Genomic DNA, 144,179 nt, shown 5'->3' with positions numbered 1-144,179 from the left:
ACAAAATGCCCAGGTCTTTAGCCATTGATGATTAAAAGAAACCCAGAAAACCTGCAAGACTGTGACTCTCCAGGACCAGGCAGAGGCTATTACACATAGTCATGTCGTGTGCACCAATTTTAGGTAAACCACCATACTGTACATGTATTGGAAGGTCAACTATAGAGAGAAGAATAATAAGAGCAAAGTCAGACACTCAAAGAGCAGGCTGAAGTTTGTTTTTGCAAAATCATTTATATCAGTGCTTCCCAACCCTGGTCCTGGGGACCCCCTGTGGCTGCTGGTTTTCATTCCAATTGAGCTCTCAATTACTTAACTAGACCCTTAATTGAACTGATAATTTGCTTAATTATACCTTTTTTAATTGTTTTCAGCTTTTAAACAGTTACAGAGTTCAAGTTACTTATAAAATGTTATAGCTAACTTGAAATATTTCACTTTTCGTCGGATTCAGTGGCCAAGAGTTGCATTGCACAGTGAAGAACTTATCTGAAGCAGCAGAGAGGCAGCAACTGGCTGTGGTTGAGACGGAAAGATTCTGGCTGGGGATCTCAAGCACAATAGAAAGAAAGAAACGCTGATGTACGGGTAAGTAAGCTGGGCTGAGTTGAGTGGGGGACGGAGGGGGGTGATGCTGAGATGCCAGAATCACCGTCAAGCCCTCTTGCGGTGTCATGGGCTAGTTGATGAAACACCAAGGATGGCCCACTTGAAGACCCCAGAGATGTACCCTACTTCGCTCATTCCAGACGGTTGTCATGCAGATGCGCTGGGGAGACCGCATTGTGGTTGATCCCCGGAGCCAGCATTGCAGCCGTTGTGCGTGCTGATGTGCTATGGAGGTAAAATAAGCTGATCCCTGGAGCCAGCATTACACGTCAGCCATCAACACCAGCCAGAAGGATATCTGCATCATCATATGGAAGGAAACGCAAACGGATAGAGACACAGATGGATCACATTAGTTTACTGTAAAGCTAAGTCTTAGTTGGTGCTTATCTTGGTGAGAGCAGGGTTCAAATCAGCGTGAAGTTTTAACATCTACTCTTGTGTAATGAAAATCATTTTTTATATATCCGAGCATTTTGTTGGCCTTTTTTATAGCTTCCCCACATTGTCTAGATGAAGACATTTCTGAGTCAACATAAACTCCTAGGTCTTTTTCATAGTTCCCTTCTTCAATTTCAGTATCTCCCATATGATATTTATAATGCACATTTTTATTGCCTGCATGCAATACTTTACACTTTTCTCTATTAAATTTCATTTGCCATGTGTCTGCCCAGTTCTGAATGCTTTCTAGATCATTTTGAATGACCTTTGCTGCTGCAACGGTGTATGCCACTCCTCCTATTTTTGTGTCGTCTGTAAATGTAACAAATTTGCTTACTATACCAGAATCTAAGTCATTAATGTACATTAGGAATAGCAGATGACCTAATACTGATCCCTGTGGTACACCACTGGTTACTTGGCTCCATTTTGGAGTACTTTCTGTTTTCTACATGTTAACCACTCCCTAATCCATGTGCATGCATTTCCTTGAATCCCTACTGCATTCAGTTTGAGAATTAATCTTTTATGTGGGACTTTGTCAAACGCTTTCTGGAAATCTAAATAAACCATGTCATATGCTTTGCAGTTATCCATTGTCAATATTGCATCCTCAAAAAATCAAGCAGGTTAGTTAGACATGATCTCCCTTTCCTAAAACCATGCTGGCTATCTCCCAGGATACTGTTACCATATAGGTAATTTTCCATTTTGGATCTCCCTTTTTGTGGGTCAGTATTACGTTTGCAATTCTCCAGTCTGTCGGTACAACCCCTGTGACAAGAGACTGTGGCATGATCTTGGTTAGCGGTTTGTAAATAACTTCTTTCATTTCTTTGAGTACTATTGTTTACTATTGTTTATTTGAAGGGCTCCTAGTCCCTTTAAGACTTCTGCCTCTGTTGTGCTAAAGTTATTTAAAACTGGATAGGAACAGGTCGACATGTGGGGCATGCTGTCTGTATCCTCCTTTGTAAAAACTTGTGAAAAGTAATAATTTAATATATTTGCTATTTTTTCTCTTCTTCTATGATTTTGCCATTTGTATCTGTTAGACATTTTACCTCCTCTTTGAATGTTCTCTTGCTGTTATAATATTGGAAAAACTTTTTGGAATTGGTTTTAGCCCCCTTAGCAATGCTAATTTATATCTCTCTCTTGGCCTTTCTATCTTCCTTTTTGACTTGTGTTTGCAGTTCCAAGTACTCTTTCTTTGTATTTTGATCTTGGTCCATTTTAAATGCTCTGTAAAGTGATGTTTTTCTCTGATTTTTTTTTTAATTGATCTAGATTCTACCTAGATTCTGATGCTAAAGTATTTCTTTACTAAGTTTAGTTAACATTGGATAAGTGGTTTTCTAGGTATAGGTTAAGATGCAAGTACAACATATTCATGCAAGAGATAATAAAGCACTACAACATGTATCTTTATGTGAGACAACATGGATACATCATATATATGAATTTTGAAAAAACAAGACAGCATTGAGGCATACTTTACAAAACAAGTCATTGTCAACAGAGGGGTATCTAAAACAAACTTAGCAACTGTTATTGCATCCACACTCACCATAAGTAGAGTCAACTGAAGTAGTTGTCTTTGCAACATAAGCATACATACTAGTATCTAAATACCAATATATGCTTACTGTGTATTTTAATCCTTATATAACTGCACTAAACTTTTTTTATTGTAACAGTATGATATGGACAAGATATACTGCATATAAAAAGATCTATTTATCTATCTATCTATCTATTATTATTATTATTATTATTATTATTATTATTATTATTATTATTATTATTATTATTATTATTATTATTAGTTTATTTAGAAGACGCGTTTATCCAAGGCGACTTACAGAGATTAGGGTGTGTGAACTATGCATCAGCTGCAGAGTCACTTACAACGTCTCACCCGAAAGACACAAGGAGGTTAAGTGACTTGCTCAGGGTCACACACAGTGAGTCAGTGGCTGCTGCAGTCACTTACAATACAATGTACATCTGTATAATCTGTCTATCAATCACTCACATGTTCGCAGATAATCATATGCATCGCATAATGTTATCTAACTGCACATTGTGTTTACAAATTAAGCTTTCCTTTCTGTGAAACAAATGAAATGCACAGCACTGCCGACCTCTTTCACACAAAAATCATTGCGGTTATGTAAGTGCTGCAATTGAAGTGCCTGGCTCTCACGCTGTGCACAGGATCGCGCCTCCTGTGTGCACCACGATCTGCTATTCTTATTCTAATCGCTCTGTAGATACAAACATGTCTCATTGACTTTCCTCCCAACATAGACATCAGACATACCGTTCTTGGGGAGGGCGTCATAGATTTTCTCATTTGCTGTACCGCGGACCGGGAAGGGGGGGAGGGGGCTAACGTTTATAGTGGTACATTACTGAATTTTTATTTTAAATGCTTAAATTTTGCTCCTAATATTTCAACCCGACTTTTTTTACAGCTATTTTTTTATTCAACAAATGCACAAAAAAGACAAAATGAGAGCCCTACTTCATTTAGAAAAGCATTGTTTTTATGAATAACAAAGTTCGAAATTAATATTATTGATGTAGACTGTTGTTGACTAACTTCTAACAACCCACTGCAGCTAAATATAGGTACCTTTGCATTACTAGTTAGAGGATACGGAGTGGAACTCTCCGTGGTACTGATTCTCACTCCCCGACTACAGACTGTAAACCCCATGTTTACATCCAGAGTTAAATAACACGAATAAGCACAGAAAGCAACGCATTACCATTTGATTGTACGCGTGGCATGGCCCACTAGTATTTTTTTCAACGTAAGCCATTAAAGATAATGGGACAGGTTAACTAAAAAAAAGAAAACAGGCTTTTCAGTAACTACAAGCACACGGTAATAAACAGTAAGATGTGTAACAAATAATTCCTAACAATCTCAGTTGTTATTTTAAACACATGGACTATAGGACATATACTACCTACAATTTGCATGTGTTTGGCTATTCTCTGAGAGGGTTTAATATGTTACAACGTTTACCATTGTATTGTTAATTGAGACGGTGCTTTAATAAAGATTTTATGTTTGAACGCGTTTTATTTTTAAATCATGTTTGCTAAAAATAAGAAAGCTTTCTTCTTGGTAAAATGTCAGATTAAATATAGCGGTGGTTTCTGGTGCTGAACGCATCGGGGGACATCACTGACACTTCACAGAGATTGATCGCCAATGAGCTTGGACGCCTTACTAGGACATTATTGTACTTTTAAACCACACACACACACACACACACACACACACACACACACACACACACACACACACACACACACACACACACATATTATAGGCATTCATCTGTAACACTTTTAGGTACTGGTGTAGATAATTATTTTACTCTTTAATACACATTTTACATCCCATAAAGGAAAATGAAATATGGCAGCACATACACTGTACTTTGTAATCTATAATGTAACTTACAGTCCCATTGGTGTAAGCCTAGTATAAAACATCCGTTGCCCAATATATAAGCTCTAACTTGACACGAGTGGTGTACATACAAGCAGATCTTTGAAGGTCCAAGTGCTCTAGTACATTTACAAATTTGCAACACAGTAAATCAGTTATTGGTGCACTCAGTTTTAGTCCAAAATATGTACATTATTTAGAATAATAAATATGATTTTGACTGAGGAAATGGATCACTATCTATGCCTTTGTTATCAGTCCTTATACATAAGAGACTAAACACAATAAAAACAAGAATTGTTATCTTAAGTGAACGAGATGTACAAGTTTGCTGTAATATATAGTATACAACATCAATGTTGTGATATAAAAATATGTCCTTAAATGTAATGTTAAATGCTTATAAGTTGTACGAAACTCGTCATGGACAGAGCCTTAGACACATCCATAGTCTTGCTTATAGTTATATACACGTCTCAAAGAATGTGTCTGAAGATGTACGTCACAAACGTTGGTCTCCTTTTTTGGGAAACCCCGTCACATCCTCTGTCCATGTATGGGCATTAACTTGACAAGCAAATACGCAGCAGGGAATCCTTTCACTGGCGAGAATGAATGGGGAGGCGGAGTAAGCAACCTGCACTGGGTATAAAACCAGGGGAACGTGAAACCATTGATATGAATTCACAGCAACAGATAGCAGATGATGCACAGAACTGGAATTTCATTCTAAACCGAAAAGGATAATACGGAATTATTTCCTGCAATTGAATCTTTTGTGCATGTGTGGAAATTACACCAGGGGGACATCTACAGAAGAAGACAGGTTGCATCTATTTGAAGTGTTGCTTGTTAAATTATTATCAGCACAGCAGTAATCTGGATTGACACATATAGCGTAATGATGCTTAACAATATGGATTTAAGATCACAAGACTCCTTCTACTCCCAATACAATGATTGTTGTAATAATTCTTCAGCTGGGATTGACACACTAGGACCAGAGATGAATCAGAAACATTTCAGCGAAGTGCAGAAGGAATCACCTGTACAGTTTAGTCAAGGTGAGTTTATTTTCTATAACATTGTTTTATATACCAGATACATTCTGTTATTTCAACGTTTATTGTACTTCATGGTTAATGTACCAGCAATTATAAAAACACAGCCATTAACTAATGTACCATTGCATACACTGTCAAGTACATTATGTTATGTAAATTATATGGGTTGCATGATTATAAATGATATTGCTGGTATTCAGAACAATATGCATGTCATTCAGGACTCTAGTGAAAAAAAAAAAAACGAGATGTCTTTAATAGCATTGAGTGTTTGTCTTCAAAGCTAATAATAATAATAATAATAATAATAATAATAATAATAATAATAATAATAATAATAATAATAATAATATATGACTCACAAGTTGTCGTTTACAGTTAAACTCGATGTAATGACACGCTGCCTTTCTTTTAACAGGTGCTATAGTGGAGCCCAAAATTGAAACTTCCAACTCCGATTTCTTCTTTCACCCCAGTGAAAGTTCCAGTTGTGGATTCCCTTCATCCTTCAATTATTCTGGTAGTTTCTATGTGGAGACCTCCACGGGAGCCCCGTTCTGTGCCGAGACATTACTCAACATGATTTCAGAAATCGTTGGCATTTCTACTTTACCAATCTCCGAATTCCAGCAGAATCAACCCGAGACAGTGTATTCTTCTGCCACCCGAATTGACCCAAGTCAAGGGTTCTCTGACCCTACTTTCCAATGCCAGGCTCCCTCGTGTTCTACAACGCCACCGCTATACCCTCAGAATCAGCTCTACCCCAGTTACCCCGACATTCAGGTCAACCTTCACGTGCAGGATTCTGCGATTACCCAAGCTAACCTTGCAGCACAAACTCAGGAGTTACCCCAGAAGCCACTACGCCCTCAGTCAGACCGTACAACATTCCCAGTCGTTGTGAAAAGCGAGTGCGAGACTAGTGTTTACGAATGGGACTCCTTTACTAAGCCAGACGTTTATTTGCCGACAAACTATGAATCCGAATTGTTCGGTATCACAGGTAATTGTTCACCTGTGAACCAGCAAGTGGATTCAAAAGATTTCCTTGAGTCTTTCCCACCCGCATGCCATGCCTCAGAACTCGAGGGCAAACTCAGGCAGGACTTGTATTTTCTTGATAACCAGCAAACATTCCAAAACCAAATCTCCAATAACTATCATTTGGGCGGCTTGGGCAACAATGACAACTTGTTCAAACAAAGCACATCTCTAGGGATCCAAACTTTGACAAGTCAATGTGACTTAGCATACACGTCATCTTCTACACTACCCAGCGCGTTAGATTCTCTTCTTTATCCAGCTATAGTACATACTGATTACGTAAAGAGTGGGTTAAGACTTGAGAAGCCGGTTCGTGCTAGGAAAAGCCAAACTAATTTAAGTGGGCCTCCCAAGGAGAAGCCGTTCTCGTGCCCCATGGTAAACTGCGAAAGGCGCTTCTCCAGGTCGGACGAGCTTAACCGACACCTGCGCATTCACACTGGCCACAAGCCCTTCCAATGCCGCATCTGCCTGAGAAGCTTCAGCCGTAGTGACCACCTAACCACCCACACCAGAACCCACACTGGAGAGAAACCGTTCTCCTGCGACGTCTGCGGCAAAAGGTTTGCCAGAAGCGACGAGAGGAAAAGACACGGCAGGGTACACTTAAAACAGAAGGAGAAGGCGGAGCACAAACCCGAGCTCCTAACTGCCTATTCTTTTTCTGTACCTGAAGGAATTTGAACGGACATATACTATAAATGCACGAGTATGATATCAAAGTATTTCCGTCTTGGAAGGTTGAATGGTTTTGTGTAACAGACAAGGTCTGTTTACAAAATGAAAAAGAAGCGCGGTGTAAAGTCGACCTACTTGAGTTGTCAGATGTGATAGATGGTGATGCAATTGACAACGTCAGAAGGGTTCAAAGGAAAGGAAAGCATCGTGAATTTGCTTGGGATTGAGGAAACAAAGTTTTGAAGAGATAAAACCGTATTCATACTTGAAACGTGTTGCTGTCCCAATGTTCTTAAAATACTGTTTTGTGCAAATGAGGATTGAAGTATTTTATTGTACATCAGCTTTTCCAGCTACATCATAAGAATCATGTAATTTAATAAGAATTGAACGCTCACATTGGCTATGCTGCTTCACTCAGTGTACTTATACACCGTTGTCCCTTCAAAAGATTAAAAACATTGTACTTTTTAAAGTGAACTTCAGCAGCCTTCAACTGACAAGACTTCAGCACTGAAGCTTCGAAAAGCTCCACGGCTACTCGCACAGGGATTGAATGATTATTAAAAAAACAGCATTGCACTTAAATGTGGCCTGCCAGTTCAGCGTAACGTCTGAGTAACTGTTTCTGCTTTTGTTTAGATAATTGAAGAATGTATTCGGTCTGCATGTTCATATTTTATGGGAGTTATTATTATTATTATTATTATTATTATTATTATTATTATTATTATTATTATTATTATTATTATTTGTTTTGAAGACAAACACGTTTGCAATGCATATTGAACAACACTGATTATTGTTCAATATGCTGTTGAAATTATTATGTGCCAAGGGTATTGAAAATCTGCTTTGCTGAATCAATATTTTGTTATGGTAAATGTGCTGTACTTATAAAAAAAAAATGATTTGTGGCCAATAAATATTTTTGTAACTAAAAACACCTTAGATTGTATTTTTCAAACTGGGTAATTTATTATTGTTTACATTTTGAAGAAGAACGTGCTTTATGGAATCTCTAGCCAGTGTTCTGTATTTGCAATGGGTGTGTCAAAAAAAAAAAAAAATAGACACCAACTTCACTTGTAAAATAGTAATATATATATATATATATATATATAGTTTGAGTAAAACAAACCAGTAGCACACATTGGTGCATATTCAGTACAATAATACAATAATATACAGAAATAGACAGCAATTTAAAATATTTTTTTAAAGCAAGATTGTCTGGAACTGTATATTAAACATACAAGTGATGGTTATTAGGTGTGGCGAATTTTAGATTGAAACAAAGTTCCAAAGCAACACCAAAAGGCATTGTAAAAAAAACAAAAAAAAAACAACAAAAACAAAAACCTGTAACTTGAAGTTGCCTTAAGTTATATTAACTGTTTTAAAAACTATGACAATATATATAAGCACCAACTTTTGTATTGAGTACTTTTGAATGAATATGTGGTTATTTTTTAATACTAATGTGTATGAATAAAACATTTGTTTTTATCACATACTAGGTGTTTAATGTATTTTTTTCTAAGAAATGCATAATATATATATATATATATATATATATATATATATATATATATATATATATATATATATATATATATATATATATATATATATATATATATATAATGTTAATGATGAACACATTTAGTATAATTTTTTTCTGCAACTATATATAACGTACTCTAATTTTGTTAACTGAAAAAGTTAAGTCTAAATGAAATGTATTAAATTATTTAGAAATAGCTTGTGTTCTGATTTTTTCAAAATTACTTGGTAGGGTTAAGAGGTTTTGCAATGTTCATAAAATACATGTGCTTATTTTCAGAAATTATACCATGTCCTACACCCACAGAATATAGAATAACATCTCAATACAAATGCCAATGCACAGTTTCATCCAAACCAGAGGAAAATCAAGAAAGGGAGGATGTAGATGTGATTTCTAATCAGAAATCATGGTTTTGTGCTCATAAGGGTAATAGGCAGACATCACTAAGGACTATCAAAGGCGATGGGTTAAGATAAGTTTCTCTTGTGTCATTCCAATGATCTTCTGTTCCCACCACACCCCACAGGCAAGAAGGCTGTTCAGCAAACCTTCCAATACAATCATAGGTCTCTTAATATGAGAATAGTGCTAGTGCTGATAAATGAGGGGAAATAAAATGGATTTTAAAATCTTGATTCAATGGTATACTATGGATAACAAGAGGTTTTTTTTCTGCTTTAGTGCATATTTTTTGCTGAAAAATGAATTATCCATTCACAGAAGAAATAACTCAATTGCAATACATTTCAGATAAAAATGGGGGCAAATTAAAATCCGTCCCCTTAAGCTAAATAAGCATCTGGATTTATTTTTACTAGCTCAGTGTTATTTACCATTTGTAAATAGTTTATAGGTTGTAATTGTTGTTTCCTATCACTCGTTTCTTCACTCAAGTCACTTTCATTATAATCCATGTCATTATTGCATCAGTAAGTGAAAGCTGAATGGTTATCAAAATGGTTTACATGTTTTTGTTTTCAAGGGCTAGTTGTTTTTTCATCAGCTTTGTATAAAATGTCATCTGTTGTGTGTAGGCCTCATTTTTCATTCACAGAAATAATGTATTACCTTAATAATACTTCTATTTCACTGAAAGAAAACCCAAGAGCTCATCAGCCCTTCTCTTGTTCACGTCTAATGGTGACCTTTGTAAATCCTGTATTATGTGTTAGAAAAAAAAATACGCTATCACTCTTGTATATATTTTGTGTTTCTTGGTGTTCAAATATAGATAATATCTGTTCTTAATAGGTGGCTGTGTGGTCCGGTGGTTAAAGAAAAGGACTTTTAACCAGGAGATCCCTGGTTCAAGTCCCGGCTCACTCACTGACTCACTGTGTGACCTTGAACTAGTCACTTGTGCTCTGTCTTTCGGGTGAGACATTGTGATTCTGCAGCTGATGCATAGTTCACGTTTGTCTTTACAAAAGACAGTATTTGTACTGATCCTTGCTTCGACAATTGTACTTTGTAAGAACTCACATAATTTATTAAAAAGGTTCTTTAAGGTACCTCCATGAATGTATTTTTACAAAAAACAAAATCTGATTGACCTTTATTAGAACATGGTTCAGTATCATCAGCCAATCAGCTTCCAGCTGTAGAGGGCATTAATTAGGTAATAGAACCCTCATAAGAGGGCTTTATCGTCTGGTAAGGCCCATCTCATCTAGTTAAATATCCAGAGGAGAAGGTGAAGGCATTTAACATAATTGGAAGGGCTTTACCAGACAATAAAGCCCTTTTAAGAGGGTTCCATTGCTATTAGAAAATGGGTACAATAAAAAAATAACATTTACAATTTTTCTGTTAGTTCCCTTTCGTGATTTATGCAGCACTAGTTTTTGTTGCTAATGAATACAAAAGTTTTCCTCTTTATTTTGTGAGTAATGCGGTTTGCTCAGAATTCCATCTAGCTCCAGACAATTAACCACACAAGACAGGCCTTTCCAGATTCTGTTGCTTAAGTAGATGCCCGAACGTCACCGCATCACCCGTGAATCAAATTTAAAATCAATCCATGCAAGTACTGACTTTTTCTTTTTGACATGCTGTATTTCTTAACCTTATTTTAAGAAATAGATACTAAACAAAGACACAATTGATCCAAATTAATTGTATTATCCACCAAAACCAGCCAATCAATACTTTGTATTGACAAAATCAACCAATCCTGTACCTGCAACTGCTGAGTCAGCCAATCGAGAATCAGACAGCTCAGTAATATTGCTCCATTCAGATATCTGGCACTGTTCAGATAAACTATGAGCAGCCCTGACAAGTAAAAAAGTTATTTGTTTAATAAAGTATATATTTTTTCTCTTATTATGTGTGTGATTCTTTATGGATATTTTGGGGACTATTTTCCTAAAACATTGCTCCGCGGAAGGGTAGGTTTTAAAGTGTTTGTTTTTTTAAGAAAATAATGAGAAAAATAATTTTCTATTAGCGATAGTGCCCTCTCGATGAAGGCTCTACCGTGTGTTAGTTGACTTTCGTTAGTGCCATTGCCTTCAGCTCGGGGCGCATAACTCCAGTCTCGGTCAACTACCACACAGTACAGCCTTCATGGTTCTCCATAGAGGTTATGGTAAGCACCAGTAACCTTGACAATTATGAGATTCTAGTTTCAAACCTTGTATGATTTGGATTCCATCTCAATTATCAAGCTTTCAATCCAACATGGTAGCCTGAAAACATTGACCAAAGGGTCCATCAAGTTTCCCAGGGTTACAGGAATGCCAACGGCTTGCAGAAAACCACAACTGGAAGGCACAGCTCTAGTCCCAAGAGGACCTGCTGTCATTCAAAAAATCCTATAATCTAATTATAGAGAGTTATAATCCTTGATGAATCTGTCTGGTTGAGGCTTATACTGCAGAATGTATCCCCTATAGGACAATTTTATAATGCTGGGATTCAACATAGTAACTACATCCATCTACACAGTGCTTTAGTGCTTCACATGCCAAGGTATTTTGAATCAGTATACTATAGGTGTATATAGGTTTTTGTTTTGTCCAAACAGAGCCAGCGACAAACTCGTGGGGGCCCCTCCCTCCTCCCACCCGCACATTGGATGACTTCCACTGTTACTTTGCTTGGAAAAGGACTTTCCCATAAGAAATAAACAAATCATTTTAAAAATTCAGAATGTGAACTAAAAGATCAGTAGGCTTAATTATTGTTACATACCTGTTCAAAGGTAACAATACCATTTTGTTTTAACACTTGTCGTAAAATTAAACAGTGTCATGAACTAGACTATGCCATTTTAAGATGACTTATACAGTACTGTTATGGATTTTTTTTGTGTTAAATGTATGTCTTTCACTACTGTGTAGATATGACCTACAGTAACTTAGCCTAGTTGGGCCCCCCATGACCCTGCCCTGGTTGCTAGCCCCTAAAACTGGCTCTGGATGCAAATAATGAAGACATACATTAGACTTGTGGGTGTTGATGAGAAGAAAAGCTCACCTAACTAAAGAATTACCACATTTAAAACACAGAATGAGAAAATCTGGTGATTCAGGAGTTTACTGTACAATCTCATTGCAGTCTAATTGGAACAGATGGGCATAGCAGCAACTTTAGACAGTGAGGGAGAGGCAATCTGTTCAATATTGAGAGGCCAGAGAATTGTCGGTTTCAGCTGCCCGTTGTAGCTGCAAACGAGGGGACTGAACTGGTTATTAATCAGTACTTTAGGTATTAGGTGCATAAAAGTGTAAAACTTTGTGGTTAACTATTGAAGCTTAATAAGAAATGTACTCAAATTGTCTTTTAAACACCAAGTGTACAAAGCAATCACTCATATGATGCTTACTAAATGCACTAATAATGTTTTATTCTCACCTTACTTTAGTAAACTGATTCATTTTTTTAAAATCTTATATGATGTGTTGTTTATGAATCTAGGTGCATATTTAACAATAACATTTCTGCTTGTTCTTAAATTGACAAGGATGAAAAATTCAGCAATTTCAGCTTCAAAAATACATTTTGCATGTAAGCTCCCAATACACTCCTATACATTATTTGTACACTCTTTGATAATCCTTATACTGTAGAACCATTGTCTATTCTTCCAGTTTTTCCAGGAAGCCCTATTTATTTGAGCTCTAAAAATAATAAAATAAATAAATAAAATAAAACAAAATAAAATTCTGTTCATAACCCATACAATATAAAACGAAAGAGCTCTGCACAGAACTCTGAGAATCTTGAGATTCCAAATGTGATTCTTGAAAACACGAAGATTGAATATATGGATGGAACACCAAAATGGTTATACAGCAAAACTAGAGTTTTATTGAACTATTTACCTTAGTTGTTCAGGATATATTAGGAAGTATTTTCATAGAATTTTGGCACAGTAAAAATATCTATAAGACATTGATCACTACAACTGTATTTTTTTCACGGGCTGGTATTGAAAATAGTAGGAATTTACTGATTAACTGAAGATATTCCTACCATTGTCAATAGAAATCACAAATACACGTTTCCACTGGACAGCCTTGAGATCCCATTGTATAAATAGCAAGTCAGTTCTCCCCAGGTCTCAGCGGTAAGTGGCAGTGTTTCAATGCAGTTTCAAATCTGCGTGTGACCGTACATGTGTGTCGGCATGATTTGCTTAGGGTGATCCCCGCTGGCTCGCACAAAGCCCGTTCTGCAAGGACACACTTTGAATTGGAGCACTTCTTTACATCCCCTTCTTTAGTGTGATAAGAAAACGAATGATGTCATCATGGGGAGCTTTGTCTCACAGGATGCATTGTACTAATAATGCCGCAGGAACATGCTTATAACTTCAGTATTTTAATGCTGTAGACTATGCGACAGTTCTGTTAAACAAATTAATAATATTTAGAAGTTACGTTGCAGACTAATATTTTACTATCGGTCTAGTTCTGTGTTGGACATGATGTCTCTCTCTCTCTCTCTCTCGCCTATATTTAGATGGAAATAAGACTCCAATTGCAGAGCAGTTTGAGCCATTACTACGAGTTTAATAAGACACACCTGAGCTCGTTACCTGTGTGGCTAATCAAGTGGCCTGCTTCTTTTCCCATTTTAATAAGTTAATTACGTTATCTGCATGTTGGCAATAATTCTCTTCTTGAGAGAAGTAAAAATGGAGCAAGGTAACCAGTGGAGTACCACAGGGATCAGTATTAGGTCCTCTGCTATTCCTAATCTACATTAATGATTTAGATTCTGGTATAGTAAGCAAACTTGTTAAATTTGCAGATGACACAAAAATAGGAGGAGTGGCAAACACTGTTGCAGCAGCAAAGGTCATTCAAAATGATCTAGACAGCATTCAGAACTGGGCAGACACATGGCAAATGACATTTAATAGAGAAAAGTGTAAGGTACTGCACCCAGGCAATAAAAATGTGCATTATAAATACCATATGGGAGATACTGAAATTGAAGAAGGAATCTATGAAAAAGACCTAGGAGTTTATGTTGACTCACAAATGTCTTCATCTAGACAATGTGGGGAAGCAATAAAAAAGGCCAACAAGATGCTCTGATATACTGTGAAAAGTGTTGAATTTAAATCAAGGAAAGTAATGTTAAAACTTTACAATGCATTAGTAAGACCTCATCTAGAATATTGTATTCAATTCTGGTCACCTCACTACAAAAAGGATATTGCTGCTCTAGAAAGAGTGCAAAGGAGAGTGACCAGAATTATTCCGGGTTTAAAAGGTACGCCATATGCAGACAGGCTTAAAGAAATTAATCTATTCAGTCTTGAACAAAGAAGACTAAGCGGCGATCTGATTCAACCATTCAGAATTCTAAAAGGTATTGACAATCATAGGGTTTCCATGCAAGTTTTTTTTTTTAACTCGAGACATTTACACAAGAAAAATGTCTTGTGTAAAATGTTTTTTTGGGCTTCCATTTGCTCAGTTTATTTTACTTGAGTAAACCGGGCTTTTCACCCGACGTCATGCAAATGAAATGGAAAGGTCGGGGTTGATATGTAAATTAGCTATGCTTAAAGAACTTGTGCTGTTTTTGAAGATTGCTCGTGAAATTTTGTGAAAATGCGGTTTCCACGTGCAGAGAACTGGTACACGAGTGAATCTAAGCTGCTATAATAAAGCAAAATACCTCCTGCCGGGTTGGTTAATAATGTGTTTTACTGCTCTTGCCCAAATTGTTTTTCAAATGTAATTAGCATGGTCATGTCGTTCGTAGTGAATACTGTTTCAACTAATTTATCTTATGACTCATTAATTAAAAATGAAAATTAGTATAAAATGAAACTGACCAACAGGTATTGCAGATCACCATGGCTGAAAACTGGCTGAGATGTTATATATATATATATATATATATATATATATATATATATATATATATATATATATATACACACACAGTATATATATATATATATATATATATATATATATATATATATATATATCCCTTTCATTCAGGCAATACAGCATATGGGGATGAGGTGATGCTGCGTATACTACCACTGCCCGCTGTATCCTGCACAAACTCTTGTCAACAACAAAATGAGTCATGGGGTTTCCATGCTGCTCAATTTACACGTGAAATGGCAATGCGCATGCACATTTGGGAGAATTACTCGTGTAAATCAGGTTTGTGGCCGAAAAAAACGGCCAAAGAGAGGGACAGGGTAAATCTCATTTACTCGTGTAAATGACGAAACACACAGGAAAATCCACGCCCAGTTTTGCATGGAAACCCGCATTTCAAGTGTAAATGTTAATGAGCGTGTTTATCCCAGTGGCGGAGGAACAGAAAGATGAGCCCAGGTGCAGGTTTTTTGTGGGCCCCTTTCAATTTACACTTTTGTACTCCACTTTTGTGTTTTGGAGGCATGTATTTACAATTTAAAATACACTATTGGAAATCACAAAATAAATCAGATTGTATGTAGCGTAAAATCGCAAATGGGATTCAAGCTGTCTTCACTCACTCTCTCCTGTTGTACAGTTGACCGTGTTGCACCTGTGTGACGTATTTCAATTTCGCACCGAGTCCTGAGACCCTGTCAGAACTGCAGAAAGGAGAACGCGCCAGGCCCTGTAGAATGAATGAATAAACAGATTACGAAATGAATAATCACAGAGGTGGATGGCCCTGAAAATAAATACATTGATGATTTCAACTTTTGAGTTTGCCTGCTGGTGCCCCCTAAGTGCGTGGGCCCCTGTGCAACTGCACTGGCTGCACCAGCTATTCCTCCACCACTGGTTTATCCTTAACTAAATACTGCAAGGGTGCAGGCCAGTTGTTACTGTGGATTCCAAGAGGGCAGAAAGTAGTGGCTTATGGACGATTTTATTTTATTTTTTTTAGCAGATGCCTTTTTCCAAGGTGACTTACCGAGACTCAGGTGTGTGAACTATGCATCAGCTGCAGAGTCACTTACAATTACATCTCACCCGAAAGATGGAGCACAAGGAGGATAAGTGACTTGCTCAGGGTCACACAATGAGTCAGTGGCTGAGGTGGGATTTGAACCGGGGACCTCCTGGTTACAAGCCCTTTTCTTTAACCACTGGACCACACAGCCTCCTATGGTTAGCAGTGGTTTAGTTCACCTTAATGATAATGCAGACGGCTTTTTTATTATTGTTTTTTGCTGTGTTTGTTGTATATCTCTTGTGGGTTTACAGTTCTGTATAAGACCACCTACCATGAACTGCGTTATGCCCTTGTTATAATATTAAAGCAGCTATTTGAGAATACCCTTGCTGTAAAAACTAAGCTAAAGTTAAACAGTGAGCTGCTTAAATGTCTAACTGAATTAAATCCTGTCCTTTTTTTGATCCCAGCTATGTCCAAAGACAACGCGTGTCTGACCTCCACGTTAATATATATAGTTGGTGAACTGGATGTCATGAGCCAGCTTGATCGCCCGAAACAGCACAACAACATCCAACAAGTTGTTGATGCCCTCTCAGAACTGACCAAATAAAATTGCAAATGAACGTATTGATTGTGTTTTATTTGTTTGCATCATTAATATTTAACACAACAGTAAATCCAACACAATTTAAAAGAAAAGAGAGAATCTTTGACAGCACAAGCCTCCTCAGATCGCTGCTGTCCAATTGAAACTGGAGGCTGAGGTAACTTTCACAATTGCCAAGTCAGCTTATAATAAGCAGGCTTCGGCTTGTTTTTTGCGAGTCCCGGGTTTATATTTGCATAAACACCTATACTCTAACATGGGTTCGCTTTAGGGCTTGTTTTGAAAGGCAGTTCCGTTTTTTTCTCGTGAGACTTGGCAACACTGATAACCTTCCCTGTCTGTCTCACAGGCAGCAACTGATTCCACCTCATTTTGTTGTTGACAAGAGCTTGTGCAGGATACAGTAGACAGTGGTAATTTTGGGAACTATCTAATGCTGCACTTCAGTCAATTTCATCAGCATCTGCCACCTCCCTTTCAAGTGCCCACTACCCGTATTTGCCCAAGCGTGGTGTTGAATGCTTCCTCAGCAGTTGTGAGCCGTCCGCCCCTTTTAACGCAGACCCAGGACACAGAAATGGAGTTTAAGCGCTGTCGCGCTATATTTAATAAACAAACAAAATAAAAACAAACAAAATCCTAACTCCGTGTTGGAGCACTGACTACACAGGCAGGTTCCTGACTAGCTTGCAGGGTGGCTAAGCCGTTTACCTGCCCAACAAACACAACAATGTTTTATCACAGCACTTACATTTATATTGACTGCTCGGAAACAGAGCACACCTTCTGTCTCCTTCTACTCAGCAGCCCTGTGCAGACTGACTGCACCTCTTAAATACCCTGCACCTGGTTCTAATTTACAATTACTACCAGGTGCAGGGGATAATTAACAATAAAACAATTAACACAAATGTGCATACTCACATGTTTTCTGCAGGGAGGATTTCGACCCTCTCCCTGCTATCTTACACATCCTCCCCCTTTCCAAGACACCGGACATTCGAAGGCCACTTCCCTTCACCCTTAAAAGACCACCCACCCTCAAGTCCTATTTCTTTAATCTTCGCCCTCTTCCACGGGTGGACTTGAGGGTGGGTCGGTCCCTCCAGCGCTTCCAGAGAGGGACCGCGAACCGGCGACATGGGACCCCACCGGGATGACAGGGGTGACTGAAGTGACGGCCAGGGAACAGGAGGATGCAGCAGTGGGCAGAAGTCTTCACCTGGGGACCGGCGCAGTGATGTCCGATCACCCAGGGGGAGCGAAGCAGCGAACAGGGGGAGCACCAGCGTCATCTGGCAGCAGCCCAGCGACGTCTGGGTGCTCGGGGAGAGCGGAGTAGGGAACCAGGGGCAGAGCTGTGGCCAGTGTTGCAGACTCCTGGGCTACAGGTCCAGCACAGGAGCAAGGGACCGCACTGACCAGCGCCGGACATCCTTCCGGAGTTGTGGGCTGGAGATGTGGTGGAGGTGCACTCTTAACCTCCTCTGGCTCGGGAGACAGCACCTCCTCCCCCTTGATTGCAGCCGGTGGCTCCAGAGACAGCCATGGCTCCACTTCCTCTGGCTCCGGGACAGACTCTTCCTCCCGCCCTTGACCCAGCACCAGCTCCTCTGGTGCAGGAGACTGCTGGGCTTCTCTCGCCGGTTTCCACTTCTGGAGCAGCAGCTCCAGCTCTGTTGGCTCCTGTCCTTTTATTTCTAATGGGGGCAACACCAGCTCCTCTCTTTGCCACTCAATCTCCTCCTGTAGTTGGCAGTTGTTGTTTGTTTGTTTCTTGCTCTGCCATGTTTTTGTTGATCCTGGCGATCAACTCTTCTAGGCTTTCCATTTCTTTTTGGGTCTTGGGGTGCCCACACATGCTGCCACCATATGTAAACGAGCTGCCTCTCATGATCGTTCGTTTGCCCCTTTTAAAGCCAGGACACAGAAATGGAGTTTAAGCGCTGTCGCGCTATATTTAATAAACAAACTAAATAAAAACAAACAAAATCCTAACTCTGTGTTGGAGCACTGACTACACAGGCAGGTTCCTGACTAGCTTGCAGGACGGCTAAGAAGTTTATCTGCCCAACAAACACAACAACGTCTTAAATACCTTGCACCTGGTTCTAATTTACAATTACTACCAGGTGCAGGGGATAATTAACAATAACACAAATGTGCATACTCACATGTATTATGCAGGGAGGATTTCGACCCTCTTCCTGCTATCTTACAATATATATATTGTATATTGTATATATTGAGAGAGAGAGAGAGAGAGAGAGAGAGAGAGAGAGAGAGAGAGAGAGAGAGAGAGAGTTTGAGAAAAAGGAAAACTGCTGTGTACCAACATGATCAATAAGAAAAAAGAAAAAAAGAAAAGTATATTTCAGATACTTAAAAAGGTAGAATAATTGATTACAAATCAATTTGTAATCAATTATTCTACCTTTTTAAGTACCTGAAATATCCTTTTCTTTTTTTTCATATATATATATTGTGAGGAAAGGATAGCGTTGCATTTAAGAAATGGCGGCGCTAAGGAAGAAACTACACAACCCAGAAATCCGAGTGCCAATTAATTGGGTGAGGTTCCTGGGTTTAAAAAGGAGCAGGGCAGAGCCATCAGGAGAGAGGTGTGGGGAACACGGCCCGGTTGTCCTGCAAGGAAGTAGCGCGCAAACTCCAGTGTGTTGGAAAAACAACCAAAAAGAAAGAGATCGCAAGGTAAAGCTATTGTTTGTGTTAAAATATAGTCGGCATTTAGTTATTACAAAGTGCGACTTTTTTCCTCTTGTTGAGGTAGCCTTTTGTTTGTCAAAGTTGATTTTTATTTTCTGTTGTCGGGGTGCGACTTGAAGATATTGTGCTCCTTAGCAATTTAAAAGAGACCCGCGGTATTCTGTGTTGTGCGGTTGTGCGCCGTCACAACTGTAGTGTGTTGTGCTATATGCTTTATAACCCGGAGAGGTATTGGTTATTTACGTGTTGCAGAGACAGTAAATAATAACCAGAAAGAATGGACTTGTGAGACTGGAAGTGCAAGACATTGTTTATTCATAACACAGACACAAGATACTTTGCATATGATTAATACAGGGAAAATGGACACTGGCTTTTAGAAGAAATACAATTTGCTTTTGTGGACGACCGGGAGTTGGCTGCTGGAGTTCTTTCTCCACAGCCCGGATATAACTTGTTTTTATCTTTGTTCACTTCTTTGGACGTCTGGGGTTACCTCTATTGTGTTCCTGGAAGTCTACTTTAAAAACGGATCCATTCTTATACCTACCTGTTTTCCAGGACTAATGCAGCAGAGGGAGCCTGTCTTGTAATTACCTGTGTTACAGGACAACTAAAGCAGAGGGAGCCTGTCTTGTAATTACCTGTGTTACAGGACTACTCCAGCAGAGGGAGCCTGTCTTGTACTTACCTGTGTTCCAGGACTACTCCAGCAGAGGGAGCTTGCCTTGTACTTACCTGTGTTCCAGAACTACTCCAGCAGAGGGAGCCTGCCTTGTACTTACCTGTGTTCCAGGACTACTCCAGCAGAGGGAGCCTGTCTTGTTCTTACCTGAGTTACAGGACTACTCCAGCAGAGGGAGTCTGTTGGATAGTGACCTGTGTGGCGGATATACTCCAGCAGAGGGAGCTCAACCTACACTTACCGGTGACCCAGGAGAGCTGACCCTGTTCTTACCCGCGGACTGACTCACTTCAGTCGGAGGGTCCTTGGACTTCTTTGCTATCTCCATATCCTGATGTAGCTAGAGAGGGTTGAAGAAGTGAGTTAGTCAGTGGCCCGTACGGGGCGAGAACTGTGACAGAAACTGCTTATTTGATGTAAATATTGTAAATAAAAGTTACTTGCCTGCAAACGTATTGAGTCTGTGCCAGTTGGTGGAACGGGAAAGCAGTGGTTCAGCAGCACGTCTCTACTGGATCGTTTACAATATATATATATATATATATATATATATATATATATATATATATATATATATATATATATATATATATATATATATATATATACATATATATATATATATATATATAGTGTAGCGTTTCGGTTGTTATCGACTTAACTTAAAATAATCGACACTTTGCAAGCGCCAGGATTTAGTGTATCACTGAATCAGGTTTATTTCTTCACAGAATAAGGACTCTTTTGGCCAAGCACACTGTTTGTTTATCTGGTTAATTAGAGCACACCACAACTCCTCTCAGAACATTGTTTCACCCACTAACCTGGAGGCCCCCTGTGGCCACTATTTATAGCTCCATCCCACGTGATCCCCTCCTCCCAATCGCAGCACCCCTGCGGTTTAAACTCCGACCCCAGGAACTACCACAGCCCCTGAAGACGAGGAGGGGTCACAGGGAGCCTCAACAACCACCCCTCCCACACTCGTTTCCCTATTTACCCCCACACACACCGGCAGAGACATATACACTCACGCTCCTAACTAAGAAGATCCCCAAACGATCTCACCCACCCCGCAAACACCCTTTTACAAGCGCCCCACCCCCCAATTCATACAAGAATGACAAACAAACAACAGACACACAACTAAACTTTACAGTCACTGCAGGGGCAGCGGTACAGCAGTCCAAAAGTTCTAAGATCGTTACGTTATATATATGACGTTTCCGCCGATTTTCAGCCATGGTGATCTGCAATACCTGTTGTTCAGTTTAATTGTATACCTCGAGTTTATTTTTTAATTTATGGAGTCGTAAAATAAATTCGTTGAAACAGTATTCACTACTAACGAACGACATGACACCCCACTAATGACATTTGAAAACCAATTTGGGCAAGAGCAGTAAAACACATTATTAACCAGCCAGACACGAGGTGAGTGTCGACACTGGGTAGCATTATTATTGGAGGCAAGGAGTACGGCTGGACTGTTTGGCGCTAAAAACTTTTAATGTGGATCTAAGTGATCTGGATTTTGTAGTCCTATATTTTGTAATCGAGATTACTTTCATCTGGATCATTTTCATATTTTCATCCGTTTTTTTAGAAAATGTCACAGTTGGATTACATTTATCAAGATAACAAATAATAACAATTACAAAATCCAGTTTTTTTGAATAGGCTAGTTCTTAATAGATTTTTTTTTAAATTAAAGCTATACCACTGAATACATGTTTTCCTTTTTGCTTGCATGGATATAAAACTTGAATAAACATGTAAATATTATATTCTAACACTTTATTTTTTATTTGGACATGTAGTTTGTGTTTGCTATGAGAATTCAAACAAAATATCGATGTTCTTTGATCATTTAAAAACGAATCCACTTCCGCAATATGACCACAATAATCCTGCTATTTTGGATCAAAGTAATCCTCACCTTTAAATGTTAGCTTGCGAGGTTCGGGGGGCGTAGAGCTGGGGAGGCCGCTAATCTCTAATCTTTCAATTTTCTAATCTCCCGTTAATTAGTATCTATTTACTATTTAAGACCTGATCACTTGCACCTTTTCTGTCTAGTGTTTCATTTTTTGTAGCAAACGCTCAGACGCCGTCGTTTCGTGCTTCACCGTTAATATCTAAACTTCGTTGCCTCGCTCACACAGGTCGTTTCTCTGCACATCGCTGCCAAGATATTATCAATCATTTTCTTACCTGCTCAGGTGATCTTTCTTTTCATTCAGCTTCTCTTTTCGGCTCCAAGAGCTCCAACGTTACTCTTTCCTGTGCCATCCAGTCTCCACCTCGGCATCATAGCCGTCCAAAGCGCAGCTCCATTACTCAACTTGTCTGCAACCTTATCAGAAAGTCTGGTCCTCCGTTAAACTTCCAAGCTCCTTCGACATGACATCGACATTCCCGTTGTCTGCGATTGCCTTACCTTAGCTCTATTTAATTCTACCACGAAGTTTTGTCGGCGGAATCTTTCTTTACTCCTCGCCTGCAATCAGACGCCCCTCCCCCCGCTCCCACAGAGCCAGCACAATTACCGTTTCATCAGAAGATCCTGCCCTGGACCTCCATCAGCTACGTTCAACCTTTTAAAGACGTATCCAGCCCATTCTAAACTCAATTTTTAACCAGTGGCGGCTCGTGACTCGACTGGTCACAACATTCTCCAACGACACTATTGTACTGTAACTTTTCCACCGGCGCCTCACAGACTATGGTTACCACGGCAACGTCCTTATTGAGTGACTGCGGGGAGTGGTAAGTTGTCATGGTGACCAGGCTGCTTCATCAGGCTCTGCGTGCTCTGCGCCTCAGCACTGCAATCTTCCGGCTTCCTGTTGCTGCGCTTTCACAACTGGCGGAGACGAATTCAACGCGCTGAACCATGACATCTAAATATTTCGTTGACTTATTATATTCATGACTATCTGTCCTAAACATGTCTAGAATATTTATTCAAATCTAAAGGAATAAGCAAATGTTGTTCTACATAGACAAGGATTTTAATCGTAATAACTTCATAGATTCTACCCTGATTCACTCAAGTCAATGATGTAATTCCAATCATAACCTCTGGATGGCAGTATAATACCACAAGCTCTCTCACTATACATTAAACCAGTTTGGTTTCGTTGCAAAGCTCGGACACTACAGCTTTTCTATCTATTCCCGCAGATCTCACTCGGATGGATTCTCGGGAGTTCCCCTCCTGCCTCATCCTCTGTCTATCTATATCAAATGACATTCTTCAATTTCAACTCTTACCACTCCCCCTCCCCCCCCCCCCCCCCGCCCCTTTGAGGCGGACTACTCCCGACAAAATCACTAGATTTTTCAACAGCCTCAGAGCAACGGATTCTTCATCCTCTTAGGTTCTACATTGGCCTCAGCTCTATGTATTCTCCATCTCTGGCTTCATCTAAATCACTTTAACTCACAGTCCAACATCCACCGCATTCAGCAGATCTCTGTGTTCTACAGCAGATCATCACACGACCGATGGCAATCCACCATTCACTATTACAGATCCCTGCTTCAGCAGATATCTGCACTCTACAGCAGACCACCGCTCATTATTGACAGCACTTCTTTGTTTACTTCCTCAGATCTCTGCACCGTTCAGCAGATCCCGTCCTCTACTGTTAATTGCTCCTCACTGCAGCAGATCTCTGCTCCCTCTTCAGATCTACTCACTGTTCTAGCATGCAAGTTGCTTTAGTTCAGTCTAAATCTGGACCTGCACTACTCCAGATCTTCCAACGCTTCTGCTTTCCTCCAATACGCAGATCGTGGAAGCATTCCGCAGTCAAGGCTATGCTAATCCCCATCTAATCAAAAATATGAGGTGCTTGTCTTTCTCAGCAATCAATTCATATGTCCACACATCCTCTCAAATATTACAGCATTAATACATGGTGAGAGACGCGGTGAGACTGGAAATCTGTCTTGTTTATGAGTTAAGGAGTTCCACTCTAGGAGAATAACTGGAGTTGTGAAACCCAGTCTCTCAATGTGAGTTCACCTTTTCCATTTCAAGCAGACATGATAGTAGCAGACCGCAGATCAATCCCGTATTAACTGACACATAGGATAGTCAACATCTCATCTCTGCCCTCCATTCCAGAAAATGGAGCACAAAGCGTGCTGAGCTTCCCCAGCAGTCGATTTACACACGTTCGTTCAGTTCCAGCTGCTACCTCAACTGTCAGTTCCAGCTCCCCTTCGGCCTCCACTTTTAGTATTCAAGTTCCGTCGACTGGTCCCGTCTGCTGCGTGCCGCCCCCCCCCCCCCCCCCCCCCCGCTTCCCCAGCTTCACCAGCTGTCATTTGACTGAATCATACTCTCAGTAACCTCCTTCAATCTGCTCAGCATTTCATATCTGCAGCTCTCTCCCTCCTTCGAAAGCTTCATATTGTACAGCTTGGTCAGTGTTTTAAACTTTCTGTGCCAGAATCGGACTCTTTGCGGAATCTTCAAAGTCCCCCACCCACACCCCCCCCCACCCCCCCCCAACGCTGCACCTTCCCGCCTGCCCATATCAACAGACATTCTCCATTCACTCATCTCTACTCTTCGGAAAGTTTGCTTGTCCCCTTACGAAGATCTCCTCATGGAGACCATCTGCCTAACAGTTGATTCTTAAGAGCCTTCCCTTCTGCCTCACCTTCCCGCTGTCCGCATCAATGACCATTCTCAGTTTGCTCATTCTACTCTTCGGAAATGCCACTTCTCCCCATACAAGGATCTACCTATGGAGATCATCTGCATCTGAGCCCTCTTCGGTCTCCTTAGGAGCTCAGAATTCACAGTTCTAATTTACTCCATCATTCAGTTGTGTACCTCCAGACGGATCCATTTCAGCGCGGTCAGTTAATTCAGCTGTCAAGCAGATTCCCCTATCTGCCCCTTATTTTCAACGTCAAGGTATCTCATCTGCTTCTCGGCCTTCTTCGGCTTCCTCAGAAGCTCAGACTTCACAGTTCCTTCAGCTTCAAGCTTCCCTGCAGCGACGAAGATCTCCTAATCAGCCAACCTCTCCACCCTCCTTTCTAGAGCAGGCCTCCCTCCTCAGCTGTATTCTCCCCATTTATTTCATATAGGTGCAGCTACCTCCGCTGCAAGAGCCAGCATCAACGACAGTCTGGTCAAGACCATGGGCCGCTGGTCCTCTTCCGCAGTAGATTATTACGTTCAGAACTCGCAGTTTCTTCTGCTTCTAATTTACTTCACCATTCGGTCGTACCTCCAAGAGGGATCAATTTCAACGTGGTTAGTCCATTCAGCTGTCAAGAAGAGTCCCCTATCTGCCCCTTTTATCAGCAAGGTATCTCCCCAGCAAGGAGGCCGGGGCCACCAGAGGTTTTCCCCTAATCTGCCACAAGGGTTTTTTCCCTCTCCACTGAGCGGCAGGTATACACATAGTCACATCCCACTAACAAATTTACTAATCTCCCTCTGTTCGTCCTTCTGGTCTTTTGTTTATGTTATGCGTTGGCATGTGCTGTCTTGTTTGTCTCACGGTGTGGGAGTTTTCGTGAGGTGCCGGGGGTCCATCCTTTGGGGGGCAAGTGAGGCTCACTTCCCCGACCTCAGGGCTAGGCAGCCGCCTCCCTTACCTTCAGGGGTTCTCACCGCGTGAGTCAGAGCGGACCCCCGGCCAAACTCTGTCCTGTCGCAGCTCCTGCGCTCATCTCACTCGAGGCTCTCTTCTATTCTGCCTCTCTTCAGGACGTGGTCACTCGTGCCGAGTCCTATACTAACCTCAATGCTTTGTCCTTATTTTCAGGTCCCAGGCAGCGTGATGTCTCGGCCAATCAGGGGTTCTACGAGCGCCCCTCAGAAGCCTCAGATTCTGGGTACCTCTCTCATCTCCTCCTTCGGTTGCCGGGTCCTCCGCCCCTGGGATGTCGACAGCGTCGGCCCCAGTCGGTGACCTCTTTTTCTATCCTGTTTCCGGTTTCCGGGTCCTCCACCCCTGGGATGTCGACAGCGTCGGCCCCAGTCGGTGACCTCTTTTCTATCCTGTTTCGGTTGCCGGGTCCTCCGCCCCTGGGATGTCGACAGCGTCGGCCCCAGTCGGTGACCTCTTTTCTATCCTGTTTCCGGTCGCCTGGTCCTCCGCCCCTGGGATGTCGACAGCGTCGGCCCCAGTCGGTGACCTCTTTTCTATCCTGTTTCGGTTGCCGGGTCCTCCGCCCCTGGGATGTCGACAGCGTCGGCCCCAGTCGGTGACCACATTCTGTCCTACTAACTGCTCCTTGCTGCTTCTTCTGCCTTATCTTCCCCCCCCAGCTCACGCCCAGTGAAATTCTGAAAAACCCAATTGCGATCGGATTACCAAAACGAAACGCACAGAGTTCCGAACGTTATCACGCACAATTCAATTCTGATTTATCACTTAAGGAATAATGCACAAGATTTGTGCTGGATATTGTCACTTCTTGGTGCGTTGTTAGGCACGAGAGCAGTCTCAAGACGCTCGTTGTTAGGCACTCGTACACTCGTTTCTAAGTAATACGTGTTAGTAAATCAATGTCACTAAAATTGTTCGGACGTGGACATTTGCATTTTATGACGCAACTATATAGTCTTATATGGTACATGTAGCTGTCTGTCACGGTTCCTTTTCTCCGCGAGTGCCCACACTGCTGTTCTGAAGAATTTTGAATCGTGGGCTCCGCCTGGTCATTTAGCCACAGCATTTAGTAGACAGAGTCTGGCATCTCATGTAACCTGCACATTAATTAAGTGGTACTGCCTCCAGTTCACGAAATGAAATTCATTCAATGTCGATGCTTTAATTGTTTATGCAGTCTATAGCACCAACGGTACCGGGGAAGCCAGCAATTAAATGGTAATCCCTCTTTATTTCAATCTGCTGCGTCAGTAAAAGAGACTGGATGTACTGAGGACAAAGGGCAATGATGGAGTCCATAAACCACTGTCATCAGTACCAGTCTTGTGAAATGCTACTTATGTCTCCGATCTGTCTTTGAAAGATACCAGTCGCCAAGCCAAGAGTAGACAGGATTTATGTGCAGGAACGGGATGATTGCGCTTGGTTGGTCTGTTAACCTAGGTCCCCACATATCGCACAATTCCAACAGGACTTAATTGGGAAAACGTGTCTTGAAAAAAGTTTCTGTGCTTTAAAAAGACGCCATAACGACCCCCTAAATATTCTCTAACGGCGAAAACCGGTGTTAGGTCTTTCAAAAGGACGGGATCAGTAATTTTCAAATGGTTTACAATTATTCTGTGAATCTATAGTGAAAATGTTTAGGTGTTAATAGGCTGCGCGTCTATTTCTACTTATTATATTATTTTGAAATCCACAATGCACGACAGAAAGGACTAACAACAACAACAACAACAACATTGTTTTCTCTTGAGTTTGTAATACTCATGGTGGCGATAATCAATATTGCTACCACTGCGTGGATAATAATTATAATATTGGGCTAATTGTAGAGACACGTCAAATTCAGTTATGCACGCAATTGTTTTTCACTATGCAGCGATGGTGTGTCTTTATCCTGAATAATAGGGGTTCGATTTTTTTCTTGCAGTACCATCATTTTCACAGAAGTTGTATGTTGATAAATCTGACACTTTCTGTTAGACTGTTCGTAAACACAGTTTATAATTAAATCTATGCTACGCACGATTGACAGACCCTGGCTTCAGATTAGTTCATGTGCAATATGCAGGCTGGGATATGTTAATGAATGTAATACTTTTGCGTTTGTATTTACTGTAAAGGTCAATGTTTTATGATTGGTAGTACTGTTTTACTTGTATATTTTTATGTCATTGTATGTGAGTATAAAAATGAGGGATTGAAAAAGTGAGAGCTGTCTGTCGCTGCAGAGAATTCGTGACCTGCATTACGGTCTGTGGCGTTTACTTTCACTGTTAATTACTATATATATATATATATATATATATATATAGCACATGTTTTATGCGCGAGAAAAGGGAAAGTAAAAAAAAAACACAGCAGGACGATTAGCAAAACGATTAGCATTGAAAGAATAGGTTGGTATTAATTGAAGGTAATGTATTCAGTGACTGACTTTAATTTCATAATATTCCAACCTCCTGTGCGGATTGCTCAGGACAGGTAAGAATAACGAGAGAATTCCTTCGCCCATTCACTAAAACCAAATAATATTTAACGAGGGGTTTTTCATCTCGCTGGTAAACGATTACCAGACCAGAGACACGCATCACCGACTTCCCTCCAGCGCTACATCAAACTGCTTTCAGGCTACATTAGGTTCCATTGTAATGCAATGTGTTAACATGTTAATGCAGGGTGATTAAACGGTTCCGCCATGACAGACCTGTTACCGGCTTCTCCATTGCAACCACGAGATTGGTGCCTCTCAGCTCACTTGGGGCTTGGTGTAAACATTAACCCTGTCAGTCGTTTGCATAAAGACTGTAACTCTGTTTTTATTTTACATATATATAAAACTCCCTTTGCAAAGGCATTGCATGCAGGCACCCATGCTCAATGTACAGGGTCTGCCCTCTGTAAGCAACAAGAGCTGCCAAGGTGGTAGAGATTCCAAAGGGTTAGCAATCCAATGGAACCCCCTGCCATTCACGTCCACCAGTGTGTCATGGTGCCAACACTCCAGCACACCTCACAGATTCTTAATTAGGAAGCCAGACGTGTGAGCTCTGTTTCATTTCACTCTAAACCACTCACAACCCATTTATAACTGTGATAAGTGGCATTGTCATCTTCAAAAAAATACCTTGTCTTATTGGGTTACAGTGAAACCACTTCTGCTCAGCTACGGTGTGCAGAAGTGGATGGGCTTGATGTCAACCTTGTAGATTTGAAACTCTTTGGAGAAGCAGGATATGTCCTTGATGTTGCAGGTGCAGCCAGTCACTTGCAAACACACATTTTAAGATTTGACCTCTACTCATTTTGTACACAGCTACCTGCCAGATTACTGCTCAAGGTCTTATATACTGTCCACTTAGAGCGTGTTGCTTTTATCCACTGTGAGGTATTAATAATAGTGAGGGAGACGGTTGTCTTCAAATACCTTTTTTAAGGTCCTGGATTTTACAAAAAAGTGCTATTTTATGGCTTTATGACTTTTTTCGTTTTTAACTGCACCATGTATAACAGCATTGGGAATCTCAATGAAAGTGAATGGCAGGAAGAATCCACTTGTGCATAATGTGCATTATTAGGTCTGTCAATGTATCTTACCTGGTAATATTCTAAGTAACTAAGAACAGAATGATAACTAATACCCACCTTTCTCTAATTTTTTAATTACTATGATTTTTTTTTTGTTTAAACTACAGGAGGCAAAGAGAATCTCATTTGGTTTTTATAATCAAGCTCCATTATCAAACAGCCCCATTTTCAGCAAACCTTTGAATCATTCATGGGGAAACAGTTCCATCTTGAATCCTGAAGAACAGTGAAGGTAGCCTTGAGAGTGCTGCTTATTATTCACAGACAGAGCAGGGAGGAAACTGGATTATAATAAATCCATTAATCAGTGTTTGTTGGTCCAGGGTTCCAAACATTTATACACAAAGCCTATGTTTCTCTCATTTAAAAGGATTCAATGATAGGTTCAACTTGGACTGTGAAGAGTTAAGTAGCCCTGTCTGTATTATATAACGTCCCACATGTACCTACGGTTACTATGGTAAGAACATCTGCAGTGTCACGGAAACCATACGATTTTTAGAAGAGAAAAAGAAGATAATGAATCATTATATAGTAAAGGCTACACCACTCTTTAAATTAGGTCTGACTTTAGACCGTAGTACAAAAACAAATATTTAATAGGTGGAATTATGTAAATGCCTGCTGCAAAACGATTTGTAAAAATGTCCTACTGTATAAAACCTACTTTTGTTAATCTATCTATCTATCTATCTATCTATCTATCTATCTATCTATCTATCTATCTATATATATATATATATATATATATATATATATATATACAAGTGTACCTGAAAATCAGCGTGTTAATAAAATTACTGTATGTTGCTAAAAATAAAATATTTGACTGTGAAATAGAATTCAAGGGTCTCTTATGAGCACCCACCTGCAATGATGGCATTTCCCAGTACCGGACATTTCTATCAAACCAAGCATTCCGCCTTAGAAAAAAAAAACAAAAAAAAACCCCTCAGATAAAAGGTGGTTCCCATTAACAGCTGTGTATGAAAGTGAAGACTCGGTTGTGAGCTGGTGGGCGGTCTGAACTGTAACCACTGACTGATTCACGAGTTGTCAGCATTCGTTAGTTTCTTCCTGATGACATGGGGGGGGAGGGGGGGGAGGGGGGCAGGCAGAGATTGAGAGAGGTAGTTGGGAATGTTTCTGTATTGTTTATTTCAGATGATAATCAATCTCAGGGAAGGCCGGGAGAGTCATATTTATTTGAGTTTCTTAAGTATCCCTTCTCACAAACAAACAAACAAGGAAAAAGGTGCATTTCCATAGTTGTGCACAGTCTGGTTGCAATGTAGAAAAAACATTATGGTTAGTCAGCAACCTTAAGCTGAGGGAACACAAAGCCACTTTGTAGCTTGGAATTTGGTTTCAGGAGACTAGGTTTCTGGCCCCTGTATGGTACACCAGGGAACTTGGTTTGATACAGCAAAGGTGCCTCAAACTAGGTCCTGGTCTCCTGGAACCAGGTTTCAAGCCACAGTTCCTGAAAAAGTAATTTTGTGTTCCCTCAGCTTTACTCAATGTGGCTTAAAGAGGCGTAATGTGTCCTACAATATTTTATTCATGGTTCAAAGCATCCATTGTCCAGTATTGATAAGTAATTGATCTAGCTTGGTCATTTACTGTTCTGAAAAACAATTTATTTCAAGTTAAATAGCTTTCTGTAAGCTTTGCAGTGGAGCAGCAATCTGTTGTAAGCAACCATGAAATAAAGTTATGATGGCACCATCTGTAGTCAACCAAGGGTCAAGTGTATCATGGTTTTCAGAGAATCAATTGATTAAACTTTCATAGCCCTTTTAAAACAAAATGTTAACTTCATTACTATGAAAGAGGATCCTATTTAGAATGATCTTAAAGGGAATGACCTGTGTCCTGTTGTTGTCAAGCAGCTACAATAGCACTTTTTTTTACTTCAAAAGAATATTGTGTAAAGGTTTCTATTAACCAGCCAACATACAAAACATGACTATGGTTATACGATTTTAACAAGCAATTTCTCTAAACCCTAACCCTAATCATTCTTAACAATTACCTCACAAATGACTCTGTAAATAATAGTAATTGTTGCTAAACATAATATGTAACTGGATATTTGCTCTGAGAATTTAAAGAGATCTTGTGAAGTAACTTTTCTGCTTGGTTGGTTATGATACTGATACTGATTTTTAAAAAGGGTGATGCAGAGACTGACAGAAAGGACCCCCTTTATACAGCTTACCTGTTTTGCAATCTATAAGCAATGAGTCCACAGACAAGTCAGATCATGACTAATTCATAAAACATGACCTGATTGCTGAAAATCAGTCATGATGTGCACTGTTTACCCTACCGGCACTGCATTGGTAGAGAATATTAATGGTTTGCCCTCGGGATTGATCAGTTAAATGCTCCCAGTAGTGCTTCCAGAATGTAGGATCAAGGGAGACTTTCATTACAGTACAGCTCCATTGGCTGTATTGTAACTTGGGGATTGATTAGAGGATATACTCTCATAACCATTAACCCTGTCACTTGCACTGTACTTTACTTTGCAGGGACACAGTGAAACAGATATGGCTTTTTAATGACTGATGGATGACAGGAGAAGCAGCTAAACCATTAACCATGTCACCGCAGCTACCCTGTACTGTACATCCCACCAGCAGCTCGGTGGCCACCATGCTGATTGATATATGAAAGACATGTTTAATCATTACGCTTTTTGCTCATTCCCACTGATTACAATGATATCCATCAGTTTGATTAGATACCTGGCATTTATCCTAACTCATGGTGCTGAACAAAAACAGTCCACAACATACAGTATATACTGTATGACATGATTTGGAGTTAAAACACTCCTAAATATCAACTGATTATAAAAGTTGTTAATTTTTGTTTAGCTTTATTCCAGTATCTGGTCACATGTGAAAATGTCTGATTTTGAGGAATGAATGTGAGGGACTAATATTTAATAACGGATATGTGACAAATGCTGTCGACTTTTCATTTCTTTAAGGTTCTGGATTTGAAAGTACAGAATCAGTCATTCAGATTTAGCTACCTATGCATGGTGCCAGCATTGGATCTGGGAACTAGAACTCTAGGCTTTTAGTTTTAGTAAAGTGTAGAGAGCATTTCACTTCAGCCAAAGGGTGGTTTGGAGGTTTATAAATAGCTGTAGTGCTTACATGTATTGCGCTTCATAAGTGCTTTACCATTGTATCTCTCTAAATGAATGAATGAATGAAATAAACTCTTATGGAAACTAGACAAGAGAATTAAAGCTTATGGTGAGATGCATCTTCTAATTTATTATTGAATAAAAATGGATACCAAAGTTTTTACTAAGTCCTTTGAGTACCAGGATGATTTATATAAATATATGCTCATAGCTCCCACATATGCTTCAAGTTTTCATCTGCTTGTGGATTGGGATTTTGTGCCTTATTATTGTTTGTGTCGGTAGCTGCATGCCCACCTTTACCCTGTCATGTTTTAACATCATCTTCAGGCCTTTTTTCATATGGTTCATCTTTTGAAAACTGTTTATTTCTCAAATGGAAGAAAGGTACCAGATCTGGGATCTGGTCCAATCCGACACAAATTAACCCCTGCATATATGCTACATTAGTGTCATTTATAGTTATATCACTGTTGTTTAGTCGTAAAGCTAGTTGTTATGCTATTCTTTCTAAGAACTGATTAGATTTAGGATGGTTTCCTTGTTAACATAATACAATTACAATATGCTGTAAATACAGTAAATCATTTACATTATTCTTTTAGTAAATCAGTATTTCCTGTGATAAGGGTTTATTAAATTAGCTGATTCTCAAAGATGAGTCCCATGACATAAAAATAATCACAAAATATTGCATTATGTCAACAGTCAGATGCTGCCCATAGCAATACAGTATATATTTTTCAATGCAGCAAAGCTTGTTTCTCTATCATTAAGAATGGATTGACATCTGCTGGTTAGACAGCCCATATCAGCCTGTATTTATCATATAATGCCATCTGGACTCAAATAGCATGCATGTGATTGATAAAATGATGACCAGTTTAACCATTAACAGAATCCCTGTGTTAGTGCCTTGCAGAATCTCTCTGCTACATACTTATAGTGCAGCACCAACAGCTTTATTGTAACTTCAGGGATTGATTAGAGGATGCTCTCTTCCTAGCCATTAGACACTGTACTTCACAGGAACAGAGTGACACACAGATATGGCTTTTAATGTGTGATGGATGACAGAAGAAGTTGTCTAACCATTAACCCTGTCATTGCACTACACTGTACGTTCCACCACCAGCACATTGGTGTTTTTTTTTGCTGCTGCTGCTTGATTGATACAGGGAAGAAACTTTTAATGATTAACTTTCAATTCCATTTACTCTGCTTGAGATTCCTATCCATCGGCTTGATTAGACTTAAATGTGATTCAGTATGATTTAAGTCATGTCTACAGTTCAGTACTGTCTTATCCCTCAAGTACTGAACAAAGTTATTACATACTACTTCTTATTCATTCACGATTCTCTTTAGCTATTTGTTTTCCCAAGGATGGCACTACCATCTGCAGTTAGGATGGCAGTTTGTGACACTGCTAGTAGAACTTTGTTTCCCTATTTGTTTAGTTTAGTTGATTGAAATGCTGGCTCACACTTTAGGTGCCTATTGTAAAGCTGAGGGAACACAAAGCCACTTTGAGTCTTGGAACTTGGTTTCAGGAGACTAGGTTTGAGGCCCCTGCATGGCACACCAGAGAAGACTTGGGGGTTTGATACAGCAAAGTTGCCTCAAACTCTGTCTCCTAGTCTTCTGAAACCAGGGTTCAAGCCGCTGTTCCTGAAAAAGAGGCTTTGTGTTCCCTCAGCTTCAGCGTGGGACTCCTGAAATTATATATTTTTTTCTTCTCATTAGTTCTTTATTAAGTTTTAAAACCACACACTACTTGACACATACAACAATTAAATTAGAATTATTGGTAACACATTATAATCATTTTTTATTCAAATGTAACTACATTATGAACAAGCTTTATGGTTTTATTTTAACTTAAAATGCAGTAATAAATTACTTAACATACTTAAAATGTGTTCAACAATAACATTTATTGAACATGAATAAATGCTCATAAAATAAAATGTCAACTATATAAAAAAAGTATTGAATGAATCCTGAATTGATGCATACTTCATATACATTCAAAAGGAACAATGTTAGTTCTTAATTGTATTTGAATTGTTTACACTTTTATACAGTAATATTGATTATACAGTGACATAGCATAAAGTACAAGTTTAAAAAAGGGAACATTTTAAAGTGTACCTGTTTTTAAGGTAATTGAATAAATGAATAAAATCCAGAGCAATTAGAATTTGAAATGTTTTTTTTAAAATTTTTTTTATAGATGTATGTTTTTTTCTGTTATGGTGCTTTCTTTCTCCAAATCTATCAGTTTGTCGTGAAATACCTTTAACAGTCATAACGGGGCCCATCTTCCATTGACAAGTAGATGCTACATTACCTTCAGGAATTCACAGGTTTTTGTCTATGGCAAAAAAAATCTATGTTTATGGGTGTGGCGGAGTGTCCCGCCCCTATGCATTATTATTTGTATTTTTTGCGGCGCGGATAGAAGCGCCACGTCTTTTATTACTTATATTTAAAAACCCCGTGGGATGCATGACTGATCAGCTACTGATTATTTAAGTAGCTGACAGTCATGCATCCTTACCAAACGCGTGCAGACTCTGGCCGAGGGGTAATAAGATAATTAACAACTAGTTAACCCCTCGGCCAGAATATAAGAAGTGGCAGCTGTCCGTTCTGGTGGGTTGTTGAGTATAGAGAGGAGAGTACGGGAGAGCAGAGAGAAAGAGCGAGCAAAAAGAACAATTGCTATATTTAAAAAATATACTTGTTTCTGTTTGTTTGGCCATCACACCTTTTTGTTTTGTGTTTTGTTATTGTTTAAATCTTTTGTTTTTGGTCTGTTAATAAATCCACGCTGAGTGCCATACATTTTGAAATGTATTTGCTTACGATTGTAAGTCGCCCTGGATAAGGGCGTCTGCTAAGAAATAAATAATAATAATAATAATTGCATTCAGCTTCACCCGCCCATCCACTGTTTTGGTTTCAGTTACTTCCTGGTCCGTGACGTTATCACATCTCACCACTGCAAGCCAGCTTGTCACATATGGTGTCCTGCGTGGGACATAACAACGCCTCCAACAGTCGGACCAGGAAGGAAAAGGACGTTTTTTTTTAAAAAAAAAAATTTTGTGTGTGTTTTTTTTTAAAGGGAAAAAAATGGGGAAAAGTATCCAGAGGAGAAAGCAGCAGCAGCAACAACAACAGCATCGGGTCCTTGCCACACTGGACGTCTGCCTCACCTGCCTGAAGGGTGAGGAGTGGTGCTTCGCGGTTGGTGAGGTCGGGCACGTGGCACCGGACCAACCCCCTCCATGGCAGGAGAGGATGGAGCCTGAGCATCCAGCAAGGGTGAGAGAGGACCCGCATCCTCCGAGGCGGAAGAATCCTGTCTCCTCTGAGGGGATCTGGGACTGGCTGGCAGAGCCTGAGAGGGATATAATGGTCACCCTCCCTGCTGTGATCAACCTAATGTTCTTCTAATGTTCTTCTAATCTGAAAGACCAAGGGCAATGGAAGCATTAATTATAGTTTTGGTAAACAACAAGTTACCTAGAAGCCAAGCAGACGAAGCTATCTAATTGCTGTGCCTTGTAAGCCAATAACAGACCCCTTCAGTTTTATTTTAAAAGTTTTTGTGTGCTCTCATTTTGCTGGTCGAAACACACTTGACACACTCCATAATCTGTCTGTTTACTACATTTGCTATCGATTTAGCCTCCTGTGCACTCTGTTTTATTACAAAGAGAGTGTTTGTTTACCCAAAGGTAGTCTTAGTACTGTACATGTATCATTATAATTTGTGTCAAGTGTCTTTGCTTTTGTGTTCCATTTCATTAAGGCAGGTCTGTGGGCCAAGTCAGCACTGGGCAGAAACTAAGGCTACAGTTGTAACACAGAAGTAGTCTGTGGCAGGCAGTGAACAACTGGAGAAAGCTGCTCAATAGAGACACAATCAAATACATACAAGTGTTTTAAATTTGAGTATGTAACAGGGCAGAGGCTGGACAGGAACTGCCCACCCTGTGCACTGTAAGCGAGCTCATTGCTCACAATGCATTCGTGGTTTGAGAGCTTTCAGACATCACCTTATCTCAGAAAGGGGACAGAATCAATAATGGAAGTGCCCTTTACACTCTTCCCCCTTTAAACTTTGTGATCGGCTGCATCCAATCTATGAAATCTGGGCCATGGCACCAATGTAACAGGATCGAGGCTGGGCATGAACCAGCGCTCCCGCACCCCGCAAGCGGGCGAGCATCTAAACCACCAAAGAGCCGGACTCGTCTGCATTCATGGTTTTAGAGCTTTTAACCTCATTTCATCTCACGACAGGGGACAGGAAAGAATATCAACGGCAGTGCATCACACAACACTGCCCGTTACATGTTTTATTTGCAAGAAAATAAATGAATAATGTCATTTTACAGTAGGCATGTATTTTTGATAGATTGGTAAGTATAACATATAGACCCACATAATAACATTATAACATAAAATAAGTGTTTTGAAATTAGGTTAAAAAATCAGGCTTATACATTAATAATTTATAAATACACCGCTTAATATTCCAGCTCCAAACTTGCAATTTCTTTTTTTATTAACTGCTATTTTATTTTAAATTCCTTCTCCCCCTTAACAAAAACTGTGTTTCTGTTCATACTAAGAAGTTGTTTTCTTATTTTCATTGCAGTAAATGTTTACTAGATCTGGACACCAGTCATTGATCAATTCATGGCACAATAGCCTGCATTGTAAATTTGCGTCTTAACACGACTATTTCTAACAGTAACCTACAGTGCTGTGTGGAGGAGATACACAAAGGATAAGATACTTTGGGACAACCAAGGCTGCACAATTATTTGTAGATCAAAGATTTTGACATATGATTAACCCGCTCTTCAGCATCTCTGATTGTTCATGATATGCAACAAGCGGTGATCAGTGTGCAAATGGACCTTGTTCTATGTCAAGATATGAAAGGGCTACCACTTTTGTACCACATGGATCATACCATTGCAGCTGTCCTTGCTGCCCCAGTGCAGAACCGTTATTGTAGTGACACTGCATTTTGACACAGAACATTTTTTTGTAAGGGTACATTCAAAAGACCTTCCAAAGTTGTACTTGCTGATTGGTTTAGTTGCAGGTTGCAAAAGTCTTCCTATGGTATCTCACACTGTTACAGTCCAGGGACTGACTGGTGACATATTTATGGAGTGCGGTCTTGGAAAATCATTAACCTAGCAGATTAGGAAAACGCTGTCAAAATAACAAAAAAAAAAGCACAAAAACAATGCTATTGTACTGGTGGATTGATAAGAGGATGTCAACCTATTAGAAAATAACAAAAAAACAAACCTTATCGACAGCCACTGGCACACTTCTTAAATAGATCACAGCATGAGCCAATAATCATTAACCCAGTTCAAGACAGGGATGTAAGGACGTCTTTAGGATGTAGCTGAAATGCTGTGTTTCCGTACTGCGTCTTTTTCCATTAGGACTTGAATCACTTTGAGATGAGTCAGCACATGAAAAGGTGCAATCTAAATGTTAAATTATGCAAATAATCACTTAATAGGGCATTATAAAGCATTGCGTCAGGGGGACTACAGCCAGAGTGTAGAGTTTAGGAAAGTGGCACAGATTTTATATTTTATAATGTTCTAGAGTTTTAAGTCAAACAAAACTTAAAGGACTGTTTTTATTTTAAACAGTGCTTTGAAAATGAGAATAAAGCAATAAACCCTCTGTAAAAAGAAAGTTTCCATAAACAGCAAACTTCATTAAATCAAACCAAATAATCTTTAGAAAAACAGTCCTTAACCAAACATTTCTTAAATCGTCCTTAAGGTGTTGTGAATTTAGCCCTGGGTGTTGCATAGGGTTACCAGATTGAAAACCTGCAGTAATAAGCAATTTTCTTTTTAATGCATTAAAGAATAAGGGTACCTAAAAATAAAGCATTATACGTCCCCAGGTGTTGCTACAACTGTTTAAATAACATACCTGTAATTTTTATTTTTCATTGTTAACATCTTGAATACTTTTTACACTTATAACTTTAAAGCCTGTTTCAAAATGGCCGTCCTAGTGCACTGGGGTTTAAAATCTGTCCTCTAAATCACTGCAGAAAGAGTGATTTCAAAAAATAAAACAATAACAACAACAACAAAAAAACCATAAGAACAAGTGCTCTGGCTTTTCTGTTCCGTACCGCATCATGGATTGTTATTACTGTGTTGGCTGTTTGACAGTGGGGGAGTTTCCATGTGTGGTTATTTACACGTGAAGTTGCGATGCGTGTGCACGTTTGGGAGGACAGCTCGAGATGATCAGGTTTGTGGCCAAAAATAAACACGAAATGTATAGGGCTATTTTTCATTTGGCTCGAGCACAATGTCTTGAGTAAAATTAGAACACAACTGTTTAGATTAATTGAATACGTTTTATAAACATATGTGGACAGCATCCACTGTGTATATGCTTGAGGGCTGCAATCAGGTTACATGGTCAGGCAATGCAGTGTGTTTTCAGAAAGTGTCAGTTCATGTAGTGGGGTCTTGAAAATATTAACCTACCAGTTACTTTACACATCACAGGGTCAATGCTCCATAAATCAACTAGGCCCATATAGTGAAATGCACTGGCACACTTCTGCTGTAAAATCATTAGAAGATGCTCTGCTAAACATTAACCTTGTTGTTTACTTAAGAGCCATAAATCCTCCCTTGGTTTGGATTTGTTTGTGTCTTAGGGTAAAATACGTCCTTACATAACAAGCTGTGCCTATGAAATTATAACAGCTGTGGTATTTCAAATCAGAGAGACAGTTTCCTGAGACCTTCAGGCACAAGGCTCAAGTCAGTTACTGTTGCCAATGGTATGATTTATCAAACATTTGTCAAATACATACCCTTTCATACCCTGTAAAGCAGTGCAGTACTGCATAGTAAAAGTAAAGAGAAAGCATGAAAAATCCTGGGAAAAAGGTATAGTTGCAGATATGGTAAAAAACTCTGTAAAAAAAAACCAACAACAACAAAACAGAAACATGTAAACCATGACACACAAATTAAATGCAGAGGGGAATCAAACATTTCTACACTCAAAATGATTTAATAATGATCTGTTCAAGAGTAATGTTCTCAAAACCTAAAATGATGAATAATTTAGCATAAGCTTACCTTGTTCCAGAAATATTAAGTCATTAATTTATTCTTAAAACTAGGGGGAAATTCATTAGTAGCTTGTTTAAATTTTATTTTTTGACAACATTATTATCGAATGTTTTCTCATGAAATGTAAAATAAATAGACATCTATTTTTTGTAACCGTACCCATACCAGGGTACACATTTATTAGCCCTTACAAATCGATGTAGTATAATGTTCATATTGCAATAGTACTGGGTAAGTATAAAATGCATTTTATTGTATTTCTAAAGTACAAAGTCCTGCCATACATTTTCTGTAAAAGAACAGTGAAAAACAAGGTTAATGTTTAGTAGAGCATTCTCTGATCAATTTACAGCAGAAGTGTGCCAGTTATTTATTACAGGTTGTTAATCAATCCAATCCAATTGTGTCTCCAATAGGTTGAACTAAAAAAAAAAATAGCACAGGCTCACCCATGAAGTCAATGGTTGTAAGCAGATTATTGCACAATATATATATATATATATATATATATATATATATATATAATACAAGCAACATATTGAAAAGTACACTGAAGGCCTGGTTTTCAATGTAGCCTTTCCTCAGCCATTGCTTTATCACTTTCCTTGCACTGTCAGTAGTGCTGAGGGATAATATACAGAAAAGGCAACATTAAACAGTGATGTATGTTTTATAGTGGTGTTGATTTAACTGCACAGTATTTCTCTTCAGCTTTGGTAATGTCTTGTTAAATTGCACTAAAATCAACCCTGACTGTCAGTAGTTCAGCTATAATTCAACTGGGCAAAGCAGCATTGCCAAATCAGTTGTGAGTGAATTGGCAGGAATTGCTTTAGCTTGTTTCTATTGCTTGCATATATTATATTTTATTATAAAATGTGCCAGCTGCCCAACACTTCAGTATGGTTCATATCTTTTATATATATATATATATATATATATATATATATATATATATATATATATATATATATATATATATATATATATATACTGTATATACCAGTGCTAAAAGATTGTTTGCCAACTTACTTCAGAGTAGGGGTGCCTTGTCCTGGGAAAATACGTCAATTAGATACCTTCCAGCGGCAAAACCACATTAATAAAATCCAGATCAGCAAGTATATTAATTAGAACAAGGTTTATTCTTACATTGTCATGTTAAAACAATCACAATTTTGCTTACGCGTTTCGACAAGAATAAACCTTGTTTTAATTAATATATTTGCAGATCTGGATTTTATTAACTGGTGATGCCGCCTTCTTCCTTTCTGTGGTTTTGCCTCTGGAAGGTATCTAATTGATCTCTCTCTCTCTCTCTCTCTCTCTCTCTCTCTCTCTCTCTCTCTCTCTCTCTCTCTCTCTCTCTCTCTCTCTATCTATATATATATATATATATATACAGTGCCGTGAAAATGTATTTGCCCCCTGTCTGATTTTCTGCATTTTGCACATTTTTCACATTGTATTTGGTCAGATTTTTTTGTGGGTTGTAGTAGTATATGGAGGGAGTCTGTTTGGTGTGCAAAGTAATCAAACATGCAATCTTCAGGTGTGAAAAGGTTATTGCCCCCCCCCCCCCCCCAGTTAACTCAACCCAATTAAAGGGATAATTAGGGTCAGCTGTTTGAGTACTTTGGTTAACAATCAGGCCTGATTTGGGCCAGCCCTGCCCAATATAAATCTGACTAACTTTGGCCCTTACCATCAGAGTGAAGTTGTCAGTACACAGGTTCTAGAGGCACATCATGCCACGAACAAAAGAAATTCCTGAAGACCTCTGGGAAAAAAAGTTATTGATGCCTATCAGTCTGGAAAGGGTTACAAAGCCATTTCTAAGGCTCTGGGGCTCCACCGAACCACAGTCAGAGCCATATTGTCCAAATAGAGAAAGTTTGGGCAGTAGTGAATCTTCCCAGGAGTGGCCGTCCTGCCAAAATCTCTCCAAGAGCAAGGCGTAAAATCGTCCAGGAAGTCACAAAGAACCCTAGAACAACATCCAGGGATCTGCAGGTCTCTCTCGCCACGGCTGAGGTCAGTGTTCATGACTCCACCATCAGAAAGACACTGGGCAAAAATGGGATTCATGGCAGAGTAGCAAGGCTGAAACCATTGCTCACTAAGAAGAACACGAATGCTCGTCTCAAGTTTGCCAAAAAGCACCTGGATGATCCTCAAGAGTTCTGGAACAATGTTCTATGGACAGATGAGTCAAAAGTGGAACTTTTTGGCCAACATGGACCCCGTTATGTCTGGCGAAAACCAAACACTGCATTCCACAGTAAGAACCTCATACCAACGGTCAAGCATGGTGGTGGTAGTGTCATGGTTTGGGGATGCTTTGCTGCATCAGGACCTGGATGCCTTGCCATCATTGAAGGAACCATGAATTCTGCTCTGTATCAGAGAATTCTACAGGAGAATGTCAGGCCATCCGTCCGTGAGCTGAAGGTGAAGCGCAGCTGGGTCATGCAGCAAGACAATGATCCGAAACACACAAGTAAGTCTACATCAGAATGGTTGAAGAACAAGAAATGAAAAGTTTTGGAATGGCCTAGTCAAAGTCCAGACCTAAACCCCATTGAGATGTTGTGGCAGGACCTGAAACGACCAGTTCATGCTCGAAAACCCACAAATGTCACTGAGTTGAAGCAGTTCTGCATGGAGGAGTGGGCCAAAATTCATCAACAGCGCTGTGAAAGACTAATCAATAACTACAGGAAGCGTTTGGTTGCAATTATTGCTGCTAAAGGTGGCGTAACCAGTTATTGAGTCTAAGGGGGCGATTACTTTTTCACACGGGGGCATTGGGTGTTGCATTACTTTCTTTAATAAATAAATTAAATATGTATCAAATGTTTTTGTTATTTGTTCACTCAGGGTCCCTTTTATATAATATTAGGTTTTGGTTGAAGATCTGATAACATTCAGTGTCAAAAATATGCAAAAATGCAGAAAATCAGACAGGGGGTAAATACTTTTTCACGGCACTGTAGATAGATAGATAGATATGTGTGTGTGTGTGTGTGTGTGTGTGTGTGTGTGTGTTAATACAGCAGTAAAGTAAATCAATGGTATTTTTAAAAATCTTTTTAGTTTAGTTTAGTTTATTCACTTTGCGCCCACAGGGCCAGCAGAGGTACATCTCAATAGCGCATCACTAACACAAAGAGAGACCCAAGTAGACCAATAAAATAACAACACAATAAAATAATTACAAACAATTAGTATACAGTACATCCATCTCTGACAACCTGTAATAAGGTCTGCTCTCATTTAAATGGTATTATTGAAGGAAGTGTTACACAGCACGAGTGCCACCTGGTGGCAAAATTGTAAGTGCACTCTTTGCTTTACAAGCAGAGCATTTTCGTTGTAATAACCCATTCTTTCAAAAATGTTTATCTATTTCAATGTAAATACAAGTTGGATAAAGTATAATGTAAGTCAATGACGGGTTTAAATGCTACATTTTTTGTATTGTATTTTTCTGCTCTTGGCACTGGTACTGTACAGTATACACATTTTTATTAAATTTAAACTTTTGGCTGTTCAGTGGATATGACATTTGACCCTCATGGTCAAGTAAAACCATCAGGTTTAGATGAGGACAACTGAAATGGATCCTTAGGGTTTTCAATTTAAAATGATGTATGTTGCCCCTATTAGTACTTGGCATGCATTACAGTGCCTTGCGAAAGTATTCGGCCCCCTTGAACTTTGCGACCTTTTGCCACATTTCAGGCTTCAAACATAAAGATATGAAACTGTAATTTTTTGTGAAGAATCAACAACAAGTGGGACACAATCATGAAGTGGAACGAAATTTATTGGATATTTCAAACTTTTTTAACAAATAAATAACTGAAAAATTGGGCGTGCAAAATTATTCAGCCCCTTTACTTTCAGTGCAGCAAACTCTCTCCAGAAGTTCAGTGAGGATCTCTGAATGATCCAATGTTGACCTAAATGACTAATGATGATAAATAGAATCCACCTGTGTGTAATCAACTCTCCATATAAATGCACCTGCACTGTGATAGTCTCAGAGGTCCGTTTAAAGCGCAGAGAGCATCAAGAAGAACAAGGAACACACCAGGCAGGTCCGAGATACTGTTGTGGAGAAGTTTAAAGCCGGATTTGGATACAAAAAGATTTCCCAAGCTTTAAACATCCCAAGGAGCACTGTGCAAGCGATAATATTGAAATGGAAGGAGTATCAGACCACTGCAAATCTACCAAGACCTGGCCGTCCCTCTAAAGTTTCAGCTCATACAAGGAGAAGACTGATCAGAGATGCAGCCAAGAGGCCCATGATCACTCTGGATGAACTGCAGAGATCTACAGCTGAGGTGGGAGACTCTGTCCATAGGACAACAATCAGTCGTATACTGCACAAATCTGGCCTTTATGGAAGAGTGGCAAGAAGAAAGCCATTTCTTAAAGATATCCATAAAAAGTGTCGTTTACAGTTTGCCACAAGCCAACTGGGAGACACACCAAACATGTGGAAGAAGGTGCTCTGGTCAGATGAAACCAAAATCGAACTTTTTGGCAACAATGCAAAACGTTATGTTTGGCGTAAAAGCAACACAGCTCATCACCCTGAACACACCATCCCCACTGTCAAACATGGTGGTGGCAGCATCATGGTTTGGGCCTGCTTTTCTTCAGCAGGGACAGGGAAGATGGTTAAAATTCATGGGAAGATGGATGGAGCCAAATACAGGACCATTCTGGAAGAAAACCTGATGGAGTCTGCAAAAGACCTGAGACTGGGACGGAGATTTGTCTTCCAACAAGACAATGATCCAAAACATAAAGCAAAATCTACAATGGAATGGTTCACAAATAAACATATCCAGGTGTTAGAATGGCCAAGTCAAAGTCCAGACCTGAATCCAATCGAGAATCTGTGGAAAGAACTCACAAATGCTCTCCATCCAACCTCACTGAGCTCGAGCTGTTTTGCAAGGAGGAATGGGCAAAAATTTCAGTCTCTCGATGTGCAAAACTGATAGAGACATACCCCAAGCGACTTACAGCTGTAATCGCAGCAAAAGGTGGCGCTACAAAGTATTAACTTAAGGGGGCTGAATAATTTTGCACACCCAATTTTTCAGTTTTTTATTTGTTAAAAAAGTTTGAAATATCCAATAAATTTCGTTCCACTTCATGATTGTGTCCCACTTGTTGTTGATTCTTCACAAAAAATTACAGTTTCATATCTTTATGTTTGAAGCCTGAAATGTGGCAAAAGGTCGCAAAGTTCAAGGGGGCCGAATACTTTCGCAAGGCACTGTATGTCATGCTGAGAGGCTCCATGCTGTCTGCCTATATAGCCTATTACCTATTATTATCACCAAACAAACATAAAACAATTTAAAACACAAAGTTATTGATTGTGCTCTTTCTGAAAAGAAAAGCGGGCAAACAAATTTCAAGGATATATATATATATATATATATATATATATATATATATATATATATATATATATATATATATATATATATATTCTAGCATGAGAATTTTAACATTAATTTAACAAACATTTGTATGTCAGGGAAAGATAATTTTTAGGTCAATTTCTGTGTAAAAACAGTAAATGCCATTTTTGGTTCAGCTTCAGGTTTTGACAAGTTGACCTGTTAAGAACTGGAGACGGATACGATCAGAAAAATCGAACATAACAGAACTTCCAGTTGACTTAAATAAAGGAGTGCAGTCATAGTTCTCTGTACTGTACTTTCAGACAAATTCATCATATGTTTCAGCAAAGGTAACAGATTGTCTAATTGAAGGCCAGGCTGAGCTCCAGAAATGAACAGGTAATATCTTGTCAGGTAAGGGTTTTATTTATAAGCGAATTACTGGAGACCAGGACTTAAATAACGTTCTGTATGTACTTGGAAGTTAGCTGACCACTTTTTAGAAGTTGTTCAAACCCCACATACTTATTAACAAAAAGTGATTACACTTCCTCTTTGTAGGGTACTTTGAGTCGCATGGCCAACTGTAAGTGTGGCCAAATCCCTTACGTGTGGGCATTTAACGTCATGTACAGTGCAATCATGTGGCCAAATGTTGCAATGATAGAAACCTAAAGAAAAGTCACATTTTCATATCTGCAAATTTTACAAAATGGCAAATTTGGACATCCAGTGTCGCCACATGCTTGAACAACTTCCATTATGCAGGAAATGCCACACTATAAACACACTACTCATTTTGCACTGTGTCATAACACCAAAAGCACAAATGGTCAAAGTGTTGAATGGAACACAAAATGCATATCTACTATACTTTTAATGTGTAACAGCTCTTTACAAACTAGTTTTATTCGGTTTGTAATGATCATGGCAGTACCTTAATGCATAATTCCTCATTCCTTAAGTACTGAAGGGATTAAAGTAAATCGTGTAGCGATCCATGCATGGAACCAGCATGTCTCCATTTTCTGCCGCCTGCGAAATGCTACAATAGGTTACTTTAAGAAGATTTTACAAAAGCACCTCAAAGTTTTGATACTACTGCAGAAGATTAACACTCTGTGAGTGGGCACTATTCACAAAGCTTTAATACATTGTTATTTAATACATTATTTTAAAATAAAATAAAGTTTGAAATTCATGAAAGCGATTTACACACCCTGCCTCATTTTGAACTCCAGGACTCCCTGAATCAGGCTGACACAGGTAAAACAAAACAAAATGACTTTTGTGGGGGCAAGTTAAAATCTTGACTTGGGCCCTGGACTATAAAGCTCTATAAATACATTTCTCCTTGTTTTGATACAGCAATGACGATGGATTACTGAGTAATCTTTATCATCTTATTGCACTGTTATATACATCTAAAAAGTATTTTACTTGCCAACATTGTACTGCAACTGTAACAAAAGTACTATATTTATTTAAGCTTTGTTTAACCAGGAAAGTCCTTTTCAGATTAAAAGATATATTTTTCAAGGGAGACCTGGTCATTTAGGCCCTATTCACAAAACTGTTTAAAGAATGTTTGGTTAAGGGCTGTTTATTTTTTTTAAAGTTGGGTCTTATTGATAAGAAAATTAAGACTTTTTAAATTTTTCATCCTAGACTAAACAGTGCTTTGAAAACAAAGGTTTCATGAACAGCAAATATGATTGAATTCATCACTGTGATCTTTTTTAAGATCCAAAAGTTACACATATAACTGAAACATTATTGTTAGACACAACAATGTAGCCCTAGTTATAAACAGAAATCAGACAGTGATCAATTACTGGATTTTCTGGAAGAAGCTCTGTTATGACAATGGTCTCAGGTAAGCTTTCTCACTAGCACTAATGAGTGCCTGTCTTAAATATCTTACCTGTGTGTGTTTGTGTGTGTGTGTGTGTGTGTGTGAAGCTAAACATTGTGAACTCTGCTTACACTCTGTTTTCCTAACAATATTCTAAACACAATCAATTTCATGGCATGAGTTAATGTTGTTCCAGACACACAACATACATCTCTTCTAAACAAAGTCAGATGTGCTCCACGTTATCAATTTCTTCTTCCTCTGTGTCCTCAGTTGGTTGAGCTTAAAACCATCCTCCCACCTTGCAGCTGAGCTTGAGCATAGTGTTCTCCAGTGTGCTCGCAATATTTTTTAGACCTTCATTGACCCCTACAAGCTTTAATGTCTTCTTCTTTGATCATAACTATGATTTAAGTGATATTTTATTAACTCTATCAGAAGGTGTGACAGGAATGGACGAGTGGTGACGTCACGGCAGAAGCAGGGACAACAAAAACAAAAAGGTATTGTGCAGTGGCGCGGGCGCCGTTTTATTTAAATCAACCAAAAATAAAATAAATATTTCAAACAGAAAGCACTCGCTCACAGAGCAAAATAAAAGGTTAAACAAAAACAAATCTCGAACACAAAATAAATAAATAAACAAACCATACAGGTCAGGCTGGGCAGTCGCTGTCACTGTTCCTGTATGCTATGGTTTAGTTTCGTTTTTAAATAAACCTTCTCTCGCTCTCCGTCTCCGTCTCTCTGCTCGCTCTCTCCTCTCTATCACCCCCCCCGAACTAGAGAGCTGCAAGCTTTTATTAAGGTGAACCATCTCCCAATTAGCAACAAAATTAATCCCGTAATTAATTCGGGAGATGGTTCACCTTCTGCACGAGTTTATTAATTATTACTCCTGGCAGAGGACGAGCACCGATCTCGCCTCTGCCAGGACACGTTTTAAAAATAAACGAAACAATAACAAACATACGGCGCTCGCCGTCATAAATACAATAAATCATAATAAACAAAAACAATACTTTGCACAGGGGCGGAGGATGAACCCTCGTTCTAAAAATAACACAAAACAATGTACAGGGCTGCTCGCCCTGTTACATATCCCCCCCCTTGTGCAACGCACACATGGCCCCAACGGCCACCTCCCCCCTCAGTCTCAAAGTCCCGGACGAGGGGGAAGAGAGTTGCTTCTGGGGGGTGGCCATGGTGGAATCTCCGGCACCCCCCAATTCTTCATGGCCGGCAGCTCCCTCTTCCGGGGCTCCCGCCACACTCTCTCCTGCCGCGAAATTGCGGCTGGGGGAGCTGGTCTCCTGACCTTCCCCCTCCTCTTCATGGCCAGCAGTTCCCCTCCGGGGGGCTCTGGCCACACAAACTCCTGCCGCGAAAGTGCGGCTGGGGGAGCTGGTCTCCTGACCTCCCCCCCCTTCTTCATGGCCGGCAGTTCCCCTCCGTGGGGCTCCGACCACATTATCTCCGGCCGCGAAAGTGCGGCTGGGGGAGCTGGTCTCCTGACCTCTCCCCCTTTCTTGATGGCCGGCAGCTCCCCTCCGTGGGGCTCCGACCACATGACCTTCGGCCGCGAAAGTGCGGCTGGGGGAGCTGGTCTCCTGACCTCTCCCCCTTTCTTGATGGCCGGCAGCTCCCCTCCGTGGGGCTCCGACCACATGACCTTCGGCCGCGAAAGTGCGGCTGGGGGAGCTGGTCTCCTGACCTCTCCCCCTTTCTTGATGGCCGGCAGCTCCCCTCCGTGGGGCTCCGACCATAGCGTAGTGATCCCAGGCGAAGCCGGATCTCTGGCGACCCCAGGCGACGGCAGCGGACCCTCGGGAGGCGACGGCAGCGGACCCTCGGGAGGTGACGGCAGCGGACCCTCGGGAGGCGACGGCAGCGGACCCTCGGGAGGCGACGCAGGACCGGCAGCAACCCTAGGAGACGCAAGGGAGACACAGGCGACCCAAGGCGATGCCGACGGCGGGAGGGGAGCCCCTGGCCATGAAGGCGGCAGCAGGAGCTCCACTTCTCCCAATGGTGGTGGTGGAGGTAGAGGTAGCTCCTGCTCCTCTCCTCTTGACAGTAAAGGTGGCAGGGGCTCCTCCTCTTCTGGTGGCCAAGGCTTCTCCCCTTCAGGCGGCCAAGGCGGCAGGGCTTCCTCCCCTTCAGGCGGCCAAGGCGGCAGGGCTTCCTCCCCTTCAGGCGGCCAAGGCCGCAGGGCTTCCTCCCCTTCAAGCGGCCAAGGCGGCAGGGCTTCCTCCCCTTCAGGCGGCCAAGGCGGCAGGGGCTCCTCCCCTTCAGGCGGCCAAGGCGGCAGGGCTTCCTCCCCTTCAGGCTGCGAAGGCGGCAGGGCTTCCTCCCCTTCAGGCGGCCAAGGCGGCAGGGCTTCCTCCCCTTCAGGCGGCCAAGGCGGCAGGGCTTCCTCCCCTTCAGGCGGCCAAGGCGGCAGGGCTTCCTCCCCTTCAGGCGGCCAAGGCGGCAGGGGCTCCTCCCCTTCAGGCTGCCAAGGCGGCAGGGCTTCCTCCCCTTCAGGCTGCCAAGGCGGCAGGGCTTCCTCCCCTTCAGGCTGCCAAGGCGGCAGGGCTTCCTCCCCTTCAGGCTGCCAAGGCGGCAGGGCTTCCTCCCCTTCAGGCGGCCAAGGCGGCAGGGCTTCCTCCCCTTCAGACTGCGAAGGCGGCAGGGCTTCCTCCCCGTCAGGCTGCGAAGGCGGCAGGGCTTCCTCCCCGTCAGGCTGCGAAGGCGGCAGGGCTCCCTCCCCGTCAGGCTGCGAAGGCGGCAGGGCTCCCTCCCCTTCAGGCTGCGAAGGCGGCAGGGCTTCCTCCCCTTCAGGCTGCGAAGGCGGCAGGGCTTCCTCCCCTTCAGGCTGCGAAGGCGGCAGGGCTTCCTCCCCTTCAGGCTGCGAAGGCGGCACCTCCCCTTCTGGCAGCGAAGGCGGCTCCTCCCCTTCTGGCAGCGACAGGGAAACCAGCAGGCATGTTCCCTCTGCTGGCGGTGGTGGTGGGAGCGACATGTCGTCCTCCCATGGAGACGGAGGTGGCACCAGCAGGTATTCTCCCTCTGCTGGTGGTGGGAGCGACACGTCGTTCTCCCACGGCGGTGGAACCAGCAGGTATGCTCCCTCTGGTGGCGGAGGTGGGAGCGACACACAGTCCTCCCACGGAGACGGAGGTGGCACCAGCAGGTATTCTCCCTCTGCTGGTGGTGGTGGTGGGAGCGACATGTCGTCCTCCCACGGAGACGGAGGTGGAACCAGCAGGTATGCTCCCTCTGCTGGTGGAGGTGGGAGCGGCTCACAGTCCTCCCACGGAGACGGAGGTAGCACCAGCAGGTATTCTCCCTCTGCTGGCGGAGGTGGGAGCGACTCACAGTCCTCCCAGGGCGGTGGAGGTGGAACCAGCAGGAATGCTCCCTCTGCTGGCGGAGGTGGGAGCGGCTCACAGTCCTCCCACGGAGACGGAGGTAGCACCAGCAGGTATTCTCCCTCTGCTGGCGGAGGTGGGAGCGACTCACAGTCCTCCCATGGAGATGGAGGCGGCACCAGCAGGTATTCCCCCTCTGCTGGCAGGTACCTGGGCTGTGGACCTTCGGCCTTCCCCTTCTTGGGCCGTGGACGCACCGACTCCCCCCTCTCGGGCCGTGGACGCACCGACTCCCCCCTCTCGGGCCGTGGACGCACCGACTCCCCCCTCTCGGGACGTGGACGCACCGACTCCCCCCTCTCGGGACGTGGACGCACCGACTCCTCCCTTTTAGGCGCAGGACGTTCGGGCTCCTCCCTTTTAGGCGCAGGACGTTCGGGCTCCTCCCTTTTAGGCGCAGGACGTTCGGGCTCCTCCCTTTTAGGCGCAGGACGTTCGGGCTCCTCCCTTTTAGGCGCAGGACGTTCGGGCTCCTCCCTTTTAGGCGCAGGACGTTCGGGCTCCTCCCACTCAGGCGCAGGACGTTCGGGCTCCTCCCACGCAGGCGCAGGACGCACCAACTCCTCCCTCTTGTCTCCCCTCCAGCAGCTGTAATCCCAGTCTTCAGGGAGGGGGCAATTAACTGGGAAATGCCCCCGCTCCCCACAGATGCAGCAACAACTCAGCTGGCTTATGCTATGGAGGAGGGCTTCCCAGCTCATCTCCTCCTGTGCCTGCTGTTGTTGCTGCAGCGGCTGCTGTCTCCTCATCCTCCTTCCTCCCATCTTCCTTCCTCCCATCCTCCTCTTCACTCTCCTTTTCTCCACACACAAAAACGAAAAAAAACGAAAAAACCTGCAGTACCCTCTTCTGCCTGCGTCCTGGAGGCGCTGCAATCCCACGCAGGACACCACGTGTGACAGGAATGGACGAGTGGTGACGTCACGGCAGAAGCAGGGACAACAAAAACAAAAAGGTATTGTGCAGTGGCGCGGGCGCCGTTTTATTTAAATCAACCAAAAATAAAATAAATATTTCAAACAGAAAGCACTCGCTCACAGAGCAAAATAAAAGGTTAAACAAAAACAAATCTCGAACACAAAATAAATAAATAAACCATACAGGTCAGGCTGGGCAGTCGCTGTCACTGTTCCTGTATGCTATGGTTTAGTTTCGTTTTTAAATAAACCTTCTCTCGCTCTCCGTCTCCGTCTCCGTCTCCGTCTCCGTCTCTCTGCTCGCTCTCTCCTCTCTATCACCCCCCCCGAACTAGAGAGCTGCAAGGTTTTATTAAGGTGAACCATCTCCCAATTAGCAACAAAATTAATCCCGTAATTAATTCGGGAGATGGTTCACCTTCTGCACGAGTTTATTAATTATTACTCCTGGCAGAGGACGAGCACCGATCTCGCCTCTGCCAGGACACGTTTTAAAAATAAACGAAACAATAACAAACATACGGCGCTCGCCGTCATAAATACAATAAATCATAATAAACAAAAACAATACTTTGCACAGGGGCGGAGGATGAACCCTCGTTCTAAAAATAACACAAAACAATGTACAGGGCTGCTCGCCCTGTTACAGAAGGTCTAGGTTTTGTTGTGCTTTAAAAGCGTATTATTTTGCTGATTTGTTCTCAGCTCCTCTGCAGCACCCCTGCTGTGCTCAACAGTAAATACAATGTTCCATATCAACTGGGCATTGTCCTGATTAAATATTTAGCAGAATAAAAAATGGATGAAGACTTTGTATTATTAACATACTTTGTGGACGAAGACGCTGACAATAATTTGTGACCTGAAAATCATGTCATTAACAATATATAGCAATTTAGTCTTTGGATGATTTCTTTTTAGCAGTTTTGTCAACTGATATTCGGTGAATGGGGCAGGAATTGATGGCACACTAACTATGATTTTAAATGAGTGATAACCAAAACTTTAAAATATTTTTTTATTCCATCACTTTTTTAAAATCGTAAAAGAAACAAAATGATTAAATAACAAATGTTTCAAGTGAAAGAAAAACGTTTCTAGTATAAACATTTTAGTATTTCTCTAATTAGTACTAATGAGAGTTTTATAGTTACTACTGTGTTATAGCAAAGTAATCACTGCCCCTCGTTTACTTGTGTTTACTTCCTGGTACCTTATAGCATCCTGTCCTGTAGATAAATTACAGGACATAAAGTAATTACGTACCTGGAATTTTTTGATGGATAGCTTTGTCCTTGGATTAATAATTAAAATGGGTTTTATCTTTTTGTTTTTTGTAGTTCAACTTTAGATTTATACCCTTTCTTAGCTCTGAGACTTATCTGAAGGCACAACACTGCAGAGCAGATCCCTCCTTCATGTCGGTACGCAGGTATTACAGTCCCCCTAATGTTTCCTCTGTTGGAAGCAATCTTCTCTCCCACATTTCTGGTAGAGCATGACACAGAATAGACTGAGTTTTAACAGGGGCTTTCTTGTTGATTGTGTTGACTACTAGAAGTAAAATACATTTTCCAGTATCTCTGGACATTGCAGCCTTAAATATACTTTGGTCCTTTTGCCAAGATAAAGAATGTTTTATTGCTTCCCTTTTCATACAGTAGTTGCTCCTCATGTGAATTATAAAAGTGCCTGCATGGAATATCAGACAGTACAGTACTTAAGAACATCTGTCCGCTTGACTACATTTACCAAGCTTTTAGTGTAGTGTGGGTTTTCTAATAACTAAGGGGTTTATTAGTGGCTATTAGTTGACCAGATTTAGGAAATTATTTTATCAACCTATACCCTGTTGTGGGAACACAGATGGATTTTTTGAGCATTTGCACTACATGGGCACAGGGAATCTCCGTGGATTGCATCGATTATTAGGGGTAATCACTAAATAGTCACAGGTAGGTAGGTGATGCAATCCAGGGTGACTGTCCAGTGCTGTGAAGTGATCTAATAATCTAAATGTGGTTTATCCTGGTGGGGTGTATATTGCAAAGGACTGGCAGCAGCACCATTCAGGGCAGTGCAGCCAGAGGCAGGCGCTCCCGCTGGAGCATGGGGGCGTGGCCCCTGGACTGTGGACTAAGTGTGTTAGTTCTCATTGGCTGTGTTTTATATATATATATATATATATATATATATATATATATATATATATATATGTGTGTGTGTGTGTGTATATATATATATATAACCCCCTCCCTGCTGTCTTACACATCCCCCCTTGTCTTTCCAAGACACCGGCCATTCGACGGCCACCTCCCTCCATCCTTAAAAGACCACCCACCCTCAAGTCCGATTTCTTTAATCTTCGCCCTTTTCCACGGGTGGGCTTGAGGGTAGGTCAGTCCCTCCAACGCTTCCAGTGAGGGACCATGAACCGGCAACACAGGACCCCACCAGGATGACAGGGGCGACTGAAGCGACGGCTGGGGAACAGGAGGATGCAGCAGTGGGCAGAGGTCTTCCCCTGGGGACCGTCGCAGCGATGTCCAGTCACCCAGGGGGAGCGAAGCAGCGAACAAGGGGAGCACCAGCGACATCTGGCAGCAGCCCAGCGATGTCTGGGTGCTCGGGGAGAGCGGAATAGGGAACCAGGGGCAGAGCTGTGGCCAATGGTGCAGACTCCTGGGCTCCAGGTCTAGCGCAGGGAGGTCTAGGCAGAGCGGTGGGGTGTCCAGGAGCAAGGGGCAAGGGACTGCACTGACCAGCGCCGGACAAGCTCCCAGGGTTGCAGGATGGAGCTGTGGTGGACAACTTCTCTTAAATACCCTGCACCTGGTTCTAATTTACAATTACTACCAGGTGCAGGGATAATTAACAATAAAACAATTAAACTAACTAAACAAAATGTGCCTACGTACATGTTTTAACCCCCTCCCTGCTGTCTTACAATATATAATGATATATTTTAGTTCACAGTAAACATAAAAGAATAATTGACAAAATAGGTTCTATGAACATGTGCACTAGTAGATGTAAAGTGTGTAAATACATAGACAAAAGTAAAAATATAATTAAACATAAGAACACCACATATCCACTAAAAACTAATACCTACTGTAAAAATAGCAATGTTGTTTATGGAATAGCCTGTGAAAAATGTGATGAAATCAAACATGTTGGAGAGACTGGAACTACTTTATATAAAAGAATTCAGAACCACCTTTCATTAATTAGAAATAAAAAAATGAATGAACCAATAGTACATCACTTCACCAGTCAGGGACATGACATAAATGATGTAAAGTTTGTAGTATTAGAACAGCTCAAATTAGACAATGCGACATATAGAAGAATAAAAGAAAGTAAATGGATAAATAGACTGAACACGATTATGCCAGCGGGACTCAACAGAAAAGAATGAACTAATTAACTTCAATAAATATATAACATTTAAATAAATAAACAAAATTCATTCAAAAGTTGTGCATGCTGATGCACTGGGGAGGCCAAATCTAGACTGATCCTCAGAGCCAGCATTGCATGATATAATAAAAATATAAGTTTATATAAAGTAGTGTTAATTAGAATTAATACAGATTCAAAGATAGAAGTAAAAATGATGTCACAATATATAGAACACCATTACATCATGTAAGAATAAAGCCCTCACGTTGTTGGAAAGAGAGCTGGGGTTGTTTTTCCAATGAAGAGCCCAGCCGCGCTGGGGCCGAGGGGGGAGTCTACAGGAGGGGGGTTTCCCAGTGGGAAGTTTTTGATTAAAATTGATTAAATGGTGTGCTGCATTTTTGCATGGTTTAAGCATGTGCTGGCCTAGTATTGGTCTGCATGTAGTGTCTGACAAAGTACTCAATTAGTGCAATGAAAAAGCTTTATTTCAGCACTACTCACAGCAAGACAAGACAACAAGAAGAAATATGGACTTTGAGCATCAAGGTCCCAGCAGCACAAAACTGGCTGAAAATGTGTGTGGAATTGGTAGATTTTTTTTTTACTGCAATAAAGTAAGCTGCAGTGCATTTCATTTAATTCCCTAAATGTTTTTTTTTCGCAGCAGTACACTTCCAAATTACAGTCCCAATTATTTCTATGCATTCTGCTTTCACCTTAAAATGGTCAGTTTGAGAAATAAATTTAGTTTTCCCTTCAACAGCTGACCCTGCTTTAGTCCAAAACTCAGCTACATGCTGTTTTTTATTATGGTAACGTCTTAAATTATCAAGCATGCTTCTTTGGCTGAGATATTATCAGCTCTTTATCGAACTAGTAAATCTGCTGCACAATTAAATCATCCTTAAACTCCTGACAGTAAAACAATGGTGGAATTTCCATGCTCGTTTTTATTTTTTAGCTCGAGACATTTGCTTGAGTAAAATGTCTCGTGCAAAATGCTTTTTCAGGTTTCCATTCGCTCAGTTTATTTTACTCAAGAAAACACGGCTTTTCACCTGACGTCATGCACATGAAGGGGAAAGGTGTGGCCTGATATGTAAATTAGCTGTGTGTAAAGTTCTCGTGCTGTTTTCACAGAGGGCTCGTGTATGTAAATGTTGTTTCTATGCGCACTGAGAACTGGTACACAAGGTAATGTAAGCTGCTGTAATACAGCTGCGATTTCTAAATACCTTGTGTGTGGTTGTTTAATAATATGTTTTACTGCTCTTGCCCAAATTGTTTTCAAATGTCATTGGTGGGGTGGCAAGTCCTTAGTAGTGAATACTGCTTCGACTAATTTATCTTACTACTCATGAATTAAAAATGAACTCAGAGGTATAAAAAGAAACTGATCAACATGGGTATTGCAGAGCACCATGGCTGAAGGAGGATTCTAAAGCTCTGTGCCAGACACCATCCACGTATGCTCCCAAGGTTGTCTAGATTGGGAACAGTGGATGTTTTGCCTTTGTTTCGGGAGCTTGAACCTCCAAACATCCTCTACCAGCAAATCCTTATACCATGTTTTCTAATGCCAATGGCAAGCGAAAGGACAAATACTTGTCCGTCTTGCTGGTGGGAAGAGGTTGTGCTGCATCACTCTGGATAGAGTGTTTTCACATCACCAGGGCCACATTCCACATTATAGTACAACTGGTAAAGGAGGATATGCAGCCAGCAAGGAATTACGTACAGGCTCCTGTGCCAGTGGAGAAATGAGTGGCGATTGCTCTGCATAGGCTGACATCCTCAGCTGAGTACAGGGTAGTTGGCAATGTGTTTGGTTTGCATAAAACCACAGTTCATTGCTGTATTTATAAATTTGTCAACTCCCTTGTTCAGAGGCACTGCAACATGTACACATGTATGTCAGATGTAACTGAAGCAAAAAGCATTGCTCTGCATGTTGCTGAAAAGTTCAGGTTGCCCCAAGTAATGGGGATGATTGATGCTACCCACATTCCCATCAAAGCACCATGGCACTGTCTGTGAGATTACCTCAACAGGAAGTACTGGGCATCTTTCATTCTCCAAGCAGTAGTGGATGACACTGGCAGGTAAATTTCATGAATATTACTTTACTTGTGTATTAGAGGTGTGTGTGTGTGTATACACACACACACACACACACACACACACACACACACACACACACACACACATCTTTGCACATCTGGATCCTGCAATTTTTGCCCATTCTTCTTGGCAAAATTGCTCAAGCTCTGTCAAGTTAGATGGGGACCGTTGGTGAACAGCAATTTTCAAGTCTTGCCACAAATTCTCAATCAGATTGAGGTCTGGGCTTTGACTGGGCCATTCTAAGACATTCAGGTTCTTGTTTTTAAACCACTCCAGTGTAGCTTTGGCTGTGTGTTTAGGTTCATTGTCCTGCTGGAAGGTGAACCTCCGCCCCAGTCCCAGGTCTCTTGCAGACTGAAACAGGTTTTCCTCTAGAATTTCCCTGTATTTGGCTCCATCCATCTTGCCCTCAATCCTGACCAGTTTCCCAGTCCCTGTCGATGAAAAGCATCCCCATAACATGATGCTGCCACCACCACGCTTCACCGTGGGGATGGTGTTCTCAGGGTGATGAGCAGTGTTGGCTTTGCGCCACACATAGCGTTTTGCGCTAAGGCCAAAAAGTTCAATTTTGGTCAGACCAGAGAACCTTTTCCCACATGTTTGGTGTGTCTCCCACATGCCTTTTGGCAAAATCCAAACAGGATTTGATATGGGGTTTTTTCAGCAATGGCTTTCTTCTCGCCACTCTTCCATAAAGCCAAGCTTTGTGGAGCGTCCGGGTTATAGTTGTCCCATGGACGGTTTCTCCCATCTCTAGGCAGAGTCGCGGTTGTGCCATATTCTTTCCATTTTTTAATAATGGATTTAACGGTGCTCCGGGGGATGTTCAAAGTTTGGGATATGTTTTTATAACCCAACCCTGATTGGTGCTTCTCCAGAACTTTATCCCGGACTTGTTTTGATAGCTCCTTGGTCTTTATGATGCTGTTTCTTTAGATATGCTCTCTAACAAACTCTGGGGCTTTCCAGAAACAGGTGTATTTAATCTGAGATCATGTGACACTTTAATTGCACACAGGTGGACTCCATTCAACTAATTATGTGACTTCTGAAGGCAATTGGTTGCACCAGAGCTTATTTAGGGGTGTCACAGCAAAGGGGGTAAATACTTACGCAATCAAGACTTTTCAGTTTTTTATTTGTAAATAATTTTGAAAAATATATAGATTTTTTTCCCCACTTCGACATTATGGACTATTTTGTGTAGATCAGTGACAAAAATCCTAATTAAATCCATTTTAATTTCAGGTTGTAACACTACAAAATGTGGAAAAGTCCAAGGGGGGTGAATACTTATGCAAGGCACTGTATGTATGTGTGTATATATATATATATATATATATATATATATATATATATATATATATATATATATATATATATATATTAACTTCACTAAAACGAACCCCCATGGGACCTGGAGAAATGTTTGTTATATCAAAGTGTTCACTATAATACTAGGATTTGGCATTTTTCTGTATCAGAATAATGACAAAACGGCAAATTTGACTTGAACATCAAAATATAGTACTTTTATGAAGATTCCTTCACATTGATCAACATTTAAACGGTATTGTGACAAGGGACTCGTGTCACATGTGTGGGTAACCGCATTGCAAGACAGAGAGACATGGGAGTTGAAATGTCGGCATAGGCGCGCAGGATTTATTAAACACAAAACAGAAAGTAAACATAAACGGGTCATGTGACGCTACCAACGATGGTAACGAACAGAGGACACAATACAGAAGACAGGCAGGTCAGCAACTCTCAATTGAGCGCCCGTCTGTAAACAATCATTTGATCAAATAATAATATAACACCAAAAAGCACACAAAACAAACCCGTTTCCACATATAAATTACACCAACACTAATTTCCCCATGTGCAGGGCAATCGCCCTGCTACAGGTATGTTTAAAAGAAAACAGTAAAGAAATGAAAAAAGGAAAGAATGTACACGTACATGCTAAATACAGTAATTACATGTCCTTTCTCTTGAAAAAACTATCCAGCGTAAATTGCTCCTCACGCCCGTTGTCTGGTTGCAGTTTGTGTGAAGATGACGAACAGGCAACTATTGCATTCGTCATGCATGATTCGTACTACAATAGGTCATCTTTGAATTAGCGTTATCTTTGAATTAATCAACCATGGTCTTTGTTTTCACTGAGAGAATGACACACTTGGCACTGGAGAAAGTTCAGTGTCAGTTATTATTATTATTATTATTTATTTCTTAGCAGACGCCCTTATCCAGGGCGACATACAATTGTTACAATATATCACATTATACATTATTTCACATTATACAGTTATCACATTATTTTTACATACAATTACCCATTTATACAGTTGGGTTTTTAATGGAGCAATCTAGGTAAAGTACCTTGCTCAAGGGTACAACAGCAGTGTCCTCCACTGGGGATTGAACCCACAACCCTCCGGTCAAGAGTCCAGAGCCCTAACCACTACTCCACACTGCTGCCCACAGTCAGTACTGAGATCATTGTAAAATCAGTTCTTGCTGTTGGTATCGTTAAAAACGGGTGTTCGTTATAAGCAGGGTTCGTTATAGTGAAGTTAGCCTGTATATATAATCTTGTGTTTACATAGGTCTTGACAACATATCTGTAAGGAATATAGTATATTATGACTTTTATTGTAAAGTACCTTATGAAGTCACAAATCCATAATGTGTCAAAATACAGCTATTTAAATCATTTTGTCATGGCTTGTTCCTTTATTTCAAAGCTTTAGCGACATCTTGTGTGACATATGCCACGATCTGCGTTCAGGTCTTCAGGATTGTATATGCCTGGACGGTGCATAGATTCTCCCCTGATGGAGGGGGTGTCTTGGCTTCTGCCAGGAGAGGCAACAACTGGGTCAGTGCCAACGTCAACCGTAGGTGTGCTGCATGTTAAAATATATAGCAATATGCAATATCAATCGTCAATTTGACATGCCTGTATACAGTTCATTTAAGCCCAAGAGACAACATAAATAAATACAAATAAAAATCGAGCCTCATCACCCATCTGCCACATCAGATTGTGAATATGCATCTCATCCACCGATTCCTCATCCTCAGTATCCTCCTCTGGCTGCTCCACATCCGTGGCACCTGAATCCGGGTGTTCGCTCACCTGTTCAGTTTGCGGTTGTGTCGCTCTCCTTGAGGAGGTTGTGGCTCCTGAAGTGGTAGCACTGGTGGAGTGTTCATTAATAAAATGAAAAGTATCACAATTACTTAAATCTGTTCGTGTTGACTCAAAACTTTATTTAGTCACTCTACGACTGGCGAAAGATAACGTTGGTTTATTGGAGTTCACAAAGAAAACTTTTTCACCTTGATATAGTATCCTTTTCACTTTTTTGTTTAATTATTGTCCAACACACACACCTAAAGTTTGTTTTTGTTTTTCTCTCTTGTTCTAAATGTATTGAATGCAACTGTTCATTTTAAGCTACATTTTTCCACAACAGTACTCACACACTTTTGGTCACCATCACAACTGTTGCAATAAACTGAGGTTAGCGCTGCTCTTCACTTGAAAGCATAGCATCAGCTGACAAGGGATCAGCTGACATCTCATCATGTGAACTCCCAAAATGACAAGCGCCTATGTGTACATATTTTACGATAGGAAATACTATTATGTATTACATATTACACTGCGATAATAGTACAAAAACATTTACTGAATGATAAAATAGTCTTAATATTTTTAAATAAAAGTAGACGGCGCAGCTATCATTTTAGACATGGATTGTGCCGGTCGCTGGCTTATTTTGAAAACCCTGGTTGAGTGTGTATTCTGAATAACAGAGCATGTTCATTTTTACGGGCTGATTAATTATCAACCACTAGACAGAGTACAGTACAGACATAAGTTTTAAGTTTTCAGACATTCCCTTATTCTAACACGGTTATTTTAAACTGTGGCACTCTAAACATAAATCATTGCACCGTTAACTTCCTATAAAACCCACCCTTCGATTTAAACTGCCTGTTGTGATTTAAATAATAATAAGCCGCGCTTGAAGATAATCGGGGTTTGAGCAAAAACTGCATTGCGAGGTAAATAAAATAAATGAAAATTCAGTTAACAGTACCAGCCTGTCCACCCAGTATGGCATACCACAGAAGACTAACTCACAAACATGTCTGCGGTCAACACGAGATATATTTAATGTGTTGTATCTGTGTAGCTTAAATATTCTAGATATATGCAACACTGTCTACTCCTCTGTACTGTTTCCGTACTATTCTCCGCCTGCAGCTACCAGCTAGTTCACTGTTCTGCTGCAGAGTGGAGCCAGTGACGTCACAGCTGAAGCAGTTCCTTGGAAAAAAAACGGAGAGGAAAAATCGAGGTGAGAACAATTATCCTTTTTTTGTACGTTATGCATATGCCGAGGTCTGTTATTTGTGTTTTATTTTATTTTACAATGTTTGGTAATGCGCTGTGCCATTTATAAATGCACGCTATATAAATTATTTAATATTAAAAAGAAAAAAACCGCGATACTATCATCAGCATTCAGTGCTTTTGAGAAAATGGTGATAAGGTAGCTATGTTCACTCATTTTTATTCCCGTTGCTTGCTCAAGTCTCTCTACATTGCAGTGCTATGGTGCTTATCTATTTAAATTCCAATAATATGTGTATTTATTTATTTATTGATTGATTGATTTATTGATTATGTGCATATTGGTATTTGGATGGTGAGTATATTTTAAATATCAACGTTCTGTAATAACGGTGTCTAAAACAGTGGATATTCATAGAAAATAATAATAATTATAAAAAAAAATATGCTGATAGACCAAATGCATTTTTTCTTCACACCCAATGATTATATTTAGTCAATTTTCCTAATTGAAACCTACTTGTAGAAGGATGACACGTGAAAGTGTTCTTTAATCAATGACCCGCCAAGGAAGCTTAACACAGGTAAGGCGGCTTAGATTTTCCTGTTGTCACCAGTATCTCAAACTGAAGCGGGCAGCTGTTTTGAGACGTACGGTCGCTTCAGTTGTGTATCAATGTAAGTAACCGTATGAATTAATCTGATTTAATTCAGACCAGTACGTGACTAATAGGGAAGGTTCATCACTACATGTATATTATAAACAGGCCTGTAGAGGACAAAGGGGTTAGGAAATGTCACAAGGCAATAAGATTTGTTTTTCATATTTATTACAAGAAAAAATCAGGGAACGGAAAACTATATATGGTATATAATGTGACATGCCGCGTATCTGGTAATTGGCAGGTTTGATATGATTTGACCCTAAAGAACATTATAGTGTGCTGCTTCGGAATTGTACTTCAAAAGCCTAAACGCTAGTTCATTCTATCTGTCTGTCAGTCTATCTATCTGTCTGGCTGGCTGTCCCTCTATGTGTAGAATGTTATGAAATGTCATGTTATCAATATTTAAACAACTGTAAAAGGTTTATGTACACAATTCATTCTGATTATTATTTATTTATTTATTTATTTGTATTTTGATCTTTATTATTATTATCGTCACAGTGTTTAAAATGGGACTTGTCAGTACATTACTGTGACCATTAAAACCCTAAGCCACCACTGTCATTTCAAGTCATTTCACTTAGTCCATGTCGTTTGAACATGATTTGTCTAAATGGATTACCCTTTTCACATTTCTGTGTGAATGGAAATTTGCTTGGCCTCGATTTGAAACAAGTGCAAAAGAAGAGGCACGTTTTCAGAAGGGAATAGAGCAGCTGTACTCTATCTGTATAAAACTAACAAGAAACAATAAATCCACTGGATGGAGCAGTTCTATGTTGGTTCTGGTGAGTTCTTGCGAGTTTTATACCAATACATTATTTGTATGTTACTAAACTCTTAACAAGCAACTCCTAAAGATCATTTGGGATTGTGTACATTTGGTTCCGAGTGTAACAGGGTGGAGGCTGGGGGCGAACTGGTGACCCCGCGCACCACAAGTGAACGTCTTAACGACAGTGAAAAAGAGCCAGGCTCGTCTGCATTCATGGTTTTAGAGCTTTTATCCTCATCTCATCTCACCCACAGAGGACAGGAAAGACTCCGGAATGGCAGTGCATCACACAACACTGCCCGTTAACTAGCATTAACATTTTTATTTCCTTTCATTAAAATAAAATGTGATATAGCAGACCAACAGTCCTCGATACTTATAATTCTTTTACATAAGAAAAAGAACATAAGAAAGTTTACAAACGAGAGGAGGCCATTCAGCCCATCTTGCTCGTTGTTAGTAGCTTATTGATCCCAGAATCTCATCAAGCAGCTTCTTGAAGGATCCCAGGGTGTCAGCTTCAACAGCATTACTGGGGAGTCATCAAATTACGTCATCAAATTACTTGCCAGCATTTATCTTCACTTTCTCATCACAGTCGAATTGTGCACACCACACACAAGCGCACACTGCTCTGTAATGATTCAACTTCAGTCTGTGCTTGTCATTCTCTTGCGTTAACCAGATTAATTAGTGTTTAAGAAAAATTTCAACCCAGCAACCTACACATAGAAAATCCATAGAGTATCAATAAAAAATGTATCTTCGGTACAAATAACGTTGGTCCTGCAAGTAATCATTGGATGGAATAAATACTGTCACAAAATAATCTGGCTGTACTTCAGGTATGGTGGAAACCAAGAGAATTTCAGTCTTGAGGTTGAAACCCATATAACCTTTCGCTATAAAGAAAATATCTGTTAATAATCAAAGAAAAAGGTTTGTACAACCTTCCAAGAACAGTTCCTTTTTTTGTGGGGTCCCGTCTTAGTCTCGTTAGAAGCACTGTGCAAGAATATAATTATAATGTACTATCAGAAATATTGATTTTAATAGAACAATGTGACGTGGCAGAGCAGGGAAGTAGCTCTCCACATGGCATTTAAACGGTTAACCAGTCTAATCAGTTGATCATTTCTTTTTGGGTGGGGGGTTGGTAACAGTTGCCAAGGTTTGGTCTTTTTTCTGCATTAATTGATTGATCAGTGAGAAAAAGAAAGGTTTACACCAATGAATTAAGAACATTTGGCTGTGGGCGGATGTCTCCAGATTATGCAGTGCCAATTATCATGGCATCTTTACTTGTGACAGATCTTGCAGTACATTACTTAATCTTTGAGACCTCAGACAGTAGGGGGTATTAGATATAACACACAGGGCCTTGAAAGCATACCTGACCGGTAACTGCAGTTTTGCAGTATGTAAATGAAGATGCAGACTGTAGATTTCTACTTTCCTAACCTGTTTAACAAAAGTAATAAATCTGGTAAAAAAAAAAAAAAAAAAAAGGAAACACAGTTTGTAATTCATAGAGATGCAACAAATAATTGATTCATCCATTATTGATATGCATGGCTTTTATTTTTCAAGCTTAAATCAAACTTTTATTGATCTACTATATATATATATATATATATAGTGCCGTGAAAAAGTATTTGCCCCCTGTCTGATTTTCTGCATTTTTGCATATTTTTGACAATGAATGTTATCAGATCTTCAACCAAAACCTAATATTAGATAAAAGGGACCCTGAATGAACAAATAACACAACAATTTTATACATATTTCATTTATTTATTAAAGAAAGTTATGCAACACCCAATGTCCCTGTGTGAAAAAGTAATCGCCCCCTTAGACTCAATAACTGGTTACGCCACCTTTAGCAGCAATAACTGCAAACAAACGCTTCCTGTAGTTATTGATTAGTCTTTCACAGTGCTGTGGAGGAATTTTGGCCCACTCCTCCATGCAGAACTGCTTCAACTCAGTGACATTTGTGGGTTTTCGAGCATGAACTGCTCGTTTCAGGTCCTGCCACAACATCTCAATGGAGTTTAGGTCTGGACTTTGACTAGGCCATTCCAAAACTTTACATTTCTTGTTCTTCAACCATTCTGATGTAGAATTGCTTGTGTGTTTCGGATCACTGTCTTCCTGCATGACCCAGCTGCGCTTCACCTTCAGCTCACGGACGGATGGCCTGACATTCTCCTGTAGAATTCTCTGGTACAGAGCAGAATTCATGGTTCCTTCAATGATGGCAAGGCATCCAGGTCCTGATGCAGCAAAGCATCCCCAAACCATGACACTACCACCACCATGCTTGACCGTTGGTATGAGGTTCTTACTGTGGAATGCAGTGTTTGGTTTTCACCAGACATAACGGGGTCCATGTTGGCCAGAAAGTTCCACTTTTGATATCTGTCCATAGAACATTGTTCCAGAACTCTTGAGGATCATCCAGGTGCTTTTTGGCAAACTTGAGAGGAGCATTCATGTTCTTCTTAGTGAGCAGTGGTTTCCGCCTTGCTACTCTGCCATGAATCCCATTTTTGCCCAGTGTCTTTCTGATGGTGGAGTCATGAACACTGACCTTAGCCGAGGCTAGAGAGGCCTGCAGATCTCTGGATGTTGTTCTAGGGTTCTTTGTGACTTCCTGGACGATTTTACGCCTTGCTCTTGAAGAGATTTTGGCAGGACGGCCACTCCTGGGAAGATTCACTAGTCCCAAACGTTCTCCATTTGGACAATATGGCTCTGACTGTGGTTCGGTGGAGCCCCAGAGCCTTAGAAATGGCTTTGTAACCCTTTCCAGACTGATAGGCATCAATAACTTTTTTCCAGAGGTCTTCAGGAATTTCTTTTGTTCGTGGCATGATGTGCCTCTAGAACCTGTGTGCTGACAACTTCACTCTGATGGTAAGGGCCAAAGTTAGTCAGATTTATATTGTGCAGGGCTGGCCCAAATCAGGCCTGATTGTTAACCAAAGTACTCAAACAGCTGACCCTAATTATCCCTTTAACTGGGGGGGGGGGGGGGCAATAACTTTTTCACACCTGAAGATTGCATGTTTGATTACTTTGCACACCAAACAGACTCCCTCCATATACTACTACAACCCACAAAAAAATCTGACCAAATACAATGTGAAAAATGTGCAAAAATGCAGAAAATCAGACAGGGGGCAAATACTTTTTCACGGCACTGTGTATATATATATATATATATATATATAATGAGTCAATTATGTGATCAACCGTACTGTCTAATCAACTGTATGCACCTGTAATCACGTGATGTATTACGTGTGGTGTATTATGCACACAGCTTCTGCTGCTAAAACAGCTATGAGATTTAACTGCCAAAAAAAAAGGACCAGCAGGCTTAGGCAAATTAAAGTTACAGAATTATTCAGATCACCAAAATCTTAGATGGAGCATTGTGTGCTTTAAATTGTTGCAGTTAAGCAAATTAAAACAGTGACCTCATGCTTGATTTTTCTTCTATTTTGTCAGTAAGGGCTGGAGATCCTGTCTGTTACTGAAAAGTGCATGTTATTACAATGCCTTAACAGCAGGTATCAAAGTATAGAAACATTTTACTGAATTTTTGAAGTTTAATTATTCCTAAAGTTCTGTAATGTGTTTACTGAATTGCATTAATTTAATGATTTGTAAAGCTTTTTAATTTTGTATGCTTAATGTGATAGAATAGGTTACTAGCTACAGTGGCTCTCAAAAGTATTCACCCCCCTTGGACTTTTCCACATTTTATTGTGTTACAACATGGAATCAAAATGGATTTAATTAGGAGTTTTTGCCACTGATCAACACAAAAAAGTCCATAATGTCAAAGTGAAAAATAAAATCTACAAATTGTTCTGAATTAATTACAAATACAAAACAGAAAATAATTGAATACATAAGTATTCACCCCCTTGAGTCAATATTTGGTAGAGGCACCTTTGGGAGCAATTACAGCCATGAGTCTATTTGGGTAAGTCTCTACCAGCTTTGCACATCTGGACACTGCAATTTTTGCCCATTCTTCTTTGCAAAATTGCTCAAGCTCCGTCAAGTTGGATGGGGACCTTTGGTGAACAGCAATTTTCAACTCTTTCCACATATCCTCAATTGGATTGAGGTCCGGGCTTTGACTGGGCCACTCCAGGACATTGACCTTTTTGTTTTTAAGCCACTCCAGTGTGGCTTTGGCTGTATGTTTGGGGTCATTGGCCTGCTGGAAGATGAATCTTCTCCCAAGTCCCAGGTCTCTTGCAGACTTCAGCAGGTTTTCCTCCAGGATTTCTCTGTACTTTACTGCATCCATTTTGCCCTCTTATCTTCACAAGCTTTCCAGGCCCTGATGCAGAGAAGCATCCCCATAGCATGATGCTGCCACCACCATGCTTCACGGTAGGGATGGTGTTCTCAGGATGATGTGCGGTGTTAGGCTTGCACCAAACATAGCGCTTAGTGTTGAGGCCAAAAAGCTCTATTTTGGTCTCATCAGACCATAGAATCTTCTTCCACTTGGTCTCAGAGTCTCCCACATGCCTTCTGGTAAACTCTAACCGAGATTTGATGTGAGTTTTTTTCAACAATGGCTTTCTTTTTGCCACTCTCCCATAAAGGCCAGTTTTGTGAAGCACCCGGGCTATTGCTGCCGTATGCAGTGTCTCCCAGCTCAGCCGTGGAAGACTGTAACTCCTTTAGAGTTGCCATAGGCCTCTTGGTGGCCTCCCTGACTAGTGCCCTTCTCGCACGGATACTCAGTTTTTGAGGACGTCCTGTTCTAGACAGATTCATAGTTGTGCCATATTCTCTCCATTTCTTAATAATGGACTTTACTGTGCTCCGGGGGATATACAATGCCTTGGAAATGTTCTTATATCCTACCCCTCATTGGTGCTTTTGAAGAACCTTATTCCGGATTTGTTTTGAATGTTCCTTCGTCTTCATGATGTAGTTTTTGTTAGGAAATGTACTAACCAACTGTGGGACCTCCCAGAGACAGGTGTATTTAACCTGAAATCATGTGAAATACCTTAATTGCACACAAGTGGACTCCATTCAACTAATTATGTGACTTCTAAAGACAATTGGTTGCACCAGAGCTTATTTAGGTGTGTCATAGCAAAGGGGTTGAATACTTATGCAATCAATTATTTTCTGTTTTATATTTGTAATTAATTTAGAACAATTTGTAGTTTTTATTTTTCACTTTGACATTATGGACTTTTTTGTGTTGATCAGTGGCAAAAACTCCTAATTAAATCCACTTTGATTCCATGTTGTAACACAATAATATGTGGAAAATTCCGAGGGGGGTAAATACTTTTGAGAGCGACTGTATATATCATCAGTAGGTACGCATCATACACATGGGAGGAGTCATATGCAAATATCATTATCATATAATAGACTTATCCCCCCCCCCCCCCGTAAATGCACCATTGGAGTGTTCAGTAGTAGTAAGTGCCACATTTTGCGGGGTTGTAACTACAGTTTTATGTGGTTGTGTTCTTTGTGGCATAACATTCTGATCGGTGATGGTAGTTTTTAATGTCATATATTCTTACTTGAGTGTAATCCATTTCTTGACTTTACTTAGTTTCATGAAGTCATAAATATCTGCGTTTAGCATATGAATAAGGCGACATCTTTTTTAAATCAATATTTGTATTTCTTTGTATTATGCTATGAGCTGCATGTTTCCAGCTGTATTTGAAGGCTTTTGCAAAGTCTACGCATTTTTTCTTTTCCTTCTTGCTTTTGTATAATAAAGTGTTCTCAGTGTATCGATTATTGTTGATTATTACCTGTCTGATTTTCTCCTGTAGGAAATTAGTTGCTGGGTGCATAGTGTCATAGTGTATTTAGGTAAGGATTCAGGTACCATTGTTATACTTTGGTTGCCTTGTGTCCTGATCAGTTTGTAAGCCATATGATAAATAATACAGGTATAGGAAATGGCTATGGAGACAGAAAACCAATTGTGGTATACTTATACCTGGTGGAGGTGTATATAGTTAATGTATGTTACACTTGCATATCCCTGGGGGAGGTGTATATAGTTAATGCATGTTACACTTGCATTTTTAGGTATATCTTGGTTATTGTGATCAAACTTGATATGGACAATACTTAGCTGAAATTCTTGAGGGTATTGGAATCTAGGTTATGGTGACCTAGTTTTTCGTTAGTTCTGACATGTTCAGCTGGGCTAATAAACAGTAAGTTAATAGAATGTGTGTCTCTTATCTGCTCAAACTGTGTGAAATCTCTTATATAATATGAGATACCCTACACATAGCATATTAACTTGTTATAAATCACACACTTTAAAATTGTACTCTGGAATAGCTTCAAAAGGATTTTTGTTTGTTTGTAAAACATAACTATGTACTGTAATATGTGATATTGCACATACAGTGCCGTCAAAAGGTATTTGCCCCCTGTCTGATTTTCTGCATTTGTGCATATTTTTGACACTGAATGTTATCAGATCTTCAACCAAAACCTAATATTAGATAAAAGGGACCCTGAGTGAACAAATAACACAAAAATGTGATACATATTCCATTTATTTATTAAAGAAAGTTATACAACACCCAATGCCCCTGTGTGAAAAATTAATCGCCCCTTTAGACTCAATAACTGGTTACGCCACCTTTAGCAGCAATAACTGCAACCAAACGCTTCCTGTAGTTATTGATTAGTCTCTCACAGCGCCGTGGAGGAATTTTGACCCACTCCTCCATGCAGAACTGCTTCAACTCAGTGACATTTGTGGGTTTGAGAATGAACTACTCGTTTCAGGTCCTGCTACAACATCTCAATGGGGTTTAGGTCTGGACTTTGACTAGGCCATTCCAAAACTTTACATTTCTTGTTCTTCAACCATTCTGATGTAGACTTGCTTGTGTGTTTCGGGTCATTGTCTTGCTGCATGACCCAGCTGCGCTTCAGCTTCAGCTCACGGACGGATGGCCTGACATTCTCCTGTAGAATTCTCTGATACAGAGCAGAATTCATGGTTCCTTCAATGATGGCAAGGCGTCCAGGTCCTGATGCAGCAAAGCATCCCCAAACCATGACACTACCACCAGCATGCTTGACCGTTGGTATGAGGTTCTTACTGTGGAATGCAGTGTTTGGTTTTCACCAGACATAACGGAGCCCATGTCGGCCAAACAGTTCCACTTTTGACTCATCTGTCCATAGAACATTGTTTCAGAACTCTTGAGGATCATCCAGGTGCTTTTTGGCAAACTTGAGACGAGCATTCATGTTCTTCTTAGTGAGCAATGGTTTCCGCCTTGCTACTCTGCCATGAATCCCATTTTTGCCCAGTGTCTTTCTGATGGTGGAGTCATGAACACTGACCTTAGCCGAGGCTAGAGAGGCCTGCAGATCCCTGGATGTTGTTCTAGGGTTCTTTTTGACTTCCTGGACGATTTTACGCCTTGCTCTTGGAGAGATTTTGGCAGGACGGCTGGCCCAAATCAGGCCTGGTTGTTAACCAAAGTACTCAAACAGCTGACCCTAATTATCCCTTTTAATTGGGCTGAGTTAACTAGGAGGGGGCAATAACTTTTTCACACCTGAAGATTGCGTGTTTGATTACCTTGCACACCAAACAAATGAAAGAAGCACCAAACTTTGGTGTCATTTTTTCTCTCAGACTCCCTCTGTATACTACTACAACCCACAAAAAAATCTGACCAAATACAATGTGAAAAATGTGCAAAAATGCAGAAAATCAGACGGGGCAAATACTTTTTCACGGCACTGTATATCTATCACTGAGATTTAGAATGAAGCCATTATCGTGTTTCATACAGTAAACGATGGATTATCTACCGGGATCTGTTTTCAGCGTTATCTGCGCTTTCTGGCAAGTTCTAAAGAATGGGAATCTGTGATGTACATTCCATATACAGTATTGTTTTCTCCATCGGGATTGGGTTTGTTTTCTGTCATAGGAAATTATAAAAACTGTGAGTCACTGATGTATGAATTGTTAAACTGGTATTAAACTGGCTGCTTTGTATTCAGACATGTGGTTGTGGTTGAAGAGTATTTGAGAAGGCAATCAGCAGCCCTATAGTTAAGGTACAGAGAAACAGGTCTAAGTGACAGATTGTTCATCTCATTGCATGTCTCTCCAACCTTCCATGTTTTCTAACTCTGCTACGATTTTAATAACATGTTACAGGTGTCAGTGTCATGAAACCCATTGTAGCCAACTTTTATCTCTGCACAGTTTTTTTTTTTTACCATGACTTGCTTTAAAGAGGCCAAAGCACAGAAATGTAAGGACTGTTTTGTAAAGGGCTATTATTTTTATGAACTAAATACAGTTCTTAGTTCATAAAACCTTTTTTAAATAAAATATTTCCTTAAACGCCCTTCAACTGATCAAATTGCTACACACCATGCAATAGAGTATCAATAGCGAAAAATATAGAAATCCTAATACTAGAACATCATTAACTCATTGCAATTATTATTCAATCAATTGCAGCTAACAAAATAGTTCCATAGATGTTCCCCACCATGGACCTCCATTCATTATACAGGTCTGAAATGTGCAGTTTTAAAAGAAACACAGGTTTTATTACTTTCAAGGCAAGTAAGCTGAGAACTTTCTTTGTGTATTACCAGAGGTCTGTTTTAAAATGTCTATTTCTTTCAAAACAGCACTTGAGACCTACCTAGCTAATGGATGTGCAAAATGGGTAAGATGTATGGAATTCCAGTCAATTCTCATTAAAATAAACTCTGATTAGAAACATTTTCTGATACTACGCAATTTATATTTATATTTTTTATAAGGTCCTGGCCAAATTCAGCAGTCGCTTATGGAAAATAATAATAATAATAATACGAGTTCACGTAATACAAATACAAACTGTTTGTGCAAATTATTTTGGAGCCCCCAGGGAAAAAAACTATGAATAAAAGGAATCGGCCTAATTCGAACAGTGTAAAAGATATATGGAAAGGTATTAACTTGCATCCGGGTTACCATCTCTGGTCTGTATTTTAGCTGTTTTGGGACTACTGATCCTATGCTGCATTTCAAATTGCCATAGTGCTCACGTATCAAAAGAATTTCCATGAAGCAGCGCAAAAAAAATGTGCGTTGAAGGCGGTGGATAATGCACCTCCGTGCAAGAAAAGGAAAGATGTTGCTGCGCATTTCAACTTTCCCGCAAATACTTTGTCAACCATTCTGGAAGACCGGAGTACAATAATACAGGCCTATGAACAGCAAACTGAATGCAAGTCATCAGCGTTTCCCATTTGCTCAGTACCCAGATCTTGAGGATGTCTTGGTTTTGTGGTTTAATAATTTGTATCTACTGTACATGTCCTTCCACATTCCAAATGTAAAACTTACATGCAAGATTCTGAGTGTGAGGATTCCTTTAGTTGAGTAAGTGCAAACTAATGATAAATCTGGATATTATTTTAAATGCTCTTAAGCGATGAGTAATAGAGTTATAGAAGTCATGCAGCAGCTGCACAATGATCTTTACACTTGTGATCAATGGATACACGATTTAATGCATTGTCTACAAGAGTAGTTACAGTTATTTTATTTTCAGTACAGTGCAATTTTATGTTAATTGTGCAATAAATTTGTGACAAGGTGTGATTGTATAAACAATATATTTGAGTGCAGTTTGGAAAAATTGGCAAGAGAGGGATGTACCAGATGGGCTGTGCAGGTTTTCTCTTTGTAACGCCTGTGCTTATTGAATGTAAAGGCAAGCCAGAGCTAATTAAGTTGTTCTTCTACACTGTGTGGGTGTTTTGTAGCTGTCACCAAGGCCTTTTTTTACAGGCTTTTTTCTGAAGTATTTTGGCGTTTTTTATTTCTCTCTGTTTTGTCACTTCATCAAAAAAATGCTGGATGCTGTGTAGCTTAAAGGTTAGAGATGAGGACTGGCCTGTCATTATCCTTTGTTCTCACATTCACTGAAAACTCACAGACCTGACTTCAAATAGGACTCTGCCAGTAATACTCAAAACCTTTTATTTTTTTAAAAGGCTGCAGATGTTTTGGCAGGTACATTACAAATAACCGTGCCCATTTGATCATTAAGATGGCCGCACAGTTCCTGAAGTTTCTGTCTTGGAATTAATATTGTAGAAATGTGAAATAAAGGCTAGCGCAGCACACCAAAGTTAATATATAAAAATAAGTATCTGTCAAGTCCTGTGCTTCAGTCTAAAAGCAGGACCAAATTGGGTGTCAGGTAACCTATTCTATGACACAATATCATCTACAGGTGTTTAAATTAAGAGTGCGAATATTTATGATTCTCACTCTGTCCATCTCTTTTTCTTCCAGGATGTAACAGAAAGAGATTGACTCGTCTCCATTAGCAAGCATCGACGGAACTGGACAGTATTACTTCCAGTCTGCTCCCCTTTAACCCCCCTTTTTTTAAAAAAAACAAAACAATACTAATAATTTGTGTTGCCGATGATTTCTCAGCATGTGGGCAATGGCCATGGTTTTCACTGGACTATCCTGATACCATGCTGCCTTGGTTCACAATGAGAGGAGCACTGCCCCCCTTGGAAAGTGCGCTGAGCAGCTGGCGTCTCGGTTGATCGTGAGTGAGGAATGGCCTCTTTGGACCTACCTTACCGCTGTCCGCGTTGCGGAGAACACAAACGTTTCCGGAGCCTGTCTTCCCTGAGAGCCCACCTGGAGTACAACCACACCTACGAGACCCTCTACGTCCTGTCTAAGTCCAACAGTGTGTGCGACGCCACCCTCGTCCCCTTGGTGTCTGATGGGCCCCTGCTGAGCCCTGTGGGCGGCCAAAAGGACGTCTTCGAGAGCACCTCTTTCAGCGCCAAGGAACACCGTTACCCCTTCGACCTGCCATGTGCTGATGACCTGGGCCTGACTGCAGCTGCTGCTCGCTACATACCCAATGTAGAGATTCCCCTGAGCGAGATTTTTGTCAAGAAAGGAATGACCTCCACCACTCCTCCCACTTCCACTCCCACCTCCACTGCCATCTCAGCAGCTACAGCTGCCGCAAACGCAGTGGAGGCCGCCTACGAGGAAGGGCTGGCCCGGCTGAAGGTGCGGGCCTTTGAGAAGCTGGAGCTGGACGAGCGGCTGGAAAAGCTCTCGGAGGAGGTTGAGCAGAAGATTACGGCCCGCGTGGGCCGTCTGCAGGTGGAGTTGGAGAAGAGGAGCTCGGAGCTGGAGAAGGCCAAGCAGGAGAGTGTGCGGCTCGGCCAGGAGAAGCAGGATCTGGAGGACAAGGCATCCGAGCTCTCCCGCCAAGTGGACGTCTCTGTCGAGATGCTGGCCAACCTCAAGCAGGACCTGGTTTCCAAGGAGCAGGAGCTCAACAGGAAGCAGCAGTGAGTTGACAATTAACAATTGAGCTCATCCATCCCAAGTATGTTCTCACGAGTAAGTAGGGGTTGGCCGATAACATATGTCAAGATATACAACCCTTCCTAGAGTATTTATAGTTCCTATAAGAGCAATAAGAGCAATTAATAAAATACAGACGGAAATGAAATATCTAATTATTGGAGCCCAGATATATTCTAGCAGGTTTTGTTGTTATTAATAGATTTCTAAACAATTAACACAAATTAAATTGCCACAACAACCAATCATACAATAATCAAAAGGTTGCATACTGTACGTCTATTGATTTTATAACCTCGACATCAATAGACATGCTGTATGGATTACTGCAGTGAAGTAGCACTATCATTATTTATTGTGCTTGTGTTATGGTACTGTACTTCATTTGTTATGAGTCACTGTAATATGACCTGGGAGAAACTAGGACAAAGAACAATGCATTGTGTTTTTTGCATTTAGAATATGCAATGGTGTCTCTAGGAATGCAAGATGCACTATCAAAGATGAGGTTTGCACTAAAGCAGTTCAAATGAGGTTAGTGTCTGAGGCAATATTTCCTTTTAAAACCATATAATTATCATTAGACATAAGGCTACACAAGGCTTTTAAAAGACCCATTTCAGAGTCATAACGATGCTTCTGTTGATGCACTTGTAGCCGCAGGCAGTGTTTGCTTATTTTAAGATGCTTGTTCAGGATAGCTCTTCTGAGTACCGCTTTGCAATGCCCACCCCCGGCTGAAGCAAGGAAGAACAGGACTTCTCCCTAACCCATGGGCAGGATTTGAGACCGAAATGTGTATATGTGTGTGTGTGTGTGTGTGTGTGTGTGTGTGTGTGTGTGTGTGTGTGTGTGTGTGAAGGGGCAAGTAGTTTTTAAGACGATGAAGACAGGAAATGTTCCATTCACACGATGCAGTGCTCACGCATTTTACTGAATACAGCCAGCTCTGCTGTCAGTTCCTCCTTACAAATACCGTAGTTTTCGCAGATCAAATCCAAATGAGACTCCTTGACACTTTTAGAAGATATTGTTTAGTGCAGTCAGTGCTTCCATATCATTCTCCTTCAATTTTTCTTTTATTTAATTTGCAGTTTTATCCAAAACTCTGTTCGGCACAAATCTTGAACCGCTTCAGTTCAACTTTTTCATGAATAAATCTTTGCCTTGGCAACTGTGGGCCTTGATAGTTATTCTGTGCGCAGATGTCACTTGCATACCTCCACAATGGCAAGAAAAAACTTCAGTTTTCGTTGACACTATTGTTTCCACAGTAGCGCAAGCCATGTCCTTGACAGAAGCATAGTTGAGGATGGAGGACTGCAAAGCTTTAGAAAGCATGTTGCACTGTATTAGAACTCACCGCAACAGGAGGCAAGGGAACAGAAAGTGAAAGTTGGTAATCGATGCCATTATACCATTGGCTTGACCGCTCCGTCCCGCATCATTATGCCATTGGCTTGACCGCCCCGTCCAGCATCATTATGCCATTGGCTTGACCGCCCCGTCCAGCATCATTATACCATTGGCTTGACCGCCCAGTCCAGCATCCTTATACCATTGGCTTGACCGCCCCGTCCAGCATTATTATACCATTGGCTTGACCGCCCCGTCCAGCATCATTATACCATTGGCCCAATCGTTACAGTTGCCTTTTTCCAATTAGAAAATCCTCTGTGCACCCACCTCCACCAAATGCACGGCAATTTTTGTGTTCATGTCCAGCTCTGACACTGGGGCCATTCTTCTGTGACTGGCACAGCAGAGGTCTCTGCTTCTTCCTCATCTTGAAGGCTGTCTCTGTAATTGTTCATTTTACTATGTTTCGTGAAATACGAATCCAGTGTATAAGTGCATTTAGCCATGTTTAAATAACCAGTACTTTCAAGCTGTTACTTGAAAGTTCTCGTACCCCTTCCCATTGGACAGGAGCTGAGTTACTGTGAAGAAAGACAATAGGACTGTTTATACAAATAGTCTATTTTGCCATTACGCCTCTAGTGGTAAATCAAAATAACTACACACAAATATGTGATATAATTATTCTACGGTACTTTCTTTCCTTCTAGACTACATAGTCCTATTCCTCACCTATAAAAGTGGAGGGGCAACTGCTCCCCTTGCCCCCCCCCCCCCCCCCCGTAATCCCGCCAGTGTCCTAACCTATGTGATTTGAACATGGGTTTCTAATTAAGCAGATAGGTCTTTTACCTTGTCTTCAGTAGCTGGCCAGCTTAGCTTTTAATACAAAATATCTTCCATGTATAAGCAAAATCCCAAGATGCTGTAGGTGTGCATCAGTAACGTAGTGGTGGCTTTGTGCACACGTCCAATGTACAGTATCTTTATGTGCACTTCCAGCAGCTATGATGTTTATTTCATTATTATCCTCTCTCTCCTGGTAACCCAATTCAAAAATGGATAACTGACATAACCACATTCACTAGAATGAGCCTTATAAAGGTGCTGAATATGAGAGATTGTGAAGTGGAAACATGGAGTCTCTGACTGTACATCATTCAGCTTGGCTTGGAGAAACATGAATGCTAATTTTATAATAATATTTTAAAGCTTATAGAATGGTAAACATGTTCAAGGGTTTTTTTTTTCTCTTATCAGATACATAAAGCAGCACATTTAGGGGTTAGTTTATATCATCTACATTTTTTAAATGTCTAATTTCTTATCTGTTCTTGATCTTACCCTATTATGTCCTGCTTCGATCATTATCTGCCACTATTTCCTGAAGTGAGATGTATATTTTATCAGTGCAGCACAAGAAATAAATTCGATTTTAGAAAAAATGTAGGTTAATGCTGTACAAAACAACAACAGGCAATGAAATGCTGCATTGTGACCCTGTACCAGCTCACTTCAGTTATGACTGAAACTGCAAAAGTCTAGCACAGGTCCATTAATACCACTTTTAATTTCAATGTAAAGCTTTATGACATGGCTTGAGGACGGCGAATTAATAGGTGAGCACCGAGGGTCCGGATTTGGAATAACCATTTATCTCTCATAATCACCGGGTTTCACCTGAAGTAACATTTCAATTATGACAACTGGCAGCACTGTTTCATGATGTTTGCAATATTCCCCTTGGAAACCTAATCACACCCACTTAGTCTTGGACATAAATCAACTGTTATGTTTAGCAGACAGAGGGAACAGGACAACCTGTATCCCATCTTAATGCCCCCCTTGTCATCTCTTGATGGGTGGTGTGTAAATGAGCATGACAGGGGATCTATCAATCAATATCCATTTTGTCAAGAGACACTATACATATTGTTGACATGGGAAACACCAAGCTGTAGATCACTTGCATAATAAAACACACTGCTTTTATATATAAAGAGAGGGAGAGAAAGGATACACTGTGAACATTCATAGAGTACTGATAAATATAACATTACAAACAGAGGGAAAAAACTATAGAAATAAGCAAAACAAAAAACCTTCCTTAATTGCTTAATTTTATGTTCACATCACTGTCAGTCCCGCCCCCTTTTCACCTCCACTCCTAAAACAAGATAAAAATGGCTGAATGAAAAACTGCTGAACGGTGATTCTGTGACAGAAAATGAATTGCAAAACATGCTACAAAAGAAAGAAAAAACTGGCAGCATGAACTTTAAAAACATTTTCTTTTATTTATTTATGGTATTTAGCTGTATCAGCTATATTTAAACAAAATACTGTAAACCATAAATATTTGCGACCAAAATATTTGGTGAATCACACACCTATTTTGCTCCAGAAATGTTGGTGACCTGTTGCACTGGTAGTAGTATATTACTTAATTATAGGTAGGGCACTAAGATATTTGTGCCAAAAATGGTTACGCAAATATTTATGGCTTTATAAAGTCATATTTACTATCCAATCCTGCGGCTTCGGGCATTATAGCCCCCTGTCGGTAACAATAGTCTTCCCTCTGGTCAATAAATTTCCACTATAGTCCTCTTCTCCAGTCCATATTTATGAGAGAGAGAGAGATTGATTTCAGGTTCTTCTGGGACAGAAATGAGACTGCAGCTGTGAGTAATGAAGTTAAAGACTCAAGCCGTTTACTTTTGTACAATAATCAATTAATAAAATAAATAAAATCATAAAGTGAGGGGAGGGAACTTGGAGTTAAATGAAATAAAATCTCCCCCAAACACAACCTTCTCTCACACTTTTGTCTCCCTCAATCTCCTGGTATTTTCCACGCACCCCCTTATATCCCAACGCTCCCTCCGCCCCTACATCCTTCGTGCCAAACCTGCACCCCAGTTCCCCCCCCACACACATCCACACACGATGCAACCCCTGCACGCATACACACCCAATGCAACCCCTTGCATGCACACACACACAACATGCAACCCCTGCACGCACACACACACAACAAGCATAGTTGTAGTCAAAAGCTTACATACCCCAATGGAAATTTATAATTTCTTAAAATTTCTCGAAAACAAATAATTATAGGAAAAATCTTTTGTAAAGATTCTGAAGTAGATTTATGTGTGCTTTGGATCATTGTTGTGTTGGAACGTCCAATTGCGCTTGAAACCAGATTTTGTAGCGGAGGGTTTCAGATTATAGGCCAATATCTTTTGGTATGCTATGGAATCCATTTTACCATGTATTGGAACTAAATTTTCCCTTGCCATTAGAGGAAAACCAGCCCCATAAAAGGATATTACCACCTCCATGCTTGATAGTAGGTATGGTGTTCTTTTCTTTGTACGCCTCACCAGACTTTCTCCAAACGTAACGACTACATGTGTGAACAAATAGCTCGATATATTCAATATATGCCAGAGTGTAATAAAAATCTTACAATATCTGAAATATAATCAAATGCATGTATTTTACCAACTAGGGCTACAGTGTGGGCAAGGATAGCGAAGCGCGTGTGCTTGGTGGAAAGAAGAGCTCATCACTTCCTCTGGCATTCAAAATCCAAATAAATGAAATGTCAAAAGGGTGTCTTTGGTTGTGTTATTAATAGCGATTCTCTTGAAAGTCCAGCTTTCCTGTGCAATTCGATTGTGTCTGTGTGTATGCATGTATGTCAACTGGTCAGCCTCCTGCATTTCAGAGTAGGTGCCTTAAACAATGGGGGCTCTATTTTAAGCCTGCCATTATTTAGAGAGGACTTTATTTGGAAGGAAACCGTTCTGGACACTCTTTACAATGAAAAAATATGTATGTTTGTGACGCACGCCCCCCTTAGAGGAATAATGAACACCTGAACTGCAAAGTATTACAGGGAGTAGGGGGTAAAAGGGGGTTGGGGCATGTGCAATTAAACTTGCTTACAGCTAGCTTATTCCATTAGTCACACCTGTTGTGTACCTCCACATTTCACATGTGTAGTTTTGAAAGAAGTTATGTTACTTTATTATATTCCCTCTCACCATTTTTAATTCTATGTCCCTGGGTGCCAGTTCAGTTCTACCAAGGCTGGTATCTGGGATGTGCCAAGATTTAAACAAGAAGCTTTTGGTAGCCTAAAGACATTACAGACATTTAATCTGTGTTCAAGTGCAAACTAAAAAAATAAATTAAATAAACAGCACACTTGTTCATTTTTTTTCATTTGATTTTTTACAAAGCATTTTGATGGGTCCCATCATATTTTTTAATGGTTTTATTGTGAAGTGCTTTGGGGCATTCATGAAAGGCGCTATTAAGTTTCAGTATTTTTATTGTTATAGGAGCACATAGCAAACATTTTGGTCATACAAGGTTAAAAAAAAGCTCTTCGTTTTCATGCCTTTCTCTCAGGTAGTCTGCTACACTTGCATTTCCTAGGTAATTTCATTTCAGCAGTGGCTACAATGCTTGTCAGTCATAAGGGGAAGCAGCTGGTTGGTTAATGACAGGAAAAAGGAGTTGAAGGGATGGAGAGAACTTCACTCTCCTGATGAAACTACCTGAAAGTAAGTACAGTACCACATATATATTTTAAAATGAAAATAAATACAAAATAAATACTTGCCACAACATGTGCCTCTTTCAAAACTTCCACATGTGAGACACACACTGGGCCACATTTTGTTGGATCAGAAAAGCAGCAGTCAACTGCATATACTGTGTCTAAATAAGATGGTGTGAGGTATATTTTATCCTACACAGTTATAAGTATTTCAATAAAATATTGTAGCTTAATGAAGCAGAGTCAGAGGTTCCCAATTTAACCCTTTGCGGTCCTATGTCGGACCTGGTCCGACATCGCAATTTTCCCTTTCCGGTCCAATGGACCGACATCATCAAAAAGACGCAAAAAACAGGTCTCTAGTCGTTTTTTCTGCGGAAAAAGCCGAGAAAACCGTTCAATGGCCGAGTGAGACCGATAGGAGCTGAGAGAAGCCAAAAAAAAATGTTGATGTTGTAGTAATATAATAACGACTTGGATCACATTATTGAGGAGTTTGGTGATAAAACGAGTGATCAAGAGATGATTTATCAGTATGTACTATTATTAAGAGACATTTGAAAAATATAGCGAACAAGGGGTGGGGGCGGGGCTGGAGATGCAGTACTGAGTGTCCTGTTGATATGCAGTGCCTTTTAAACCTGTTTTACTGTGAAAAAAATACTTTTAAACAGCGCGTCTAAAATAAACTGCGTGTGTGAAAATAAATTGGACCTGACACGCCTGACACGCGCTGAATAAATGGACCGGAATGTTAATGCATTTAATTAAAATACACAGATTAAAGCTTCACTTAATAATATATACCTTTCTGGTTCAAATATGCTAATATCAGTGGTTTAAGTATCAGACACAAATTATTATTATTATTATTATTATTATTATTATTATTATTATTTATTTCTTCGCAAAATAAATGAACACCTTTTTAAAAGTAAAAACAAATTACTTTGTTTCTTCAGAAGTTACAAAATTCTAGGTCTGTAACAAAGGGTACATTTTGACCTTCGAAAGCTCGGAACACATTACCGAACAAAGGTTCAATAGTACTAATTTACATAATTTTTTCCATGTCACACATTCAATGTTGCATTTTTTGTTTTTGACTTTTAAATGTTTATTTTATATTTTATTTCTTATTCAACGTAACATTTGGAGTTTATCATGGCATATCAAAGCAAAACTCCTCATATTTTTTATTACGTTTGAAATCTAGGGGTTCATAAGTATATTCTTCAGTTTAATGCATTTAAATCTCTGCATTCATGGTGCAGTAGTAATCACCTTTCGCTGCAACACATGTTCCAACTGTTTTTTCTTGAAGGTCCAGCACTTCAGAGCTGTAATCAATGGATCTGGTATAATCCTCAGGGAGTCTGCAAACAGACAACCATCTGTATTCATGTCTGTATGATAAGAATCCATATCGCCCTTCTTCGCACAGAGGTGTTGTCTCCAGAATGTTTTGGGAGTCTATGATCTCTGGCCCCCCACACAAGGGAGGGGTCTGCAAACAATTCATTCCTTGACCTGGTGGATGAGATTGAGCAATACACATTCTAGTTAGAAGACAATATTCTGTGTATGCCCAGGAAGGAAGGACTTTTATATTCAAACATATTTACAAATGTTTTTTATTCCACAATGGCCCCTTCAGTTTTTGACACTATGCCGAGACAATTTGAATTTCAGCCCATTTATCTTTCATGAGTTAGCAGCCATGACTGTCCTTTGGGCATCCATCCAGTAAAATAATAATAAAAAAATGCCTGCTAAAGAAGGCAGTGGGCTGTGATGGGATTGGAGTCAAGTTGTCAAGGAGCCAGATGCAGGTTCACTCAGCCCTGCGGCTTCTGTTAAGCTGCTGAGAGTGGGAGTTCTTATGGGGTTTCCTGTACGGTTCAGGATTCATTTCCTATCCGTTTTCCTCTTTAGGTGCCATCACAAATGGGCGCAAAGAGTCTTGTGTGCATCAAGCACTGTACTGTATGGGCACCCCTAACAGAAGAGCCAGTAAAGCTTCTCTGCAATGAGGGTGTCTTGCTGTTGGGTAGTGACGGGAGGTGTTTAAAGGTGTTATTTTTTGTGATCAATTATTTCTGTGGTGTTTTGAATATATACAAACAGTAGAGAGCTCCATAGGAAGATTCTTGAAATGTATTTTTGTTTACTGTAAGTCGCCCTGGATAAGGGCGTCTGCTAAGAAATAAATAATAATAATAATAATAATAATAATAAAAATAGAACTACGTACATTATATTATGTAAGGTGATATTGTGTAATGTGATATTTTGCAATGTGATACCTTGTATTGTGACACTTTGTAACAACTGTAAGTCGCCCTGGATAAGAAACAAATAAATTAATAATAATAATAATAATAATAATAATATACAATCTGCAGTAGAATACATAATAACTCAGCTTTGTAAAATAAAGGTTTGATCTAGAAGAATCCAGCCCAGTAAAACTTGTTCTCCTCCCCTGCAGATCCCTGGAGACATGGTGTCGGTGCCCGCACAGCATGTATACCTCACTTTAGAGTTCTATCTGCTTCTAGAGAACTGCTTGTCCAATTGTGAGGAAACATGGTTACTTTTGTTAGCAAGTTATTGAGTGATCAGAATATGAGGATAAAAGCAGTCCAAATTAACAGCAGAGCGATGTACATGGCTGCCACTTCCATTTGTCCAGCTTATCTTCTTGTGTTGCTTACTGTCGTTGGTTATGTTTTGTTCTTTCTGTATTCAGTGCCTGGATTGATCCACATGCACTCTCTTTAATAATGCTAGAGTTGGAATCAGTTTTAGTATTCTCGTTATAAGGCGGAACACAAATAGTATGGTCTCTTAACTATTATTACTGAATGTGGTATTTTCTATTTAGAACATGACAAGTGCACTGCAGTTTGTTAAGGATTAAATATGTTGTGTGCTGAAACCAGAGCCACACTGTTCCTTGTTCCAAAATGCTAGTTTAAATGAATGATTGTGTGCTTCACACCATTGTTTTAGAAAAATATGCGCATTACACTTAATTTGATGACAAATTGCCCACCAACATTTTACTATTTTTCATTAAATACACTGGGATCTAAATGCTGTTTATTTAAATCATTAAAAAAAACGGGGGCACTTTGAGAGATCTCTAACATTGTGTGAGAGTTTCTTGTGTATTTCTGTCTTTACAAATGTCTAGTATAATGACCACATTTTGTCCAAATTTAACATTTGCCACAGTCTGAATCAATTGAATAGACTCCCCTGCCTTTTGTGTTTTCATTCACCATTGCCTCTGCACCTTCCTGCAGCTAAGGCATCTCTTATTAGTTTTATATTGGCACAATTTCTGTTTTTTGTTCACAGAAAAAAATCCATTGTACTTGTAGAGTAGCCAGGATGGACAAGAAATATAGAAGATAACTCTAGGTCAACACTGGGTGTACAATTTTTACTTGTCAGGCTTTCAAACGTGATTAAAAAAAACACTGGAAATTGCAAAGAAAGGGTTGCCTTCAGGCAGGCAGGCAAAGACGCTTCCAAATATAAACACAGTTATCAGGTTTGCTGTCGGTAGCAAAGTACAGACAGTACAAAGTAAAGCTTTTTCTTTTTTCTTTTTTTTAAAAAAAAAATCATTTTATCAGTTTATTGATTTTGCCCTCTGTTCATCTGCATTTTACCAAGCTACTTAACCATGCAGGTGAGGCCCAGCCTGTCTGGCCTCATCTGGCACTTGACAATCAGGAGTTGCTAAAACGTGATGAGGTGAACTATCCACAGCTGATTTTCTTCGTTAACTCAAAGGAGCGCAAGGCCAGTGCAACATTTGCTGTGGGACCCCAGCCAAGATCTGTGACTCACAGGCAATGTTTGTACATTGCCTCAATTCTGGTTCCACCACAGACATATTTACAGGGGACAGGCCGAGGATCTCATAAATATATCTAGTTCTGTACACACCCCACTACAGCTCTCATTCAGAATTTAAGTTCAAGCTATTACAGCCCCCTCCCCTCTGTGCTCCACCAGCACAGATAGTATGTTATACTGTAAGTGACTGTTATTATGTGATTCTACCTAAATCCTATGCTAGGAAGATAATCCCTCTGAATGTCAGACTTGGCAAGCTCAAAACACAACAAAAACAATAACCCACACACAATTATTTAGGCAGGAATTGAAATGGTACTAAACCAGCAATCACATACTGCATTGAGAATCACTCCAGACCTAATTTTTCTGGAATGTATTATTAACTTTGAGCCTACTCTAGACAACACTAGCAGGAAATTCCTCCAACAGGATGCTTCACATTAGGGGAAAAAGAACTGCCTTGTTATCTGTTCATAATTCCAACCTGATTTAATGCTAGGAGCACATTAGTTATCCTAGCAGCCTCTGCACTGAAGTTAACAATTTCTGGTCCACATTAATAAAGCAAATTGAAAGATCATATAACCTGCAATATGTGGACAGAATAAAGGACAGTTTAATAAAGGCTGGTACTGTATGTGAGGGGGGTCGCATTCTTCTGCTAACTACAGCCTGTCACAGTGATGATAAGACAGGATGTTCTGACAAGAATGAAACAGAAAGTTCTGTACTGCCTTTTCCCACAACCAGCGTAGCATTTTCACATTATTTGTGATTTGATTTGAGAGATACGGCTTTACTGCTAGATTAAAGGGATTTTATTTATTTATCGGTTCTTTTTGTCTGCAAGATGCTTTGTGGACTTTGCTTTTTTTAAGAATAAATGGGATGAAATTATTAAGCCGAGTAAAGCAAAAACAGTGGTTACAAAAATTTTGTTTAATAAAATAAAATAAAATAAAAAAAATAATGCAGTATTTCTATGGATAAATGATTGCAATATAACAACTCTGTCAAATATTGAAATAGGTTATATATTTATATTCTAGTGGTTATTTAAAGTTTGCAACAATAACAACAACAAAATCATAATAATAATAATAATAATAATAATAATAATAATAATAAGCTTGTTATCTAAATGTTGGGTTGTGAGTCATATCCCACAAACATCATTTAATTTATTTCTGTAAAAAACGGATAAATGTGACTGCTTCGGACACAAATGACATGAAATGGTAACACATGTTTCAACATGTTTCAGCAGTCTTCTACAGTGTTACAAGATGACGAATGCAGAAACATTCGCTATCATAACCAAAGTCGGCTTCTCTGCATTCATTCTTTGCATTCACAGTGTTAGTTCTGTCTTTATGTATGCTTATTTAATTGCATTTAATGGCGTCCATGTTTTTGCTTTGCTGTGGATAGTGGCTCCTTCAGTAATAATTTAATATGTTGCCTTGTTTTATTAATTTTTTTGTGGCAGTGAAATTACATTTTTCGCTGCCTCATCCACAATAGTATCGCCTTCTAAAGCTTTGAAAAGAATTGTGCGAAATGTTGTTTTAAAACCTTGAAATATACCTTTTCTTCTATGCCTGATCCCACATTTCCCAAAATTATTTTCAACGTCCGGTCCCTGCCTATTGGCTGAGCGCCGCAGATCAAGCAGAGGCTGCACATTCAAATTTCAAACTAAGCAGAAACACAGAGCACTTCGCTTAAATGTGTTTAAGCTTCTGACTGTCTCTGTTGAACCGAATACTTTTTTGTTGTTACCTGTATTTTTATTTTCATCGGCAGAAGCGCTCAGGATGCAAGTACAGTGCTGACACTCCTACAATTATATTAAGTGAGGTTTTCTGTAAATGTATAAAGAAAAAATGCAGTGTATATTTTAGCACTAGTACAACAAGCCCATGTACGGAATTAAAATGAAAGGACATAGAATAGTTTTTTTTTTTTTAACATTTTAATTGGTTTAAAAGCAAACAAATTGGTCGTTCTAAATCAAATAAATACTTGGTATAAATACAACAATTGGAATATACGTTTTGAAAACATCACAATTTCACCTGCAAAGCATTGTAGTGGGGCTGCTGCAGAGATCGTAGTTGCTCCATACGCTAAAATGGGGTGCTACAGGTAGAAGGCTAAATGCGTATACCTTGGCTTCTAGCAGAAGAGGGGCAGCCCCCAACTCGCAACAATTGCATAAAAAATACCACTTCAATGCATGTTCAACCGCGAAAATCGGGTGCTGCCGCGGAACAAATTTGACCCTGTCCCGAATGTATTAACTGGACCAAAATTAAAGAGGCATGGCAATGGGCTACCGGTACACAGATTAATAGACAAATCTGAAAAATAGAGCCTCCCCTCCAAATGGATTACCTCAATTGAACAATAGGAAGGTCATTTGGAGAGGCAGAAATGACAGTTCAAAATGGGCTAACCTGAGTTTTCAATAAATTGTACAGGTTTTAACACCCTAAAGACCAGATAGCTGGAGAGGCAGAAATGACCCGTGTTGACTAAGTGTCTTGACATATTATATTATTATACAATGGGTAAAACCAAATATACATAATGAAAAGGATAACTTAATGAACCAAGTTTATTATACGACGAATACAAACAATTGTACATAATGAAATAGATGGTATCGAGCTATACTTTCATCCTCAGGGAGATCATAAAGGGTAATGCATACCCTAAATACTCTCCCTTCTCCTCAGTACTCTCCCTCTGTGCCTGGGTTGTTCAGGAAGGTTAGGAGCCTGCATTCTTCGTCGTAAGAAATACGTTATGACTGCTGCCATAATGCTGTTTCCTATCAGCTGCTTTCCAATGTTTTCTTTGCGCCCAAATAAGACCAATTTGAAATTTGTCTTATTTGTGGACCCTTTTAGGGCCGGTGCTGCTGTTCTGTCGCTTCATAAATCTAAATCTCATTTTAATATCACAGACTTCATTTACAAATGAGCCCAAAGTATAATTTGCCCGTGCATATAATTAAGGCTTGACACACATTAAAATGCATGGCTAATGAGCGGCGGAGAGCATTGCACGGCGGAGCCCATTTTAGCGGTGCTAACATGTCCTTAACTTGCCAAAATTGTCATGATACATACGGGGCAATCTTAAGGCCAGCATAAACTCGGCACTATGGCCTTATTGCCATCGTAAAAGCTTGAAGTCCCCACATATTCTACAATGTACTGTTTTTCAGATAAGCATTTCAATATTTAGCTACATTTGTTGTATAATAATTTTAAATGTGACAATGCTATTTTTCTGCTTTAACAAACATAATGTTTAATTCTAAAATATCTTGAAATACCTACAGTATTTTACACCATCAAATGCTGTGAAATAAGCCATTTTTTACCATGAAAAAATACAGCCCTACTTATAATACAAACACAAGTAAATTTCAGAAATACAAGCAATGAGTACAGACGTGCAGTCTCCCAAAACGTAAAGTCTGCTCTGCTACTAAGTACCTCGTGATTTATCATGGCTGACTACGGCCCTGTATGTATACACAAAAAACAAATGAAGAAAAATAAGAGGCATATGAGTGTAATATATATTGCTTTTAATATATTAAAATATAAGTTATTTCCGTATGGGCAATGTGTCTGTGAAAGTCCCCTGTGAGATCTGAGCCACTTAACATGACATTTCAATTGATGCATTCTGCAGCTATTGTGCTCCTAATTAGTTTTTCAATGTTTCTAATACATTAAATGAGTATTCCCTTCCCTCAGAGGCTTTGCTCTTAAATTTGAATATACAACCGTTTATACCATTATCAGTGAACTAGAGGGTGTTTGCCCAGTGAGAGTGGAGAAAGCCCAGCACTTGAGGCATTTCAAATATGTTTTCTATTTTTAGTCAGACTTAAAAAAACAAGTTATAGTTCATAATTTATGTATTAATTCCAGGAAGTTTGTACAAGATCATCCATAAAAAAAAAAAACCCTGTACAACAACACTGTCAGCTCAGAAACAGGGAAAATCATCGATTTATTTATTTGAAGCCAACACCAGTCAGATTGGTGTCCGTTATTCTGCTTGCCATGGAGTTTGTGCCGTGCCTCTCACTGGCTCTTCCCCTGCAGGGAGGGGGCACAGATTGACCAGTTCCTGCAGGAGACGGCGGCGCGGGAGGCCAATGCGAAGGTGCGTCTGCAGCAGTTCATCGAGGAGCTTCTGGACCGGGCTGACCGCGCTGAGAAGCAGCTCCAGAGCATCAGCAGCTGCGGTACCACTCCCAACGGCAGTCTGAGCCGCTGCAGTGTGCCGGGATCCAAGAGCACCGGCCGACAGGTACATAAACACAGCCACGTGGCGCTCCGGTGAGAGGCCGCTGTTATGCCCCTTGGTTGCCATCATAAAACATACTATTATTAATACAAGGAATAATGTACACTGTAATGCTCTAAGGCAATCATTCTATCAAGGGGTTTTGGTGACATGATCAACCACAAGAGTAAAGTGCACCTTTTTACATGCAGATTTATGATTTTTTTTAGTATTTATTTCAAACATTATATAGATTTCAAAATTTTAAAAAATGTAAACTGAACATTTTATAGTCATATTAACTACGGTTTCTAAATTTGTAGGGAAATAAATGTGGGAAATAAATGTTCACAATGTATACAAAACATATACAGATTTATAATTGATGATGGTCATTTAGTCTTGTTCAGTTAGCTGACTATAGTGGTGTTTTAAAATGCTGCAGCTTATTCCAAATTGCTGTTAAATCTGTTGGTGAGGGCAAATTCCAGAACATTATTATACGTTCAGAATTAACTTTACAGATTGAACAATGCAACAAGACAACAAAACATGTGATTGACACTGTGATGGTTATCAGTATAATTATTAAATTGGGAAACAATGTTACTTTCGTACAAACAATCAGAAGCACAGAAGAGATCTAACACAGCAAAGGGGATATTATTAACATGTCAGCAGTTTAAAGTATACAATGTCAATGGTGCTCAGTCACTGAGGGCAATACATCAAAACAATCAAAACAGGTCCTCGTGGATAAGCAGCGTGTTATATGATCGCGATTATGTTTACTCAAGGCTGCAGAATCCTATTTGACTACAGTATGCTTGAGAAGCGATCATCTTGTGAAAGTGCCTAGTTTAACTGCCATGCGGTGTTACTTGTAATGGCCTTAAAATGACATTACAGTACAGTATTTTACTGCCACGACTACCACTGCAGTTAAGCATCAGTGGCTTACTTAGTTTCAGTTGCGATGCAAATCTCAGTTTTTCACTAAGGGGAGATGCAAAGCTCCGTAAAAGAACTGCAGTGAATGAATCAATTACAGTATACAGTACTGTACAAACTCGGTACAACTCGTATAGTTCGATTGAAATAAGAATTTAAAAAAATAACTACAGCTTATTTTTACGAAAACAATCCAACCACAAACTGCATGAACTGCTCACTATACTTTTAGGTATTGGCTTGTACCGTCTAATTTGACGGCTTAAAAAGGAAACGTTAACAATTGTACATTATACAGAATTAACTCGGTGAACAAAAACAATAAACAACTTACAGTTTCACACAGAAGTCAAGCATTGTTGTTTGTTTCGCATGCAAAAACACACGCTTTGAAAATTCTGCTGACAAGCTTGTTATCCCGAATAACCTGAGCTTTAAAGCCAATTGAATTAATTTTTTGCTTCTCACTCATTATAAACTGACACTATAACCAGCTGCACTTGGTAGTTGCGAATGAATGAACGATCTGTTTTGTCAGAGGTCAGTCACGTGAACAGTGTCAAGTTATCCACCAGTCTTTTTAATAGTTTTTATCTCTTCAGTACTGGTAATAAGTACCAAGTGTCGAGTTATGAGTAAAGCGTGGTGTCGAATTAAAAAATTAAGAGGCAGGATGCATATATTTTATATGGAGAAAATTTGTCTGTAGAATTATCCACCAGTCGAGTTAACCAAGGTTGACTGTGTACAGCTTTTTTTTATATTTATACTGCAGTACAGTTTGTAAGGCAGTACGGCCATTACACTAACACTAGTAGTCTTGTTATATGGTGGAACACAAATAGCATGGTCTCTTAACTGTGGATCCCAACTACAGCATTATAAAGGGGGAGCACTGTGTGTCTATATATATATATATATATATATATATATATATATATATATATATATATATATATATATATATATATATAATGTTTGTGTTTACATGTGAAAAAAAAATATTGTTAAAGAGCCTTAAAAATGACTTATTTTCAAAAACAAATACATAAATTGGATTTTTTTTTTTAACAAACTTGATGTGACTGTTATTGTGCGAGTACTTTGGTGGTACAGTATTATCCGTCACTCCCACAATTCACCACATTTTACCAGAAAACTGAATTCCTATCATGTATGAATATTTGACCCTTTTAAATAATATTGCATTTCATCACTGTATAATATGAGTTTTGAATGAGACAGAAATTTCCCCTTTCTTTCATTTAGTGCATTGCTTTAAAATTGCATTAATGTTTTTCAGGAATAGAAGACTTTGTATTTGTCATAACTCATATTCATATTTAGTTTTTCAGTGATATGTTGTTTGCCAGTATATTTAGAGGACATGGGTCTCACTCTATTGAAGCTGTCATACAGAGGCAATAAATATTGCATGCTTGATTGGATTTTAAATATTAATAAACAAAACTGAGAACCATAAATAGAGTCTAACATGCATGTGAGGGTGTTTTTCCCCCTTTGGTAACAGCACATTTTGTTAACTATTTTACATCTGCAGTTTATCAACAGATTATTATTTATGTATTCAATTGTTCATTTATATAAAATCTTGTTTAGCTAGGGGGGTTCAATATAAATATGCCAAATACAAATATGAAAATATTATTTTCCAGTGCCCATCAATCAAACTCACAGACAGACGTCAAAGCTTTGTGATAATTCAATTCTATATATATTAAAATTGTTTAATCAGTTTCAATAATAGAATCGGTTCTCCATCTGACGTGACAATGCAAGTAAAATATCACCTGGGGATTTATCTTTAAAAATAAAACTAACAAAAATATAAAACTGTTCAATATTAATGCCCTCAGCAGTAGACGTTCTCTGGTAGGTGGCTGATCGTGTCAACAGGTATTTTGAGAATAAAAATTAGTCTCAAGATTCAAAGATAGTGTTTTTTGTTAGTTATTTACCTTCCCTCCTTGACCATTATACTAGTAATGTCTTGTCATTTTGCACCCTGTTCTACTCTTTACATTAAAACACCACATCCAAATACTTTACACAGGGCATTTATTTCATGACAGCTTCACTTTCTATCTCATATTAGCCTTTGCATTCATTTCACATCATCATAATTGTTATACATACTGTCCTTTTTGTTTGCTAAAACTCTGCTGGCCTCTTGTTGCTATCAGCAATATTGACACACATACAACTTGTAACGAATACTATGATGGGCCACAAGAAATACAAAAAGACCTTGAGATCAGTAGCCACTGTGGACAATATTTACAATATTTGACAATTACACTTGTACATCAATTTTCTTACCTTCATTTTGGGTTATGCAGATTTTTTAGATTTAGCAATATACATGCAAAGTTGCTGGGTTACCTTATCACGTCATGTATTGGAGCTCAGACTCACTACAGTAAGTATAGCTTCAATCAGACTATGTGACCTACAAGGTTCCAAGGTTCAGCAGGTTATCCACAGCAGTATATTTGAAATAATTGCTTATCCTGAATTAACATTAAATAGACTAGGAGATGATAGGTTATTAGTAATGAATTCCAATTATGTAGTGCTTTTTTTGTTCTGTGATGTAGGACTGTTAATAGTCACTGCGCAGCTTGCTACCTTTCCCTCAGTGTGTGATAATTAAGGCAACTGCTACAGTAACTTGGGACCAATCCACCGCTACAAAAGGAATGTGTGTGTTTTTTGTATGTTTTTGTATTTCACATGAGCCCCACCAATGACGCAGCTGGCAACACGAATACTATATATAACTCTTGTCTGTCTTTATGAGTCAGTCTAAATCCAAGCAGGAATGAAGTCAACCAGAAATATCCTATTTTATTATTTCAGTCAACCAGACCAGAGCGCACAAACATTTTAGCCTCGTCCTGTTATGACTTAATTTGCTACAGTAGTCAGAGGAACATAATGATTTACAACATAAATGATGAGTAAATTGTAAACCCTGCTGTTGGGCAAGATAAATATATTAGTTTCAATTGCTGGCCAAATTATGTTATGTAAATATGTAAATGTATTGTTCAAATTCTGGAATCCTTTTCAGTGGCCCTTGATGGACAAAGCGTTCATTAGTTTTGCCGAATGCATTTGCGTTAGTCCTATATCCCCCATGTGTAATCTTATTACTATACTTTCAAAACCGCTTGCGTAAATCAGATCAAACTTTACATGGACATAGGTTACAAGTTACTATTCTATGTGCTGTGGTGGATATTGACTTACAGCACTCATACAAGTGTTATGTGTATCCCTGGCTGAGTATAAGCAGGTTGCTAACGTACCTTGTTATTATTCTGTTTTATTGAAGATGTTTAACGTTTTTATTTTTCTAATCATTTTCCTTAGAGGGAAAGAAACTCTGGTTCCACTGTTTCTCGAGGGGTGTATCAGGTGTCGGATCGACGCTCCTCACCAAGCACTGGGTAAGTCTGCCAGATTTCAGACCTTATCTTCACACAGCTTTCATCAGGATGTTCCATGTGCCCGGATCATACGAGTATCTGTTACTATTACAGATTTGTACAGATTATGAATGGTACACAAGCCAAGTATGTGTTACTTTTAGCATATTAATTTTGTATGCAGAAAAAGATTAAGCTTTAGACAATCTCAGGTCTAGGCATAAAGGACGATACTTCGCACATAGTTTCCATAGCAATAAAGTAAAAACAAAAATACATATTGAGGCCAGGTTGTGTCTTAATTTAATATTGAAACAATGTAGGCAATTAGGTCTACACCATTAAAACATTACATATTCAGCATTATAGGTGGATCAGCAACAATGTTTAGGTACACACAGGACATTATTCATATTTCAATGGGAATCAATAGACCCAGCACAGTGAAAATGGGACACGGGGGTCCGGTGCGTCTTAACAAATTGGCCAGGGAGTTTATTATAGCGTTTTTCACTCAGAAATTGAGATCATCCGACAACATGTTTCACATGGCAGTCAGAATATACAGTGCCTATAGAAAGTCTACACCCCCTTGAACTTTTTTCACATTTTGTTGTGTCAGTGTCTCAGAGTTTCATGCATTTAAATGAGGATTTTTTTCCACTTATCTACACACCATACTCCACACTGTTAAGGGGATTATTATTAAGGGGGGTCTGTTGGGATTATTATTATTATTATTATTTATTTCTTAGCAGACGCCCCTCCAGGGCGACTTACAATTGTTACAAGATATCACATTATTTTTACAAACAATTACATTATTTTTTTTATATACAATTACCCATTTATACAGTTGGGTTTTTAGTGGAGCAATCTAGGTAAAGTTCCTTGTTCAAGGGTACAGCAGCAGTGTCCCCCACCTGGGATTGAACCCACACCCCTCCGGTCAAGAGTCCAGACCCCTAACCACTACTCCACACTGATGCTGATAGGTCTCTACCAACTTTGCACACCTAGATTTGGCAATATTTGACCATTCTTCTTTACAAAACTCTTCAAGCTCTGTCTAGTTCCTTGTGGAACATTGATGGACAGCAATCTTCAAGTCATGCCACAAATTTTTGATTGGATTTAGGTCGGGGCTCTGACTGGGCCACTCAAGGACATTTACCTTTTTTTCCTTAGCCACTCCAGTGTAGCTTTGGCTGTGTGCTTTGGGTCATTGTCATGCTGAAAGGTGAACTTCCGTCCCAGTTTCAGCTTTCTTGCAGAGGGCAGAGGGTTTTCCTCAAGGACTTCTCTGTATTGTGCTCCATTCATTTTCCCTTCTATCCTGACAAGTGCCCCAGTCCCTGCCAATGAGAAACATCCCCATAACATGATGCTGCCACCACCATGCTTCACAGTAGGGATGGTGTTCTTTGGGTGATGCGCTGTGTTGGCTTTGCGCCAAACATAACGCTTTGCATTTAGGTCAAAAACTTCCATTTTAGTTTCGTCAGACCACAAAACTTTTTGCCACATGGCTACAGAATCTCCTGAGTGTTTTTTTGCATACTTCAAATGGGATTCAAGGTGGGCTTTCTTGAGTAATGGCTTCCTTCTTGCCACCCTACCATACAGGCCAGATTTGTGGAGTGCTTGGGATATTGTTGTCACATGCACACTTTGACCAGTCTTGGCCATAAAAGACTGTAGCTCTTGCAAAGTTGCCATTGGCCTCTTGGTAGTCTCTCTGATCAGTCTCCTTCTTGCTCGGTCATCCAGTTTGGAGGGACGGCCTGATCTAGGCAGGGTCTTGGTGGTTCCATACCCTTCCACTTCTTAATAATCGTCTTGACCATGCTCCAAGGGATATTCAAGGCCTTTGATATTTTTTTATACCCATCCCCTGATCTGTACCTTTCAACAACTTTGTCCCGGAGTTCTTTTGAAAGCGTCTTGGTGCTCATGGTTGAGTCTTTGCTTTGAAATGCACTACCCAATAGAGGGAACCTACAGGAACTGCCGAATTTATCCTGAAATCATGTGAATCACTACAGTTTAACACAGGTAGAGGCCACATAACTTGGTGTGTGATTTTGAAGGCGATTGGTTACACCTGAGCTAATTTAGGATTTCTATTACAAGGGGGGTGGACACTTATCCAACCAAGCTATTTCAGTTTTTATTTTTAATTAATTTCTACAGATTTCTAGAATATTTTTTTCACATGGAAGTTGTGGGGTAGGATGTGTAGATACATGAACAAAAAACTATTTTAATGTATTTTAATTCCAGGCTATAAAGCAACAAAAGGTGAACATTTTGAAAGGGGGTGTAGACTTTCTATAGGCGCTGTAGCTGGCTCCAGAGACAATTGGTAAAAGATTTATCAACATAAAAACAAAAATGTTGTCTAACACTAACAGCTTTCATCAGAAATCACTTGTACTGGACAACAACAAATGGAAGTATAAGCCTGTGCTTGACAACTGAGGTTTGGACATTTGTTACCTTGCTTAATAAATATCTTGTTATGCCTGCATTTATAATAGTCCGCTTTTCAAATACAGGCGAATTATTTTAAAGAGCTAGCTGTCTTACAAAAGCAGTGGTACCGCAGAATATTATCCATGTACTTGTTATGACAAACCACTGGGGTGGGGCTTTACTGGTCCCACTTGGACCTTGTTTACTAAATATCTTTGTGTCTCTAAAATAGATAATCCTGCTGTCTACACTTTTTTTCCATGCTGCTGTATATTAATACATTTGCAAAATAACCTATTCAAGCGTTCCTATTACTATCACCACCATAGCAGGAAATGTGTGGAATGTAAACTCTCTGCATGCCTATCTTGTACACTGTGTGTTGTCCATATCTGTCAGACTGTGTACACTGTGAGGGTCATTCATAAAAATAGACAGTATTTCCAGAATGTCGTGTCAATACACCGTGACTTTTTTTGTCTGATTCTTAAAACCACTGTCAGGATAAGTAAAGTGATGCCCATGTGGTACCGGTACCTTATAGGTCACGGAAAATTACTGACAAGTTTCCAGCAACCAATAAAATGTAGTATTGAAATTAAGTTGTCCAATACTTATGACGTAGCTGATGGTGAAGGTTATTCTGTGGCGGTATAGATTGTGGAAATATAAACAATCAGAGAGAAATGCAAAGAAAGCCAAAATTATCTGCTGATGAACTTAATAGTCTGAGAGAAGAGGTTGTGGCAAATGCACATAAATCGTTTGGAGAAAAAATGGGTTGTATAAAACAGAGAAAAATAAATGTGGGCACAGATAACAACACATGTCAACGCTGTCTCATCTGTATAACGAAGCGCCCTGGATTGTCAAAAGAGGTGGCAGGACAAAATACATGATGTTAAAAAAAGCAGCACAGCTCCAAGCAATTGGAACAGGTGGCTTTTAACACCAGCAGAGGAGGCTGTATTTAGTACAATTTCAAATTAAACAGTTGGATTAGGAGGACACGACACATCTGTCAAATCAATGCAACACTGTGCCGCTGTGCAGGAAACATCTGGAATAGCTAACACATCAGGTAAATATCTATCTGCCTGTTGACCTGCTTAAAGTTATTATAAACATTATTTAACATACATGTATAAATTATAATACTGACATTTTATTAATTTTATTTTGATTCCAGCAGCACCTCGCAAATGCGAGAAATATGCGCTCAAAAGCACACCACTAAGGAAATAATAACGGGAGAAAATAAAACATCTGACATCGCGGTGCTACAACTTCAACCCATTGGAGAGGAAGTACTGGCTACAAATCAGATTGTACAAAACAATAATAATGCAACTGTTTTGACATCAATCAGTTCCTTTCAGCACCATGTAGCGGTCACATCAGGAGGTAAAGAACTGTCTAAATGAGGGAGGATAGGTAGAGCACACCCATATAGACCAGGGACCACCTCTGCGACAGAACCTTAAAATAGAACCCTCCAATGTTAAATGGTCAACAAAACGGGTAATACATTTATCAAAATAAGTACACCAACATGCAATTAAAAATCATGAACACCACTTTAAAGAAAATAGCTGCAGCAGGGCAACAAATACGTATCTTTAAAGGTGCATTTATAAGCGGCATCACAAAACTCATCAATAAAATAGAAAAAGGACAAAATGCAATAACTAAGTCAATAATTGATGGACAGAATGCAGTGGCCAACACAATTATTGAAAGAAACAGAAATGTTACATCATCCATAACCTCATTCATTGAAACCATACAAAGCTCACAGTCAATCTTCCAGACAGCCTACTGTCACACTACAGGCTTCCACAGCCACTACTGCAGTAAAATGCAGAGTCCGAAACCCAGACGACCCTGAAGTGGACAAGGGACTTGAAATAAGAGAGCAAAAGTCTTAAGGAGGAAGAAGTAATTGTGGTTTCAAAACAGGGGCGTCCTATTAAAAGAAAGAGAAAAACAAACTAGGAGAATTATATGTATTGCCAAGTTCTTTTTTTCACATATAATTTTATATAATGCATTTGTGCAGATATTCATGTACTACCATGACATATTTATGAATAGGAAAAAAGCACAACAGGACGGTAATAGCCTCTACCACCATGGAAAAACAGACAGTATGTTGTATGAATAACCCCCTGTGTGTTGTCCATATCTGTCAGAGTGTGTGCTCTGTGCCATTTCACTCTACAGGCACGGATTGTTTCACCAGCCGCCTTCATCTCTTTGGTAGGTCTGCTTATATAGCAAGTGTACACATTCTCAAGGCTCCTTCATAACTTCACAGCTCTCAAAATATCACCCGACCTTCTCAAATATGACTGTTCATTCGCCCAGCTGTGTTTGTACTACCTAGAGGCACATTTTGCACAATATGTAGAATAAGAATTACATTGAGAATCAATGTAATTCAAACACCCTTCTCTTTATGCTGGCTTTTGATATTGACATTTGATAACTAATTCATGTGGTTGTGTTTATCACTTGTGATGATGGGCAAATCAGCCCACAGAGAAAGACTCTGACTCCTCTAATGGAAATGGAAACAGTTGTTTTTTCACCCTGTCAGCACACTCCGCCACACTCACACATTGCATGCATCTTGTTAATAGCTAACCTTAGTTGAACCACAGTATTCTGTGATTCAGGATCTTGTGCATCATTTTTAATACAGCGTCTCTGTCTACACTGGTTTATTGCAATAAATTGTACTGCTGCGATTTGGTATGCAGACCTAACTTCTAAAAGGGTGATTTATTGGGGTTCTCCACATGATACAGTAATGTTATGCAGCATTATATATACAATGTATTTATTTATTTATTTATTTATTTATTTATTTATTGTATTTAAGTGTACTATGGTGGCCTACAGAGACATTTGTGTAAAAGATTTATCTGCGTAAAAAGACCGGTTTTGTCTAACAGTATTAGCTTGGACTGGACAACAATAAATAGAAGTTTGTTAACAATTGTATTTTGTATTTCTTGCCTGTAACGATTCTGGTTACATCTTTCGCTGCCTTGCAGGAAGTGTGTAACAGCATCTAGGTCCATGAATATTCAATACACACTGTAACCCATTAATCAGTCGCTTTCAGAGAATGTAGTGTCTCTGTTGTGAACCCATAGTTTAGAGGGATGTAAAAAAAATATAACACAGCTAATTATAAAGCTAGGGTTTTAATATGGTCAGTTGAATATGTACTGTATATAAAATACACACGTTACTGAAGTGGAAACTGAATACAAAGAATAATCCTTTTACAGGTGATATTCAGAAAGTAGAAATAAAGTAATTACAGTATGTGAATAAAAACATTCTGTTTCTGTAGAATGTATGCTACTTGGCATTTCACTGGAATAGAGCCCTTCCTTTTCTGTCATGCAGAGGTTCTGGGTTATGTTAACCTTTCAGCTCTGCTGGCCCCATCTGCTTACTCTCTCTATACTGTATATCGTTGTAGTCAAAAGTTTACATAGCCCAATCGAAATTTATAATTTCTAGAAATTTCTCGAAAACAAATAATTATGGGAAAAGTCTTTTGCTGCAACAGTTTTGCTTTTGTGGATGAGGAAAAAGTTACAAGAAATAGATATCTTCAATTATTTATTTGAATACTGTTTTTGCAAAACTCCAAAAATGCTAATTCAAAAGTATTCATACCCTGACAAGGAAAATTAAATTAATAGTTCATAGTTGAGGTACCTTTAGCAATAATAACCTCTTTTAAATGATTAGGATATTTGTCAATGAGCTTTTGGCATGATTCTTTAGTGATTTTTGACCATTCTTCAATGCTAAATTGTTCTAGTTCATTCAAATTCCAAGACTTCTCTTGCACAGCCTTCTTCAACTCATACCAACGATTTTACTAGGCCATTCCAGAACCTTGATTGTATTCTTCTTTAACCATTCTGAAGTAGATTTTGATATGTGCTTTGGATCGTTATTGTGTTGGAACATCTAGTGCTTTAAACCAGGTTTTGTAGCGGAGGGTTTCAGATGATTGGCCAATATCTTTTGGTATGCTATGGAATCCATTTTACCATGTATTGGAATTAAATTTCCTGTGCCATTAGAGGAAAAACAACCTCATAGAAGGATATTACCACCTCCATGTGTGACAGTAGGTATTGTGTTCTTTTCTTTGTATGCCTCACCAGACTTTCTCCAAACGTACCGACTATCAGCATGACCAGATATCTCGATTTTTGTTTCATCACTCCACAAAACCTTTGTCCAGAACTCATATCCATCATTCAAATTCCATTTTGCAGACTTTAAGCGGCAGTCCTTGTGATGTTTTCCTAAGAGTGGCTTTTTCCTTGGCCTGCGACCATTGAGACCTTCACCATGCAATACTCGACCTATGATTGAAATAGAAACCCCAGTCCCACTTGCAACCAATTCACTTTGAATATCTTTGACAGTCAATCTCGGATTGTTATTAACCTTCCTCACGGGGCTCCCGAGTGGCGCATCCAGTAAAGGCGCTCCACGCGGAGTGCAGGATGTGCCCTATAGCCTGGAGATCACAGGTTCGAATCCAGGCTATATCACAGCCGACCGTGACCGGGAGTTCCTAGGGGGCGGCGCACAATTGGCTGAGTGCTGCCCGGGTGGGGAGGGCTTAGGTCGGCAGGGGAATCCACGGCTCACCGCGCATCAGCGATCCCTGTGGTCGATAGGGCGCCTGTGGCTCTGCAGTGGAGCCGCCAGATCTGTGTTGTCCTCCGGCACTATAGGTCTGGTGGCATTGCTGTGGATCTGCAGTGCAAAAAATGACGGCTTGGCAGGAGCATGTTTCGGAGGACGTGTGTTCCAGACTCCGTTTCCCGAGTCGGCGGGGTGGTTGCGAGCGGTGAGCCGGGGATATAGATAATAATTGGGCATGCTAAATTGGGGTGAAAACCAGGGTAAAACAATTGGCGACGACTAAATTTTATATATAAAAAAAAAAGCCTTCCTCACAATTCTTATACTTGTTCTTGGTGAAAGAACCTTCTTTCTTTTGGACCGAGGGAGCGTTGTAACAGTCTTGTACTGCTTGATAATAGAAACAGTCGAAATTGGGATACTCAAATGCTTGGAAATATTATATCCTTCTTCAGCTTTATGACAATAAATAATTTTCTGCCTAAGGTCTTCAGATAGCTCTTTACTTTTTCCCATATTGACTTATTGGTAATGACAGCAATCATCCTATGCGTAACCCTTTTAGACTCTCTAAGAATGCTCACCAACAATCCAGCATTTTCTAGACTTTTGTAGAATTAGGTTCTGCATTATTATATTGAAATTTCGTGCACCTTGTAGAAAATACTATCATAGCATCAACGGGTATGAATACTTTTGAATTTGCATTTTTGGAGTTTTGCAAAAGAAATTGCTGAAATAAATAATTGTAACATCTATTTCTTGTAACTTTTTTTCCTCATGCACAAAAAGAAAACTTTTGCTACAAAAGATTTCTCCTAAAATTCTTTGTTTTTCGAGAAATTTCTAGAAATTATACATTTCCATTTGGGTATGTAAACTTTTGACTACAACTGTATGTACAGTAGATAGGGACAGCAGAGTTGAAAGGTCACAGCGACTCATGATTTAAATAGAATGCCGTAGTCTGTTCAATACAGAAGTAATAATAACTCATTATTAGAGCAATTGGACCCAGAACTACTCAGAATGATACCAGAAATAAAGGGAGGGAAATGTTAGAAAAAAATCAATTTAAATGGATATTGGTGCTACAGTAGTTACCTCCAAAGCATGAGCTTGTTGTAAATCATATAAAAAGTATTAGAAAGAAGAAACTAAGTCAAGCAGACAAATATTTTGATTAGTTTGTCTTCTTGACTTAGTTTCAGTGTGGAGTAGTGGTTAGGACTCTGACTCCTGACTGGAGGGTTGTGGGTTCAATTTGTATGTAAAAATAATGTGTAAAAAATAATGTAATCCATATGTAAAAATAATGTGATATCTTGTAACAATTGTAAGTCATCATGGATAAGGGTGTCTGCTAAGAAATAAATAATAATAATAATAATAATAATAATAATAATAATAATAATAATAATAATAATAATAATAATAATAATAATAGTTTTGTGCAGTTTGACCCGAGAGTTGTGATTGAGGGTTTTGAAGTTATGGACTCAGTGGTTTAATGCTGATGGCTGTGCCCCTTGTTTCAGAGCCTCCAGCCGGGTGAAGACAGTGTCGCAGGGCTCGGGGGGGTACGACAGTGACAGCATCGAGATGCACCCCCTGGAGGAGTGCCCCGAGGCGCAGTACTACCACGTGCAGTGCCGCTCAGGGGAGGTGGGGTTCGAGAGAGCTGGCATGTCACGGAGCTGGGGACTGAGGAAACAGGCCATCCAGAACTGGCATCGGCGGCCCTACCGCAACAGCACCGAAGGGGAGGAGGGAGACATGTCTGATGTGGGCTCCCGCACTACCGAATCTGAGGCTGAGGTCTGGGAGCAGGAGAGGAGGGCCTCTTCAGAGACACAGCAGTCCAACTCCAAAAAGGCCACTGGGGGATACAGACTTGGCACAGGTGACCCCTTCCTGATTCATTTCAAAGAGTGCAGGATCCTGCAGCCTGTTACCTAAAGGCTTTGGGTGCAGGGTGCAAGCCTATTTTGAGCCTTCAGGTATCTGTCTTAGAAAACTCACACTAGTCCTGTACCCAGTGCTGGGTTTCAGAACCACCCTTATTTAGGTATAATATTGAGCAAAAAATTATGCTCAATAATATACCTCAGCGATCACATATATCACAGCATGAATAGTTGTCCATGTATCTAATAATTAAGGGGTAGTTCTGAAACCCAGGACAGGGTGAAGGACTAGTGTAGGACATAAGGAGGCTCGTGGTCCTTTCAATAACCATAACAAAGGACCAGATTGCATCGTCACATCCCCTGAAATACCCTTAGTCACGGCCCCTGCGATAGCTAATTCAATCACGTATCCTCCAATCCATGACTGACACATCGCGTACCGCATTAGGGCGGTGACTTCTGGCATTGTGACTCCACCCCCTTCCTGGATGGCTGTCTTCCAACTGACCCTGGAATGAACTGCCAAACCATCCAGCACAAGGTACACTGTTCCTGTTATACAGCGCCCTCACAGGTCGGAGAGAGATTGTTGATTAGAATTCATTTGCCCTCATCACACATTTATTCTTTTTTTTTTTTTTAATTGTGCTCAACACATTATTCTTACGTAACAGATAGTTACCAGCCTGTACAACACAAGTCATTCTGATAACTAAGGCTAGTAATGGTATTAATAAATAACAATAATAATAAACAGTTTTATGATGTGCAATACCTATAGGCATAGGAAAATAAATGAACTGATACATTACTACCGGTTGTCACTCCCTGACATATATTTTAGTCACAGTGGGCTGACAGGGTTGTAAGCTCTGTAAGAGGTTTTGATTTTTTCTCAAAAATAATTAATCTTCTTCAGGTAAAGTCAATCAAAAATGGTTTATTTAGGAATCAGAATGCAAACAGGAACAAAGCAAATCAAAGTACACATACAGCATACGGTAGACCTCAGAAGATGTCATGTCTGAGCTGTCATCAGTGTAGATTCGTACAGCACAGATATACGGCTAGCTTACGTAATTTTCTTGACCAAATTTGGTTTTATTTCCCTAGCATGATGCAAGACAAAGCACATTAAAAGTTAACATTTGCGTTTCTTCTCCAATGTCAGCAGAAACCCAGATAACAAGAAGTTACATTTAAGAACAATGCTATGAGTTTTGCTCAGTTCTCACAGGCAGCATAGCGCTATACCCACGCATCACAAGGTCGAACAAGACTGTTGATTACAAACTGCTGATATGCACCAGCTACCTACAGCTTAATTTTAAGACTTTATTAACCCTGCGTTGATTCAGAGCTTACATTAAACACAGGAAAATCACACAATGTTTACAGACAGTTTCAATGAGTTATTTACCATTTAAATGGGAAGCATACATAACGAGTTGTATAATGAAAAGGAACAAAGGCTGTTGAAACAATAAGAGCTTGTGCAATTTAACTGGTACAATGTGTATACTGCCCCCACAAGGTGCGTGTTTATCACAAAATGCCTATGTGTTATAATAGTGTGTTTCAATTGGTTTGATTATGGTTTGTATACAGGCTCAAAACAGCTTATTAGCAGAAACAAGTTATGCGAATACAAAAGTGTTGTCATCTATCCGGAAGCCACAGCTGCACTCTGAGTTATGAAAAGCCAGTCACTCCTTACAAGGCCAGGGCAATACATAGGCAAAAATCCTTACAGCTCTCAGTTGGCATATGCTTCTGCACCACAAGTAATGACTCTAGCAGCCACGATGTAGATTTCCATCCCATACTCTTTGAAGTATAAAGAGGCAATAATCATTGAAAATGGGTCACATACCACCACGTGGCCCCCAAAATAATTTAAACTTTGAGCCGACTCGTTTTCAATTGTTTTATTTAGATTTTTTTATTGTTATTATTTATTTATTGCATACTTCTTTTTGTTTTAACTGACATGTAAAGGGCTTAGGGATACTGTGGTATGAGAGGCGCTATATAAATAAATACATTGAAATTTAATTATTCCAAAGCAACTTCTAGAACATGCTGTCTCAAAGTTTCATGTTTTTGGATGTGATATTATCACAATGAACTTCGTTCAGGTCATCACATCCTCAGTGGCAACAGAGAAACTGTATTTTTTTTAAATGCAGCTAGCTCATGGTTGAACAAGCTGACATTTTTTATTGTTGATGTGGTTCTCTTTCTCTGGACTGGATTAGGCTGAAAGGACCGCTGATTTATGTACAGATAATTCACAACTGCGACAACAAGTGTTTTCACGCAAGGAAGACATAAAGCATCTATGTCCCGAGCAGAAGTCTTCTTTGTAGCTGTTTGTTGTTCCTATCGGTGGTTGAAGACTTCATTGTAGAGTTTGTTGTTCCTATTGGGGGGTTGAAGACTTTGTTGCTGAGAGGAGAGCTTTTCACTGGACACCTCAACAGATTGAGTTCCAACCAGCAGACCAAGAGTCTAAGCTTCAAGGATCTGTTGAGTATAATTCCAGTTGCATTTTCCTATCATGGAATGGAATTAATTAATGGTAACACATTCACATATAATTGAACTATTAATTGTTTAGTTTGCACACATGTGAAATAACTTTTTGGTGAAACTTGGAGGAGTTAACTATAAGTAATGTACCTCATATTGTTGTATGAAGAACTTATTTTAAAGTAAACCTGCTATATCATTAAAACAATATACACATTTTGACAGGATGTAAGGTGGGTCTTAGCCAAGGACAGTTTACTTGGCTAAGGTGCTGCGATATTTGGTCTTAGCATTGGAAGACAAGCGTAGCATGACCTACAGGTTGCCACCAATGCCAGCAATATGTGACACACGAAGTACAACATTCCTCCGTCCAGGGGATCAACCACCAAGAAAAGGTATTAAAACCAAAAGTTGTCTAGGACAACTGGAAGCTGCTAGAGACTGGAAAATGCTGGCAGATGTTGGACAACTGCTTATTTTCCCACCGGAGATTGCCACCACTAACCTTCGACCTAATATTGTCTTGTGGTCTGGATCAGCACGCCTTGTTCACTTGGTAGAGTTAACAGTGCCATGGGAGGATGCTGTGGATGAGGCATATGAAAGGAAGAAACTTTGATACACTCAACTAGCTGCTGAAGTGGAACAGCGAGTGTGGAGAGTCCAGGTTTACCCAGTGGAGGTGGGTTGTTGAGGATTTGTGGCACACCTCACAACCCGGTTTCTCAGAATTCAGTGGTCAAGAGTTGCGACGCATAGTGAAGAACTTATCTGAAGCAGCAGAGAGGAGCAGCAACTGGCTCTGGTTGAGATGGAAAGATTCTGGTTGGGAACTTCAAGCATAGTAGAAAGAAAGCAACATAGATGTAAAGGAAGGTAAGTAAGCTGGGCTTAGCTGAGTGGGGGATGGAGGGGGGTGATGTCAGGATACCAGAATCACTGTCGAGCCCTCTTAAGGTGTTGTGAACTAGTCGACGAAACACCAAGGATGGAAGATGTCCACTTGAAGACCCCAGAAAATTACCTTACTCAGCTCAGTCCAGACGGTTGTCATGCTGATGCTCTATGGAGGCCGCACTGTGCTTGATCCCTGGAGCCAGCATTGCAACCGTTGCGTGTGCTGATGCGCCAGGGAGGCAAAATAGGCTGATCCCTGGAGCAGGCATTACACTTCAGCCATCAACACCAGGCAGAAGGATCATCAGATATCAGCATGAAGTTTTTACACCTACTCTCATGTAATGGAAATCATTAGTAAGCTTAATGTGATCTATTCTAAGATTTTCTACACCATTTCAGTTTAGGCTGTGTGTGTGTGTGTGTACGTGTGTGTATTAGCAAGCTACTAGACACGTCACAGCCCTGTTTGTGTGTGTGTGTGTGTGTGTGTGAGAGAGAGAGAGAGAGAGAGAGTATAAGCAGTGTCACATTTCACTGACCCTGCTAGCTGCTTTAACTCATGGTGAGAGCTATGACTTGTGTTTTATGCTTACTAGACTAAGAGATTGACTTTCTGACTTTGTGATTTCTATTTAAAATTTGTGTACTTAATAAAATACTCCTATTGATTAAACATTCCTTGTGTCTAGTGTGTGTATGTGTGTTCATAGTAAATCTTCGATCTTGTAACACGTCAATTAAATATTTTTATAAGACATGCCAAAGGCAAGTAAAATAGGATTTAGTGGAAGAAATCATCACAGGAAAACTGGGCAATGTACTCAGGATATCACTGCTGTTAGGCCTTCTGCGCTGCCCCAACTGCATCACAGTTATACAGTATAATAGAATTAAGCATTTGATGAATTGTGCAATATGGAGCTAGCTAATTCAAATCTTACATTTGGTTGTGTTGCCAATCTTGGCTGGAGTCCCACAGTAGTGACCCATAAGGATCTCTGCGTTGACCTCTCTGCTGCTGCTGGCTTGGATGTAAAATCGCCTGTTCCAAAGTGACCTCTACTGGTCAGGTTCCAGACAAGGCCAGACGGAACCAACCAGGCTGGGTCTGGCTTCCAGGATTATTTAGCTTTGCAACATCTGGTACTTAGATTTGTTGGATAAAAAGAGACGGCTTGTAAGACTGCAAGAACAGAGGCTGCCCATTTATCTTTAGTCCTCCTGAGTCAGTACGTAGGAGGTGACATTCAAATTAGCAATTTCATTTTGCTGAGAAAACGGGGTAGAATATATGATTCTGCACCATAAATTTTAAAAAGATAAAAACAGAATAACTAAAACGCTCCCATGCAACTAGGTCCTGCAGCAGAGTGCAGTATAAGCACATGTGAAATTGCTTTCCAGCTCTAAACCGTTCCCGGGACATATGTTATTAATGAAATCACACCGATCCAGGATGCCGCTGTGAGTCAGAGGTGTTTCAGCTTCATTTGCTGCTTCATCTCTGAGCAGATTAATTGTTCATTTCAGCCTCAGAAATCAATGTTTATTTAAAAAAAAATAAGCATAGGGACTAAAATTCCCATTTGTGTACTTCTAATTAGGCTTCCAAGCCCATGGCTGGGAAGCCTATTGATGTTAAGATGATTATTATTATTATTATTATTATTATTATTATTTTTCTTTCCGCCAACAAAACCTTAAAAGTTGCATAAAATTGCACGAAAACTCTTGAAATTTCAGAGTTGTAGATGCCAATGGGAACTAATGTCCACAGCTGAATGAACACGATTGGTCACATGGTTTGGCAGCCATATTGGATTTTACGACAAATTTTGGACCATTTACAAACATCTTGTCGGAAACTACTTATCGCAGAGTTCTGAAACTTGGTATACATGGTTAGGGATTGTCCAAGATACATGGTGCTCGAAATGAAGCTGATTGGTTTGGTGGTATGGCAGCCATGTTGGATAACCTAATTAACACACAAATGTCTTCGTCTCCAAAACCGCTAATCTGATCGAAGCAAAACTTGGCATACATGATCTAAATATGGTTTTCTTTGAAGTTTGCCCAAATGAAGTTGTTACAGTTAACCCTTTGCGGTCCATTGTCGGACTGGGTCCGACATTGCAATTATTCCTCTCAGGTCCTTTGTCGGACTGGGTCCGACATCATTATAGCAACGCCGAGAAAACCATTCAATTGCCGAGTGGGAGCGACAGGAGCCGAGACAAGTCGAAAAAAAAAAACAAGCATAGTAAACAAGCTGGCTGAGTGCGTCAGCGCACTGAGACTATCATGGACATTTGCAGAGCTTTTTTCAGATGTTATAGTAATAAAATAATGACTTGGATCGCATTATTGAGGAGTTTGGTGATAAAACGAGTGATCCGGAGATGATCGATCGGTATGTACGACTATTATTATTATTATTATTATTATTTATTTCTTACATAGCTGAACGCTATAGCAAACAAAAGGGTGGGGCGGGGCTGGAGATGCCTAGTGTGTGCTTTGTTGATATGCAGGGCCATTTAAACCCGTTTGACTGTGAAAAAAAATACTTTTAAACAGCGCGTATAAAATTAACTGCGCGTGTGAAAATTAATTAGACCTGGCGTGCCTGACGCGCGATTAATAAATGGACCGCAAAGGGTTAAAAAACATGGCTGCCGTGGGCCAATCAAACTTCAGCATTGCTCTAGTTACATATATTGCGCATAAAATGAACACCGTTGAACAAAAACTCTTGAAACTTCACAGAGTAGTGGAGGCCTATGGGAATTAATGTATGCTCGATTAAAAAAATGCCTTGATATTGACCTTGACCTTTGACCTCTCCTTAAGGGCAACCAGTAAAAATGCTTACATTTCAAATTAACTCCTTGGAAGCCGTAAAGTTGCTTAAAGCCGTAAAGTTGTGTTTTTGTATTTTGTACTTATTATTTGGTGCCATGTTGTGTCCCAGGTCAAGTATTGCAACTGTGCTGCTGTTTTGAAGAAGAATTTCAATATTCTGAAAGGGAAGTGATTCCTGAGTATGCACTTTCACTACCTTTCCCTGTCCCATATTAGAAAACAGATCCCAGGACCATAAGCTTTGAACAGTGGCTTGAATTGCCCCATAGCATTTAACCCTTTCAAACTTTCAAACAACAAAAAAAGGAAAAGAAACAGCTATCTGTTTTTTGTAACTGTAAATATCTACCAAGGGCTTCTCTGTAGTCTGGAGTCCTTACTTCAGTTTCAGTGTGATTAGTTATGTAGTTTTCATATAAAAAGCTGGAGCCAGTGGAAGAAGGAGTATCTTAATTGTAACACTATTGCTGTTTTGATGAACAGGTCGGTCAGAGGGCGGGTATAAGCCCTGCCGGCATGAGAAGCACAGCCCTTCCCAGTCGAACGAGGTGATCAGCCCGGAGATTCTCAAAATGAGAGCTGCGCTGTTCTGCATCTTCACCTACCTGGACACCAAGACCCTGCTCCGGGCCGCCCAGGTCTGCAAGGACTGGAAGTTTGTGGCCCGGCACCCTGCTGTGTGGACCCGGGTGCTGCTGGAGAACGCCAGGATATCCTCCAAGGTGCAGTGTGTTGTTTTTCACCATGTCTATACTGTACAGGAGGACAGCATCAGCCTTCAATACAGGGGGACCACACGCTTGCTACCAGACACTGGGGACCTGAGAGTAACCATGGAAATGGACTGCACATACATTATTGTTTTCATACCTTTACTATGTAAAATTGCTTCGTTGCTTAGTTACAGGGTTGGGCAGAGATAGAGATTTTGCCCTCAGTATGTAAACTGTTCGGTTCTCTACCCCTTGTTGCAGTTTATGACAACCGTGTCTCAGTGGTGTACACAGACACACTCCCTCATCCTCCAAAACCTTAAACCACGACAGAGGGGGAAGAAGGAGACAAAAGAGGAGTACCTGAAAAGCACACGGTAAGCTGATAATACAACTAGAGTTAATGAAATACCTTGCATTTATATAACAGCACACAGGATCTCAAATGTTACCCATAGAAACACTATAACTGAATGATTGAGCCACCACCACATGTCAGCTGCAATTATTGTCCCTCAGCGGGATTCATTGGGATACAGTGGATATGCCAGCATGTATATATTTCACACAGTAGGACTGTACATATATCTGCAAAACCGCTTGTAATGAAACTAGTTATTGAAAGTATCAGAACATATGGGGGATGGTGTCTCTAATTTTATATTTACCAGCATTATTAACATGCCTGTGGCAATCCACCCATGTGAATGTAGACTGCAGCTACAGGATGCTAGCGTGTTGTACAAACCCTGCAAATCTCAATAGAGGAAAGATGCCTGTGAGTATACCTGAGGTTTCACTGCAGTGCGTTCCTCTCCTCTTCTCTGCTCAGAGGCTGTCTGGAGGTGGGTCTGGAGGCTCTGCTGAAGGCTGCGGGAGGGAATCTGCTGATCCTGAAGATCTCGCACTGCCCCAGCGTGCTGACTGACCGCTCCCTCTGGCTGGCCAGCTGCCACTGCCGTGCTCTGCAGGCCGTCACCTACCGGTGAGTAAAAAGGCAGGCTCTCTTTATAGGGTATTTAAAAAAATTAAACCTTAACTAAAGGTGTAGATGAGCCACTGTCTATAGTGGCAACTCTGATGAACACAGTTACAATGTTAAATGATCTGTATAGAAAAAACACATGTCTTGACTGGCCATTAGAAGTAGGTTTGACTGTATTTATTATTTGAAATGTACATTTTCAGGGGAGTGCAACTTCTCATTTGCAAGTGCATCCCGTTTACAGAGGGAGGTGTTTCTTCTACTATATGCAGGTGGAAGTTAATTGAAATCCTACAATATATACTCCAGCCATACAATCCCTTATAAACATTTACCATCGTATCGTTGCATGGTATTTATGCTATTTTAACGAATCATGTAGTTTATTGTATTGCCTCAGGAGACAGCAGGTGTCTGAATTATGCTTTACACTGTACAGCTGTACTGTTCATAAAAACAAAACAGCATTAGGTCACAAGTGAAATGATTTCCCTGACACTTTACGTGCCCTAAAAGCAATGGCACGAAAGTCAAATGTAAAAGACTTAAAGCAATCCTTTACATTTTGGGGATGTGTTCTCTTTCATTAAGTGTAGATAAAGTACTTTGTTAATTAGTTTGATTCTGGCCTTTGTTGATTTAAAGGGGTCATAACTAATACTTTAAAAATATCCCTGGGGAATTTAGCTTTCCACAATTTATCACTGCTGTGATGCATATGAAGCTAACGTATGCTGTCACCACACAAGAATTCACAGGTTTTATAACTACACATTGAATCACAGACTGCGAGTGTGGGAAGACGAATCCTGCATACTTACTGACATCACCGATTGCTTTATAGATTGCTGACATCATAATCTGGCTTTATTGAAGTTAAAATAAAATTATACTTAAACAACTTGAAAACCAAAGTTTACCACAGTACGTTGTGCACGGTACTTTTTCAGGTTTCCAATTGGTTAAACTATTAATTTACCATAGTTTACCCTGGTGTGATGGGGTACACCCCGCCCCTGTGCTTATTGATATTGTAGTGATTCTGGGGAGGAGGGAAGAGAATCAGGGTAGTGTAGAGTGTGTTCAAGGGATTGCATTGGGTGTGTATGCGAGCAGGTGTGTGTGTGTGTGTGTGTGTGTGTGTGTGTGGATGTGATCAATTAAAGCTCCAGCCATGGATGTATAAAATAGATGTTCACGGTAGCTAGTCTGGAGAATTTATGTCGGTGAAGATATGTTTTTGAGTTGCGTGTGTAAAGTAGAATGTATATAAAGAATTATCATGGGTGTTCAGGGGAGTTTTGAAGCCGCGTGTGTATGTGAAAGCGGTGACTCAGTCTCAAACCGGAGTTTGGAAGTATATGTTCTGTTTTGTTTAACCTGTTTGTTTGGCCCTTGTGCCTATTTGTTTTGTGTTTTGTTGACTGTTTTATTATATATTATTAAAAAGTGCAACAGCGCGTTTAAACCTGCAGCTCTCATGTTTGAGTCTCTTCCTGGTTAGAAACAGCTTGCCAGTGACGTCATCCTTGTCACACCTGGTTTGTCATGTTTTTTATTATGCTTTACCATACCTCTCCGGGCTTACCTAGGCTGTATCATGCTTTCGCTGTGCTTTATGACACTTTGCTGTGCTTTTGCTAAGTGTTATAAGGGAAGGGGTCTGTGAGAAGTAAGAATATGATTTTAAAGCCTTGATTATTAACCTTTCAAGATGAAATAGTTGTCCTCGTAATGGGAGCCAGTAAAGGTGAGTGTTGACTAGGGGAATGTTCATAACGTTTTCACTGTATAATCCTTTTCTTGTTCAGGAGTGCCACTGATCCAGTTGGCCAGGAGGTGATCTGGGCACTCGGGGCAGGCTGCAGAGACATTATTTCACTACAGGTGGCGCCACTCCACCCATGGTAAGTAAAAAGAAAGAAAGGAGATCTGACTACCTGTAAAATCTTGCATTAATCACCAACACAGCCTCTACTGCACAAAAACATGAATAGCAACATAATTAAATGAATGATATAAATTAACCCTTTTCATCTCCAGTTTTAAAAGGGTTTAAGATGCCAACAAAATGTAGTCTTAACCTGTTCAGGCTACCAGAGAACAATTCTCTGGTAGCCTCGGTTGGATGCCTTTCTGTAGCTTAAACATTCTAAACATCCTTAAAATAGAGTTTTGAGAATCTTTGTTGCACACATCATTTTAATGTGCATAAAAAAAAAAAACCACACAATTTTTAAATATACTGTATTTCACCAAATGCAATCTTGTGGCAACTTTTAAAGAACTGCAAACTACTGTGTACTGTAGCTGTCGCTTATTTAGATTTTCTCAATCCAGCCAACAGCCTGCACGATTCAGTAACCGCTGCCTTCAAACCATTGGGCGATGCTGGCCCCACCTGCGAGCTCTGGGTGTTGGTGGTGCGGGGTGTGGCATCCAGGGCCTGGCATCGTTAGGTGAGTACCGTCCCGCAAGATCCTTCTCCCTCATGTCTCCATGCCTAGGGCTTTATTTTTTTCTACAGTAAAAAAACAGCATTTCATGGTCTAAACATTGGTATTTCGAGATACTTCACGATTTAAACACAATATTTATTATGCAATTTAAATAGTGTTGTTAAATTTGGAATGTATCATTTATTATACAACAAATGTTCCTAAATATTTGAATGCTTACCTTAAAAACAGTAAAGCTAAATTGTAGAATATTTAGTTTATGTCCCCCTTTATAGACATTCTATTTTTAACATCAACGAATTATCAAACAAGATAAAAAAAAACATTAATAAATGTAAAAATAATAACTGGACAGAGCGATCTTTAGCAGAAATATCTCCGATCTTTGATGCAGCTGGTATCTTTTTTGTTGAAAAATGGTGCTTGAAAATGTCACATCTGACTAGTTTCCTGGCGAGTGATAGCGTTAACACAGCACTGTAATCAGTGTTTATCAGGTGATCTGTTTGTTTAGCTGTCTGACCTACATATGATACTTAGTGAAGATGTTAGACCACATGTGAATAACACCGGTACTGTAGTGTGGGAAGCTTTGAATTGCTGCATGAAATTATCCTACTTTTCCCATGTGTGGTGTCATTCTTCTGTTTGCATCTGCAGGAGTTGTCAGCAATTCACTTTTTTTTTTTTTTTTAAATATGTGCATTTCAATAGTTTCTGCCACACAATAGAAGCAGCACAGAACTGAGATGAAAAAACTATTTTCATAAAGTCTGTATTCATTGTACACCAGTTAGTTCTCTGGGCTAAATTCGGGTTTAAATAGATCAGGATGTAGAGGACTGTCTTTGAAGTACAAGTAATGCTGAGACAGTATAGAAATGAAAGCCCCCTACAGAAGAGAATGTCTCCCCTGTGGGGAATCACAGATTATTAAAAACTGCCAGTATCCCATTCTGATTTCTTTTTCCCTGCATATTTATCAAATATTACTCTTTCATAACTTGGTCTGCATCTGAACGTGATGTGTAAGCTTGAGCTAGACAGTGCCATTGGTCCAGGACAATGAATTGATATATAGAGGGAGAGGGAGAGGGAGAGAGAGAGAGGCGGAACTGTGGGGGCGGAAAACCACACTTAACAAAGCAGAGACCCAATCACGGGCGACTTTGTTTGTGTTTAAGAATTATTTTTATTATTATTATAAGAATCAGTGACAGTTCTGTTCCTGCCACACTATACACCTTTCCAGTACATCAAATAGATCGGTTTGCGGTGCATGAAAAAAGATAGCGCGATTGTGTAGGTGCGTCATCAAGTAAAAAACGAAAAGTTTGGAAATATGAAGTTACTTAAAAATTGGATTTACAGTGCCGAGTTAAAGTTTGTGAACCCCTTAGGATTTTCACATACTTCACATATTTCAAACCTAAAATGTTATTGGATCTTAATCTAAGTCCTAATAATAGATAAAGATAACCTGATTAAACAAATGACACCAAAACATGATACTTTTTCAACATTTATTTATCCACAAATGATTCAACATTCAATATCCATGTGAACCATGTGAACCTTTAGATTCAGTAACTGGTGGCACCCCCTTGAGCAGCAATGACTTCAACAAAGCGTTTCCTGTAACTGTTGGTCAGTCTCTCACATCGGTTTTGAGGAATTTTGGCCCATTCCTCGTTACAGAACTGCTTCAACTCGGTGACATTTGAGGGCTTCCTTGCATGGACAGCTCGCTTCAGGTCCTGCCACAACATTTCGATGGGGTTTAGGTCCGGACATTGACTAGGCCATTCTAAAACGTGGAATTTCTTCTTCTGCAGCCATTCTTTTGTAGATCTGCTTGTATGTTTAGGATCATTGTCTTGCTGCATGACCCACTTTCGGTTCAGCTTCAGCTCATGGACAGCTAGCCTGACATTCTCCTCTAGACTCTTCTGATACAATGCAGAATTCATGGTTGTGTCAATGATGGCAAGCCGTCCAGGTCCTGAGGCAGCAAAGCAGCCCCAAACCATCACACTCCCACCACCATGCTTGACGGTTGGGATAAGGTTCTTCTGTTCGAACGCAGTGTTTGGTTTTCGCCAAACATAACGTTTCTCATTGAGGCAAAAAAGTTCTACCTTTGACTCGTCTGTCCAGGGAACATAAGAACATAAGAACATAAGAAAGTTTACAAACGAGAGGAGGCCATTCAACCCATCTTGCTCGTTTGGTTGTTGGTAGCTTATTGATCCCAGAATCTCATCAAGCAGCTTCTTGATGAGATCCCAGGGTGTCAGCTTCAACAACATTACTGGGGAGTTGGTTCTAGACCCTCACAATTCTCTGTGTAAAAAAGTGCCTCCTATTTTCTGTTCTGAATGCCCCTTTATCTAATCTCCATTTGTGACCCCTGGTCCTTGTTTCTTTTTCCAGGTCAAAAAAGTCCCCTGGGTCGACATTGTCTATACCTTTTAGGATTTTGAATGTTTGAATCAGATCGCCGCGTAGTCTTCTTTGTTCAAGACTGAATAGATTCAATTATTTTAGTCTGTCTGCATACAACATGCCTTTTAAACCTGGGATAATTCTGGTTGCTCTTCTTTGCACTCTTTCTAGAGCAGCAATATCCTTTTTGTACTGAACACAATATTCTAGGTGAGGTCTTACTAATGCATTGTAAAGTTTTAACATTACTTCCCTTGATTTAAATTCAACACTTCTCACAATATATCCAAGCATCTTGTTGGCCTTTTTTATAGCTTCCCCACATTGTCTAGATGAAGACATTTCTGAGTCAACATAAACTCCTAGGTCTTTTTCATAGTTCCCTTCTTCAATTTCAGTATCTCCCATTTGATATTTATAATGCACACTTTTATTGCCTGCGTGCAGTACCTTACACTTTTCTCTATTAAATTTCATTTGCCATGTGTCTGCCCAGTTCTGAATGCTGTCTAGATCATTTTGAATGACCTTTGCTGCTGCAACAGTGTTTGCCACTCCTCCTATTTTTGTGTCGTCTGCAAATTTAACGAGTTTGTTTACTATACCAGAATCTAAATCATTAATGTAGATTAGGAATAGCAGAGGACCTAATACTGATCCCTGTGGTTACCTCACTCAATTTTGAGGTTTCTCCTCTAATCAGTACTTTCTGTTTTCTACATGTTAACCACTCCCTAATCCATGTGCATGCATTTCCTTGAATCCCTACTGCATTCAGTTTGAGAATTAATCTTTTATGCGGGACTTTGTCAAAAGCTTTCTGGAAATCTAAATAAACCATGTTGTATGCTTTGCAATTATCCATTGTCAATGTTGCATCCTCAAAAAAGTCAAGCAGGTTAGTTCTACACGATCTCCCTTTCCTAAAACCATGCTGACTGTCTCCCAGGATATTGTTACCATATAGGTAATTTTCCACTTTAGATCTTATTATAGTTTTCATAAGTTTACATAGAAGTCAGACTTATTGGTCTGTAGTTACCTGGTTCGGTTTTGTCTCCCTTTTTGTGGATCGGTATTACGTTTGCAATTTTCCAGTCTGTCGGTACAACCCCTGTGTCAAGAGACTGTTGCATGATCTTGTTTAGCGGTTTGTAAATAACTTCTTTCATTTCTTTGAGTACTATTGGGAGGATCTCATCCGGCCCAGGGGATTTGTTTATTTTAAGAGCTCCTAGTCCCTTTAACACTTCTGCCTCTGTTATGCTAAAGTTATTTAAAACTGGATAGGAACAGGTCGACATGTGGGGCATGTTGTCCATGTTCTCCTTTGTAAAAACCTGTGAAAAGTAATCATTTAATATATTTGCTATTTTTTTTCTTCATCTATGATTTCGCCATTTGTGTCTCTTAGACATTTCAACTCCTCTTTGAATGTTCTCTTGCTGTTATAATATTGGAAAAACATTTTGGAATTGGTTTTAGCCCCCTTAGCAATATTGATTTCTATCTCTCTCTTGGCCTTTCTAACTTCCTTTTTGACTTGTGTTTGCAGTTCCAAGTACTCTTTCTGTGTACTTTGTTTTTGGTCCCTTTTTAAACGCTTTGTAAAGTGCCTTTTTTCGCTGAATATTTTTTTTAATTGATCTATTAAACCATTTTGGCCATTTTGTTTTAGATTTAGATTTGTCTACTTTTGGGATGTAATTGTTTTGCGCCTCTAGTACTACATTTTTAAAAAACAGCCATCCTTTTTCTGTGGATGTTTTCTCTATTTTACTCCAATCTACTTCTGTTAGTCTCTGTTTCATACCTTCATAGTTTGCTTTTCTAAAAGAAAACAACGCCGAATCAATATGGGTCAGAATAATGGACAAAAATTCAAGGGGCATAATAATAGGAGCATGCTATAGACCGCCAAATTCAGACGCCAAGCAAAATAATCTGTTATACAATGACATTAGAAATGTGTGTAGAAAAGGAGAAGCCATACTAATGGGGAATTGGTTAATATAAACCCTATTGGATATTTAAGAAAACACTGTTTTTGATTCAAGAAGGCTATCATGGTAAAACTATGGAATTTCCATAATTATCGAAATCGCCATCTTCCGTGGGCCAGAGAACATCTTAGGTGGCGGCAGAGAGAGTGGTGGAGTGTTTTATTCACCGATGAATGCCGTTTTGTACTTGACAGACCTGACGGAAGACAACGTGTGTAGAGACGTCATGGTGAGCGTTATGCTTACTGTTGCATTGTTCAAGCCAACTGGGGCAGTGGAAGTGTGATGACGTGGGGAGAAATCTCCTTTAACACAAGAACGCCTTTGGTGCAGATTGAGGGCAACCTTACTGCTCAGCGATACATTGACGAAGTCCTTGAGGCAACAGTTTTTCCGTTCCTGCAAGCCAATCCAGAAGTATAGATTTTTCAGAGGACAATGCAAGACCACACAGTGCTAGGATTACAATTGCACAACTTCAAGAAAACAATGTTGAGGTCTTGCTGTGGCCAACTTTTTCTCCTGACCTGAGTCCAATAGAACACCTGTGGAACCAAATTGCCAGTGCCATCCACAGGAGACAACCTTCGCCAGCTGGCTGCAGCTGCACAGGAAGAGTGGCGGAACACCCCACAGCAGTCTATCCAGAGGCTGATCAGGTCTATGCGTCAACGCTGCCAGGATTGTGTTAATCCTCAGGGAGGTCATAACCAACACTAACTTTGTAATGTTTTTATTTTGACAGTGTGTCACGTTTCATACTGAAAACTTATTTTTTTATCTGTATTTTTGTTCACATTTTTTGTGATTTTGTTTGATATGGTTAAAATATTTAATTAAATCCATTAGACCTGAGTGTTGCGTTTCTTTTGTGCATCAGTATATATGACATTATACTATGATTATATAATATTACATAATATCACTGTTAGCAGAGAAGGACAGGGAAAAATGTCGGATCACACTGAGGGTCAAGAGAGCATTGATCAATTTTGCCAGAAAATTCCACAAGAAAGGCCCCACATTACAAATATATAAGCAAAAGAGAAAGAGATTTTCTTGGACAGGTATTTGAAGACATCGACTTGTTTTGGTCATCGACAGCTGACTGTCTTCCTACATAAATGCAGTAACAAATACAGCTGAAGCTGAGCGCAGTAAGTCGCTAACGCGCAGTATAATTGTGTCCTGTCCAATCAGAGGCGTTCTGTTTCGGAAGACAAACTGAAAGAGCTGGTGTTCTTTATTGCAATCTTGGAATTTAGAAAGACTTTGGGCATGATTTTCAAAAGGTTGTAAATGATAACTCCAGTGTTAATCAACAAATCGGTATGTAGCATTGATTTTGTAATTTTCAGCGGTCGTTATGCCTATCTTGTTTTTAAATAATCATGCTAACGTGATTTCCGAAATTATGTTGATTTACGAAATAACGTTAATATCTTAACGAGCTGTGCTTCTTGCGACTATTTATTTTGTTTGCATGGGAATTTAAAAGAAAATGTGTGTTAATTGTCATAATTTATCAGGAGTTAATTTGCACTTGGAAAAGGAGGGTTCTAATTAACGAAAGACTATATAACTCACCTTGAAACAGAAATTTAACAGACCATGGCTGTGATGCCGACAATACAGAGACTACCTAGATAATTCAGTATTTGTAGTTATGAAAAGATTTTAGCCTTTTATATACTTGTGGTTATGAATTAGATTTATTCGCTTGTTTTAACAATTTGTAACCTTATCCCAGAACACACTGCCGATGACATTGCAGGAAGGGATGCATGGATGCATAAAGTAGAGTGGCAATGGGGCAAATCAATAGGTGAAAAGATAAGGCTATGGCAGAACTAATAAATATCTACAGTTTTGGCTAGAACTTAAGGAGATGTAATCGTGAAAACCACATTTGATTGGAGACATGCATGTATTCTCTCTCTCTCTATTAAGCACACACACACACACATATACACATACACACATACATACATACACACGTACATACATACATAGATATACACACGGTATTCCATTGGTTTGTATATAATGTCCCTGGCGATATTTTCTGAAAACAAGACCTTACAGGTCTTTGCCTGCTTCCCTGGTAGTTTCACCGGTATTTATAGTTGACCATGTAATTTGCACACAGAAATGCAAACGCTAACACTGTTGATGGTTTGCTAAATCGCTACATTTGTATGTAAATCAAAAATCACTGGGGCAGAAGTGTGGAGTAGTGGTTAGAGCTCTGGACTCTTGACCGGAGGGTCGTGGGTTCAATCCCTAGTGGGGGACACTGCTGCTTTACCCTTGAGCAAGGTACTTTACCTAGATTGCTCCAGTAAAATCCCAACTGTATAAATGAGTAATTGTATGTAAAAATAATGTGATATCTTGTAACAATTGTAAGTTGCCCTGGATAAGGGCATCTGCTAAGAAATAAATAAATAAAATAAATAAATAAATGAGGACACTCCCCTAAAGTTCAGCCCATATCCAGCGCTAACGCTGACTTGCAGAGTGGGCATTAAAACACAGTTGCTGAATCACATATGTGGGCAAAGTCTGTTTGCCCACACGTGAGCCTGATTCTGGTGCGCTAACTGTTCGTAAAAGTGTTTTGCGATTGCCTTAGGGTTTGCGAACATTTCTAAATTGGGCCCTTTATGTACAGTGTACACTTTCACCTTCACATGTTTGTATGCATATAACATCTTCTTATAATACTGTAAGTGTTCAGTGGCTACTTCTAATCATGTTGAGTTTATTTATCACAGCGGTGAGCAAAGAGTACCAGAGAAAATGGATGATTAGAAGATTCACCAAACAATTAATTATAAAACAAATTGTGTATTGGGTTGGGGAGTTCTATCGTAATTTTAAAAGCTTCATAAATACATAATGAAGTGTTACATACATGGTATACATGTATAATAACTAAGAACTACAAACACAAATGACACTTCAAATGTATTTATTTATAGCCTACAATCGACCATACTAAAATAGATACAAAAGTAGATGTCAACATAAGAAAATAAATTCCAACCAATATAGATAGATGGCTTACCCCCGCCCCATCCAAAATATAAATATTTTTACCCACATCCCAGATAATCGTAAATCAGCATTTTATATGTGAAGTTATGTAAATAAATATACATTCTGCATGACAAAATGCACAATTTTCCAACACAAATACTGAATATTAGTTTTCAGAATTGTGCTTTTTTAAATACCATTCAAATATCATACAGTACCTGTAAATCATTGAAAGGTTTGTTATCCTCATTCGATTGTTCTGGACTGGCTGGTACAAGCAGGCTCAGTTTAAAAGAGCGAGATGGTCTCTCACTCTTAAACAACTATATCTTAGTAAAGACGGAGGGGATATATAAAGAACTAAATAGAATGAAATAAACATCAGAATAGTGATGGACTGCTTTTCTGTGTGGTAACCTGAAGGATGAGGTATGATTGGTATTAGCTGTTTTTTCGTTCACTCCCTTGGACTTTCAGATAGCTGATAATAACCATGCTGCCCTCTAACCTCAGTGTGACCTATTCTGTGTTACGTGCACTGAAGGGTTTTGTTCTGAGTTGCGTGCACTGAAGGGTTTTGTGTTCTGAGTTGCGTGCAATGAAGGGTTTTGTGTTCTGAGTTGCGTGCACTGAAGGGTTTTGTGTTCTGAGTTGCATGCACTGAAGGGTTTTGTGTTCTGAGTTGCGTGCACTGAAGGGTTTTGTTCTGAGTTGCATGCAATGAAGGGTTTTGTTCTGAGTTGCGTGCACTGAAGGGTTTTGTTCTGAGTTGCGTGCACTGAAGGGTTTTGTTCTGAGTTGCGTGCACTGAAGGGTTTTGTTCTGAGTTGCGTGCACTGAAGGGTTTTGTGTTCTGAGTTGCGTGCACTGAAGGGTTTTGTGTTCTGAGTTGCGTGCACTGAAGGGTTTTGTGTTCTGAGTTGCGTGCACTGAAGGGTTTTGTTCTGAGTTGCGTGCACTGAAGGGTTTTGTTCTGAGTTGCGTGCACTGAAGGGTTTTGTGTTCTGAGTTGCGTGCACTGAAGGGTTTTGTGTTCTGAGTTGCGTGCACTGAAGGGTTTTGTGTTCTGAGTTGCATGCACTGAAGGGTTTTGTGTTCTGAGTTGCGTGCACTGAAGGGTTTTGTGTTCTGAGTTGCATGCACTGAAGGGTTTTGTTCTGAGTTGCGTGCACTGAAGGGTTTTGTGTTTTGAGTTGCGTGCACTGAAGGGTTTTGTTCTGAGTTGCGTGCACTGAAGGGTTTTGTGTTCTGAGTTGCGTGCACTGAAGGGTTTTGTTCTGTGTTGCGTGCACTGAAGGGTTTTGTGTTCTGAGTTGCGTGCAATGAAGGGTTTTGTGTTCTGAGTTGCGTGCACTGAAGGGTTTTGTGTTCTGAGTTGCATGCACTGAAGGGTTTTGTGTTCTGAGTTGCGTGCACTGAAGGGTTTTGTGTTCTGAGTTGCATGCACTGAAGGGTTTTGTTCTGAGTTGCATGCACTGAAGGGTTTTGTGTTCTGAGTTGCGTGCATTGAAGGGTTTTGTTCTGAGTTGCATGCAATGAAGGGTTTTGTTCTGAGTTGCATGCACTGAAGGGTTTTGTTCTGAGTTGCATGCACTGAAGGGTTTTGTGTTCTGAGTTGCGTGCACTGAAGGGTTTTGTTCTGAGTTGCGTGCACTGAAGGGTTTTGTTCTGAGTTGCGTGCACTGAAGGGTTTTGTTCTGAGTTGCGTGCACTGAAGGGTTTTGTGTTCTGAGTTGCGTGCACTGAAGGGTTTTGTGTTCTGAGTTGCGTGCACTGAAGGGTTTTGTTCTGAGTTGCGTGCACTGAAGGGTTTTGTGTTCTGAGTTGCGTGCACTGAAGGGTTTTGTTCTGAGTTGCGTGCACTGAAGGGTTTTGTTCTGAGTTGCGTGCACTGAAGGGTTTTGTGTTCTGAGTTGCGTGCACTGAAGGGTTTTGTGTTCTGAGTTGCGTGCACTGAAGGGTTTTGTTCTGAGTTGCGTGCACTGAAGGGTTTTGTTCTGAGTTGCGTGCACTGAAGGGTTTTGTGTTCTGAGTTGCGTGCACTGAAGGGTTTTGTGTTCTGAGTTGCGTGCACTGAAGGGTTTTGTGTTCTGAGTTGCGTGCACTGAAGGGTTTTGTGTTCTGAGTTGCATGCACTGAAGGGTTTTGTTCTGAGTTGCGTGCACTGAAGGGTTTTGTGTTTTGAGTTGCGTGCACTGAAGGGTTTTGTTCTGAGTTGCGTGCACTGAAGGGTTTTGTGTTCTGAGTTGCGTGCACTGAAGGGTTTTGTTCTGTGTTGCGTGCACTGAAGGGTTTTGTGTTCTGAGTTGCGTGCAATGAAGGGTTTTGTGTTCTGAGTTGCGTGCACTGAAGGGTTTTGTGTTCTGAGTTGCATGCACTGAAGGGTTTTGTGTTCTGAGTTGCGTGCACTGAAGGGTTTTGTGTTCTGAGTTGCATGCACTGAAGGGTTTTGTTCTGAGTTGCATGCACTGAAGGGTTTTGTGTTCTGAGTTGCGTGCATTGAAGGGTTTTGTTCTGAGTTGCATGCAATGAAGGGTTTTGTTCTGAGTTGCATGCACTGAAGGGTTTTGTTCTGAGTTGCATGCACTGAAGGGTTTTGTGTTCTGAGTTGCGTGCACTGAAGGGTTTTGTTCTGAGTTGCGTGCACTGAAGGGTTTTGTTCTGAGTTGCGTGCACTGAAGGGTTTTGTTCTGAGTTGCGTGCACTGAAGGGTTTTGTGTTCTGAGTTGCGTGCACTGAAGGGTTTTGTGTTCTGAGTTGCGTGCACTGAAGGGTTTTGTTCTGAGTTGCGTGCACTGAAGGGTTTTGTGTTCTGAGTTGCGTGCACTGAAGGGTTTTGTTCTGAGTTGCGTGCACTGAAGGGTTTTGTTCTGAGTTGCGTGCACTGAAGGGTTTTGTGTTCTGAGTTGCGTGCACTGAAGGGTTTTGTTCTGAGTTGCGTGCACTGAAGGGTTTTGTGTTCTGAGTTGCGTGCACTGAAGGGTTTTGTTCTGAGTTGCGTGCACTGAAGGGTTTTGTGTTCTGAGTTGCGTGCACTGAAGGGTTTTGTTCTGAGTTGCGTGCAATGAAGGGTTTTGTGTTCTGAGTTGCGTGCACTGAAGGGTTTTGTGTTCTGAGTTGTGTGCACTGAAGGGTTTTGTTCTGAGTTGCATGCACTGAAGGGTTTTGTTCTGAGTTGCATGCACTGAAGGGTTTTGTTCTGAGTTGCGTGCACTGAAGGGTTTTGTGTTCTGAGTTGCGTGCACTGAAGGGTTTTGTGTTCTGAGTTGCATGCACTGAAGGGTTTTGTTCTGAGTTGCATGCACTGAAGGGTTTTGTGTTCTGAGTTGCGTGCATTGAAGGGTTTTGTTCTGAGTTGCATGCAATGAAGGGTTTTGTTCTGAGTTGCATGCACTGAAGGGTTTTGTTCTGAGTTGCATGCACTGAAGGGTTTTGTGTTCTGAGTTGCGTGCACTGAAGGGTTTTGTTCTGAGTTGCGTGCACTGAAGGGTTTTGTTCTGAGTTGCGTGCACTGAAGGGTTTTGTTCTGAGTTGCGTGCACTGAAGGGTTTTGTGTTCTGAGTTGCGTGCACTGAAGGGTTTTGTGTTCTGAGTTGCGTGCACTGAAGGGTTTTGTTCTGAGTTGCGTGCACTGAAGGGTTTTGTGTTCTGAGTTGCGTGCACTGAAGGGTTTTGTTCTGAGTTGCGTGCACTGAAGGGTTTTGTTCTGAGTTGCGTGCACTGAAGGGTTTTGTGTTCTGAGTTGCGTGCACTGAAGGGTTTTGTGTTCTGAGTTGCGTGCACTGAAGGGTTTTGTTCTGAGTTGCGTGCACTGAAGGGTTTTGTTCTGAGTTGCGTGCACTGAAGGGTTTTGTGTTCTGAGTTGCGTGCACTGAAGGGTTTTGTGTTCTGAGTTGCGTGCACTGAAGGGTTTTGTGTTCTGAGTTGCGTGCACTGAAGGGTTTTGTGTTCTGAGTTGCATGCACTGAAGGGTTTTGTTCTGAGTTGCGTGCACTGAAGGGTTTTGTGTTTTGAGTTGCGTGCACTGAAGGGTTTTGTTCTGAGTTGCGTGCACTGAAGGGTTTTGTGTTCTGAGTTGCGTGCACTGAAGGGTTTTGTTCTGTGTTGCGTGCACTGAAGGGTTTTGTGTTCTGAGTTGCGTGCAATGAAGGGTTTTGTGTTCTGAGTTGCGTGCACTGAAGGGTTTTGTGTTCTGAGTTGCATGCACTGAAGGGTTTTGTGTTCTGAGTTGCGTGCACTGAAGGGTTTTGTGTTCTGAGTTGCATGCACTGAAGGGTTTTGTTCTGAGTTGCATGCACTGAAGGGTTTTGTGTTCTGAGTTGCGTGCATTGAAGGGTTTTGTTCTGAGTTGCATGCAATGAAGGGTTTTGTTCTGAGTTGCATGCACTGAAGGGTTTTGTTCTGAGTTGCATGCACTGAAGGGTTTTGTGTTCTGAGTTGCGTGCACTGAAGGGTTTTGTTCTGAGTTGCGTGCACTGAAGGGTTTTGTTCTGAGTTGCGTGCACTGAAGGGTTTTGTTCTGAGTTGCGTGCACTGAAGGGTTTTGTGTTCTGAGTTGCGTGCACTGAAGGGTTTTGTGTTCTGAGTTGCGTGCACTGAAGGGTTTTGTTCTGAGTTGCGTGCACTGAAGGGTTTTGTGTTCTGAGTTGCGTGCACTGAAGGGTTTTGTTCTGAGTTGCGTGCACTGAAGGGTTTTGTTCTGAGTTGCGTGCACTGAAGGGTTTTGTGTTCTGAGTTGCGTGCACTGAAGGGTTTTGTTCTGAGTTGCGTGCACTGAAGGGTTTTGTGTTCTGAGTTGCGTGCACTGAAGGGTTTTGTTCTGAGTTGCGTGCACTGAAGGGTTTTGTGTTCTGAGTTGCGTGCACTGAAGGGTTTTGTTCTGAGTTGCGTGCAATGAAGGGTTTTGTGTTCTGAGTTGCGTGCACTGAAGGGTTTTGTGTTCTGAGTTGTGTGCACTGAAGGGTTTTGTTCTGAGTTGCATGCACTGAAGGGTTTTGTTCTGAGTTGCATGCACTGAAGGGTTTTGTTCTGAGTTGCGTGCACTGAAGGGTTTTGTGTTCTGAGTTGCGTGCACTGAAGGGTTTTGTTCTGAGTTGCGTGCACTGAAGGGTTTTGTGTTCTGAGTTGCGTGCACTGAAGGGTTTTGTTCTGAGTTGCGTGCAATGAAGGGTTTTGTGTTCTGAGTTGCGTGCACTGAAGGGTTTTGTTCTGAGTTGCATGCACTGAAGGGTTTTGTGTTCTGAGTTGCGTGCACTGAAGGGTTTTGTTCTGAGTTGCATGCACTGAAGGGTTTTGTTCTGAGTTGCGTGCACTGAAGGGTTTTGTTCTGAGTTGCGTGCACTGAAGGGTTTTGTGTTCTGAGTTGCGTGCACTGATGTTTTGTGTTCTGAGTTGCATGCACTGAAGTGTTTTTGTTCCTCTCTCCCAGCGCGGAACTGCATGAGGCTGCAGGTGCTGGAGCTGGATCACGTGAGTGAGATCAACCAGGAGGTGGCGGCAGAGGTGTGTCGAGAGGGACTGAAGGGGCTGGAGATGCTGGTGCTCACCTCCACCCCCGTCACACCCAAAGCTCTGCTGCATTTCAACAGTGAGTACTGATGCCAGGATCCTTCTCACTGTTTCTATAGAAAGTGTAACCCAGTCAGTGCTAGAGCGCCTCGACTGGACTGTCATCCAGCAAACTGGGCAGCCCAACAAAGGGAGGTGTGTGAAATCCTTATTGTGCTCATCAATCCAGACTGGAACCTCTCCATCAACAAAGAGGTGACGCTGTAGAGTCAGAAATGAATGGAAAGCTTCAGTTGAGGCGCTACCCCTTAAATGCTTGCTTTATACTTGGTAAATTTGCACAGCCATTTGGTACTTAGCCATGCTTTGGTAATGTATTCGCTGTGCATTTATCTTGATTTACTATACTTCTCTGTTGCCCTAGTAAAATGATCGTTTCTGCATTAACCCCTGAATCTGCCTTGTAGGTGTGTGTCGGAATCTGAAATCCATTGTAGTGCAGATTGGGATTGTGGATTACTTTGAAGATCCTAACAGTCCTGAAGCCAGGAAACTCTTTGAGGAAATGGTGAACAAACTGCAAGTAAGACTATGTGTATATACATTTCAGTTCCAGCCACATCAGTAACAAGGCAATTACTACATGAAGGCTAATGTTTTTACCCCAGATTTACTGTACCCCATACAGAATGAATTCCGCTGCATTTTCCATGTAATGCTTTGTAACCGCTATGGAATAAATTGCATGCATTGCTTTACATCAAGAAACTTGCCAGAGACCCAGGAGTCAAATTTTACCAGCACATCTTTCACAGTTGCACATACTATAAAGTAAAAAGAGTTTGAGTAGAAGTATTTATTTATACAGAGTAAAATACTGTGGCGGGGTGGCCCTGCCCCTGTGTGTAGTTTGTGTGTTATGTTGCGTGTGGTGTGTTAATGTTGGTGTATATGTATTGGTGCACCGGATATAATGGAGCTATGTAGCATGAGTGATTTCAATTATATAGTTGTATTTAGGCACGAGGATTGCACAATCACTTCACGTGCAGATAAAATATGTATGAATATGTGAGCACGGGGAGTGCACAGATTAGTTCACGTGCTGGGATTCAAGTGAATAATTAATTAGTAATTGAATCCCAGCACAATTGTATATATAGATGCACAAAGCACTCACTCGGGGTTGTGTGTTCGGGAGTGGAGAACGGGAGAGAGAAGGAGAAAATAATTAAAAACTAAAAAAAGCAAAACAAATGCTACTCATACGGGAGGAGTTGCACGATACCTGTTTTGGGGTTCGTCCACCATTTGTGTGTATGTCTATTTGTTTTGGCCACCGCGCCGTTTGTTTTGTTCAGTGTTTTGTTCAACCTTTTTTTTTCTGTTTTGTAATAAACCGGCGCAACAGCGCAATTCACAATTCACTCACCACTCTGTGTGTTTCTGTTCCGGGTCTGATGTCACCACTACAGCCAGCCTGTTCACTCATACCCATCAAGATTCATTGTATTCTGTTGTAAGATGGAACACAACTGGCATGGTCTCATAACTAGCACTGTATTATAAGGGAATTGCTTTTGCTTTGCAGAAACCCCCTTGCAACATTCCCAGTTGAGGCAGAAATTAGAATGTGGTCTCGCCCCGAGAATGTGAATAGGCAGAAAGTAGTTCTGGTCTAATCCTGGCGCCTTGTGGAAATGCAGACTACCATGCCAACAGCTGAGGCTGGGGAAAAGGCAAGGGTCCTTCCTCAGAAAGGAGAGCTGAGCAGAGAGATAAATGGTGGCTGAGAGAGATACAGAGTGAGCAGCAATACAGAAGAAACAGGTGACATGAAGCACAGAGGAGCTAGCCTACAGTAGGGGGGTATTATTGTCCTGCTCTGCTTATACTGAGGGTGCACCATAAGTCAGACGATCATAGTATTATCATACTATTTGAACCACACATCAAAATGATCAGAATGTATTTGTCTTTGCTTAAAAACATTTCATACCAACAGAGATACAACCAATATTAACAATGGCCATGCCTATGATGCCTGACTTATGGGATATCCTGTAGTTACCAACAGGTCTGTTGAAATAACATGGACAGGATAACATGTTTTTATCTTTTGTTTTTTTTTTCACAGGCACTAAGGAAAAGGCCAGGTTTTTCAAAGATTCTCCATGTGAAGGCAGATGGAGTTTGCTAACCCCGCTTAAGTACTGATAAGGCACACTTTACCTCAGAAAAACAAGACGCAATCTGAATACATTCTTTGCAGTTTGCCAGGAAAAAAAACAAGCAAACAAAGAAACATACAAAAGAGAAGAAGTAGCAGTTCCTGAAACTCCTATGATCCCTTGCTTTTTTAAACAAAAATTGAGCTTTTTTGTGCAAATCCTTGTAAACTGTATGGTGCAGGAGTAGAAGGAGCACAGACTTGTATTTCTAGAGAACAACTACAGTATATGCCTGAGTATTTGATATTGTTTCCCTGCTCTTATGACTGGGAGGAAACCTATGGTGACAGTAAGAGTTCGTAAAGACAAAGTCCATCCAAGCAACTGAATAGGGAAGTCTCTCACCACCTAGTAGTGCTTTCCATGCTTCCTAAACTCAGCATTCTTAAACTCAACTGGGATTACTTTAGTGTTTAACTAGCTGACAGGACTCCTGAGCCAAGATGATTCTACAAAATTTGGGGAATCTGGGGGAGTAAACTTCAGAGAAAGGTTTGTGGATAAAACATGTTCATTCCTCTCTCTCTCTCCTTTGAGTTCTTCCCACCAAGAGATCATATAACCATGAGACCAAATCCACCTGCTTTAACAGAGAGAGAGGGGGGAAGGGGGGGAGCACTGCGTTAGGAGCATAAGCTGCATTCATCAAAAAATACATTTTACAGTCAATTCTTGCTAATATGAATTGCAAGGGGCTAGCTAAAAAATTAGTATTGTCAGGAGTCTAAGCCAAATGCATACTGTGAGTTTTTATTGAAGATGCAGTAACATATAACTCCATTTCAATTACAGAACAAATACAAGTATTATACATTTAAAGGTATTGTACATTTTATTGAAAATACAGTTGGAAGTGAACTTTTAAAAGTATGCATTGCAAATGAACTGCACTTGCAATCTGCATGTCCTATTCGGATCAAGTGCATTTTTAAACCACAAAAGGCATCCTCAACATCAGATATTGAGCAAATCGGAAACACTGACGACTTGCATCCACAGTTGTTTTTAAGTCTGTGTTATTGTATGCCTTTTTTTCAGAATGATTGAGAAAGTGTTCACAGTAATGTTGAACTCTGCAGCAGCATCTTTCTTTTCTGTATGGCGATGCATTATCCACCGCTTTCACCACTTCCACTTCTGTATGCAAGGATATGATGCATGAGCACTACAGGAACTCAAAGTGCATCATAGGATCTGTAGTCCCAAAACAGTACTTAAATACACTACAGAGGCACTAATCTGGATGCAAGTTAATACATTTCCCAATATCCTTTACACACAGCTGTTCAAACTAGAGCGATTTGTTTTATTCAAATGTTTCTTCCTTGGGAGGGCTACAAAATTATTTGCACTGATAGGAAATGTGTGTTTAGTGAATTCTATTATAAGAAATAATGGTAATGCTTTATATTGCGTGACATAAATTATTAAATAGATATGCAATTGCATATTAAATTAATGTTAAATTAATATTTAATAGATATGCAATTGCATATTAAATTAATGTTAAATTAATATTTAATAGATATGCAATTGCATATTAAATTAATGTTAAATTAATATTAAATAGATATGCAATTGATATTAAATTTATGTTCAATTATTCCTTGTTACTTTCCATTAACATTTAAGTCAGATTAACTGTATTTTCAATTAAAAACATGTAAACAATGGGAAATTATTACATATTTTCAAGGGTAACAAACCATAATATAAATGGACGTGATATGCAATTACATTTTCAATCGACATTTGGTTAACATTTAGCAAGAAACCAGCTATTGCATATTTATTAAATATTAATTTAACATTAATTTACTATGCAATTGCATATCTATTTAATATTAATTTATGCCATGCAATATAAAGCGTTACCTAAGTAATTTACAATAAGCGACTGCTAAATTTGGCTAGGACCATGTAGAGAATTCCTAGTAACAGGAAATTTGGCTAATCTGAGTTTGTTTTAACAAGAATTGACTGTATTTGAAAATGGATGGGTGTACTTTTGTTATGGTGTACTGTATTTGCTTCTGCCACAAGCTCAGCTTGTTGATGGCCTATCTGCATGCTAAAGACCCCTCTGCAGCCCAGTACAGTTTTGTAGTCTCTTGCTACAGAGCTGTGTACATGCAGGAGTTGCCTAAAATAGCTTTTGGTTTCCCTTTGTACATATCATCCTACCGTACTGTATCTGCCAATGAGTCCTATAGAGCCCATACGCTCTGTAGAGTTGCTGTCTAGCTGGGTGAACAAGTTTAGATTCAACCCAAGTTCATCTGCATTTCATCTATCTGCCTTGAAATCTTGCCTCTGGTAAAAATAAATATATTTTATAAAAGCAAATTAGTAAATAAATAGTGCACACAGATAAAAGCATCCGACCGTTTGGCTCTTGTCCTCATTTTATGAGCACACTTCACAATACAGGTACATTAGCTACACTGTAGCTACACTGGATTTGTTTTTGGAAAACAAAATTTATAGGATTGGTCACCTAACCAGGAATGAACCCAATAGAAGAATGAGGAAATCATGAATTATCGGTGTGGTAGAATATCTAGGGAGCACTGTACGTGTTGTGAATTCTGTGTTAAATGCATGCAGTTAATAATAGTAAATGGTAACTACAATTCAAATACATCTAGTTTCTGTACCTGTATTTTAAAGTGTATCCCATCTGACGTGCCTGAACATAATTCTGAAAGGTGTCCAATCTTTTCTGAAGTGTAGTATATATTTCCCTAAATTGCTAGGAGGGAATAATGTTAAAAAAATGTTTTGTCCAAATTTGGAAACATAGTAAAACAAAGCTAGTATTTTGTTAATGCATAGCCTGAGCATTACTGCAACAGGAGACAGAACTTAGTAGACAGTCATGAGTGTTGTCAATTGGGACCGATAGTAAAAGCACCCTGTATTTTCCTGCTGTTCTGTTTTTGACAATCGATCTTTGACAGACTTAATTGTGCCATGTGTTCATATTTAATTTGGGGCTGTATTTGGCACAATAAAGGCAGCACAATTTGTAAGACCTTTTCTTAAGCTAGAAATTAAATTAGTATGCCCACCCTTCTGTGTCTGTGCAGGCCCCCAACATAAAATAAATATATTTAAAAAAAAAAAATCCTCCAATTGCCACATGCCCTAGCAAGGAGTATGCTGAGCAGTATATAGAAAGAGACCAAATATAAGAGTTTAGTAAAAATATATATATATATATAATATTTATATCCAATGCATTAAGACCTATAAAAAAGATAACATTATTTAATAGAGGATACAAATTATTTGAATGATTTATTTCTATAAAAAGAGAGACATCTATACCGTTGGCATGCTCGTGTGTTGTAAAGCCACCGTTCATCATGTTGCCTTTTAGCTTATCTGATAGATTTTAAACTAGATGTGTGTATATAAGGGATTTTTTGCTTGCACAAGTTTGTTGCCATTATGTTTCTTTTTTTTGTTTTTTTGTTTTATGGTTGGTTCGTTCCACCAATGAAAAGCTCCTTTTGTGCAGTATTAAAAAATGCTATATAGTGTTTTTTCAAGTGTTTATATATTTATCAATATTTGTTATTAATGAAGCACTTTAGAATTTTTGCTAGCGCTTTTAGAGATCTGTAGTTGTGAATGCTAAAAACTGGTAGAAAATCAAGCTTATTTGGTGTACTCTATGTGATGACTGTGTATTCTTCATGGTTTTGTCAATTGTGCCAAGATTTGATTTACCAACTCTTCTGCGCAGTCACATGACCCAAGACTACATTCCCGAACCCCTCCCACACTACAGCAAACCACGCATTTTACTTCCTGAACTGGTATACATGCAGGTTGCTTTATGATGATCAGCAAACCTGAAGACTTTCCATTTGCGTTTTTATTTGTCTAATATTAGAAGAGTGATTACAGCTGAGCTTTTTCCAAGGAGTTTTATAATAAGCGAAGTGACATGGTCTGTCAAACCACAAGAGCAAATTTCTGTTTCCTTGAATTCTGATGAGTAGCTAATTGATGCTTTTATCAAGAGCATGTAATCGTTTAGACACCATTCTCCAGAAAAGCATTTGATTTAAAATATAAATATGAATAATGCATAATGCATCATTATTCTAAGAACTAATCATCTCATAATGCACAGGAATCAGCTACAATAAGTAGTTAGAATGTTATCAAAAGTAAGGGGGGGGGCGGGGTTGTAACTCTTAAATTCAGAGTAGGTTCATATTTTAATATTTTCATGCCGTATTTGCGTTAATACAATCATCTCCTAATTCTAAACACAAGCCAATTATTATATTGTGAGGACCGGTTCAGCTAATTTTAACCTGGTATAGCTAATTGACAGTAAATATTGTCCATTATTCTGGCATCAACCTGGAGTGATTTGCCATAATTTCTTTTCATCTGGAATCCCTGCTTCAGAAATGACAGCAATGAAGCAGACTTGCAAACATGACAGCAGCTTTCAGCTGCACAGGATAATAAGACAGCAAGATCCCAAGAATTCTCTGCACAGCTACTGTAAAACAAGAACATTTCGTGAGCAAGAAATGTTTGCTTTTTTCGCGTTTATTAAAAATCCGCAAAATTAATGTGCCGTGAAATATATTATTCATACATGAACAAACAAAAAACTAGAGAGAAATTCACCACTCTCCCCAAAAGGGTCAAGCATGGTAGAATGGAGCACAGAGGAATTTCTTTCTTTAAAAAAGACTGCCAGTCAAATTAGCAGAAAAGGAGAGACGATCCTTAGAATTTAAGAAGGATCGTCTTCCCAGGGTAGTTCTATTACTGTATCTACAATGGAAGAGGGGTAATTGTTTGTGTGTTTGTCCCCCTTTCTTGTGAATACCCTGTTACGATGAAATATTTAGCTAATGCTCTAGGCAGCAGTTCTATCATCTTGACAGTTAAAGGCTCTGTTAATCTGAATAAAGCCAGCTCACGTCGATTGGGTTAGAATGGGCTTTGACGGCATTAACAGGATTAATATAGAATGCCTACTTAACATTATTACATACATAGGCAGATATATTTTGAGAGCATTCCTATTATTAGTTTTCTTTTCACATCACAGTGAGGGCTGTGGGTCGCTATGGAAACACTGTTTCCCAGGCTGTCCTGTGTCTTTTAGTGACTGCCACGCGGAAGAGCTGGTGCCAAACTGTTTACATTTGTGTAGATGTTGTGGCCTTGTTTTGGTCATCTACATCAACCCATTGCACTGAGAATCTCAATCAGTTACATTGCAGCATTGCACTATTAACCTTATTTTTTAATAGGTCAACTAAATCAGTTCATGAAACAAAAGGCTAGACCTGGCTTAAGTGTGTGGTATATTATGCCTTTAAAAGTTTATGAATGACATGACCTTGTTAAAATCTTGTTTTCTGTTTTGTTTATATTTACTGTATAAAGTTACCTGTATAAAAAAATCTAGGGTTTGCAGTATGTTTAAAAATGTTAGTCCCAGTAATTACGCTATTTCTCTACCGATAGACTGAATTATAATTTTTAGGTTACAGACTGGTTGAAACTATGGAAATAAACCCTTCTGGCTTGAAATTGCTAGAACGATGCCTCCCTTAGCAACAGTACGTACCTATTACAGCAACAAACCCCCTATTTTACATGCTGCTGTGAAAATCAACAGTAATATGTTGACTTTTTAGTGTCCCAAAAAAGTCAAAACTACAAGTTAAGAGCTATTTTGAGCCATGTCAGGTGGATTATTGGTGAAATCAAATACTTTACAATCTGTTTGAACACAATGTTCACTGTACATCTTAATTGGTGAAGCAGCTGGTTCAGCTGTGATTCAAAACATTGCTTTGCTCATAAATTACTCAGCTATGTGAAAAACAAGACTAGATTGATCACTTCACCTAAATCACATTCCTAACATGGTATGTCTACCACACAACTGTGTAATGTACCAGTGATGTCTTGGAAAAGTATCCTTATGTAACAGAAAATTTAAATCAGGAGTCAAATGTTTGTCTCCCATACATTTTCTAAACCCAATAGCTAGAACATTTCTAAGCCTACACCTACTTTTATGAGTCTTAGCTGATTTCACTACAGATTCAGGACCAAAAACTAAAAATGGACACGCCTTCTCATTAAAGCACAGTAATGGAGAGCTTCATATTTTTTTGTTTAAGAGTCAACAATGTAGACAGAACACCATTAGGCAAACCCAGAGATTTTCTGTACAGGAAACTAGAATACCAAAAGTTCATAGCATTTATACAACAATCATGGTACTTTAATGAATATGCCTGCTTACTGTAGTGGAATTAATAACATACAAAAACAACCATTAAAAGCAGTCCCGTCAGGGATCTATTCTATAGCATATAATGCCTTTATTATAAATGTGGAATTAGAGGGGCTACCGTCCAAAACCACATCATACAGATACAAAAAAAGGAATAATCTGCATATCAAAGGTCCTAATTAAAACATAACTGAGTCCTTGGATTTGCCTGCATAGGAGAATCAAATCACAGGACTCATAAACAACATACTGACCCTTTGAAAATGACTGTACTGCAAGTCTGTTAAATTGACTCTGAATCAATGCGTACAATTATTTATTAATTACAGTTCTTGCATAATATTTACCAGTTGTTCCTATTTTTCTTACTATGAATGGTGCTGGTAGCAGTCCAATCTGAACAGGTGTTATGTGCCTATATATATCCAAACCGGTCAATAGATGTCTTGTAGAAATTAATTATGTTGTTGCAAGTAAAATGTATTTTCTCCTATTTACAGTTGTGTGTATGGTGATGAAAAAAAAAAATCTATTGTGATATAATTTGTGAAATATATTTGCCAAAACATAGCTGCTGTTCTGGTCCAACTGTAAATACATCTTTTGTCATGCTGAGGCTTAATGAGTATAAAATCCTGTCGACTGTAGATCTTGATTTAATAACTTAGACTGTGTTTTTCATCTTTATTTGGAGTGGATGGATAATGATATACACACAATTTAAGAGAGAGACACAATCATATTGAACTGGTATATTTACGGAAAACTTACACTTAATCCATTGCTATTTACATAAAACAACCCAGGTGAAAAAATCCTATAGAAAATCTTACAAATATCCTTCTAAAAATCTTATAGGCATCAGAACTGTTCTAAGAATCCTGTGCAATTCTTATATAAATGCTATAAAATTGTTATGGGATTGCTACAGAAGTATTATATGAATCCTTTAAAAAATCTTAAAGGAATCATTTCAAAAGACCGAAAACAATCTTTTCAGAAATCTTATACGAATTGTATACATATTATAGGAATTACATTGTTTTAAATTTACCTGTGCACAAACCACTCATTTGATGCCATTTGCTTTAGCTCCTGCAACTACAATTTTCACCTTTTAAAGTATGTATTTTGTTAAATATTTTGTTAAATATCCTCCAGAAACTACTACGCCATTTGTTACAGTTTCAGCTTTAAAAGCCAAGGACGATTACAAAAATTTCTTCATGTAACATGCTATTGTGTATTACTGTTGCTGTGTAAAAAGGACTGTCTCTGTACTGGTACTTAACTGTGAAAGATGTGTGTAGAGATACCCATTGTGTTGGATGGATGTAGTAACATTTAAAGGATACAGAAGGTTAGTAACTCCATGCATTAGACTTACTTAACAAATATGGTATTATGCATTCATTAATCTGTTGTTTACCGCACTGCTGGGATAATGTATGTAATAAAGTTATTAAACTTTTTTTTTTTTTTTTTTTTTTTAAGATGCTTATAGCAATTGATGTAGGATTATACTACAAGATCCATTTATAACCAATTATCCCCAAAGGTATTTAAAGGCTTTGAACCACACTTAGATACATGATTCTGGTAAATGTGGTGGAAACTGCTTTATATTCTGAATAAGTGAATCTATTTAGGTATAATTACATATTATTTTAAGCAGTGTAATCAGAAAAAAAATGTTTTGTTATTCAGCAATGGGACTATAAATTTCTCCCTCAGGACAGAATCAGTCAATCTCATATAAATGCCATACCGGAATATTTTGCCACGTTTTGACTGCCTGTTTTTTTTTTTTTTTTTTTTTACTGCTTTATTCAAATAGAGCATCTCACTTCATCTAACCTGTGCAACAAAAAAGCACCTGTAGAAGCACTTTAGATGTTGCTGCTTTTGTTGTGTAATAAACTGTGCAGAATGCAAGCAAAAGATGTTATTGACAGATGTGTATCACGGATCATTTTGTGGATACATGTTCAATAAAGATTGCAAAACAAACTCAGAAGCGTGGGTCTTGGGTTGTATGGTTAGTTCTGGAAATTGAAGTATTACTGAGAATACAGTATATTCCACAGGGCCTTTTCCTTTGCACCTGTTTAAGGTATGGTTATTTCCACTAACTAGCTGTGTTAATCAGACCGGGGATAAAAATTGATTTTGAATATTTAAATATTTCAAATAATTTATCTGATACGATTCTAAATCGTATCAAATCGTGTTTCAAATAATGTTGTTGGGAATATTTATAAATATTCAAATATTTTGATTTTTATTTCAAATATATTTATAAATGTTTTACAATAACGTGAAACATAACACATTAAGTTTTATATTAACATCTAATTAGTTTTATCACATTCATATTTGCACTAAACATCATCCAGTATGCAGCGTGCATATTTACAGTCTCAAAATATCTATAAGCACGATTTAACTACTCATTGAAATATTATCTGTTATGCTCAGTATAGTCTATTGTTTTATTTATTATTATTATTTATTTCTTAGCAGACACCCTTATCCAGGGCGACTTACAATTATTACAAGTTATCACATTATTTTTACATACAATTACCCATTTATACAGTTAGGTTTTTACTGGAGCAATCTAGGTAAAGTACCTTGCTCAAGGGTACAGCAGCAGTGTCCCCCACCTGGGATTGAACCCACGACCCTCCAGTCAAGAGTCCAGCGCCCTAACCACTACTCCACACTGCTGCCCCATATCTTTTAAAGAACCCCAAGAATGTTTATGCAATGGAGATTAGATAAAGGGGCATTCAGAACACAAAATAGGAGGCACTTTTTTACACAGAAAATTGTGAGGGTCTGGAACCAACTCCCCAGTAATGTTGTTGAAGCTGACACCCTGGGATCCTTCAAGAAGCTGCTTGATGAGATTGTGGGATCAATAAGCTACTAACAACCAAACAAGCAAGATGGGCTGAATGGCCTCCTCTCATTTGTAAACTTTCTTATGTTCTTATGTTCTTAATTGCGTAACAAGCACTTCCCTGAGATGCACAAGGAGGTTGGAGGTAGATTTCACTGAGGCGCCAACTTGCTCTTCACAGTATTTACAAGTGACGACGTTGAATGTATCCGAGGCATTGTCTGGTATAATTAATTGCAAGCAGCCTTAGATCTAGGAAATAACATGTTGCTAAAATAAGCAAGAGCTATATGAGCGACTTGAACTTTAGGTGAAGACAAGCAACATATATATTTTTAAGAAAAATATATGGCACATGCCTTATTTCCTTATTTTATGACGATATTCAATCAAACTTTGCATATGCGCAGTTTATATGTATAAATGATGGGTTCTAGAATTGTAATTCAAGTTTTACTTGTAATTCGCCAGTTTTGCTACTGTATTGTTGTGCTTGGGGAGTGGCCTGCTGTGACTAGAATTTTTTTAATAGAGACGTACAAGAGATACATTAGAAACAAGTCCTTTCTCCTTCAAAGTTTCTTTTAGTTTTACCAAATATACTGTATATGATCTTGTAGCACATTGCACAATATAAAGGATGTTAGAACACGATTAATACTAAACTATTAGGAAAATCTGGAGTAATCAATTTATAGAATATTGGCGTGTATTTATGAAGAACAGTAATTGCATTTTACTAATTTTACTGGCATGTTATTAAGAGAACGGCCACTAGATGGAGACATCCACTAGATTAATAAACTAAGCGTGTTTTAGTGAGCTTCACTGTGCTAGATATTTGCTTAGTGTTATAAACCTTAGGTTATGAAGAACCTTCGTAGTGATAACTATATCCCAATGGGGAACTGTATGCACTGTACACAAATAAGTCCTTCATTTCGAAAGTCTGTTAAATAACATTATCAGAAAACATAAAAAAATAGAAAAACTTTTTTTATATCAACAAAGCCATATCCAAAAACTTAAGATTTGTCCCAGACACAAGATGGAGCTGTTCACTGTGGCTTGAATAGCCAGCAATGTGGTGACCAGGGCAACAGCTCTGGTCTCGTGCATCTGATCCACAAACACGAAAAATAGGTCCCTGTGCATTCGATGTCGCCATTTCTCTTATTTTGTAAAGATTTTGTGTGAAAATGTTTGTTACTGCACCGAGGTAAGTTCGTCTTTAGCTCAGCAACAACATTCCAAAACACTGGCATTCAACAAAACACTGACATTCAACTCATAATATCGTCACCTACCGGAAATACAGCACTGAGAAATGCCAAACTAAAATAAACGGTGTCTAAAATTATTTTTATTATTTCTTACCAAGTATCAATAAGAAATTGCTTATTTGGTGGGTCAATCAATAGATTTTTATCTAAGTAAGCTTAAAACTTAAATGCGGTAGAAAAAATAGGGGTTTAGTGGTTGTTGTTTGGTTTCATGTATACTGATCTAAAGACCACCTGGAAGTTGGTTACTTATTCCCGGTTCCTTATTTGAGATGTAGTTGACAAAGCAGCGCGTCCTTTTTCTGTGTGTCTTAACTCACTTACACATGTTGCTCAATTAATATATTGCCACTATTTAAAAAATAATCGCTCCTTCTTTAAAAAAAAAAAGAAAAGAAAATATTAACAACAAATCTGTATCAGCAGCATAGCGGTTCCCTATATTACCCGCTTGTTTCGCCCCATTTAACCCACCTTAGACGCCTTGCTCACTAAATATCCAGATATCCCTAGATAGGTTATAACCCACTCTTTGCAAAAACACTAAAGATTTTAGTGAGCAAGCCGTAACCCACGATCAGCAGCACCCCAAAGTGTAGCCCATTATAACCAATACAGACGTCCAACGTCATTGGATGACCCATTTACCCCCCTTAGACGGCTTGCTCACTAAAATCGTTAGTGTTTTTGCAAAGAGCAGATCTAGGGACCTATCTAGGGATACCTCGATATTTAGTGAGCAAGCCGTCTAAGGGGGTACACCGGGCATCCAAAGATGTACCCCCATGCGTTCAGTATTGGTTATAATGGGCTACACTTTGGGGTGCTGCTGCTCGTGGGGTACGGCTTGCTCACTAAAATCTTTAGTGGTTTTGCAAAGAGGGGGTTATAACCTATCTAGGGATACCTCGATATTTAGTGAGCAAGCCGTCTAAGGGGGGTAAATGGGGCATCAAAAGATGTGCCCCCATGCGTTCTGTATAGGTTATAATCGGCTACATTTTGGGGGGCTGCTGATCGTGGGGTACGGCTTGCTCACTAAAATCGTTAGTGTTTTTACAAAGAGGGGCTTATAATCTATCTAGGGATACCTCGGTATTTAGTGAGCAAGCCGTCTAAGGGGGGTAAATGGGTCATCCAAAGACGTGCCCCCATGCGTTCTGCATAGGTTATAATGGGCTACACTTTGGGGTGCTGCTGCTCGTAGGGTACAGCTTGCTCACTAAAATCTTTAGTGTTTTTGCAAAGAGGGGGTTATAACCTATCTAGGGATAGCTGGATATTTAGTGAGCAAGGCGTCTAAGGTGGGTTAAATGGGGCGAAACAAGCGGGTAATATAGGGAACCGCTATGCTGCTGATACAGATTTGTTATTAATATTTTCTTTTCTTTTTTTTTAAAGAAGGATCGATTATTTTTAAATAGTGGCAATATATTAATTGAGCAAGATGTGTAAGTGAGTTAAGACACACAGAAAAAGGACGCGCTGCTTTGTCAACTACATCGCAAATAAGGAACCGGGAATAAGTAACCAACTTCCAAGTGGTGATCTAAAGTTATGTTTTTTTTAAAAAAATAAACATTGTTTTAGAATACAAAAGTCATAATTTGCTAAAACTGTTAGTTGTTTTTAAAATCATAGCTATAAACTTAAATATATATATATACACTACCGGTCAAATGTTTTAGAACACCCCCATTTTTCCAGTTTTTATTGAAATTTAAGCAGTTCAAGTCTAGTGAATAACCTGAAATGGTACAAAGGTAAGCGGTAAACTGCCAGAGGTTAAAAAAAAAAAAGTTTAGGTTACCAAAAACTGAAAAATAATGTACATTTCAGAGTTATACAAAAAGGCCTTTTTCAGGGAACAAGTAATGGGTTAACAACTTACAGCTGTTCTGCAGCAATGGAAGTAAATTAGCCTTGAAAGTTGATGCTAACAATTCCTACAGGTGTCCCAACTTTTGTTGATTACTTACAAACCCTCTGTCTGTATAAAAGCAGTGTTGGAACAGACTGTGTTACTACACCCTCTTAAGCATTATTTGGACAGTATTGTACTGCAGGAAGTAGTATATTGCTCTCATAATGGCGAGAAAAAGGCAATTAACAAAGGAAGACAGACAGACCATTATAACCCTTAACAGTGTAGGTCTTTCCTTTAGAGAAATTGCAAAAACTTTTGACCGGTAGTGTGTATATATATATATATTGCACACGAAATGTAACGTAATAATGCACTGTACAATATGAACACACAAACAACCCTCCAGAGCTTTAATAACAGTTATTACACCGGTGAAAAAATGTGTTTGTTTGCGCTGCTAGGGTATTTTGCATGTGTTTATGAAACAGCAGCTACGATACCAGTATTTTACATTAGTAGGGTTATTCAAAATACAATTGACCTCTTAGTATTACTGTACGTTTGTGCATTTTAACTACATTGGTAATTTAATTTAGACAAACAACTGGGATTTTATTGTGCTAAGTATAGGTGGTTACAGGGTTTATGGTGCGATATGTTCTGTGTGAAATATTTTTGCTATTTTTTAAAACGTATTTAGCCCCTTTCACACTGGCATGATCTACCTGGGTCAGGACCCGGTGTCATGCAGCTATGCGATTTCGCACTGCTTTTGATAAATCAGGGTTGTCCTGGATGACATACGCAAGTACACAATGCGCGTATCAATGCCCCTGAAGAAGCTTGTTACTGACTCTTCCATCCAAGCTTCTCTGGATTGAACCATCAGCCCAGATGTTGATTAGAGCAAATCATTCTTCATCCCTGCTGCAATCTGCCTCATGATGTGTCTCAAGCAACACAAATATGGCTAAACAGAATAAACAGAAATGTTCCTTGCAGAAGTGAAACTAGGCGTGGCTGTTTGTTATTTCGTCGGCTCACGAACAGCCGTCAAGCATTTTGTCTCGCTCAACCCGGGTCAAAGCGTGTAGACCCACACCCTGAGGTGGGTAGCTGGGGCCCGGGTTAACCCAGGTACAATCCAGGTACGTGGTTTCATATTATGTGGGATTGTGACCCGAGTGCCAATGTGAAAAGGGGCTTTAGTGAACAACTCAATTTTGTATTTTTAATTGAAATGTTCATTTCTTTTTACTTGTAGATTGCAAATCTCCTGTAAAATTAATCTGATTAAATTAAACTGTCTCGAACTGGCAGAACTAATGATGCGAATTGACTCAAAGCCATATACGTGACTCGACTCGACTTGACTTGAGCTTAGCATGTCAAAGACTTGACTCGAGTCTTTACCCCCCTGTGACTTGTCTCGACTCGAGTCCCAGTTTTTGTGACTCAATTACAACACTGGGTAACTTTAGAACTATATTGAGAATCATCTTGTGAGTAAAGGATTATAATGAGAATGTTCAGTCTTTAGTGGCCCTGTGTCATGGATCAATCATAGATGACTAGACAAATAATCGACTACCTTAACCCGTCATATTATCTATATTTATACCAGCCTCTGTACAGTTCTGTTCTACAAGTCACCTCTGTCTGAAGACAGACTGAGTGCTGGAATTTCTGTGTTCTAAAAAAAGCCTTCCAAATGATATCTAAAAATATACCATTGCTAATCCAAGTCTATGACTTCGATCCTTCGAACCTAAGGTGATACTTTTTATGTACAGGAGACTGAGCCAGATAAAATAAAAAATCTGCAATCTCAGCTTTACAATGCTGTGTTAACTCGTCATAAATGTGCTGGCGTAACATAAAGGCACAGTGACTCACAGAGCATAGATTTTTTAAAATGTTATTTGAAAGCATCAGTTTTCCAGCATTGTATTGGAAAAAAGTGTTCTGGAAAAAAACAAGGTTAATTTAATTTGTTGTGTTGTTATTTTTGGATAGCCAATGTGTCCTATGAATTCTTAAACTGATCTTTTAAGTCTTTTAAGTCTTTTAAGCTTTTCATTTGTATCATTTGGCAGGCATATGCAGTTTAATCAGAAATGTTTCTTTTTTTTCTTGTATTTTTCAAAACCATTATCAATGAAATAGTACACAGCTCTAAAGTGTTTGGATTGCAGTATGTTTATAAATACAATATATCTGTCTAGAGCTGTGGCTCCTAATAATGTATTGCACCTCTAATGACATGAGTAACGGAAAAACACCCTATGGTTTCTATTGTATTTTATATATATATATACCAAAGGTCAACAATTCAGCTGTTGAAAAAGCCATGTGATTTTCCAAAATTACAAGAAATGGAATACCAGGATCTGACACCAGAGGGTGTCAGAGAAGAGCGCCTGTGTTTCTGTGTGCCTAAACAGTGGCCAGGTTTCACGAAATGGAAATCCCCTGTCTTTGTCAAGGGCCAGCACATTTAAAGGAAAACCCTGTTATTCATACAGTGTAGCGATTACACAAGAAGACTCCATAATGCAGTTGGTCCATGTGTTGGTTCACATTCTGGATTTGAATCTGGTTTAATTCACAATAACATAAGAACACATGTAACGAATGAGAGGAAGCCATCCGGCCCATCTGAACTTTTTTTACTTACTAGGAGCTAATTTACTCCAGAAGTGCATTGAGACTCTCTTGCAGTAAGAACTTGGTCCATAAACCCAATCTATACTGTGCACCCAGCATATTCTGTGAAAAACTGCTTCCAACCCTCTGTCCTGAAATGTTGTTTATGTATTTCAGCTCCACCCTTTTGAATGATGCTGTGAGGCAGTGAAGAGGCGCAGAAAGAGAGAGAAGGTGTAACATAAGAGATGAGCTCTTGAAGTGAGAACCTTTTCCGATATGTTAAGTACTAATATAATATACCGTATTATAGAAACTGGAACCTGCTTTACCCTTTACACTCAGATAGTACGAACATTGCTGCAGTTGTGCCTCTGGCTGATGTTATTCATCCACTAAACGTCCCAGCTAGATCCCTAGCCAGCCTGCTATCCTCCTGGACTGAGCTGTCTGGTATGATGGACCCCCTCCTGCTACCCGGATCAAGGAGAGATTTAATTACAACCTGCCTCCACTCATCTTCCAGATGTACCCGCCTTGTCTTGTTCTACGTGCTAAGATTGAAATAGTGATTGGGGTTGACTTTAGGTTTTAGATTTTAGGTTTTTCACAATTGAGCAGTCATGTAAGAGAATACTGTGAGAAGAGGAGTCGTCAGAGAACAGAACAGGACGGAGAGAGAGTGAGAGAGAGGGAGCAGGGCAGTCGTGGGAGGCAACTGAATGGGATACCAGGAAAGAAACCAAGAAAGCCAGGCTTCACCTTCATCGCTTACATCGGTGAAAATAGGCAACCAAATTGCACACCCCCTGTCGTTGTGCTTTTACTAATCTGTCCCAATTGTTTTAAGGAAGCTTATATATCTCTATGTATGGATGGTATATAAAATCTCCAGATTTTTCAATTCTTGGTTTCTCCCTCAACACAGATAAGTAAGAGTGGGTAAGAGTGAGTCTTTAAAGTGAATGCCATGCACCAATGCAGTGTGATTGTCGAGGATACTCTTGTTCTCTTTCAGCTCATCAGCTTCAATTTAGCTTTCCTGTATCCCCCCAGAGGTTCCTACACAGTTTCTGCTGCTGCCTGCACTTTCAGTGAATCTCTGACAGCAGACATCTCAGGGGCTCCCTCTGGACACACAGGCAGCCTTTTCATTGGGCACAATCCCTGCAGATGTTGCAAAAAAAAAAAAAGATGCATTGCTGTACTATTTCTACTCACTCAGTGCATTTAGCTGAAGCAAACCTTTATTCTACTCCCTTACAATTAGTCTGTTTTGCTAAAAAGAGCCTCTGCACATGTACACAAAGTGTATTGTATACTGTGCGTATTTGCCTGACACCAGCTTCTGTCTTGTGTATTGCAGAATTGACTGAATATGCTCTGATGTATGGAACAATGTATCCTTCAGCAGCCTCTGTATGTTCCTGAAGGACACGTGTCGTCATCCATTTCATGCTGTATCAGTGCTTCTCATGAAAAAATATTTTATTTACAAAGATTTTTTCAATATTTTTTGTTGCAACACTTTCATGACCAGGCTCAAAGTTACAAATTCAAACAGTTGTTAAAATGTCAGTCTTCCTTGTATTGGGTCATACCATTCATTCACAGTTTGACCTACTAATTGTAGAGTGCGGGGTATATACCCATAAAGGGCA

General features: G+C 39.7%; 2 protein-coding genes across 4 annotated transcripts; both read left to right on the top strand.

Annotated features, from left to right (window-relative positions):
- The first annotated feature begins 5,228 nt into the window (after nucleotides 1-5,228).
- LOC117408354 (E3 SUMO-protein ligase EGR2-like) lies at nucleotides 5,229-8,736 on the top strand. The gene is made up of 2 exons (XM_034013282.3): nucleotides 5,229-5,589; nucleotides 6,008-8,736. Exons 1-2 carry the CDS (start codon nucleotides 5,427-5,429, stop codon nucleotides 7,318-7,320), a joined length of 1,476 nt encoding a protein of 491 aa, XP_033869173.2. The 5' UTR covers nucleotides 5,229-5,426; the 3' UTR covers nucleotides 7,321-8,736.
- Nucleotides 8,737-61,269: 52,533 nt separating this feature from the next.
- On the top strand, nucleotides 61,270-135,296 carry LOC117408324 (F-box only protein 41-like). Of its 3 annotated transcripts, none has more exons than XM_059004338.1 (13): nucleotides 61,270-61,382; nucleotides 73,188-74,224; nucleotides 88,182-88,389; nucleotides 92,713-92,789; nucleotides 101,471-101,835; nucleotides 108,626-108,864; nucleotides 109,117-109,232; nucleotides 109,688-109,840; nucleotides 111,652-111,747; nucleotides 112,181-112,299; nucleotides 125,218-125,376; nucleotides 125,765-125,880; nucleotides 127,435-135,296. In XM_059004338.1, exons 2-13 carry the CDS (start codon nucleotides 73,467-73,469, stop codon nucleotides 127,495-127,497), a joined length of 2,469 nt encoding a protein of 822 aa, XP_058860321.1. In that variant the 5' UTR covers nucleotides 61,270-61,382; nucleotides 73,188-73,466; the 3' UTR covers nucleotides 127,498-135,296. The 3 variants fall into 3 exon arrangements, with proteins under 3 accessions (XP_058860321.1, XP_058860327.1, XP_033869111.1); XM_059004344.1 differs by lacking the exon at nucleotides 61,270-61,382 and adding an exon at nucleotides 61,910-61,962; XM_034013220.3 differs by lacking the exon at nucleotides 61,270-61,382 and adding an exon at nucleotides 61,972-62,056.
- Nucleotides 135,297-144,179: the final 8,883 nt, after the last annotated feature.

Source organism: Acipenser ruthenus, chromosome 2, assembly GCF_902713425.1.
Source record: "Acipenser ruthenus chromosome 2, fAciRut3.2 maternal haplotype, whole genome shotgun sequence".
NCBI classification, from domain to species: Eukaryota; Metazoa; Chordata; class Actinopteri; order Acipenseriformes; family Acipenseridae; genus Acipenser; species Acipenser ruthenus.
The sequence above is the reverse complement of the archived record's forward strand: the minus strand, read 5'-3'. Positions and strand labels throughout refer to the sequence as shown.

Coding starts and splice junctions, on each gene's coding strand:
- LOC117408354 (XM_034013282.3), top strand. CDS start 5,427: ATGATGCTTAACAATATGGATTTAAGATCACAAGACTCCTTCTACTCC. Junction 5,590..6,007: donor ACCTGTACAGTTTAGTCAAG/GTGAGTTTATTT, acceptor TTCTTTTAACAG/GTGCTATAGTGGAGCCCAAA.
- LOC117408324 (XM_059004338.1), top strand. CDS start 73,467: ATGGCCTCTTTGGACCTACCTTACCGCTGTCCGCGTTGCGGAGAACAC. Junction 111,748..112,180: donor GTGGCGCCACTCCACCCATG/GTAAGTAAAAAG, acceptor TTCTCAATCCAG/CCAACAGCCTGCACGATTCA. Junction 125,377..125,764: donor AGCTCTGCTGCATTTCAACA/GTGAGTACTGAT, acceptor TCTGCCTTGTAG/GTGTGTGTCGGAATCTGAAA.